At 42.7% G+C, this 144,179-nt stretch overlaps 1 protein-coding gene and 1 long non-coding RNA gene across 2 annotated transcripts; one reads left to right on the plus strand and one right to left on the minus strand.

Moving 5' to 3' along the window:
* Positions 1 to 22,454: 22,454 nt before the first annotated feature.
* HTR1E (5-hydroxytryptamine receptor 1E) lies at positions 22,455 to 94,661 on the plus strand. Its single transcript, XM_069973541.1, has 3 exons — positions 22,455 to 22,770; positions 75,926 to 76,064; positions 93,246 to 94,661. Exon 3 carries the CDS (start codon positions 93,404 to 93,406, stop codon positions 94,496 to 94,498), a length of 1,095 nt encoding a protein of 364 aa, XP_069829642.1. The 5' UTR covers positions 22,455 to 22,770; positions 75,926 to 76,064; positions 93,246 to 93,403; the 3' UTR covers positions 94,499 to 94,661.
* On the minus strand, positions 94,573 to 102,648 carry LOC138794714 (uncharacterized). The gene is made up of 3 exons (XR_011363485.1): positions 102,423 to 102,648; positions 95,625 to 95,738; positions 94,573 to 94,664 (listed from the first exon to the last, which is right to left on the minus strand). It is a non-coding gene; the product is annotated as an uncharacterized lncRNA (long non-coding RNA).
* Between the last annotated feature and the right edge of the window lie 41,531 nt (positions 102,649 to 144,179).

Below are 144,179 nucleotides of genomic sequence, written 5' to 3' on the forward strand. Positions count from 1 at the left end.
GAATGGCCACTTTGACTTCAATGGTCCCTAAAATTGTCCGTGGTTGCGGATGTGTGACCACTACAATTTAACGGGACGTGTGAAAGCAGCCTAAAGTCATTTGTCTCCATCCTCATAGATTGTAAGCTCTTTTTGTTTGGCACAAAACCATTAATACGTTTTCCAAATGTGTTTCTCCATGGAAACATTTTTTTAGGAACATTTCCTAACCGCAAACAAGACATTTTGAACAAAATGTGAGAATGCATGTTTCCTGCACCATATGTGCTCCAAAATATTGTCAGCTTTTTTTATTTTTTATTTTTTACAAATGTCTATTACTAAAAGAAAAATCTGCCGAAATGTTCATGTCCTAAAACTATAAAACACTATTTTACGCTCTCCTTATTTTTAGAATCCCAAACGGATGGCTTAATAGACGCACGCACTTAATTTAGAAGTTGTGTTACTTGTTAAATTGAATAGAAATGCCATTAACACCAAAGTCTAATCTTAAACATATTAATTGCAAATAAGAGAGAAATGGATTCAGAATCCATCCACTTATAGATTTCCTACCATCTGGCAGTCAGATGGTCTTATCTGATCCTTGCATCTGTGGTGTAATTAAAATGACACACAGTGTTTTCAGCCTCATTCATATGTCTGCTGTACTAGACAATGAGGGGTTGTTTTTTTTTCTCAATAACCAAGAAATTACATGAAGCAATGCTGATCATGTGTATAATTTAACTCCATCTTTTTTCATGAAATTTTAATGCCTCAATTACTATTATTTTAATTGCATTTTGGTAAAAATAAATAAATAAGCTTTTATTTTATAATGTCGGTTGTTGACCTAAAGATCTGTGTGAATACATTGTAGCTTTTATCCCCCCACTTGTCTTTCAAAGAAAATTATAAAATGAGAGACAGACTGTCAGGAGCCAGGACGCGCACTTGGCTCCCGGTGCTGCCGAAGCGTGCGGCCGCCCCCTTGCTGATGCCGGTGGCGTCCCTGGCCGCCGGCCCAGCTGGGTGCAGGGATTGCACCGTGGGCGTCCTTAGCTGCTAGCCGGGTTGCTAAGGAAACAACAGCATTCTTTGATTCTGCCATGACCGGGGCTTCACCACCCCCCCACGGCCGATCGGCACAGCTGGCTATAGTTCGTATTACTGACTTGCGGCCGGCACCGCCAGTCAGCCTGTAGTATTGGGTCTGGGTCTGGAGTCTCAGCCTCAATCATGCTCTGGGGCTGGGACCCCAGGTCCCATAAGTATCCTGCTAGTAGACTGCTAGTTGCCGACCTGAACCCCTGCCCTTGCTATTGATATTCATGTGTATTGTTTGTCTGTCCGTGTTCTGTGTCACACCTATACAGGCTAGGGACTGTCGACCAGTTGTGCGCTGCCGCCTAGGGCAGTCGAGGCAAGTAGGCAGGGACAGCGGGGCGGGTGTCAGTGCCAGGGCATCACCTGTCTCGTGTCGTCTAGTTCCCTAGACCTGACACAGACACTCTTTCAGGTGCATGCAATGTTTGTTTTGTTCTGTTTTTTTTATTATATATCTCAGTTTCAAACTGTCTTTCTACCTTGTTGGCAGGCTTGTAAAGTTGTTCTGATACAACATTCTTACAAAGCATCAGTAGATTGTTGGGGGGGGGGGATTTATAAAGGACTTTTCGCCTTTTTAACGTGAATAATTGAATTTTGCACCCATTTTTGGTCTAAGTTCTGTTTATGAACCAGTATTCGACTGGTGAATATATTTTAGATGGCAACTCTTTTTTTTTTAAATCTACTTGTTTTGAGTATTCACTCAAAAGTTTGCATAATACAGAATTAGCGCCCAATTTATCATTTGCAACTTTTTAAAAAGTCACACAAAGTCCTGAGGCCGGTCCCGCCGCTTACCGTGGGCACGGGGAGAGGTAAGTTAGGACTTCTTATTACATTCCCCCCTGCCCCTGGCATTTTTTGAAATTGCCATTTTTTAATATTGTTGGCTACAAAGCAGATCTTTGAGGGTTATACTTATTTTAGGAGATTTCTTTTAGGCCATATAATAAAGTTAGAACCTCCTCTCATTGAGGTTTCCTATTCAATACGTTAGGATTAGTGAATTGTAGTTTTTGGATACTCTAAAATGGATATAATGTGAACCTTTAGGCATTGGTGTCAAACCTGCAGCCCTCCAGGGTCACAGAACTTTGCCACTCTCAATCTCTAGTAACCAGTGTCAGACTTGTCAGTCACTCTATACAAACAGCATAGTGCGCCACTTAAGTTTCTTGAAAGGAGAAGTCCCATTAAACCAACATCTCAGGCAGGCAGAGGGGTGCTGGTAAATAATAAAGAAAGTATACTTACCAGTACATGTGGCCCTGTATCGCTTCCTTAATAATATCCGACAGCCAGCAGCCTCCTGCAGCCCCTCCAGCTGTAACGTCACATACTGGGCTGTTGGATTGCGTGCTCAGCCAATCAGTGACCAGGGAGAGACACTGTTGCATTCACTGACTGGCTGAGCGGGCATTGCAGCTGGAGAAGCATGGGAACCCTGCTGCTGCCTGTCACCCCAGTCACTCCTGCCTCTATATAATAAAATGGGACCCCAGGTTATTATATAGAGAGAGGGAGTGACAGGCATGTGAAGCAGTGCTGAAGGATTATATATCATCCTGGAACTGCTTAACAGAGAGACCCACCTTCTGCTCAGGGGCCCACCAACTGGTAGGGCCCTCTGGGGGATTCCTCTGCTCCCCGGTGGGCCAGTCTGTCTGGACATGGGCAATGATTACATACAGCAACAGGGGGCAGGGGTGACAGTAAGGGGTTAATTTGTCTTTACTCTTTTTTTTTTTTTTTTAGAGCTTAAAGAGTTGTGAAAAGCCAGCCCCTTCTGTCATTTTACACTGTGATGGGTCCATCTGTAATGACAGATCTCAGAATAAACCTGAGTATGCTTTTGTTTCTGTATAATAATCACAGAAGGCAAAACGTACATTCCTTTACAAAGCAGACAACATAGTGTGAGAAACAATTTGGTTCAAACATACAATTACTATGTACAATTTTGTACACTTTCAGTATGTTAGAATATGCTTTCCATTGCCTAGAATAATAGATCACCACTGGTTACAAATTATATAGCTACCAAAAATAGCATGTACACCAGCTTTGTTATATAGTTAGAACATTAATTGTATTCAAATGATGTACAAGGTATTTATAACAAAGTTTCAGCCAACCTTTACTACCACTTAATACAGTAGCAATGTTCAAATAGAGTAATAAATACTAAGAAATTAAGTGAATTTTTATTTCATTTATTAAAAGTTTTAAATAAGATCAGAAACCATAGTAGTGGGTGTTATACTTAATAATATCTAAATCATTATGTGTTATTGATGCTTCTTATACCTTATCATATTACGTCTAGTTATAATTAAAAAAAAAATCCCAAGACTCCTGGTTAGGGTTTTGACTGGACGTTAGGTTACCTAGCTAACTTTTCCCTACTGAATACTGGGTATTAAAGGAGAAGTCCTGCAGATTATGAAATCCTGCAGCCAGCAGGGGGAAATTGATTACAAGTACTAACTTACCTCCCCCCATGCCCGCGGTGAGCGGCGGACCCCGCCAGGCTACGGGATCTCCGAAGCTGACTTGTAACGACTCGCCTGATGGACTGGCCGCTCAGCCAGTCGGGGACTGGGGTGGGACGCTACTCCAGTCACTGATTGGCCTAGTGGCCAGTCCATCAGCCGGGACAGGCATTTTCCCCAAAGTCGTGACGTCATTAAAATGGGAGAAAATAAAGTCAACGGGGGGAAAAAGCCTTAGGGCAGGGGTCTCGCAGCGGGCCCCACCGCATGGGGAGAGTTAGGTTAGAACTTGTAATCAATTTCCCCCCTGCCCCTGACGACTATATAATTTTCTAATCTGCCGCACTTAAAATCCTCAATGGGACACTAGCCACTAACCTCTTCCCTCCTGGCTATTACGCTTACCTAACCTTCCCATTGAACATAAAACACACTAGAAATAAAGGACATTTCACTTAGGTTACAACAGAAATGAAAACAACTAAACCACTGAAAGTAATGGACACATGGCCCAGAATAATCTCTGAGCTGTAATTAGTTCTATTGTCTGATTTTTGTATAAAACAGATTGATAAACGTATTAGTTGTCTACCTTCAGAAAATATATATATGGGAATAAGAAAAAACTTTTTTTTATTTTATTTTACACTTAAGCTTTCATTTGTCCCTGTCAAATTAGTTCACAAATATTTATGTGATGCCCACGGAGAAGGCTATTGATGTTGTAATCGAAAGGCCAACTCATACTTGTCGTCTCCAAGCAGAGATGTTAGGGTAACAGCAGCTGGGAACTGATGGCTGGATCCCAAGCATCTTCTTCAGAAATATAACAATCTTGTCAAGTGGGTAGGGGGTCTGTTTTGTGCTACAGTTCCTTATTGCAGGGTATAGGGCGGTAAACTTACTCCAGCTGGTGACTCACTTAGAGACCTGTAGTTGCAGGAGGGCACTTGCTCCTTTCTTTTCCCATTCTGGCTTTAATCAATTGTCTCTTGAAGGGGCAGGCAAAATTTACGCCTGTCCCCTCAGTGTGGACCGGAGTTTCCTGGCGTTGTAGTGCTTCACATAATGCCCTGAAGATTTCAGGATGTATATGCTAGTCTACCTTCTCTTTCCTAAAGGTACAGTCATGGCCAAAAGTTTTGAGAATGATACAAATATTAATTTTTACAAAGTCTACTGCTTCAGTTTTAAAAATGGCAATTTGCATATACTCCAGAATGTTATAAAGAGTGATCATTTTAACAGCAATTACTTGCAAAGTCAATGTTTGCCTAGAAAATGAACTTTATCCCCCAAAACACATTTCAACATCATTGCAGCCCTGCCTTAAAAGGACCAGCTAACATTGTTTCAGTGATTGCTCCATTAACACAGGTGTGGGTGTCGATGAGGACAGGGCTGGAGATCAATCTGTCATGATTAAGTAAGAATGACACCACTGGACACCTTAAAAGGAGGCTGGTGCTTGGCATCATTGTTTCTCTTCTGTTAACCATGGTTATCTCTAAAGAACCGTGCAGTCATCATTGCACTACACAAAAATGGCGTAACAGGGAAGAGTATCACAGCTAGAAACAGTGCACCTCAGTCAACAATCTATCGCATCATCGAGAACTTCAAGGAGAGAGGTTCCATTATTGCCAAAAAGGCTCCAGGGCGCCTAAGAAAGACCAATAAGCGCCAGGACCGTCTCTTAAGTGTTTCAGCTGCGGGATCGGGCTACCAGCAGTGCAGAGCTTGCTCAGGAATGGCAGCAGGCAGGTGTGAGTGCATCTGCACGCACTATAAGGCGGAGACTCTTGGAGCAAAGCCTGGTCTCAAGGAGGGCAGCAAAAAAGCCACTTCTCTCCAGAAAAAACATCAGGAACAGACTGATATTCTGCAAAAGGTCCAGGGAGTGGAATGCTGATGACTGGGGTAAAGTCATTTTCTCTGATGAATCCCCTTTCCGATTGTTTGGGACATCTGGAAAACAGCTTATTCGGAGAAGACGAGGTTAGCGCTACCACCAGTCTTGTCTCATGCCAACTGTAATGCATCCTAAAACCATTCATGTGGGGGGTTGCTTCTCAGCCAAAGGAATTGGCTCTCTCACAGTCTTGCCTAAAAACACAGCCATGAATAAAGAATGGTACCAGAATGTCCTCCAAGAGCAACTTCTCCCAACCGTTCCAAGAGCAGTTTGGCGATCAACAATGCCTTTTCCACCATGATGGAGCACCTTGCCATAAAGCAAAGGTGATAACTAAATGTTTCAGGGAACAAAACAGAGATTTTGGGTCCATGGCCTGGAAACTCCCCAGATCTTAATCCCATTGAGAACTTGTGGTCAGTCATCAAGAGACGGGTGTACAAAAACCAACAAATTCTGACAAAATTCAAGCATTGATTGTACAAGAATGGACTGCTATCAGTCAGGATTTGGTCCAGAAGTTGATTGAGAGCATGCCAGGAAAAATTGCAGAGGTCCTAAAGAAGAAGGGTCAACACTGCAAATATTGACTCATTAACTCATTCTAACTGTCAGTATAAGCTTTTGTTACTTATAATATGATTGCAATTATATTTCTGTATGTGATAAAAACATCTGACAAACACACATAAAAACCAGAGGGCAGCAGATCATGTGAAAATATAATATTTGTGTCATTCTCAAAACTTTTGCCCATGACTGTAGATGAAGATTAAACTGGAGTACCAGCTTGAGGTGGAGATATGGAGCAAGAATCGGGACTAACTAAGCTTTGCTTTCACTATAGCAGGGCTAGGCTCTTCTATTTCCTCTCCCTTCTTTAGCTTAGTCAGAGCTAACTGGTTTGTCCACACCCCTTAGATAGAGACTCCTGGACTTGGAAGCTCTCCCCACAAGTTTTAAGAGGCTTCTGAACTTTGAAACAGCATTAAGTTGTCTGGTATAAAACAATTGTTGATCAGAAACAGTTGACTCCATTCCTTGTGTAGCGGATAGGCTATCAAATGTTTTATCACACACAAACTCTTTGATCAGAACTGCTCACAGACGCACAAGTCCATATATACCTGATGTTTTGGTCAAGCAGCTGGTATGACTGACATAACCATTGTTTAAAGTCCTGGTCTTCACTGCAGGTTCGCAGGGGGGTGGGACCTTATTTTTAGGTGCCCGGAACTCCCTGCATGGAAAGCATTCCTGGCACCTCTTTTCAGTTATGACTGATAGCTTTAGAGGGTCTCCCGATTATATCCTCCAACTATCAGTCAGATGCGAGGAGGGACCAGAAACACTCCCGATAAAAAGGGCTCTGGGCACCTAGAAAGAAGGCCCCACATAGGCACTTGTGGATTCCCCTTCTCACCTCTGTATTGAGCCATCAGAAATTGCAACAATGGCCGTGATTTATACAAAACATACGTTATATGTGCTTAAATGGAACCCCGTCCAGAGTGTATACACACAGTATACGCTCCGTCCGAGATTCTAACTAGCCGCATGAAAAACTTAATAGTGGCCGCACAGAATGCGCTCCATTGTGTGCAGTGGTAAATTGGGATGCAGGCGCACACGGTGTGCCCGCATCCCAATTCATCAGAAAAGAAGACCATGCAGACAATACAGTACTGGTCGGGATGATTTTCTGTAACACCAGCCGTTCAGTGACCTGGCTGGGTGAGAGAAGGGCCGGTGTTATACGCAGTGGGAACATGGCCTTAAGCTGCACTACGATCAGAACCCACAGCTATACTAATGAATGTCACTGCAGCTCTCTCTTTGAAGCCAGAACATTACATGAGACAGAAAAGCGGGGAACAAACACAAGGGGCACTCCCTAGCTCTATTCACACTATTCACTCATATCACTCTGTGCACTTAGTCTGCTGTAGGGATCGTCACCCAGTTGCGGCCAGTTATTTAGGGCAGATTGTCAGTTGCTTGGATAAAGGCTGCACTGATCCCTACTAGAGATGAGCAAATACGATTAGATCAAGTAGGTATTCGATCGAATATTGCGGTATTCAAAAGTTTCGAATACAATCGAGTAGTGTGACGAATACGCGGCAAACATTCAAAAGCCCTCCCATCGCACTTGGCGCTTTTCTTAATCCAATCACTATGCAGGGAGGCCGTGAGGGACCCTGGGAGTACGCACACAGCGGGAAAACGGCGTCTACCCTCATTGGATGGCTGAACCACATGACCTCGAATCTTAAATACAAGCCTCCCGCCTCTCGACCGCAGATGAGCTTTCAACTTAGTCAGGGAGAGTTCCTTGAGCAGGGAAAGATAGGTTTTAGTAGCGTTTTGGTTAGGCAGGCTTACTACTGAACCCAAAAGTCCTTTTCAGGGCTAATATCCAGCGAAAAAGTCATCTCTGCATCCAAAGCTTCTCAGTGCTAAGACATAGATTGCAGCAGCGTCAGCAGCTGTATTCATTCCAGTACCCTATATGTACAATTGACTTATAGTGTCCCTGGTTTAGCCCACTGAGGGCACGTTAACATTATACCTAGTGTGCCAGGTACCTAGTAAAAGGCACGTGATACCCAGTGTGCCAATCTCTGCTCTGCTGCGGCCTAGCGTTTGTACAGCGCAATTCGTGATACGTGCGAATCACATGACGCTCTACGGACGCACATTGGAATCATGTATGTAACGCTGCGCAAGAAATGCAAAGGAAATGTGTAAACATTGCCATAAACGTTCGTAAAGCGTTCACAAATATTTACAAACATTATACTGCGATTTTGGGGTGTTGGATGCACCCAGGCATGCTCCCCCTGATGTCACAGTCTCATTCCGGAGGTGTTGGCATTGTTTAGGGAGGTTTCATGGGGGACTTGGTGACCTCCAAGTGGTTGAATTTGGATTTCCAAGTGCCGAGAATTTTTTTCCCATAGACTATAATGGGATCGAATATTCATTCGAATAGTCGAATCTCGGTGCCTATTCAATACGCAAAGCAGTGGTGTTTTTGAGACAACCAGAACAATCCCATTGAAGTCTATGGGGGGAAAAAACGCCACAGTTTGCTGAAAACCCCCCACACCCTCAGCATGCTGCATTTTGGAAAGAATGCCACAGAGCCTCAAAAATGCCCAAAAGGAGAGTAAAACACCCCCTCCCATAAAAATACTGTGTGTCAGGCAGATCATAAACTTCCATTGACTTCCAGCTAACATCTGGCTCCTTGCATTTTTGCAAAAAAACAAACACACGCCATGGTGTTTTTCTTGTCGTTTTTCCGAGATTTTAAGCCAGCCTAAAAGGTATTAATTACCAAACTCATTTTTTATTTTTATTACTTCTATCCACTGACTAACACAGTATCAAAAGTTTTTTCTTTCAACTACAGCATATTCACTTGCCTCTGTGTAAGTGCTCCGGCCCAACCTAGTATTTGAGTATACTTACCCTAATGTTCTGAACACACCACGGCCCTAATGATTGGCTGCAGCTTGTTCGAAACATCATCAGAAGAGCAGAGAGAGAGCATTATTAGGGAAAGTAAATATAGCCACACAGCCATTGCTATTTCTCCTGTCGGATATGATGATTCGTGATGGAAGCTCAAAAGGGTAGCCTACTACACAAATGTGAACAGAATCTAAAAACTTACTGTGGCAAAACTAATGAAGACTAGCACAGTTTGGTATACATTTAAATCCCATAGAAATTACAAAAATCTATAAAATCATTTTTTTTTTAACCCCAGCACCACCCCTTAAAGGAAAAGTCCAGCGGATTATAAAATTCGAGAGCTGACTTGGGAAAATTGATAACAAGTACGGACTTAACTCTCCCTGTGCTCGCAGTGAGCGATGGGACCATCTGCGGGCCCCCCGCGGGAAGGCATTTTCCCATGAGTTGTGATGATGTCATGACTCGGGGAAAAAGGCTTGTCCTGGCTGATGGACTGGCCGCTCAGCCAATCAGTTTCCCCAGTTACTGACTTCATCTGCCTATGATAAAGGGGTTGTCCAGCGAAAATCTTTTTCTTTCAAATAAACTGGTGTCAGAAAGTTATATAGATTTGTAATTTACTTCTATTAAAAAATCTCAAGTCTTCCCATACTCATCGGCTGCTGTATGTCCTGCAGAAATTTTTTTTATTTTTAGTCTGACACAGTGCTCTCTGCTGACATCTCTGGCCAAGATAGGAACTTTGTCTCGGTTTTCTATGAATCCCCATAGAAAACCTCTCCTGCTCTGGACAGTTCCTGTCTCGGCTAGAGATGTCAGCATAGAGAACTGTGTCGGACTGAAAATAAAATAACATTTCTTGTAGGACATATGGCAGCTAATACGTATAGGAAGACTTGAGATTTTTTAATAGAAGTAAATTACAAATCTATATAACTTTCCGACACCAGTAGATTTGAAAGAAAAAGTTTTTCGCTGGACAACCCCTTTAAATGGTTGAGCAGTGACTGAGGGGAGATAACAATAAGGTCATTGACACTCCTGAGGAACCTTCCATCATCCATTTTGGCTGAGCAAATCATTTAGCACAATATGTTAAAATGGCTCCATACCAGTCAAAGTTATAAAAGAAAAACAAATAAAAAGTGGGAGACTGGCTATAAAATTACACTGTCAGTTTTTCATCTAAAAACCTGTTCTTTTACCTTTACCATGGACTGGCAACTTGTATTTTAACTATGTAACAGTGCAAACATTCTGCAGGCACTTTATTTTGCCAATTAGAAAATGACAGTATTCACATATAAAGACTTGGAACACTAGTGTAAATAATTCCCTGGTATGGCCACCTTTAATGGTCACTGCTTTTTTAGACAAACACTTAAAAACAATTTTCTGCAGCCAAAAACGTTTTGGTGATGAATTATATCTGTCGTTCTTTTCTGTTATTGTGCTGTATTAAGTATTATTAACACACCATGTAATTACATGGTAAAATGAATAAACTGTGATATTATTATTGCAGGGCCACATTCTATTAGTAATCTAATAAGTTTGAACAAGCATTTCCATATAATATGTATTACTTTTCTATTATTGTCATTTAAAATTATTTTATTATTATTATTATTATTATTATTATTATTGTAAGTTAAAAATGTGTTCTTTTTTGTTTTAAAGTAACACTTTTGTATAGTTATTTTTTTTAATAAATGTTAAATTATGATCTGATTCAAATTTCAATGGCTTGCTATCCAGCAAATACAGTACAATACATGTCACCTACCTTATTTGCCATGTATAACTGACAGACATTTAGAGTATTGTGGTATTTTTTTCACACTCTAATTAGAATTGGTAACATATCCAGCTCATACGCTGGTCCCAGTTTTTTTTTTTAAGTGACCTGTATGCATTTTAGAAAAAATTGTTAGCACATTGCGTTTTTGCAGTCCATTTAATGTATCCGTTTTTAAATGGTTACTTTTAACATTCGGAAAAATTTACTTTTTTGTGTAAACTAAAAACATCCATTTTGATCTTTTTTTTTTTTTTTTTTTATAATGGAAGTCAATGGAGAAACAGATCCAAACGAATTGCAGACAATAGCATCAGTTTTCCCCCCATAAAACATATATGTTAAACGGACTACAAAAACGCAGTGTGAACCCAGCATTAGAATGCTGAATTTCCCTTTTTTTTCCCTATTAGGGCTGCGTTCACACTACGTATATTTCAGTCAGTATTGCAACCAAAACCAGGAGTGGATTAAAAACACAGAAAGGATCTGTTCACACAATAATGAAATTAAGTGGATGGCCGCCATAAAACAGTAAATAACGACCATTATTTCAATATAACAGCCATTGTTCTAAAATATCCACTACAGTGACGTCACTCAAACGTGGACCCCTTTGAACTCACTCCACTGCGCCGGGTGTTAGGTAGCAGCAGAGCCGCCGGCCGGGGCTCGCTCCCAACCCCGATAGCAAGAACTTTCCTTTCTACACTTTACAAGATGGACTCTACAGCAAGATTACCATAGAAGGAGAACATAGTGAATAACAGGTAGGACACTGCCGCAACATTAAACCTACCAGGACATTTGTGCATTGCTACGTGCAATACCAGTATATCCGTTATTACCGTTATCAAGACAATACCATATTTATATACTAAGCATCCATCTGGCTTTGCTAGCCCCACACTATTTCCCTTCTCTCGTAGGACGCATATATATATATATATATATATATATATATATATATATATATATATATATATATATATATATTGTTCTGGAATATAATACCCTCGTACTAGTGTGTTAACATAGCCTTTCTGTGTTTTCAAGCCACTCCTAGTTTTGGTTACAACATATTAAGCAAAATACTGAGCAAAAATACTGTATGGGAACATAGTCTTAGAATAAAAGCATATTTCTACACAATGGAAGTGCAAATGCATATCTGAAAGGTACAGTGTTTCTCCTTGCTCTAACAACTACCTAACAGTGTCAGCAGTTATTTTTTTATTGCAAATTTATAGCCCCCCAGGGGACTCCTATGAGCAATGAACTGATTACTCATAATGATCAATGCAGTACATTTGTACTGCATTGATCGATGTTATCTATGCTTGATTGATTAAGGCTGCTGCAGACAGCCTGAAACAATTGCTGAGCCATGGACAGTCAGAAGAACTTTATGATGCCCACACTGTGGGGAGGCTGTTATGGCGGGAGCAGTAGGGACTTAGTTTCTCCATAACATACTTTCTCTTCTATTTAATTGTTCAGTGTTTCAAATATTTTTCTCAAGTGTGACTGTAACTTGTTTGGACATATGTGAAAAAGTAGGAGAATTGATGAAAAGTGAGTGATGTGGAAGATAATCCTTATGACAGCTGCACCCAGAATTTGGATAGGGTCCAACAAACAGAGCAACAAACAGAAGACAAAAGCCTCGCAGACCATTTAAACACATGCTCTAGATAAACATTACACAAAAAGAACACATTATTAAGGTAGAAAATGAAAAGTAACATATCTGGTATATTTCCTGTTTGTTGTTCTCCCACTGGCATTCCCAGAATTTGTAATTTGCACACAAAATAAAAAAAATGCACAGTTGTCTATATCCCCCATTAGGACATACTAATATTAATATTAATTTGAATTGGAGACATACAGTATTACAAAACTGCCTAGTCCTGGATGTGTATTGTCCTGGTACGGGTGGTCAAGTAAGTTTTGTGTTCTCCAAGTAAAGATAGCTCTGTCATGTTTCACATTAGGGGATGTAAGATGCCTTTTTGCTCTTTCACCACTTGGTGTCTCACTCTCCCTGTTTGTAGGAGCACACCTGAAGTTATGCTAAAGGTTAACTATATGGTTTATGTTCACTATTCTGACCAGCTACAGGTGCAGATGCCTCAAACAGCACACAGCCAACTACACTGTTTCCCTCTCTTTTTCTTTACACAACCCCACCAATAGGAGTTTAGACCCGGTCGTCCCTATTTAAGGACCGCTAGTTCCTGGTGGAAGGTCTTAGTTAGTTGGTCTGAAAGTTGGAGAGAGACAAAGACAGAGCTGCTGTTTCTTCTAGTAAGGATGTAGTGCTAAACCCACAGGAGGGGTAACCATCCTCTAGGGAAACCTTGTCTACACCAGGGGTTCTTTCTCCACCTAGCCAGGACAGTCTACAAGAGTCAAGAGAGTGATCCCCAGTAGGACTAAGCTGACGTATCCTACTGATTACAAATACAACAAGATCCAAGGCAAAGGCATTACAGTGACAGTAGGTACAGAGAAAACAGGTAAATGATACAAAGGCAGAAAGGATATCATAAGCTTAAAAAAAAAATAATAATTCAGCTATCTGTATGGAATGATCTCTGCTTAGGTCGGTGTTGATTGTACAGCCTAACCACAGTAGGGAGGAAAGATCTCCGATAGCACTCCTTCTCGCATTTTGGATGAAGCAGTCGGTAATTGACAGTACTGCCCAGTGCAATCACGGTCTCGATCATGGTAAGGGAGTTATTGTCAAGCATGAAGCTCACCATGGACAATATCCTTCTGTCACCCACCGCCTGCACTGGGTCGAGGGGGCTCCCCAGGACAGACTTGTCCCTTCTAATAAGTACAGATTCATGCTCGACTACATTGGGAAGGCTTTAAGAGTTAGCTACATACAGTTGTAAAGGCCTGGGGCTCATACTACCCAACCTTGCACTCTCTGATCTGGTTGGGCAAAAGGTGTTCTTCTAAATGTGGTGCTTACAACCGTGAGTACAAGTATTCTTAACAAGTACCCAACTTTGTTCCTCCACCCTATCCTGGCAGAGTATGTGCTACATTAGACAAGGTCCCCCTGCACTTAGTTCCACTCAAAGTACACCTTTCTGAAGTCTTACTGGACTACTTCTGTCAATATTCAGTTACAGGAATAGCCAGATATCCCTCCAAAGAAGGAAAGCCTGTTGCCAATGGGTGCCCACCCTGATACATAGTCCCACTCGGTTGCGAGTATTGGAACATAAAAAGGGAAATACCAGGGTGGCCCCTTTTGCATCAAAGTCTAACTCTGTGGGGAGTATTGCGACATGACAAGGGTTACCAAGGCCAAGTATCCATCCACAGACAGCTGTTTCGGGCTATTTGCCCCTTGTCAGTGTAGAGCAGGATTCTGGCTACCAGGGGAAATGAAAAATCGACCAACAAAATACAGCAATCACTGAGCACAAGGAGATCAGTGACAAAAAATCCAATGGAGTAACTACTATAAATATAAATTTAAATATGCAAAAAAGGGTCCGTGGAGCCTCAGTTACGAGTCTCAAAACACGGGAATAGCCGGATATCGCTCCAGAGAAGGAAAGCCTGTTGCCAAGGGGGTGCCTCCCAGTGGGGAGTTCACCAAATCACCCTGATACATAGCCCTTTAAGTCCCACTCGGTTGCGAGTATTGGAACATAAATAGGGAATTCCAGGGTGGACCCTTTTGCGTCAAAATCTAACTCTGTGGAGAGTATTGCGTACTACTATTTCTGTCAACTAGCTTCTTAAGACACTACCTCAGAACTGTTTTATTTTGTATTGCACTGAAGATTACAGGGAAGTCTCTGGTTAAGTATCAGACTCTGTTCTTATTTCTTCTCTGCACCTGCACCCTCACATTGTGCTATCCCTTCAAGTACCAGTGCCCGTGTGTCCTGGGGTGGGTAACACCACTTCTGCCCACCATGATAAGTGAACCAGCCACAAAACGCCCAACTACTCAGCACCCCAGTTCACGGCAGATGGCTTATACCAATTAGGATAACCACATTCAGTACAGTTTGAATTATAATACCTTAGGTTTCTTAATAAATTTACTTAAAGGACAACTCCGGCCAAAATGTATTTTTTATATGTTATTACATAAGAAAAGTTAGACAAATTCCTAATATACACTAATTATGGGAAATGCACATAAAGTGCTATTTTCCTCAAATTAGTAGATTAAGTACAGTTCAATTTCGCTAGAAAAAACTGTGATGTCACGAATCAGGTGTAATTCCTGCAGGGGGCGCACTATATGTAGAAGTCAATGTGTAATGTAGTGTCTATGTAGTGTAGTCTATGTAGCTGAGCCTGCATCTATTCACAATAGGGAGAGGGGTGTAAGATGTACACAGGCTCCGACAGATCTCTAGGAAATGCAGCCCTCCCACTCTTGTACAACTACAATCCTCAGCAGGCGCTCCTGGCTGCTGCTCAGCCCGCACGGCAACGGGCAGCAGGGGAAAGAGATGCATATAATTATCTTCCCCCCCCTCCCTCCCTGTGCTACCCTAAGCAGACTGAGCAGCAGCCAGGAGCGCCTGTTGAGGATTGTAGTTCTACCAGAGTGGGAAAGTGGCTTCAGATGCCCCCACACTGCCCCATACATAGGATGCCCCCCTCCTACCCCCTACATACCCCAGATGCTGTAGGGGCTGAGCAGCAATCTCCCCATGCCACGCTATTCAGACCCCAGACATAGGATGCGCTCATCCTACCCCAGATGCTTTGCGGGCTAGAGGGCATGCTGAGAGTTCCCTCCTCCAGCTCCAGGTGACAGGACGCTGCTGTTGTACGGGCTGGAGGGCATGCAGAGAGTTCCCTCCTCCCCATCCAGATGACAGGACACTGCTGCTGTACAGGGGAGAGCAACAGTGAGGTTAGCATGCTGACAGTTCCAGCTTCCCCTCCTTACTTCTGCTCTTCCTGTGCAGCAGCAGCGTCCTGTCACCTGGAGCTGGAGGGGGAGGAGGGAACTCTCAGCATGCCCTCCAGCCCGCACAGCATCTAGGGTAGGAAGGGGGCATCCTATGTATGGGGCAGTGTGAGGGCATCTGATGCCACTCTCCCATTCTTGTAGAACTATAATCCTCAGCAGGCGCTCCTGGCTGCTGCTCAGCCCGCACAGGGTAGGGAGGGGGGAAGATAATTAGATGCATCTCTTTCCCCTACTGCTCGTTGCTGAGAATTGTAGTTCTACAAGAGTGGGAGAGCTCTATTTCCTAGAGATCTGTCGGAGCCTGTGTACATCTTACACCCCTCTCCCTATCGTGAATACATGCAGGCTCAGCTACAGTACATAGACTACACTACATGGACACTACATTACACATTGACTTCTACATATAGTGTGCCCCCTGCTGGACACTCCATAGGAATTACACCTGATTCGTGACATCACAGTTTTTTGTAGAGAAATTGAACTGTGCTTTATCTACTAAATTGAGAAAAATTGCACTTTATGTGCATTTCCCATAATTAGTGTATATTAGGAATTTCTCTAACTTATCTTATGTAATAACATATTAAAAAATACATTTCCGTGATGATGACACTGAAAATTGTTTATTTTATATTGTTTACTGTCCCGCCTGTTCTACGGGAATGATTGTATTTTTGTGCAATAAAAGATATATTTACCAAAAAAAAAAACTTTTTAGCCAGAATTCTCCTTTAATAAGACTACATTTCAAGTGGAAAGGGTAATAACCCTATGGGGTTTCTAGGAGTGAAAACTCTAATCTGCTGCCCTGTAGGGCCCACCAGTATTATAGTGGTGTAATTTACTGCAATAAGCAGAAAATTAACTAGTATGCAATTATCTATAACCAATTTCCTACATCAGAACATATTATATCACAAGCAATGCTCAGTTCATATATTATGATCTAAATAAATATACATCCTAGTAATCGCATTGGTGCGATAACCATACAAGATGATGGTTGGGACAGCTTCATGTCTGCTTTGTCAGCCTTCTTGGTAAATTCTTGAAAATAAGAAGAAAGCTATGTGCTTTTTGGATTATGCTCTATACCTCAGATTTTTCATGCAATAATGCAACAACTTTTAGAAGGAGTTGAAGCCCATCCAGATGGCATTTTGATTTTGAGCACTGCAGAAGACAAGTAAGATGAAAGAATAAAATTAACTTCGAAGATTGCAAAAAAAATCCACTGAACAATCCAGGGATTAAGTCCAATTTTACTAGCTTCTTTATCAGCTCTTTTTGGGGAACTGTGTTAAAAGGCTTTGCTGAAGTCTAGATAGGCGCTATCCACGGCACCACCTTCATCCAGCACTTAATCAATAAGATTAGTCTGACATGATCGGCCTGCAGTAAAGCTGTGCTGGTTTGGATCCATCAAATTGTTGATTTTTAGTTGATCCATTATCTTTCCTTTTAGAAGTGTTTCCAATATTTTTACTACTACAGGCCAACTGGCCTGTAGTTACTGGGCTCTTCTCTACTACCCTTTTTTTTAATATATATTTTTATTAGTACCATGACAATATAGGATACCAACCATTTTAGCGTCACAGCGCTTATTTTACATTATTTCCATCGGTATAACATGCAAAACAATATCCATGGCAGGTATCACAAACAATTCCAGCAACAGCTTCATGTCTGCTTTGTCAGCCAAGATTTGAGAGTCATTCTTGGTAAATTCTTGAAAATAAGCAGAAAGTTATGTGCTTTTTGGATTATGCTCTATTCCTCAGATTTTTTAAAATCTCTTGTGGCCAGAGACAGGATCCTGGCTGCAGCTACAAAAGTGACTTGCAGAGCAAGGAGCCAATGGCCCATTAGGAGCCCTTATGGTTAAATACATAGATGAAGGAGCCAACTACCTTCTGCTTTGCCCCTTATATACTGCAGTGGGTAAGTGACCCAAAGTTCATTAACATGGTGCAACATAAGAATTAGATAGGAAGACAAGGAGATCTCTGCTTCACTGCTCCCGCATTGATAACCCCCTTAGCACTGGCACATTTTTCTACTTGATTGCAGCAGCCGGAGAACTGGGTCACTTACACACTGCAGTACATAAGGGGTTAAGCAGAGGGACACAGGAGACTCTTATCTTCCCTGGTCATCCCCGGGCACCCTTCCCCCATGGGCCCCATAGCAGCTGCCTACCCTGCCTCTATGGTAGCTACGCCACTGCTTACAGGAGAACTTAACTGTTACTATAATCAAATGCTCTGAGTATACAGAACAGACAAAAGAAACAAAACGCATGCTTGATAAAACCCGATGACAACCGCGATGACATCTCTACTAAAACTAAACAAGATGAAGATGATAACACAGCTTCAGCCTTCACAATGAATTTAGAAAATTCAATAGGGAGCTTTCAGGAAAGCAGACAGCCTCAGACTGTACAGACACACTATGGATGGATGCTCGAAAGAGCAAGACACATTAAACAGTGTTAAATGTCTTATAATGATGACAAGCTCTTTGACTAGTTACTGTTGTATCACTTGGCTATTATTATACTTTCTTTCTTTTACTTATAAAGGGGAAGGGAGTGTTGATAATTGACAGACAAACCAAAGATCGATGCAAGGATAGATTCAATAAGTAGAGAGAGAAGCCATGTTCACTGCAGGGGCAGATTTATGAAGATATCTAAAACAAATACTTTGTTGTCCATTGCAACCGATGAAAGAATAATTTTCATTTGTTAAAAGCACACCAAGAAGTAAAAGCTAAGCTCTGATTTAAGCGACTCTGTACCCACAACCTGACCCCCCCCCCCCCCAAAAAAAAAAACGCTTGTACCTTCAGATAGCTGCTTTTAAACCAAGATCTGTCCTGCGGTCCGTTCGGCAGGTGATGCAGTTATTGTCCTAAAAAGCAACTTTTACACTGGCAGCCCCGTGCCCAACGGCCATGGTCTAGATTGTGTATGCATTAGGCTGGCACAACCTCTCCGCCCCTCCTCCCCGCCCTCCTCATTTTTAGGAATGCTCCAGGCAGATTGTTTCCTATTCATCAGCTGTGTGAATACTGAACATGGGCTGGATCATTAACCACCTGTGCAATGTTAAGGGGGGTAAATGTTTCAGTGGCATTTCTAATGATGAAGAGGGTGGGGAGGAGGGACGGAGGGGTGGTGCAAAGTTAGGGCACAGATACTCCCGTTTGGCACGGGGCTGCAAGTTTGAAAGTTGTTTTTTAGAACAATAAATGCACCATCTGACTAATGGACCCCAGGACAGATCTTGGATTAAAAGCAGCTATCTGAAGGTACAAGTGGTTGGGGGGGGGGGGGTCCGATTGTGGGTACAGAGTCGCTTTAATTGTTATGGGCAACAAACAGTCTTTTGTTGACTGGAAAATCAGAGGGTCATCACTTCCCTGGGTATTTTTGTACTCTTATCTGTTATGGGTGTTTCGGACCACCGCCACTGCTGCTCTGCTCCTCCTCTGTCTTGCAGTGGACAGCAAAGCCCACGTGCTGGGGTCCAGCGTCACTGCCACTTTGGCCCATCTAAGCGCCTTACCTCTCTGCGCTCCTGCTCCCTGCTGTCCCAGTCAACGCACACAACCCCGCCTCCTAGGGCGCACACGCCGACTGTCACAGATTTAAAGGGGCAGTGGGCCCCTAATTGGCTAGTGCACCAATCACCTGCCCCTATAAATAAAGCACCTGTCCTGACATTCCCTGATGGAGCCTCTGCATGCTTCCCTTAGTGTGTGGTCCCAGCTCTCCATATTCCTGCCCATTGTTCCTGTCTATGGTTCTTTCCGTGTTCCTGCTTCTTGTGGTTCCAGCCGTGAGTCCTACTGCATTCCTGCTGTCAGCCTACGTGTCTCCAGAAGCACCTCGCCTGCCCAGCGGCTCCTTAGACTCCGCTCCCTGGTGTGGCTAACGCCATCGCTAGCAGTGGTACAACAGATCCACCACTCCAGTCGTTACATTATCCAACTGGACAGAAGGGAACAGCCCCCCAATGAATGACCACCAGATTGTGAGTCAACCGCCAAAGCTTTCTTCCTCTAAAGCTGCTGGGCTGGAATTGTCTTCACTCTCTAGAGCCATCACACTCACCTCCTGGTTCAATTTGCTAACAGACCTCACTGGAACACAACTCTCTAACTAGATAGGTGTCTATTTATTGGAAACTGCAACATGGAGCCCCATCTCTTTCCTGGTTAACAGGTGGATGGAGTTTGACTCCTTTCCACCTTAACAGGGGGCTGGATTAGGATTTTCTAGCAAATTCTACATTGAATGGAGTAATATCTTTGCTACTGTTAATGTACCTAATCGTCGTTCCTGTTAGTGTACCTGACTGTCGTCACTGTTAATGTATGTTATCTTTGCTCCTGTTACTGTACATAAAATTTTAAGACATTTTCTGCTAAACTTCTAAGCCCTACAACTCCGTAAAAGACTTTTACCAAATAAGGCCGACATAGAGTAGACATCAATGTAAATTTTTATCTAATTTGTGTTGCATAACTATGTTTCTCAGAATCACTTGGATAACTTTAACCCCTTAAGGTCAAAGCCAATTTTCGTTTTTGCTCTTTTGCTTTTGCTTTTTCCATTTTATGTTCCTTAAAATCGCTCCATTCCCAGGCTTATAGCGTTTTTATCCTGTGGTCTATGGGGCTGTTTGAGGTGTCATTTGCGCCATGATGTGTTCTTTCTATCGGTATCTTGATTGCGCATATACAACTTTTTGATCACTTTTTATTACATTTTTTCTGGATTTAATGCGACCAAAAATGCGCAATTTTGCACTTTAGAATTTTTGGGGCGCTGACGCCATTTACCGTAATGTCATAATGTGATAATTTAATAGTTCGGGCGATTACGTGCGCGGTGATACCAAATATGTTTATTTATTTGTTTATTTATTAATTTATATTTGTAAAATGGGAAAAGGGGGGTGATTTGGACTTTTATTAGGGGAGGGGAGTTTTTATTAATAAAAACACTTTTTTACTTTTTTTTCACATAAACTAGAAGTCCCCTGGGGGACTTGTATATACATAGCACTGATCTCTCATAGAGATCAATGCTGTGTATATACACAGCAAATATCGATTAGATCGGTGATAGATTGCTTTGGCCTGCTGCAGGCCACAGCAATTTATTGCCGAGCCGGGATCAGCGCCATTGCGACGCTGAGGCCCGGCATGGGCAGAAGAACGGATCTCCCCCCTGCAATGAGATCCGTCCCACTAGACACCAGGGATGTGAGGTCTGAAGCACTTCAATGCAGCTGTCAGGTTTGACAGCTGCATTGAAGTGCTTAATTAGCCGGCGCGGCAACGAGACCCCGCTCTGAACACCCCCCGCGGCACCATGACGTACCAGATACGTCATGGGTCGCTAAGGGCTTAAAGAGGAACTCTGGTTAAGAAAGCTTTAACCCCTTAGCTGAAAATCCCCACTGCCATCACAGGTTTACAAACTACATTAGGTAGCTTCTGGTTTTAGAGCCAAAAACAAAACACTGTGCAAGCCTGAACTCATCCATCCACTTTTTTTTCCTATTGTGGTGGTGTTTTGTTAATTTATATATTATGGGCCAGTTCACATAGAGCACTAGCGGCAGAATCCCGCCTGCCTCAGTGTCATACAGTCTGCCTATCGGTGGGCTTTCGCGCCTCCTCTCTCCATGTCTATTCTTTGAGCAGAGAAGCGCAGAGAGCTCCCATAGACAGACTCTATTGAGGCACACAGGATTCTACGGCAGAGAGTTCCGTCACGGAATTCTGCCGCTTTTAGGCTCCGTTCACACAAACTAAAACTGGCAGAATTTCACCCCGGAGAGAGGAGGCGCGCGAGCCTCCCATAGTCTATCATTAAGACACGGAGGCTGGCGGAATTCCACCAGTTATACTCCGTGTGAACTGGCCCTGGGTATTGTTTATATTTAGGCAAAAATATTTATTCTAACTATAATAATAAAAATATTATCAAATAAATATTTAAGTAAAGACTTAAGGTGTTTTTATAGTTAGTTTTCTAGATATCCCCCCCCCCCCCAAAAAAAAAAAAACATATAGCACGGGATAAACTAATACATAATGTAAATCAATGTCTTAATTCACACTTAGGGCACTTAGTAACAAGCTGAACTGTTCTTGTACAGACGGTTCTATGCTGGGGATCTTGGAAGCTATTGATTTAACCCTGTAATGTGGAGTTAATTCTTCTGTACTGGAGATACAATTCTTTACCATTGTCCATAGATTTGGACAGTTTACAGGTTGGGAATGACCCTTTTACATCACTTACAGAGATGGCATGGTATTCCTGGCTTCTGCATCTCGGAGTATTATGGCTATAAAACATTTTATTATCCTGATAACAGCAAAGTACTTGATTTTTCCACGCTGTGTCCTGCGCTCTACTGTTGCACTTGTCTTCAGGACAATGAAGGAATCAATGACATTCTGTAGACTAGGACAGGATGAAATACATCATTGCTTGTGCCAGCAATCCTGCTGACACCCTGCCCTTCTCACACCAATTCTATCCTTGACAGTTACAGCTTTCCAGCCCCCTAGTGGCTATTTCCAGCTTAATTTTTGCTAATGTATCACTCAGCTGCCTTTGGTCTTGCTTCAGTTGTGCTCCAGCTTTTGTTCACTGAACCCTGCGCTGCTGCCGTCGCCGCTTCTGCTGCAGCTACTAATAGCTGATGTCACATTTGCTATTATCATCTGTTCCTTTGGATGGCAAAACATATCAAGCCTTAATATGTTTCTCTTCTCCTTTATGGATTACCGGTAAGAAGATGGATATATTAGCTTAACAATTGGCAGCAAATAATCAAGCAGTGGCAGAACATTCATTCTACAAGTCAGACAGAGTCCTTCAAGATGTGAAATATTTCATTCTGTGGATCACTCAGCGGGGTCCTGGGATCAGTAATGACCGCGCAGGAGGGCGCTGTCTGCAGGTGCTGCACATCCCTAGGTAACAGACTTTTGTATGTTTGTGGCTGAATGTTTCCATTCTAGGACATATCATTCGCATTGCTTAATCCAGCTCTATTGTTGAGTTTTTTTGTGCGTTACTTTTAAATAGTTTTTTTTTTTTTTGCATTGATAACTTGTTATTTCTTTTGTGTGTAATATATTATTTATGTTCTATGCAATACGCAACATGCTGTGTAACAGTATACCCATAGCACTGAGGAATTCTTTATATGAAATAACTCATACACAATCTATTTTTAAACACAGGACTGTATCTAAACCTTTTAACCTTATGTATCTTAACATGAGGAATTATTACAAAGCACAAACAAGGCAGCTCTGAAAGTTGAATAACAAATGGTCAACATATGCTCTTTATTTTGATGGGTCTCACACTGACATATACTGTAAGTGCACTAGACCAGTGATTTTCAACCCTTTTTGAGCCACGGCACACTTTTTATACTTAAAAAATCCCGGGGCACACCACCAACCAAAATGGCACAAAATGACACTGAAACAGTACATATTATACATATAGTTAATAATATAGATTCTAAATGTATTTATACTCACTCAGTGTGAAACCTGGGCCTGTTTTCTTCTCTCTCCTGTGCTTCTCTCCACCATTCTTCTCCCCCCTGCTTCTCTCCTGTGCTTCTCTCCACCATACTTCTCCCCCCTGCTTCTCTCCACCATGCTTCTCTCCCCCATGCTTCTCTCCCCCGTGCTTCTCTCCACCATGCTTCTCTCCCCCGTGCTTCTCTCCTGTGCTTCTCTCCCCCGTGCTTCTCTCCACCATACTTCTCTCCCCCCCTGCTTCTCTACACCAAACTTCTCTCCCCCCCTGCTTCTCTCCGCTCTTTCTCTCCCCCATCCCCATGTTTCTCTCCCCCCTGCTTCTCTACACCAAACTTCTCTTCCCCCTGCTTCTCTCCCCTGTTTCTCCCCCATCCCCAGGTTTCTCTCCCCCATTGTTTTCTCCTGTTTCACAGGGGCACCATAGTTTGGGGAACTTTCCCCGCAGCACACCCGACCATGTGGCACGGCACACTGGTTGAAAATCACTGCACTAGACGTACAAAATGTAAGAACGGATATCAATTTGTTGTTCTGAGAACAGGTGTCAAACCAGATATAAAAAAAACAATCCTCAGCTGGTAGTTCAGGAACTACAACGGCACAAACAAAACTTTTTGTGAACCTTAATGCATCATAATACTTGTTATTATGCATATATTTTCTTATATATGTTTAATATAAAATATATTTTTTTATTAGGCATTTTTGGCATGCAAGTTCTGTACCATGTCGTATTGTATATTATGTTGTATTTGTGCTTTTAACGTAAGCTTAGTGATAGTGATTGAGTCATGAGTTTAGTATTACAAAATACTGACTGACTTGAATGACTTGCTGATTTGGCCTCAGGCTATGTTCCCGCTATGACCTTTTAGATAAAATATTGGACGTTGTTTTTAAACTAACGGCTGTTATTTTGTAATTCCGGCTGTAAATAATGATCGTGATCGTTATTAACGGCCGTCACTATTAAACATGGGCTGTTTTTTCGTCTAAAGACGTTGTGGGAACATAGTGGGATGTTTACAAGAGATACCATAAAGGCTTTGTCATCCAAACAAACGCTCAAGGTCAGCTCACCCACTTGGTTTCTCCTTTGTGGTGCATGAAAAGCCTAGATTAGGGCTTCACCGTGGTACAAACAAAAGTATTCTGGCAGCTCCATTGGGATAAAATGATAAACTTTATATATATGCTTTGTAGTTTGTGGGTCCCACATCAGCAAACTGGCTGCTGCACTCTCTATACAGTATAATAGAAATATACTGAAAGAGCTGAGCAACTGCTTCTGTGGATATGCAATCAATTCATAAATTAAGGCTACCTCTTAATTTTATGACCTTGTATGACCTTTTCATTTCCTTAAAAGTCATAAATGTATAAGTGGGGATCCAACTTTTCCTATCCTCATTATTTTAAAAATTAGTTTGAAGATAAACTGTTTTGTATGATTAACCCCCTCCCTCCCCTGCACTGTAAATTAATGTTGCTGCAGCCTATGCCTGGGGCTACAGCGAGGTTAATTTACGATCCCTCATGACACAGGCACAGAAGCTGCGCCTGTGTCATCCACGACGGTTTCTGGCTGTGATAGCCAGGGATTCGCCAAAACTTCGCTCCTGTACTGAGAGTTAACCCTATAGATACTATGGTCAGCATGACAGCAGCATCTATAGGGCTTCAGACCGAGAATTCTCCACCTACAGATATGATAGCAGAGCCCCGATGGTAGCCATGGAAACAGAAAGCTTGGGGCTTTCTAGCTACAGAGGCCGCCAGGGAAGTGAGGGAGGTAAGGCCGGCGCACCGCCATGCAGCCGTGAACTCTGCCCCCTCCCCTCTCTCCCCTGCCGCTGTTACAAGATTCTAACAGTGGCAGGGGACAGAGGAGAGGGGACAGAGCTCTGAACATCAGCTTATGGGATCATTATGATCCCATACGCTGACATCCAAAAATGACCTGGGCACTGAGGAATCAATGACCCATGGTCGTGAAAGGGTTAAATATGCTGTATGATTAAAACTTGTGTAATATGTTCATATAGTGATCTATATGTTGTCAGAGTCCAGGGTCTAGACCTACGCTCAGGCTGGAAATTGTGGCCATAATATAGACATAAAATTGTACCTGGGTAAAAAAGCATTATGCTGGTTTCACACATGGCAGCTTTTTGGAAAACTGCAGTCAGGAGTGAGTCCGGCAGGTAGGAGACATATAAGTGCTGAAGTTGCAGAGGAACTTGCCTGGTTAAAGTTGAATAAGGCGATGGGTCCAGATGGTGTCCACCCCAGGGTTCTTAATGAACTCAGATCTGTGATTGCTGTCCCCCTGAACGATCTGTATAAACAATCCCTCCTAAGAGGAGATGTCCCTGATGATTGGAGAAAGGCCAATGTTATACCTATCCACAAGATGAGGAGCCCAGTAACTACAGGCCAGTTAGCCTAACACCTGTAATAGTAAAAATGATGGAAACTCTTCTAAAAAAGAAAATAATGGATCACCTAAGAATCAACAATTTGATGGATCCAAACCAGCATGGCTTTACTGAGGGCCGATCATGTCAGACTAATCTCATTGATTTCTTTGATTATGTCACAAAAGTGCTGGATGAAGGTGATGCTGTGGATATTGCCTATCTGGACTTCAGCAAAGCTTTTGATACAGTTCCCCATAAAGAGCTGATAGAGAAGTTGGAGAAAATTGGACTTAATCCCTGGATAGTTCTGTGGATCTGTGGTTGGCTGAAGGATAGATATCAGAGGGTTGTTGTTAATGGTGTATATTCCGAGCAGAGACTGGTTACAAGGGGTGTGCCACAAGGGTCCGTTCTGGGTCCGTTCTGGGTCCTATTCTTTTTAATATGTTTATCTATAGAAACTTTTAGAAGGTTTACATACTAGTAGGTCTAGGTATTGATAAAGTAGAAAGGGTCCAAAGACGGTGGATTAAGATTAAGTATCAAACATATACAGAAGGATTTAGGGCTAGTGATTTTTGACAGTCCTAAAATAAGTACAGTTAGGAAGAAGAGAAAGCTAATCGAATGCTGGGCTTTATAGATAGAGGTATGGTGGATGGTGTAAATTAGAAAAACTTAATCTGTTTAGTCTGGAGAAAAAAAAGGGGGGGGGGGGGGCATATCCAAAACCTTTAAAATTGTTACAGGTCTAAATTAAGTTTAGGGGGGGGGGGGGGGGGGGGGAGTTTTTTTTAATGAAAAACTAAACATGAAAACAAGGGGCACCAATCTGAATAGAGGCCACAGAGAAACTGGCAGAGCACACAATGGAGCATGCAGCTTTGGCCGCACGCTCCATTGTGTGCAGAGGGGAATTAAGATGAGGGCGTACACTGATGCACCCGCATCCGAATTTAGCGGCAGTGAAGATCATCCGGATAATCTTCTCTGACACTGTCGTTCCGTGATCCGGCCGGCGTCTTACGCCATGTGAACATGGCCTTATAGTGCGCATGCTAAGGGTGTGGCATCTTTTCTGGCATTTTCCCATAGGCATCCATGGGTAGCTTCATACACAGCTTTTGTGTGGCGTCCTTCTGGCCTCCCAAAAAAAATGCCAGAAAAACCAACAGATTATTTTGGTGTTTTTTTTTTCTGGCATTTTTGACCATAGGTGTGAATGGCTTTTTTTTCCCTTTGGCATTTTTATTTGCTTTTTTGAAAACTTTGAAAACAAGAAATTCCCTTGAAGTCTATGGGAGAGAAACGCCACCGTTTGCAGGGGAAACAAATACCACACCCTCAGCATGCTGCGTTTTGGAGACAGAAAAATGCCACAGGAAAAAAAAACAAAAAAACGCCAAGTAGGTATGGCATTTCAAAAAATTTCGTTGACTTACAGCTAACATCTGGCCGTGGGTGTTTTTGCTCAAATGAAGGCCATGGTGTTTTTTTGTTGGCTTTTTCAGGATTGTGATATTATATTTTTCAAGAAAAGCATCAAGGTCTCCCTTGAACTTATTTAATGAATCAGCCATGACAACATCATGTGGCAGAGAGTTCCATAGTCTCTCTGCTTTTACAGTAAAGAATCTGCGTCTGTGCTGGTGGTGAAACCTTCTTTTCTCTAGATGTAGAGGATGCGCCCTTGTCATGGTTACTGACCTAGGAGTAAAAAGACCACTACAAAGATCTCTGCAAATTTGTCTTTCTTTTTCTAAATTATATAACCCCAAGCTTACTGTACTATAAGGGTACTGTAACCCACCCATGCCCAAAATGACCTTTGTTGCCCTCCTCTGCACCCGATCCAGGTCAGCCATATCGTTTTTATATACAGGTGCCCAAAACTGTACACAGTATTTCATATGTGGTCTGACCAGTGATTTATAAAGAGGCAAAACTATGTTCTCATCCTTAGCACTAAAGTGGAGTTTACTGTCCACCACTACCCCCAGGTCCTTTTCAGAAGCAGTGTTGGGCTATGTTCACACAACTTATGTTTTGTATAAATCACAGCCATTGTTGCAATTTGCAACAATGGCCGTGATTTATGCAAAACATATATTGTATTGGAATGAATGGAATCCCATCCGGAGCATATACATATAATATACGCTCCGGATCGGATTCCATCAGGCTGCACGAAAGACTTGCATGTCAGTTTTCTGCGGCCGCTATTCATTGAATAGCGGCCGCACAGAACAAATCAGTTTACACAATGGAGCAGCGAAGAATTGGGATGCGGACCCACACGGATGCACCAGAAATGAAGATTATCCAGCCAGTGATGCAGTACTGGCCGGAATGATCTTCGGTAACACCAGCCATTCTGTGACCCGGCCGGGTCACAGAAAGGCTGGTGTTATACGTAGTGTGAACCCGGCCTTACCCAGTGTTTTATTATTTAGCACATATGTCAGGATTGTACCTGCGGCAAAATTTACATGCTCGCTAGTCATTCTCGTGTCTGTATTTCACTAGTGTGAACATGTTTCTGCTTTGGCTTAATTGATTTAGGTAAGGGTGCCTTTACACAGAGATTTATCTGGCAGATTTTTGAAGCCAAAGCCAGGAATGGACTATAAACAGAGAACAGGTCATAAAGGAAAGACTGAGATTTATCATTTTTTCAAATCCATTTCTGTCTTTGGCTTCAAAAATCTGTCTGATAAATGTCTCTGTGTAAACTCACCAATACTCCCATTCATTCTCTAGGAAGATTTCTTCCAGCAAGTGTATAGTTAACACGCTGCCTTGCATTGTGACTAACAGCCTGTTCCTCCTCTCTGGCTTCTTGTTTCTCTGCTCCAGTCACCTCTGGGACCAGGACCTTGTATCATTTAAAACTCGGCCATTTCCTATGCCTAACACCTGCTATAGGATTTATTTTGCTGTGCCTATACCTCGCTTTGTATTCCTGCTAGACCTGAACTCCTGTTATACCTGACCTCAACTTGTTTCTGATTACTCTTTGGGTCTGTGATTTGGTCTTTATTTTGATTCTCCTGGTCCTGACCTGTTTGTTGCCGACTATCCTTCATTGTGTTTGTTCGTCTTTGTCCTGTCTTTTTGTCTCATCTTCTGTGCCACCTTATTCCAGCGCAGGGAACGTCTCCAAGTTGTCCGCCATCATTTAAGGTGGTCTTGAAACAAGTAAGCAGGAACAGTGGGTGTGGGACGGTGTCAGGGCTTCACCTGTCTGTGTGCATTCCCTTTGTTTGTGCTGACCCATTCTGACAACATAACTGAACTTATTATTTCTATGGCTCAAGTGTATCACCTTACTTTTATCCACATTAAACTTAGTTTGCCATTTCTTTGCCCAAGCCTCCAGCTTCTCCAAATCCCTCTGTAATATTATTCTATCCTACTCTGTGGTTATTACTTTACCCAGTTTAATGTGATCTGCAAATATGGAGATTCTACTCTGTAGCCCCTCTACAGGGTCATTAAAAAACATATTAAAAAGGAGTGGACACCAGGGCCACTTTAACTATAGGGCAGATAGTGCATTTGTATCGAGCCCCCTTGCTTCAGGTCAAATAACAGGGCCCCCTTCCAGAAGTAAACCTCTCTGCGGCTAATTGCTGACGGATGGAGGTTTACTTCACACAGCACTGAGCAGCTACAACGTGAGCTCACAGTGCTTCATTAAGAGCCCCCTCCTCCAGTGCCGCCTTAACAAATTTCTCACCAAACCTTTGCCCTCAGCTCACAAGGCACTGTAGCTTCAGTCAAAACGAAGGGGTGTGGGAGGGTTAATAGCTGTCATAGGACTGTGTGATATGCAATGTTATGTATGTATGGTGTACTATGTGTGTGTGCTATGTATTTATGATATGCTGTGTTATGTACTATGTATATGCTATGTATGTGTGATACACAATGTCCACAGCCTCCCCCAGGTACAGTCTGACCTAACTGACCTCCTCATAGAAGCTGATCAGATTAGTCTGACAGGACCAATTCCTTATGCTGGTGCTGTGCCATAAGATTATTTTCATTAAAGGTGTACTTCAGCGAAAAGTTTTTCCAAGTAGTTGAAACACATTACAAAGTTATATAACTTTGCAATATGCTTCAATCACCTATCTGCCCCCCTTCCCTAGCGTTTCCCCCCTCAACCCCCCCACCAGGAAGTGATGTAAAGTGCTCTGTGGCAGCCATTTTGTGACAATGACGTCATCAAGAGGGAGGCGGTTCTAAGTCTTGTTAAGCCCTGATTGGCTGAACAAGCTGTAAGCCATCTAACAGTTTACAGAGTCAGTTAAGCATCACAGGAGACAAAGTGCATCATGGGTAACCCCAAGCCAGGGAGTAAAGAAAAAATGAAGCCACCAACTGGAGCTTCAGAGACGCGCAAACGGCTGGAAATTCCAACGGAGACAAACTCAGGAGGGATGGTAAATGTAAAAACTATGTTTGATTGATTGATTTTTTTTTTTATCAGCGCCGGAGTACCCCTTTAAGATACTCCAGTATAGCATCCCTAAGAAAACCCTCAAATACATTACCCACAATAGAAGTTAGACTTACAGGCCTATAGTTTACAGGGTACAGGCCTATAGTTTTGACTCCTTCCTGAATATTGGTACCACATTGGCTATGTGCCAGTCCTGTGGGCCAGTCCCTGTCATTATAGACTCTTTAAATATTAGGAATGAAGGTTTATCTAACACTGTACTTAATTTCTACAAAAACTCTGGGATGGGTGCCATCTCGGTCCAGTGATTTGTGTATTTTAATGCTTTTATGGCGAAGTCACTGCACTTCTTGTTGGGTTAGACAGGTGAGATTTATTGGAGGATTTACATCACCCCTAGTCATGTAATCTGTTAAAGGTTTCTCCTCTGTGAATATAATCTTTGAGGGGACCAACATTTTCAGTTTTATCTTTTTTATTATTTTTGTAGGTGAAGAACATTTTGGGATTCTTTTTACTTTTTGTGACAATCTTTTTTTGTGTTTTTTTGTGCTTCCTTTGTTTTTTTTTGTACAATTTATTCTTCTGCCTATATTTATTCAATGCTTCTCTACTATCTTCTTGTTTCTATAGACTGAATGCGTTTTTTTTTAATCATTCATTGCCCCCCCTAATAGCTGTAGTTAACCACATTGGTTTTCTCCTATTTCTATTATGTTTATTCCCATAGGGCATGTGTTGTTCACAAGACCTACCCAGAATGCTCTTAGAAAATGTCCCATTTCTCTGCTATACAATTATTTTTTAGGGCATTGTCCCAATCTATATCACTAAGGTTCTCTCTCATTTGACGGAAATTAGCCTTCCTGAAGGGGTTATCCAACGCTACAAAAACATTGCCACTTTTTCCCCTCTCTTGTCTCCAGATTGGGTGGGGTCTGGAACTCAGTTGCATTGAAGTAAATGTAGGGTTACGTCATGGAAGTCTGTCCCCAGACGACCCATGACGTAACTGTACGTCCTGGGTGTTTCTCCCGCTATGAAGCGTGCTCCGGAGCGGAGCGCGCTTCATAGGAGGTGGGGGCCGGCTGCAGTGAGCAGCCGGGACCTCACCGGTAATGACACGCTGCAGCGATTGCGCTGCCGCGTGTCATTAACCCCTTAAACGCCGCGGCGCGACCGTGGCGTTTAAGTGTAAGTGACGGGGGAGTCCCCTGTCACTTACCGATCGGGACCCCCGCAGTCCCGGAGGTCTCTCACCTGCCTCCGTGCGGTCCGATCGGCGATCTGCTACACTGAGCCTGCACAGGCAGACTCAATGAGCAGAGCGCCGATAACACTGATCAATGCTATGCCTATGGCATAACAATGGTCAGTGTAGAAATCCAAGTACTGGATGTAAAAGTCCCCCAAAGGGACTTCAAATGTGTAAAAAAAAAAGTTCAAAACACTATTACACTACCCCAAAACCCCTCCCCCAATAAAAGTTGAAATCACCCCCCTTTCCCATTATATAAATAAAACATATAAAAATAAATAAAGAGATAAACATATAACATACCTTAGCGTGCGTAATTGTCCAATCTATTAAAATATAACAAGCGTCATTGTGATTGGTAAACAGCGTACACGAAAAGAGGGAAAAAATTGCGCAGATTACCGATTTTATGTTACATTATATATTTAAAAAAATCAGTAAAAAGTGATCAAAACGTCCGATCTTAACAAATATGGTATTAATAAAAACTAGAGATCATGGCGGAAAAAATGACACCCCATACAGCCCCGTAGGTGAAAAAATAAAACCGTTATAAGCGTCACAATAGGCCCATTTTATTAATATTTAATTGCCAAAAAAAAGGATTTCATAAAAAAAATACATATATAACATTAGAGAATCTGTGTAACCTGCATATGGTTGTGTTCAGACTGACCAATAGAATAATAGTATCATGTCGCTGTTACCATATAGTGTATTACGTAGACACAGGAACCCCCCAAACGTTACCATATTGCATTCTTTTTTACGATTTCACCTATTTATATCTTCATAAATAATATATTTGGAATTCCATCATACATGTTATGGTAAAATGAAAGACGCCATTACACAGTACAACTATTCCTGTAAAAAACAAGCACTTACATGGCCTGTAGATAGAAAACTGAAAGTGCTGGAGCTCTTAGAAGGGGAGGAGGGAAAAACGAAAACACTAAGATCAAAATTTACGCGGTCCACTGGGTCATTTTGGGCCTGGTCCTCAAAGGGTTAATGTTTTCGTAGACACATACACACACACCTATTAAAGAATAAATGAAAACTTATTATGTTGTGGTCACTATTACCTAGTTGACTCTCAATCTCTACCTTTTATATTCTGTCTGGCCTAATAGTTGAAATTAGGCCCAGAAGTGCCCCCCCCCCCCTTCCCCCAATTTCTTCCTGCACTAGTTGGGAAAGGGAATTGTCTTTTATTATTTGCTTCTGTCGCTGGAGCTGCATTCTGCTTTTCAGCTTATATTTTGAAAATGTCCTGCAAAATAGAGACAAAACACATCATTAATGCCAAATAAGCGACATGTGTGAGCACAGCCTCAAAGGGTGGTATTTATGAAGACCAACTTTTTATTGACATGCACTGGGTGTGGTGAGGATAAATCCCTCCATAGTGTCTACAATATGATTCACATAACAATACCCCACTGCAGCTAAAACATTAAGATATAAACAGCCAGATTCATTCAAAAACTTCTCCTGGTTGGTGAATACAAGTGGGCATGCCCCAGTCTGTAGCAGTCTTATGTCGGATGTTATCCACGAAAATTCCTCAGTGTGCACATACCCTTAGGCCCCGTTAACAATGAGCAAAATCTACGGAATTCCGCGGCGGAATCCTGCCATGCTCGGTCTCCTGCAGTAAGTGAACGGTAGGGCGCGCGTGCCAGCCCCTATTCACTCAAGTGTGGAGAGGGGCGGGAGCGGACACACACGCCCTCCCGTTCCCTTACTGCAGGACACCGAGCATGGTGGGATTCCGCTGCGGAGAGCTCCGCCGTTTTTGCTCAGTGTGAACGGGGCCTTACACTAGCACTGCAGATTTTGCGCCAAAGCCAGAAGTGGATTTGAATAGAATGGAAAATATTAAGAGAGTACTTGTACTTTTCTTTCCTGTTTGATCCACTTCTAGTTTTAGCACAAAAACTGCAGTGGTAGTTTTCTTTAAAAAAAAAAACTGCTATGTGTGACAGCAGCATGCTAGCTGTTTTTTCTGAGTAGCAATGGGATAGAATGTGACCAAAATCAGCAATTCTAGAATTGTTTTTTTTTTGTTTTTGTTTACCATGCGTTCTCCATGGGGGATCAATAATCAACATTTTAAAAGTCAGGACATTTTCATGTGTAGTGATAACAATTAAGCTTTTTTGGTGGGGATTACATTTTTATTTTACTTGAAAACTGGGAAAAGGAAGTTGGGTGATTCTTTCGGGACGGCAGTCATTTTAGTTGGTTTAGACGGTCGTCTATCGACAATGATGGCCGCAAACACTATTTGCGGCCATCTTTATCAATAGACGGACGTCTTTTGGCGCTAAAAGACGGCCATCATTATAACATTTTGGGAACATAGCCTTGGGGTTACCTGAAATCTGAAATCAAGGAAAATCTGCCATAATTAAATGGTGATTCACAGAGCTGTCAATTACATGGTAATGAATTCAGTAATAGTCCAGCACTATTGGAGGAAAACACCATCATACTGGGAATGAGACGTCTAAACCACAGATTGTTACATTACATGTGCTAAAACAGTAGTTAGACTGTTATCAAAATATTTATTTTTACATGAATTTATTTATCACAGATTAAACCTGAATTGGATATTTATGAAGTAAACATTTGTCAGTTATTTCTTTCCCTTTAATACGGCCTTTCTAGAAATACTTTCTACATCAACATTTCCAAGGAAATTTTATGAAAACACTTTGGGGGAGATTTATCAAACTGGTGTAAAATGAAACTAACCCAGTTGTCCCTAGCAACCAATCAGATTCCACTTGTCATTCCTCACAGATTCTTTAAAAAATGAAAGGTGGAATCTGATTGGTTGCTAGGGGCAACTGAGCCAGTTTCACTTTACACCAGTATGATAAATCTCGCTCTTTGTGCTTTCCCTTTTAAGTATTCCAAGAATGCACAAAATTAAGATGAGCGAATCACTCGGACATTTGTTTTGCATGCAAACACATTTTTAATGAAACAGGCAAACATAGTGGGACTATTACAGAGAAGCAATTTTTTTTTCAACAGCTGTTGCTGTGACAGTGTCAAAATTGGAAAATGTCAATAAAAAAAAATGTCAATCAGCCCGTCAATCATTTAATTTCCGCCATGGACAGTAATGGACGTTGATGGATCAGTGGTGTAATATCAATGTTCTCCCAGGACAGCAGTGGACACGAGCACCAAGTGAGCTATTAAGATGGACACTGTGATCATTGTGACTTCCTATAATGAACACCCAGCACCCAGTGACTTCCTATAATGCACACCCAGCACCCAGTGACTTCCTATAATGCACAGCCAGCACCCAGTGACTTGGTATAATGCACACCCAGCACCCAGTGACTTCCTATAATGCACACCCAGCACCCAGTTACTTCCTATAATGCACACCCAGCACCCAGTTACTTCCTATAATGCACACCCAGCACCCAGTGACTTCCTATAATGCACACCCAGCACCCAGTGACTTCCTATAATGCACACCCAGCACCCAGTGACTTCCTATAATGCACACCCAGCACCCAGTGACTTCCTATAATGCACACCCAGCACCCAGTGACTTCCTATAATGCACACCCAGCACCCAGTTACTTCCTATAATGCACACCCAGCACCCAGTTACTTCCTATAATGCACACCCAGCACCCAGTTACTTCCTATAATGCACACCCAGCACCCAGTGACTTGGTATAATGCACATCCAGCACCCAGTGACTTCCTATAATGCACATCCAGCACCCAGTGACTTCCTATAATCGCATCCAGTGACTTCCTATAATGCACACCCAGCACCCAGTGACTTCCTATAATGCACACCCAGCACCCAGTGACTTGGTATACTGGACAATGGCTTCACTGCTCCCACAGAAAACCACCCACAATCCTCCCTCCTCTCCTCTCTGTCCCTATCTCTCTGTATTTCTCTCTCTGCTCTAACTCCCTGCTGCACCTTCTCTCCACTATACACAGCCGACTGGCCGCCTCCAGGAAGCCAATCATGTTAGGGTCTGTTCACACTGGGGAAAACAGGACAGAGATTTTGAGTGGAACCCCTGCCTGTGGACTCTGCTTTCTGTTTGAATGGGATGCCTTGCGCGCATCCGCTCTCCACTCCTCTCCATGTCAATTCTTTGTGCAAAGATAGCAGAGGCGCAGGGGGCTTTCCACTGAAACAGATAGCAGACGGGATTCCAATCGGAGTCCACAGGCGGGGGTTCTGCTCGGAATCTGTCTGATTTCCGTAGTGTGAACAGGCCCTTATATAGAGGGGGGGGGGTGCTGACATCACAGTGGGGTTTGTAGCTGATTGGATGGGTACAAGGGACTATGCATAATCCCTTGCTCCTGCCAAAAGACAGTTCTGAAGGCTAACATATGCGGCCGTCATGTTTAGTAAATTTGCAAAGCGAATCTGGCAAATTTGTGAATCGCTATGAAGCGAATTTTATTCCCAATATGCTGCAAATTCGTCATCTCTATACAAAATGGTTCTTTGACGTAACTAACAAACTAACTACTATAAACTAATAATGGACCAGGTGCGGTGGGTACAGTATAGTCAGTTTTTTAGTTAAATCAGTGAATCCCTTTCAATCCAATATGTGGCAGACTGGCTGTTTTTATACTTGGGTTGACTATGAGCCATTTTGTTAGGATCCATCTGTTGCTGTAAGATATACGGATTGACCAGCATGGTGGCAGCTTGAATATAACTCCTGGGAGAAAGGTAATGGGAACAAACTTTTTTTTAAAATGTGTTCAAAAGAATGAAGGAGATATAAAAAAACGATACGGTGAAAGTAAAAACACCAGTGTCCATAGTAACAAATCAGATTACAGGTTGTAACATGAATATGATTGGTTGCCATGGAAACACCTCCATTTTTTTCCTTGACTCTCGTTCTTATTAATCCCTTCCATGTTACACAAAATACTATGTGATAAATACATGTAAAGGGAACCTGTCTGCTGCAATTCATGTTCCAAACCGCTGACACAATGAGATAGCGGTAAGATCAGGGAGACATACGGCACTTTCTATATTTCTGTCTGTGACTATTCTTCTGTGCAAAGTGTCAAAGAGGAATCCCGAAGCCGTTACACTGCTGCAGGCTGGAATGCTTCCTCACTTCCCATACCTGACCCTACTTGGGGCTAAGTGTTAAAGGACAACTCCCACAAAAAAAATTTTTGGCTTATTTAACACACATTACAAAGTTATATAACTTTGTAATGTGGTTAAATACCCGGTCTGGCCCCCTTCCCCCACTTTCCGTGTGCTATGAGAGTTCTGATGCGGGCGCGTGTTGATGTGCCCACATCAGAACGCTGCGGCCGGAAAGATCATACTGCAGTACCGGCCGGGATGATCTTTTTAGAGACCGGCCGGGTCACAGAACGGCTGGTCTCATACGACGTGTGAACATAGCCTAAACCGGTATATGGTTGTGTTCGGGCTGACCTATAGAATTATGGTAGCATGTCACTTTGACCGTATAGTGCATTACGTGAACACAGGAACCCCCCAAAAGCTACCCTATTGCATTCTTTTTTACAATTTCACCTATTTATATCTTCATAAATAATTTATTTGGGATTCCATCATACATGTTATAGTAGAATGAAAGACAGCATTACAAAGTACAACTACTCCTGAAAACAACAAGCCCTTACATGGCCCTGTAGATAGAAAAATGAAAGTGCTGGAGCTCTTAAAAGCGGATGGAAAAAAAAACCAAAATGCAAAAATTAAAATTGCCGCGGTCTACTGGGTCATTTTGGGCTTGATCCTCAAAGGGTTAAACTTTTATTAGGGGAGGGGATTTTTTATTAATAAAAAAAACTTTCTTTTTTTTTTTACACCACACTTAAACTTTTTGTCCCCCCTGGGGGACTTTTATTATTATTGCAGTTATTTCCCGTAGAGATCAGTGCAGTTTACTTAATACAGCACTAATCGATTAGATCAGTGCTGTATTACTAAGGGCTGCTGCAGCCCAGGTCTATAAATTTCCAAGCCAGGATCACAGTAATTCCGACACTGAGCCCCGGCCTGGTAGGAAGAAGGGATCTCCCTTCCGCGATCGCATTGACAGCTGCATCTAAATGGCTAATTAGCTGGGATCGCCGTGCAGCCCCCCCTCTGAGCTCCCCTACCTGCAGAAAGTCTGGGTTCACACTACATTTTTGCAATCCATTTTTTTCCATCCGTTTTTACAAAAAAACGGATTGAAAAATAGATACATTTGTGTACATTTGTGTGTCTGTAAAACTTTCTGGGTAAGAGATGGCACCAGGATGCACTATGGGAAGAAGGCAAGCCAGTGGAGATGAATTGGTGGGGCGAATTCCGCCATCCGCCAAAAGAATTGACATGTCAATTCTTTCGGCAGACGGCGTAATTGACCCAGCCATAGAATGGTGTCTATGGCACGGGGCGGAGATGCGCGCTGTGAGCGGGTACGAGTGACGGAATCCTTAATGTGAACCCACCCTTAAAGGGAATCTGTCAGCTTTAATTCACATTCCAAACCGCTGACACTGTTAGATGCTGTTAGGTCAGGGAGACATGTGCTACCTTTCATATATCTGTCTGTGCTTCCAGAATGTAGAAAAATGCTTTTTTTTCCCTCTGGAACAAGGAGTCAAGGAGGCTTTCCCAAGCTCCTGAAGAGCTGCAAGCTGAAAAGTCTCCTCTCTTCCACCTACAGGTATGGGGTTAAGGAAGTGTTACAGCTTGTTGCACTTCAGGAGCTCAGGAAAGCCTCTTTGACTCTTCTTACTATATAATAAAAGCATTTTCTACATTCTGGAATTACAAAAAGATATATAAAAAAGGTACTAGGAGTCTCCCTGACATAACAGCTCCTTAATAGTGTTTGCAGTTTGGAACATGAATTGCAGCTGACAGATTCACTGTAACCCACCTATCAAAACATTATTGCAGACCATGTACACTAATAGTGTTCCCTAACGGCAGTGACATCTTTCAGCGTGATAATGTGTCCTGCAGCACAGCAAGAATCGGTTTAGGAATCGTGTGAGAAATATGATAAAGAGTTCAAGGAGATGTTTAGTTCAACAAATTCCCCAGATCTCAGTCCAGTCTTTTCTTTTCTCTTTAACTCTTTTAAGGCCACGTTCACACGCTGTTCTCGTTGGTAAAACAACGGTCGTTGTTGCCGCTTGATGTTCTCACGTGTGTGTGCACATGGCCTAAGACTGAATTATTTTTTTTTTGTTTCTTTTTGCTCTTCGGGTTCCAATATTATAAAATTATTTTTCTCTTTCTATAAACAGCCATGTGAGGACTTATTTTATTATGGGACCAAACTCACTTTGCATTGACACTTTATTTTAACATAAAATATTGTTGAACTTATTTTAGTGTAAAATAATAAAAATAAAAAATAATAAAAAAACTAGCATATTTTGTGGGGTTTTGTTTTTACGCAGTACAATTCATGATAAAACTGACGTGTTATCTGTATTGGTGTCCGGTCTACAACAGAACCCCCAGTGCCTTTTTTCTGTTGTTATGCTTCAGTGATGGGAGAGAACAATGAAAGAGTGACAACCTGGGATGTGCAGTATGGGTATCTGTGCTGCCAGAGCTCAGAAAGGAGGAAAAGGTAGAGGTAAAAAAAAATAAACCTGCTGCAGAAGCAAATAGCATTGCTTACCTATGTAATCCAGCTTTATAACTACAAAAAATCCATGTTTTGGGGGGTTATGTTCTATATTGTGTGGCTGTACTTACTGGTTGAGCAGTTGTAAAGTATTACAAGTTCCAGAATGCATTGCTTTCCCTCAGCTGTTCATCACAGCCCTCCACCTGCCCATTTCCTGCCCAAAACCGTCGTAGAACATCTAGGCTGTGTTCACACATTACAGTTTCATTGTGTTACTGAATTATTTGCAGTACTTTATCATTTCATTGTGTTCCCACCCACACAGCACGCTGTATTGTCTACCTATAACACCACATAGCACTGTATTCTCTAACTGTAACACCACACAGCATGCTGTATTCTCTACCTGTAACACCACACAGCACTGTATTCTCTACCTGTAACACCACACAGCACACTGTATTCTCTACCTGTAACACCAAACAGCACGCTGTATTCTCTACCTGTAACACCACACAGCACACTGTATTCTGTACCTGTAACACCACACAGCACACTGTATTCTCTACCTGTAACACCACACAGCACACTGTATTCTCTACCTGTAACACCACACAGCACGCTGTATTCTCTACTTGTAACACCACACAGCACGCTGTATTCTCTACCTGTAACACCACACAGCACGCTGTATTCTCTACCTGTAACACCACACAGCACACTGTATTCTCTACCTGTAACACCACACAGCACACTGTATTCTCTACCTGTAACACCACACAGCACACTGTATTCTCTACCTGTAACACCATACAGCACACTGTCACTACCTGTAACACCACACAGCGCTGTATTCTCTACCTGTAACACCACACAGCACGCTGTATTCTCTACCTGTAACACCACACAGCACACTGTATTCTCTACCTGTAACAGCACACAGCACACTGTATTCTCTACCTGTAACACCACACAGCACACTGTATTCTCTACCTGTAACACCACACAGCACGCTGTATTCTCTACCTGTAACACCTGTAACACCACACAGCATGCTGTATTCTCTACCTGTAACACCACACAGCACACTGTATTCTCTACCTGTAACACCGCACAGCACTGTATTCTCTACCTGTAACACCACACACCACACTGTATTCTCTACCTGTAACACCGCACAGCACTGTATTCTCTACCTGTAACACCACACAGCACGCTGTATTCTCTACCTGTAACACCACACAGCACACTGTCACTACCTGTAACACCACACAGCACTGTATTCTGTACCTGTAACACCACACAGCACTGTATACTCTACCTATAACACCACACAGCACGCTGTATTCTCTACCTGTAACACCACACAGCACGCTGTATTCTCTACCTGTAACACCACACAGCACGCTGTATTCTCTACCTGTAACACCACACAGCATGCTGTATTCTCTACCTGTAACACCACACAGCACGCTGTATTCTATACCTGTAAAACCACACAGCACGCTGTATTCTCTACTTGTAACACCACACAGTACGCTGTATTCTATACCTGTAACACCACACAGCACTCTGTATTCTCTACCTGTAACACCACACAGCACGCTGTATTCTCTACCTGTAACACCACACTGTCACTACCTGTAACACCAAACAGCACTGTATTCTCTACCTGTAACACCACACAGCACTGTATACTCTACCTGTAACACCACACAGCACGCTGTATTCTCTACCTGTAACACCACACAGCACGCTGTATTCTCTACCTGTAACACCACACAGCACACTGTCACTACCTGTAACACCACATAGCACTGTATTCTCTTCGTGTAACACCACACAGCACTGTATACTCTACCTGTAACACCACACACGCATGTATTATGATCAAGCATCTTTTGTCTTTGACCTTGAGCCCCACAATAAGGACTGGAGCCTATGGGAGCTGCAAAGATGCGCGTGGCCACCAGCGTCCGCCAGCGGGTATGAGCTGCGGAATCCGCGACGGGTGTTCTGTTGGTATTCCATAATGTGCACATACCCTCACTGCAGCATTAGATCAAAAGTTTCCTGTCCCAAAGTTGAAGCAACTCTTTAGGGTGGTCTGAAACAAAGTTCCTGTCTCAACATTGGTCCTGGCTCTTCTTTCTTCTTTGCCCAACAGCTCTTTTTCTTTATATTGACCTTGCTCACCAGGAAGTCGGTGCTTGGAAAGCTTGCTTCTATTATAGCAAGGGCAGAATGATTTTAAAGCCCAGACTTCAATACTACCCCACTAGGGTAAAATAGATGATAGTCATGTAGTTGATACATGGAGTAGGACTAAGCATTAGTAAGGGGGATGGTTGGTTTTAGGGTAGATGCATTGGGTTTGTTTGTTTTTCAAGTGTTGGGAGAAGAGTTTGTCTTAGAAAACTATTCTAGAGACAGAACTAAAGGTTTCATGTCCTAATGTCAGTGCTGCATATCTGTACACGACTTCGCCAATAACCGTGAATTTAAGTAAAGCGATAAATATGTCTTTTTGGTACATAAAATACAAACAAAAGAGTCTAGTCACCTTCCTGCATTGTGAAACCTATCTGCTGTATGCTTAGTTACTATAGTAACCTTCCCATTATTTGTCTGGAAAGGATATTGCAGCAATATCTTTAACAAAGAGTGTATAGAAAAACATATATATATATATATATATATATATATATACACACACACACACACACACACACGATTGCTTTCTTTAAAATGTAACTAGCATACTTAAAGGGTAACCCAAATCTTCCTATATGACATACAGTATGGCAAGTGTAACAACTGAGATTTCTGTTATAGAAAATTTTACAAAAATTCAGCTGTTGATTTGAATGGACCTTATTGCACCAGGTTTCTAGTGTAAGGCTATATTCACACAATGTTTTTTCCACTCCGTTTAAAATTACGTCCGTCATTTTGAGTCTAAAATGACGGACGTCATTTAGCTGTCAGGCTGGCCGTCAGTACAATGACGGCTGCTGGTACAGTATTCTAGTTTGGGTTACTAATTGCCCTTTGGACAGGTCTTTAATTGAAGTTCATAGAATTTAATAGTAAAAAAAAAACAAAAACGTCCGCTGTTTGCAATAGACGTCCAAAAATAATTGACATGATCCATCCGTTATTTTATACACTGTGGGGGAGATTTATCAAACATGGTGTAAAGTGAAACTGGCTCAGTTGCCCCTAGCAACCAATCAGATTCCACTTTTCATTCCTCACAGACTCTTTGGAAACTGAAACATGGAATCTGATTGGTTGCTAGGGGCAACTGAGCCAGTTTCACTTTACACCATGGTTGATAACTCTCCCCCTGTGATAATTGGATGTCAGTCATCCAGTTGATTTCAATGCATTGCACTCGTCACTTAAATCGCTGCAAAAATTGATGTCTTTTCTCTTTTTTGACATTGTGTATACATAGCCTAAGGAAGATCTGAGGAGTTGCAAAGGCCCGGCTAATTATTTGCACTAATCACAGATCTTATGTTGTTGACCTAATTACAGAAACTTCTACCCCAATTCTTAAACTCACATTGAAGATCTATAAGAAGCATTTCCGGCTTGGGCTATATTCACACAGTGTATTCTTTCTTGACAAGAACGTTCGTTGTTGCCGATTATACCAACAGCCGTTCTTGTAAAAAAATAATACACTCTGTAGAATTCTATGGGAAACAGCACACAATGTATTGCACAAGGGCTGCTGTTCCCCTATAGCCGTGGAAATAATTGACTGGCAGGCAGACTGTGAACAACGGCCATTGTTCACAGTCTGTGTTCACAATTATGGCCGTTCTCACTACTGCACATTGTACTGAGGTCAATGTTTAATTGGAGTGCAGTCACACCCAAATATGCCAGCAATAAAATGATGTTCAGCCAGAAACACTGCAGTATCTGCCAGGTGAACATGTAAGACAGTGGCTGTTTTTTGACACGGCCGTGTCAAACAACAGACATTTTTCTTACAAAGTGTAAGCCTCGATCTGGATAAAACATGTGCGGCTGTATCTTCTCCAGTGATTGTTTCACTTTGGAATATTAAGTTTATCAGTCAAAGGCTATGTTCACACAACCTATCTTTTCATAAACGTACGACCGTTGTTGCAACAACGGCTGGACTTTTCACGAAAAGATACCTTGCCAGAGTGTATACACATAGCATACGCTCCGTCTTTCACGGCACTGTAGAAAACTGACGTCAGTTTTCTGTGGCCGCAGAAACCCCTGTCAGTGCACACTATGGAGCGAGCGGCTCCGCCACTTGCTCCATAGTGTCCTGTGGGGAGTTCTAATGCGGGCACGCATGGATGCGCCCGCATCAGAACTCTGCGGCTGCAAAGATCTCTTTTCAGAGACCGGGCGTTCCGTGACCCGGCCGGTCTAATACATAGTCTGCACATAGCTTAATACAGTATGTGGTGTGACACCATGGTGAAAAAACAGTTTAAACATGCCCCTAAAATATTCATTACATAGTAACATAGTTAATAAGATTGAAAGAAGACAAGAGTCCATCAGGTTCAACCTAGGGAAGCCTTACTGTGTTGATCCAGAGGAAGGCGAAAATCCCTAAAACCCCTAAAAATACTAGCTTCTTCAGATATGGACTGTCCTTAGGGACTCTTTGGTGGCCCTGGGTTTTGACGTAACTATAGTGGACTAACACAGCAGATTAATGAAGATAAAGCCAGCTCACGCTTGCATTCCTTCTGGTGCTTTGATCCACATTTGGCCAATGTTCAACAATCCAGTAAAACTTGGCACTTTATTTAGGTTTCTATTTAAAATTCAGGCATTACACCATAGTGGCAGAAGAAGTCAACCATACTTGGGGTTCATTATGGAGCAAATTAATTCTAACTAGGGTCTATTTTTATGGGTTGATTTAGAAATAACGGATGATGACCATATTCTTAACATGTACTTTGTAAAGTCTACAATACAAGTAAAAGTGAATGTGCTCATATTCCATAATAATAGCTCGTGGGCCCCTTAAAATACTTTCCTCCAATGGGCCCAAGGAAGCCTAGCCCATTGTAGTGTCTCAGTACCAGCATTCCAGCTACCGTCAAGTCTGTGTATACTTGTATACAGCCTCTGTGACTAGATGACCAGCGTAGAGATGAGCTTTGTTCCTACCGGCATTCTGCTCATAAGTCTGACATCATGAAAACCCAATGGCGACCTGAGCAACGTGAGGCGCTGGGTCAACGGATGGGAGTTTTGGAATCCTGTTGCTGTTCTGCAGGATTCTGTGTGACTGGTAGATCTCCCTGTCAGTTCGATCAGTTTTTGTACATGTGTTTGTTGTGAGGATCAGGGGGGCGGTCCAATGACCCCTGACCTCCTATATAACTCCCTCTTGGTCCCATAATCCTTGTTGGCTATTAGACTACTAGCATGCTCAATGTTTTCTGTATCCGCATCTGGCTTTCCTGACCTTGTCTCTTGTTACCTGACTACTCTTTGGATTCGGATTTTGTACTTTGCTGCCCGTCTGGTTTGACCCGACTTGTCCACTACCCCTCATCTTTAAAGGGATACTCCAACGTAAAGCTTTTCCCCAGTAATTGAAACACATTACAAAGTTATATAACTTTGTAATATGCTTTAATCACCTATCTACCCCCCCCCCTTCCCTATCTTTCCCCCCCTTAACCCCACACCAGGAAGTGAAGTAAACTCATTCTTACCTAATGACTGTTGACCCCAGGAAGCCATTTTGTGACAATGACATTATCAAGAGGGAGACGGGTCTAAGCTCTGTTAAGCCAGCCTGCCTTTGTCAGATGACTCAGGTTGCTCAGCTCTGACTGGCTGAACAAAATGTAAGCCATCTAACAGTTTTACAGAGTCAGTTAGACATCACAGGAGACAAATTGCATCATGGGAAAGCCCAAACCAGGAAGTAAAGAAAAAATGAAGACACCAACTGGAGCTTCAGGGACCTGTAAACAGCGGGAAATTCAAACGGAGACAGACTCTGGAGGGGTGGTAAATGTAAAAACAATGTTTATAATTTTTTTTATCAGCGCCAGAGTACCCCTTTAAGTTAGACTTGTCCATGTCTTGTGTTCATGTTTCATGTATTGCAAGTCAGAAACTGCCGCCCAGTTGCCCACAATGAGTTCAGGGTTTACTGTCTGAGTTCACCCTATCCCCTCCCCGATTGTGCTCTACCTGCGGTATTGTAACAGTCTAAAATAAAAAAAAAATTACAGTTCTAAAGTAACAAAATACACTTCTTGCTAAATCAAGCAGAGCATTTGAAAAAGTGTCTAATAGTTGTAAATGTAAACAATTAAAACAATGCATTAATTTTTTTTTAATTGATTCACATTTAAATTACCTAATTAACCTGGCTCAGTTGCTGTAAAACTCCTTTAAGTAAAATAATTTACAAGAATAAGGCACGTTTCTGATCTGTTATATCCTAAAGGCCTTGTCTCACCAATACTAGTAATTAATTGGTTGGAGCCACTTAGTTATTATGTCTGTAAAATTTAATATCTTAATTAGTGTTCGGCGCTATTTTGGAGAAAACATAATTATAACAAAGTGTATATTGCATAATACAACTGGATATGCCGAACAATAGAAATTGAACAAATTAATAGAAAATAAACCTTAAAGGACAACTCCGGCGGGACCCCCCCCCCAAAAAAAAAACACAGACACACACAGACACCATACTCACCATCCCTCCGGTGACGATCGCCACTCCATTCGCCCGCCGTCCGCCTCACCGTCACCTGCGTCCGCCGTCCAGCGATGTCTCCTTCTTCCGGGTGCATGAGAGAGAAAAGGCTGCCAGCGCGCTTGCGCACCGGCAGCCTTTTCATTGGCTGGAGCGCATCACATGGCTTCCAGCAAGCTCAGCCAATCAGGGCTGAGCAAGCTGGAAGCCATGTGATGCGCTCCAGCCAATGAAAAGGCTGCTAGTGCGCATGTGCACCAGCAGCCTTTTCTCTCCCATTCACTCTCAATGAAGACGCCGAGGAGGAAGAAGACCCGGACCGCCCCCAGCTCTGACATCACCCGACACCAGAGAAGAGGACCGTGACGACCGTAATAGGTAATGTATATATTCTTTAACTTCCGGGGTGGGGGGGGTGGTCGGAAAGTGGGGGAAGGGGGCCAGACCGGGTATTTAACCACATTACAAAGTTATATAACTTTGTAATGTGTGTTAAATAAGCCAAAAAAAACTTTTCGCCGGAGTTGTCCTTTAATGACTAAAACAACAATAAAATGTGTCAAACAGGTATTTTTTTGAATATTGAAAACAAAAAGTTAAGGGTGGTTTCTTTATATAACATAAAGCAAGTGTCAGGACGGGGAGGTAGAAAAAAGATAAGACAATGGACCCTAAAGCTGAACCCACCCACTGTCCCTATCTACTTGCCTCAGTTGGCTCTAGGCGGCCATGGACAACCACAAAGACGTTCCTTATACTTAATAAGTATAACACCGAACAAGACAGACAAACAAACACAACAAAGGAGAGTCAACAAGCCAGGTCAGAACCAAACGGACAATGCAGTACAAAATCAGGGATCAAACGGATGGTCAAAAGGTCTAGCGGGAGGTCAGGTAATGAGTGAAGCAAACAGAGGAATTAGGAACGGGGATCGCAGGAGTAGATATGGGAGAGCTGGGATAAGGGTATGAACCTTAATTGCCAGCAGGGAATAACTGGCTCTGCTTTCATTTATGAGGATCAAGAGCCCGCTCCGGATCCCAATCGGTGCTTTGGTCCTCAAGGTTCCGGACAGGTAGAGGCATTTGTCAATCAAAAACACTGCTCAGCTGCAGCGATCAAGGCTAGCAGTGAACAGTGTAACTCCTGCATTGCCAGGAGGCTGAAAGGAAGGTGGGTGTGTCAGACAAAAGGTAAAAACAGGCCCAGTTCACACCAGGCTCACTGATTTCTGACAGCAAGCATATCTAACATGGTGACAGCTGATTGGTCAGCCTTTGAACTATGCTCTGTTTACATACTGTATGTAGGTACAGTACTATAGAGGTCTTGTAAACTTCTATGGGACAGGTGTCAAACTGAGGCCCTCCAGCTGTTGCAAAATTGCAATTTCCATCATGCCTGGACAGCCAAAGCTTTGGCTGTCCAGGCATGATGGGAATTGTAGTTTTGCAACAGCTGTAGGGCCGTGGGTTTGACACCCCTGCCTATTATGCTTTGTATAAAACAGACAAAACATATTATGGCAATTTGCACAAACACTAAAGGAATAATCGCTTTCATTGGTAATTGATCTCTGCACTATTTAATGCACTACAAATACTTACCGGGAAAAAATAAAAATAAAAATCAATTGTTATAATGCATCTAAAACAAATAGGAGAACAAATAGAAAGGACTTGGGATAGTGGTATATTTTTACAATAATGTCTACACTCTGATATTTATAACACATCCCACAAGATCCTGCTGGATGTTTTAGTCTGACTGAGGTCAGAGTTTATAAAATTCTAAAGAGACTGAAAGAAATATAATTGACATCTATGGGAGATCCAGGTAAAGGTGGCAGTTACTGCCATGTGCAACTTCAATATCTGGGTGACATTGGATGACCTTCACGACTTTTAGATAATATGCTGTAGAAAGATGAATGGTAGTTGTGGACAACACAGGCAACAATTTCATACTGCATTCCACCGTAAGGAATCATATCAACTGGTAGACATGACAATGGTAATGTGATGTGTGGATTATTTGCTGCCTTACAAAAACATGGCCACTTTCCCCCTACTGTTGTCTCCAGATTGGGTGTGGTTTTGAAACTCAGTTCGGACCTATTTTTATAGTTTGATCGTTCGCAAATCATTCGTTGTTATAAGTAGTCATAGCTGAAACGTACGCAATAGCGACGACAAAACGACCGCAAGAACGATCATAAGTAACGATCATCATTCCGTGTATTTTGGCGAATGATTTCGGGTCGTTTGCCATAGTGGTCGTTTGAGATCGTTTATCGTTAATTGTTAGTCCTCAAAAAATCGCTTGGTGTAATAGTACCCTTACACTTATCCCTATCCCATGGATAGGAAAAAGTTTAATAAAGTTGGAATACCCCTTTAAATAGATAAACATCAGATGGCTGAATGTAATTTAACAATCATCAGTCGTTTATTTAGTTTACCAGCTTGAATAAGTGAACCCTACTGTCCCCAGAACAGAATGTCCTAGCAGTGACACACATATGCAGTATACTGATCAATATATCTTTTTGTACTGTTTGAGTTCACAAGCACTGTGGGAGCTGTAATGGACGCCATAGTGGTGTTAACAACAAAAAGGCAGAATAGAATTTTTAACAGCTTGACCCTCTGTTTTTACCATTTTTTGTTTTTAAATTTCATTTTAGAGAAAATGTTATTTTGCTACAATCAGGAATGGATTAAGAATACCATGGACCCCGGGCTGGTCAAATAGAAACTCAATTGAAAGATGTTTGCGCCAAATCTATGGACTTTATGCCTCAATTAAAATGGAATTACAAATATAATTATTGGAATGTTATTGGGAAATTGTGCCTAGGAAATTTTGTGTTGGTTACATGATTATGGTCTATGATTCCTAGAACATGCTTATGTAGCCTTAAAGTGTCACTGTTGTTATAACTTTCAAAATCTAAATCAGCAGTAGATGTGAAATAAAGCAACATTGCAATTAACATTCATTATTTTTGTTGTTATCATGCTGTAAAAAAAAAGCTATACTTACCAAAAATCCAGGTCCAGTCTCCTGAAGGCAGATTTCCTGACTTGTGCGGGTTGAAATAAACAGACAAATCACAGGAATTCCAGCCAGTATAGAGTCATGGCTCAATGTATCCATCAATCACATGACTGCCTTCTCTCTGTGAGCGTTCAGATGACCTGAGATACACAGGACTTTTCTGACTGTTTCCTGTTTTTTGAAAAAAAAAAGAGTCAAAAAACAGGAAGTGCTGTGTTCTCCATGATAACTAAAAATTAAAACAATGAATGTAAATTGCAAACTTGTTTTATATCACATGTACTACTGATTTAGATTTTGAAAGTTATAACGACACTATAACTTTAACCCCTAGACGACCCAGGACGTACAGTTACGTCATGGAAGTCTGTCACCAGACGACCCTGGACGTAACTGTACGTCCTGGGTGTTTCTCCCGGTATGAAGCGCGCTCCGGAGCGGAGCGCGCTTCATAGCAGGTGGGGGCCGGCTGCAATCAGCAGCCGGCACCTCACCGTTCATGACACGCCGCAGCGATCGCGCTGCAGCGTGTCATTAACTCCTTAAACGCCGCGAGCGCGGCACGGCCGCGGCGTTTAAGTGTAAGTGACACGGCCGCGGCGTTTAAGTGTAAGTGGGGGTCCCCGATCGTTGAAACGGACTGCCGGAGGTCTCTCACCTGCCTCCGTGCGGTCCGATCGGCGATCTGCTTCACTAAGCCTGCACAGGCAGGCTCAATGAGCAGATCGCCGATAACACTGATCAATGCTATGCCTATGGCATAGCAATGGTCAGTGTAGAAATCACACTAGTGTATGTAAAAGTCCCCCAAAGGGACTTCAAATGTGTGTAAAAAAAAAAAAAAGTTAAAAACACTATAACACTACCCCAAAGCCCCTCCCCCAATAAAAGCTTAAATCACCCCCCCATCCCATTATATAAATAAAACATATAAAAATAAAGAAACATATAATATACCATAGCGTGCGTAAGTGTCCGATCTATTGAAATATAACAAGCGTCATTGTGAACAGCGAACGGCGTAGACGAAAAGAGGGAAAGAAGTGCGCGGATTACCAATTTAATGTTACATTATATATATAAAAAAAAATTATAAAAAATTATCAAAACGTCATATCTTCACAAATATGGTATTAAAAAAAACTAGAGATCATGGCAGAAAAAATGACACCCCATACAGCCTCATAGGTGAAAAAATAAAAGCGCTATAAGTGTCACAATAGGCCCATTTTATTAATAATTAATTGCCAAAAAAAAGGATTTCATTAAAAAAAATATATATAACATTAGAGAATCTGTGTAACCTGCATATAGTTGTGTTCGGACTGACCTATAGAATAATAGTATCATGTCGTTGTTACCATATACTGCATTACGTAGACACAGGAACCCCCCAAACATTACCATATTGCATTCTTTTTTACGATTTCACCTATTTATATCTTCATAAATAATATATTTGGAATTCCGTCATACATGTTATGGTAAAATGAAAGACGCCATTACAAAGTACAACTATTCCTGTAAAAAACAAGTACTTACATGGCTTGTAGATAGAAAACTGAGAGTGCTAGAGCTCTTAAAAGGGGAGGAGGGAAAAACGAAAACACTAAGATCAAAATTTGCGCGGTCCACTGGGTCATTTTGGGCCTGGTCCTCAAAGGGTTAAAGTGTCACTGTCGTTATAACTTTCAGAATCTAAATCAGCAGTAGATGTGATATAAAACAACTTTGCAATTTACATTCATTTTTTTTTTTTTTTACTTATCATGGAAAACACGGCACTTCCTGTGTTTAGACTCTACTGTTGATTTAGATTTTGAAAGGTATTATAACAGTGACACTTTAAGGAGGTAGTCCAGCAATTTTTGGACCTTAGTTGCAATCTGTCCTTTTGCCTTCGTGTTTTCTCCAACTTTTTTTTTATTATTGTTACTGAGGCTGCATAGAGGAGGCTTATACAAAATGGGGCAGGCCTGCACAGAGGGGGCCTATACTATAGTGTGTGTGTGGGGGAGCTGCATAGAGGAGGCCTATACTATAAGAGGGAACCTGCACAAAGGAAACCTATATTATGGAGGGGAGAGGCTGCTCAGAGGAGGGGCCTATACTATATGGGGACCTTACTACTATTATTTCTAAGGGCTCAAAGCATTCCTAACTATTATGTGAGGGCATGGGGAGGCTTAAAACTAGTGGCACACAGGGGCTTAACTGCCATATGTGCTGGAGCAAGGAGTGTAAAATGTTTCTCTGGTAGATTCTGTAGAGAGGATTAATGGCCAGGGGATGTTTTCAAGACGACCCCGCCTAGTTGAAAAGGAAAAGTAAACAACTCTGATCAGAGAAGACATCTCATGTGAGTCACTGGATGTAACTGCCTTGTAATCACTTAAAGATGCTGATCCGATGCTGTTTAAACCAATATAACAAAATTTCTAAATATTGCATCAGATCTGCAACAGATGTATGTTTTCTAACTGTTCCATTATATTTAATTTGCTATTCTACATTAGCTTTTAGACTAAGGTACTGACGTTCGTGTGTGTGTGTGTGTGTGTGTGTGTGTGTGTGTGTGTGTGTTTTTATGGGAGAAAAACCTATAGACCTTAGCAGTGCCACTAAGGTCCATATGCCAATACCCTATCAGCAGTGAAAACAGATAAGACGTCAGTCAGATGCTCACGTGACCAGCTACAGATCTGATTTTCCTATCCAGGCAAAAAAGGCGATGTCAGGAATGAGTGCTCACTGATGGAACAAATGGGGTTATGGCACGTAGCATGAGGCACATTTGTCTTATCTGCCTGAGGCGCCAACATACCAGATCCTGTTCACTGGCAGAAATTTCTGCAACAAATAAACCATGTTTGAATATATCCTAAGTACATAGCAACACAACTGTGTTTGGGATTCCATGACATGTGAGAAGCAGAACATACAACACTGAACTTTGAAGGTGTTAACATGAGGCATGGTAAATATTCGTCACAATTAAAAGCTGATCACCTAAAAAGATTTGAAGTTGGAGCAAAGGCAAAGGCTGGACAAGTATTGGTTGTATTTGGTCCTTTGTCATTTTTCTTACAGTATTCGGCTATGTTACCACAATGAATTTTTTGGCCATTTGAGGACAAATAACAGTCATTGTTTCATAATGACGGCCAGCATTTGTACGATAACGGCCTTCAACATGAAATAATAGCATGGGAATATAGCTTTAAAGGGGTATTCCAGGAAAAATTTACTTTTCCCCTATCCACAGGAAAAGGGAAAAGTAAGAGATCGCAGGGGGTCCGACTTCTGTACCCCCCCATCTCTATATCGGGCCCCACCGTCTCTGCTATGAATAGAACTGCGGGAACGGCATGCGACCCACGACTTCATTCCAGAAGAGGCTGTACTCTTTCCGTCGCCTCCATAGAACTGAATAGAGGCGCCTGTCACGCGGCATACCTATTCATAACAGAGCCAGCAGGGCCTGATACGGCAATTAGCGGGGTGTATAGAGGTTGGACGCCCCCGACCCCCCCCCCCCCCCCCCCCCCCGTGACCTTCTACTTTTCCCCTTAGGGAAAAGTTAATATTTCCTGAAATATTTCTTTAGGGCACGTTCACGCTACGCATTCGGTGCAGAGATTCCGCCGAATCCCTCCTCCTATGTCTTTGAATGGGAGAGCTCGCGCGCCTCTGCTCTCCGTTAAAAGAATTGACATGTCAATTCTTTGAGTGAAGAGGCGCGGAGAGTGGAGGTGTGCGAGCCCTCCCATTCAAAGACTTAGCAGGAGGGTTTCGGCCTGGAGTCCAAAAACGGAAGTTCCTGGCCCTTAAAGTGAATCTAATTTGTAAATTATGTAAATTAGGCAGTTCAATGCACTGGCAGCGGTCCTGTAGCCTTCAGTGCACCGTTCCACACCTCTCCATATGAATATTCATAACAGCTCTCTGCAGAGCACCATTGAGAATATTCATAAGGAGTCGTGTTGCACAAGCAAGTGGGCGGTGTATTGGCAGATTGAAGATACCGGACTGACCCCATTGCACCAATCCGCCTCATTTACATATTAAGAAAAAGGACATTTTTATCATGAATGGGACAGTAGCCCTCCTAAATAAATGTATGGCCGCACTCCCTGCCCCAAGCCCTATTATTTGCTTTATGTGTATATGGGTCTGTAAATTGTGTTAATATTTCATATAAATCCTCAGATCCCGAATGATAATGGGCTAAGGCAGCCGAACACTATTTTTCTCTGTATAAACCATTTTTGTACTTGACATGAACATTTTTAAACCTGACTTGACAGTGTACTATATGCAGTAGTGTAGATGTAGCATGAAAATATTAAGAATTCTTTGTAATTTACATTATGTGTGGCTGAACGCATTCTACAAGACCTTCTACAAAACAACAAGACTTTCTCGTTTTGTGTGCTAAGATGTTATAATGTCTGCATATTACTGATACATTATAATGGGTTATTTGCATTGTAGTTAATAGAAATGCCATAGTTTAATGTAAAAATACTATTATATTTGTAAATCTAATTATATTGTAATCAGCTATACTACTGTACCTTGAAAGGAAGCTTTCAGTGTCACTTTAAAGGGGTTATTCACCCCAAAAAAATTTCTTTCAAATCAACTGGTCCGAGCAAGTGCCAGAGGTTTGTAATTTACTTCCATTCAAAAAATAAATCTTGTCTTCCAGTACTTATCAGCTGCTGTATGTCCTGCAGGAAGTGGTGTATTCTCTGAAGTCTGACAAAGTGCTCTCTGCTGACACCTCTGTCCATGTTAGGAACTGTCCAGAGCAGTAGGAAATCCCCATAGAAAACATCTTCTGCTTTCCATATTGAATACACCTATTCCTGCAGGACATACAGCAGCTGATAAGTACGGGAAGACGAGATTTTTTTGTTAGTAAATAGTAAAGTTAATTACAAATCTCTGGGACTTTCTGGCACCAGTTGATTTAAAAGAAAAAAAAACGTTTTGGTGAACTACCCCTTTAATGGGAACCAATCACCGCCAAATCAGCCATGCAGCTATGCATATATTGTCCGAAAATGAACTTTATTATTATTTATTTATAAAGCACCCTTGGTTCCAGAGCGCTATACAGGCGACAGGGGTAACAAACAGGAACATTACAAGATCAAAACACATTACATGAAGGCAGATGGTAGACTGGTACATGGGGAAGAGGACCCTGCCCGCGAGGGCTTACAATCTATAAGAACTTTAAGCGCCATATTTAAACTAACCAAAAATTCTGTGTAATCATGTATGGCATGGGAGATTTTCAAAGTTCATTTATGGGGGTCAGAAGGAAAGCTGTTAGCAATCACTTACATGTTTTGAAACAGTGGCAGGGGCTATGCATAGTTACATGGCCAATTTGGATGTGCACTGACCTAAACTTAAAAATTTTTGCCACTTTATAGTCTTAAAGAAATAGGTTGTTCCCAGCGCATGCCATTCCCACTGCAGTCGGTATTTGTTACTCACCTCACCCTGTAAGGGTGCGTTCACACTAAAGAATCTGCACGGATAAGCTCCGGTGGGTTCCTTGTGCGCTCTCACCTGAAGATCTGGCCGTCCCATAGGCTCCATTCTATGGTCTGGCGAATTCCGCTTTCCGCCCAAAGAATTGACATGTCAATTCTTTTTTGGGCGGTGGGTGGAATCTGCCTGAATAGAATGGAGCCTATGGGGGGGCGAGCGCATGGAGTCCGCCCGAACTTATCCACGCGGAGTCCGTAGTGTGAACATACCCTTACTGTGTCAAACATTATCAGGCAGCCTGATGGCTTCTCTTGCTCTAGGACCATTAATTTCATGCTGTTATAGTGTCCAGCACAGCCTAAGGGTGGGTTCAAACTATGGAATTCTCGTGGATAAATTCCGTGGAGTTCCATCACCTGTACGCGCTCATGGCCGCGCGCCTTGCCGCTGGCTCCATTGACACCATTTTATGGGCCAGCTGATTCCGCATTCCGCCAAAAGAATTGTCACGTCAATGCTTTTGGCGGAATCAGCCGGCCCATAGAATGGTGTCTATGGAGCCGGTGGAAAGGCGCGCGGCCATGAGCGCATACAGGCGACGGAATTCCACAGAATTTATTCGCGAGAATTCCATAGTCTGAACCCACCCTAAAGGAATAAATAGCCAGGAGGCTACCTAACCACTTTTCTTAAGTATTCACAATTAGTTTTTTATTCATGATAACTTTTTGGCTTGTTGTCATGATCACCACCTGGTTTGGATGTATATATAAAATGCAGTAAGAGATCTCAGTTCATCTTGGGTAGTGGATCCAAGAGCCATATTACAGGGAGCGATAATTGGCCAATTATCGCTCCTTGTAATAGAGACAACGATCAGTCATTGAAACAATCATTGGCTGATCGTTTCTTTAGGACGTGACTTAAACTCATTGGGCGTCGGTTACACATTGCTACGTCTAACGGACAATGGCTGATGATTGAACTATCAGTTAATACATTACCTGTCAACACTCTCGGTCTTCTCCTGCGCTCTGCATGCGTCCTGGTGGTCCTGGACAGTGATTTACTGAGCGGACGCCAGGAAGCATGCAGAGCGGAGAAGACCGGAGAAGACCCAAAGAATGGACAGGTATTCTATTAACTGTTTGGGCAAGAGCTGCACGGACATCGCTAACAAAGTCTGTACAGCCCTTCCTCATGATTATCGGGCTTGTTTACAATATTGGTGCTCGTTTACAATATTCTAATAGCATCCTAATCTATTATGCGTATTTTTTCACTCAATCCTTTCTTCTTTCTCTTATAAAATGTAGGATCGTGCATATGAGAGTTTGATGACAGTTTTCTTTCTCTATGTCTCTTTTTTTTCCTGCAGCTGTTATGAGTGCGCTACATATATTGTGTTTCAAAAAACATAGGCATCGGCTGGTTGAATTCCCCCTTTTTGCCTATAAACATTTACGCTCAGCTTGGACAAATGTGAATGCTTATGCTATCAGTACAGAAAGAACTGCTGTCAGTCATCTCTGACGTTGCTTATTTTCAGCTTTAATTAGGCATGTTCCTTGAACTGACCACATATATATATATATATATATATATATATATATACACACACACACACACACACATATTATATATATACAGTATATATATATTTATATGCACAAGCCAAAAAGACAGAAATGGCTGCACATTGCACCCATGGCTGACACGAAAGCTTATTCAGCTACATTTAAAACCAACATCAGAAGTTAGTATATAATTTGGCCAAACCATATTGCCTCATGTACCACGTGCAGGTCTTCTGATACACATGAGTCCCTAACCAAAAAACATCACTGTGCCGGTCAGCGACCACAATCCCCGCTTGCGCACGCTTTGCGGGGATTGTGGTCGCTGACCGGCACAGTGATGTTTTTTGGTTAGGGACGTGGTACATGAGGCAATATGGTTTGGCCAAATTATATACTAACTTCTGATGTTGGTTTTAAATGTAGCTGAATAAGCTTTCGTGTCAGCCATGGGTGCGATGTGCAGCCATTTCTGTCTTTTTGGCTTGTGCATATATATATATTTATATACATTAGCTTGTCATCAATCCCCACTGAAAGTGACAAGATCCACCAACATTCAAATGAAAGAGGAAAAGATAAGGGCACTCACCCATTCTCACCCATTACTTCTTTATTTGCAAGATGTGCAGTTTAAAAGTCCATGAAGACATTTATCATGCGGGCAGACGCCATACCACCCTCATGATGGCCATTTCGCGCGCATGCGCGCTTCTACGGATGACGTCCCTCCCATAATTCACAGGTGAAATACCTGTAGTGACGTACTAGGAGTGAGCGTTACAAAAGTGGGGTGAATAAAACCTTATCATATACTACATAATAGTATGGCTCGAGACGAAGTAGGTAGCTCACCGCAGATAAAACTATAAAGCATTTTCCTATAATATTTTTCATTATATACGTATATGAAAGCTGTAAAAGCTGCGGAAGACGGAGTCACGTGAGTCCTAAAGCCATGATGACTTTTTAGTGCTCTAATAATAGAAACTTTCATAGTCATCACAGTCAAAACAAAGGAAAATTCCAAGCTACAGTAGCAAATTTCGAAGACATAAAAAACTAGTCAGATAGTTGCTAAGGCTTTCTGAACACTGTAGACTTATTTAAACCTTTTATTCATGAACGATGTAAGAAGAACCTTCGCCCTCTCTTCACCCTGCAAAGATCTTTCATATCTGTCTGTGTCTTAAACAGGATACATGAAATAGAGGATCATGTCCTACAAAAATTCTGGCTGTGCAACTGCATTGTGCTCCGTATCATAAGAAAGACATGGCCTTTAATGACTTCAAATAGTTACCAATGTGGCAGTATCATATTTTGTGGCAAAATATTATAAGTAGTATTGAGCGGACTTGCTTAACCGTTTGGGTTTGTCAACATTCTCGGAACCCGAACTCCATTCTATGTTCGGGCGGATTCCGCCATCCGCCCAAAGAATTGACATGTCAGTTCTTTCGGCGGAATCCCCCCGACCATAGAATGGAGTCTATGGAACATGCGGAGATGGGTGCGAGCGGGGGCAAGCGACCGAATCCGCAGCAGCCGAGTAATCTGCATTTTTCCCACTGCTCTTCCGCAGTTTAACATACATGTTTTAGACTCTTAGGCTATGTTCACACTACGTAAAACTACGGCCATAGTTTTGAGGAGTGGAACATAGCCTTATTTTCAATGGGATCCTGGCCGGAGCGTACACACATCGTATGCGCTCCGGCCGGGATCCCATGCGGCGCCGGAAAAAACTGACATGTCAGTTTTCTACGGCCGGAATTCAGTGAATTCCGGCCGCAGAAAGACCTGTCAGTTCACACAGTGAAGCAAGCAGCTCCGGCTATGTTTTTTTACCGCTGGATAACCCCTTGAAGGACCCATTTTAAATGTGACCAGTTTCACTTTATGTGGTTATATCTCCACGATGCTATAACACTATATATACAATATACAATATACACTTTTCCTGTAAAACATGCCTCCATTTCATGAAAAAAATTTCTAACTTATGGGAATTATATGTTTATTACACTTTATTTTTTATATTTTTTGTGTGCTTTTTTTTTTTTTTTACATTTCTACTGTCCCACCATAGAGACTTCAATATCTTATTGCCTGATGACAGGCAGATTGCATTGCAATGTAATCCTCCTGTAATAGGTAATTTTAAGCAAAAAAGCAGGAAAAAAACCCGGGAATCACATGGTGTGTCTTTGAAAAATCCTTTGAAGAAAAAGGTATCACTCAAAATTATTCATATCAAAAAGATTCCTTTATTGAACATATTGAAAAACATATCATGATAAAAACCACATAAAAACTGTGTATAAACAGAAATGCAGAAGTGGTATGGGTACACCACAGATGCCAACCGGACATTTGGGTTATAAAGGAAGCGCATAAATATCAGGGGGGAGCATGAGAATAAATATAAATTGCAAGTGCTCAAGTATACCTCCTATAGTCTCCCTCCCCACAAGTACTATTCCTAAGTCCGACCTGAGTAGGGCAATCAGCTTCCAAAGTAAAAAAGAAACAAAGTGCCAGTGCAACTAAGTATATACCTCAATGTCTGATGGTCCGTGGTCCTTTCCCCAACGCACATTTCGCGTACCAGAGCTTGATCACGGGGCTGTGTTACTAGTGCCGTAATCCCGCTATTTATGCTGTGTCCGCCCTCCATCTTGGGATGCTCCCGCCGAGTGTCCTACGTCACCACGCCGATGAGGCGACGCCGCTCCGTCCATCCGCCCCCCCATCCCTTGACATAGTCTCAGGAGAGCGGAGGGATCGACGTCAGCGCGGCACGTTGCCATGGGCACGGGGACGCAGACGGCTCCGGCTTCCACGTCCGATGCAGGTGACTGAAACTAGATTGTATATAATAACCAGGAAGCTGATTCCCCCTACGGACTGCATCAAACAAATAAACAATATGGTGGGTTTTTTTGTTTGGCAAAGGAAAATCACCTGGGCTCAGCGATGCAGTGCTCAATAATGCTTTATTCTGTGATCCTTGGAAACCAACGGTAATATTACATAGGCTCTCACAGTCTCACGCCAACATGTTTCTGGTACGTCACATACCCTTAATCATGGCTGAGGTTGAAGCCATGCAGGTGAGTATAAATAGGTGGTCCGACTCCGCCCAGAAGCATGAAGGCGTCAGAACTTTACATATACACACACCCATAATAAACAAAGTGCAGACTAAAACCAATTTTTGCATTCTACTTTGCAGTGATGAACTGTGTCCAGATAATCAGCAAATATCATGTACAGGGAGAACAATGGTTTTTTTGTTTGTTTGTTTTTTTCAATGCTAAGTGTGATATTTGGAAGTGACATAGGAGAAGGTTTGGTACGTAAAGTTTGTCTGCTGATGACACAAAAGTGTGCAATAGGGTGGATATTCCCGGAGGTGTCAGTAATATGGAAAATTATTTAGATTTACTAAGGGGTCAAAACAATGGAAACTACAGTTCAATGTTTTCAAATGTAAAATAATGCACTCTATTCAAGGATCAAATCAGTGGGTCTGTGATGGCTTCAGAAGAGAAGGATTTAGGTGTAGTGAGTTCTGACAGCTTTAAAATGAGTCACCAGAGCAACCAGGCAGTGGGGAAAGCAAATCGTGTGCTGGGCTGTATAGCTAGAGGTATAACCTGTAATAAGAGGGAGATTGTGATCCCGCTGTATAAAGCTATAGTGGGACCACATCGGGAGTACTGTGTCCAGTTCTGGAGACCTCAACAGGTTCAAAGATGGGCTACAAAAATGGTGTATGGTCCAAAGCATGAAATCTATAAGGATCTTTCCTTAAAACCTATAAGTATCTTAATGATCAAAAGTTGTATAGTCTGGATGGAAGAAGGGAAAAGGGGGGAGGGGGGCATGAGCAAAACTCTAAATATGTTAAAGGTTGAAGAGGGTAGTGTTTTTTTAATAATTAAAAAAAATGGAACACAATAACTAGGGGGCACAATCTGAAGAAAATGGCAGTAGGGGCAGTAGGTTAGTAGGGGGAAAGATCAGAAAAAAAACCACAAGAAAATATTACTTTACTGAAATAGTAGTGGATGTTTGGAATAACTTTTCAGGTGATGTGGTACCTGTTGGGACTTCGGCTCGGCCCTCAGCTTGTGGTATACGGCTGATACTGAACTCTTTGCCATAAATTGCCATTTGTATATTTCATCTTCTCCAGTCTGAATATTGCTTAATTCCTTCTACCTTGGCAATTGATTATCTACCACACCCATCTCTTACCTGCAGAAATCCCTCCGGTCAGTTAAACAGTTAACCTTTGTTCTGCTTTTGATTGACACTCTGCCTTTTCCACTTATCCTTCACTTTCCCAGCCTGGGTTCTGGGTGAGGTTCGAGTTTCGCTCATCTCTAGTAATTAAGCGTGTGCGCTGCTACTCCATTCACTCTATAGGACTAGTTGGAGTGAAGAATGTATTTAAAATTAAAATGTAATTAAATGTTCTGAATTCTTTTTTTTTAATCTTAGGAAAAAAACTACAAAAAATACTTAAAAAATGCAAATGTAAGAAAGGACACGTAATAGGTATCACCCTAATGGTAACAACTCATATTAAAAAATGTGTGTGTTATATATCTCACATGGTGAGTGCATTAGAAAAAGTAATAGTATTCTTCATCCTGTCCGTGACTGTATACCGTACATCAAATATTACAAACGAGTAGGGAAACCTCAGATCAGAAAATAAGGTCAAATGGTGGGAAGCAGAATTCTGAAAACGTATCATTGTTGCTTGAGACCCCAAAACAGCTGAACTATTTATTGTCACACTAGTCCTTTTATATTAACAAGAGGTAACACTACAGGAAACCTGGGATTCTTTTTTGTTTGCAACCGGAATGAGTCACTTTTATATTAAGGTATCTATTGATTTCTATTTCAGAATGTAACAGATTTATAGAAAGCGAGCAAGCTTGAAGAAAATGGCAGTACCCTACAGGCATGTGTAATGGTCCTCTTTTATCAAGTGAAAACCCAGTGTTAAGTCAGCAATGTGACCTCTTACTTTACACTCCAGAAGAAACTGTCTACTCAACATATCAGTTTTATAAACCAAAAGCCGAGATGATCACCCCAAATAGCTAGAGGGTGGTCAAAATATATCACATTTAAAGAAATTGAAAGGATCTGGCCTAGATCAGAGGTAACCGTCTCAAAAATACGATGTGATTTCAAGCTGAAGGGATAATAACTTATGTCGCTGTGATAGAATCACAAATAATTTATTGGTATTGATATAATAGAATTGCCATTTTTGCAATAAGTTTGTACTTCATGTTAATATTATGTGAGAGAACTAGTATGTAGAGATAGCAGGGAATTTCAGGATGCGGCTGGCCCTAAAGGTCCAGCAGAGGGCGTCCCCTTTTTAAACGTATTTAGGCTATGTTCCCACACAGTATTTTTGGTCAGTATTTTGCAACCAAAACCAGGAGTGGATTGAAAACACACTGTTTAAATTTAGTGGATGGACGTAATTAAGTGGCAATTACCGTCCGTTGTTTTAAAATATTTGCCATTAAATGATGGCCATCCACTAAATTTAAACAGTGTGTGACCATAGCCTTTCTGTGTTTTCAATCCACTCCTGGTTTTGGTTGCAAAATACTGACTAAAAATACTGTGTGGGAACATAGCCTCAAGGAGTATTCCCACCCCTAAAACTTATCACCTATCCACAGGAATCAGTGATGAGTCTGTCCAAGAACCAGCAGATTCTCCAAAACCCCTTACATCAGACAGCGTAGGTGCATGCTGTGTCAGATCCACTGTTCACTCGATGCGGTTTCCAACGTATATCGACTCCACAGGTAGTAGCATAATTACCTTTATTCGGCAACGCGTTTTGGCTTGCTTAACAACAGGCAATCCTTTTCAAGCCATAGAAACCATTTCCACACATCTCTCTCTCTCTCATATATATATATATATATATATATATATATATATATATACGCACACACACACATAGGAGTAGATTTATCAGACATGGTGTAAAGTGAAACTGGCTCAGTTGCCCCTAGCAACCAATCAGATTCCACTTTTCATTCCTCAGACTCTTTGGAAAATAAAAGGTGGAATCTGATTGGTTGCTAGGGGCAACTGAGCCAGTCTCACTTTACACCATGTTTGATACTTTATCCTTTACCCCATATTACCTGTGATGGCCTACAAATACTTCTAGGTTAAAACAGCAACCATATATTATCCATAGAATAGGAGATGTGTCAGACTGCAAGGGATCTAACCTCTGGGAACTATGGAATTAACAACAGAGAGTTTTCTATTCATGCTCTGTGCCTGTGCAGGAATGGGGAGGAGGAGCACTGTTGATTACTTATTGTGACTGCCCTATTCCCATGTTATGTATATACTGTTATCACCTTCCACTGTTATTCTGTCTGTCATAATAAGGAGGAGATTGCTGAAAATTTTTCTCTACAAAAACAGAAAGATTCTTTTTAAGCATGTTGTTGGGCTTAGTGGCCAGCATAAGGCACCAACAGTGTATAAGGCTGGGTTCACACTGGGTTTTTGCAGTCCATTTAACTCATATGTTTTATGAAAAAAAGCGGATGCAAAAACGGATGAAATTGTGTGTGATCTGTTTTTCCATTGACTTCCATTATAAAAAATAAAAATAAAAAAAACTACCAAAACGAATGTTTTGTTTTCTTTTTTGCATTTTTGTGTACATTAAAAGTAACCATTTAAAAATGGATACTTTAAACTGACTGCAAAGAACGCAGTGTGAACCCAGCTTAAGCATATTAAACATAAAAAAGCAGCTTATTTTTACATTTACATTACCCTTTTGCACTTTTGTTTTTTCCTGCTCGTGTTTAAAACGCCATAGCGCTTACATTTATTCACCTACAGACCCACATGAACCCTTATTTTTTGCGCCACTTATTGTACTTTGCAATGGCAGCCTTAATTTTCGCAAAGTACGCTGCAAAACCAGGAAAAAAATTTATGTGTGATGAAATTGAAAAAAAACAACACATTTTTTAAATTTGGAGACTATTTGTATTTACGCCGTTTGCCCTAGTGTAAAACTGACTTGTTATGCATGTTCCTCAAGTTGTTACGATTACAATGATATGTAACTTGTATAACTTTTATTTTATTTGATGGCTTTTAAAAAATTAAAACCCTTTTTAATAAATGAACTCTCCTTTTAAAATTGCTCTATTCCCAGGCTTATAGCGCTTTTATCCTTTGGTCTATGGGGCTGTGTGAGGTGTCATTTTTTGTGCCATGATCTGTACTTTCTATCGGTACCTTGATTGCGCATATGCGACTTTTTGATCGCTTTTTATTACAATTTTTCTGGATTTGATGCGACCAAAAATGCTCAATTTTACACTTTGGAATTTTTTTGCGTTTACACCGTGCAAGATCAGGAATGTGGTAATTTAATAGTTGAGGTAATTACGTGTGTGGCGATACCAAATATGTTTGTTTATTTATTTAATTTTTTTTATTTATAAAATGGGGAAAAGGGGGGGATTGACACTTTTATTAGGGGAGGTGATTATTTATTAATAAATTTTTTTTTACTTTTTTATACTTATACTAGAAGCCCCCTGGGGGACTTCTAGTATGCCTGTTCTGATCTCTCATAGAGATCTATGCAGTATAGATATACTGCATAGATCCATAAGATAGAGTGCCGAGCCGGGATCAGCGACATTACGGCGCAGACCCTGGTCGGGAACAGATGCGGGAATCGCCATCCGCGCGGCCCCCCTCTGAACTCCCCCAACTGCATGAGGACGTACAGTTAGGGTACGTTCACACTTACCGGATCCGAAGCTGATTTTCTGCTGCGGATCCTCCGAAGATCCGCAGCAGATTTCATTTAAATAACTGAACACAGCATCAAATCTGCACCATCAAATCTGCTGCGGATCCTGTAGGTGTGAACGCACCCTGAAGGAGCATTTCCCATATAAATTTTTTAAGCTATAAATGGTCCATAAAAAAATCTTTTTCATGTCTAATTTAGTTAAATTTAGTTAAATTGGACAGAATGAGAGCTAAAAGATGTTTTATCATGGATTTTTTTAGATGTTTTTTAGGCACTTTCTCGAACATGCTAAAATACTGTGTATGCACATAGCCTAAGAGTGCATGTTCACTGTTTTACAAGAAAATAACTTTATCATTCATGAGGAAGGAATTGAGAACATCCAGAAAAAGGCATTATAGGCAGTAATTCTGGATTTCGTTGTACATTTGCGCCATTTGTTAAAGCAATAGTTAGGTTGGTTAAAAGGGGCTTTTTGAAAAAATGACCAAACCATAAAAGCATCTTAGAGCTAGAGGTCTAAAGACCAATATATTTTACAACATTACCAGAGCTTATGTTCTCTTCTTCAGTAATTGATTTGTCTGGCAGTCTTCATTTACCCACATTTTTTTCTATCGGAGAAAAAATAATTGTTTTTGTCAGGGCAAATAGTGGGAGCTAAAAGCAAAGGTCTCTCTGGAGTTATTCTTATACACTTCAATGACACCTCTATTTTATTAATGATCCAATAATGCACTGCAATCGTTAGTAGAAAATTGACTTTGATAGTAAATGATAACATGATGTTGCAAGAAGGAGAATTGTCAACCTTTTCCAGAGTTAGAAAAATTGACTGCTGGTTTTGCAGAAAAAAAAACACAAACGCAGGTTATTCCCATCCATGATTGAACTTCAACATCAAACAAAGCCCACGTGGATAGAAAAGCAGACGCTTTTTATTAATTTTCCTGGAAATCACTTTAAGGCTAGGTTCACACTATGTATGTGTGCGGCTGTATTTTTTATGCGGCTGTAAATGTGCGGATGAAACTCCGGCCGTGGGAAAAAATAGACATGCGGCTCAAAACATACGGTCATTTACTTGGAAATCTGGTTCAACTAAAAATAACAAATAAAATCTTAAGAAAGTGATGCAAACACCTCTGGATGCATCTGGGAAAGCAGGGAAACAGTTTACATGAATTGCTATTACCGGGGTTTGCGATCCTCTGCAGTTTTCCGATGTCTCTCATGGTTAATCTATTAAAATAATAAAACACATTTTCGTTGTAATAAAGTGCCTTTCGTTGGTCAATAATTTAATTCTAACGAATCCATCATTTTGCAATTAAATATACTGTTAAAATATATATATATATAAATATACATTTATTTATATATCTATTTATTTTAACAGTATATTTAATTGCAAAATGATGGATTCGTTAGAATTAAATTATTGATTAACGAAAGGGACTTTATTACAAAGAGAATGTGTTTTATTAATTTAATATATTAACTATTAGAGGCATCGGCATTCGGCATCATTGCCGGCTATTTCATTGAATAGCGGCCGCAGAAAACCCTGTCAGTGCACACTATGGAGCGAACGTCTCTGGCCGCCCGCTCCATAGTGTGCAGTGGAGATCCCGGCCGGGATCCCTAGCGGCGCCACAAACAACTGACATGTCCGTTTTCTGCGGCCGCAGAAAACCATGTCAGTGCGCACTATTGAGCGAGCAACTCCGGCCGCACGCTCCGTAGCGTGCAGTGGAGAGTTCTGATGCGGCTGCAAAGATCATCCGGAACTGCAGTACTGGCCGGGATGTTCTTTTCAGAGACCGGCTGGTCTCTTACATAGTCTGAACATAGCCTAAGGCTATGTTCACACATGGTATGGACAACAGCCATTGTTCGGCACTCAAACGCAACAGCCGTTGTTGCATTAAAAATTGCATTGAAATCAATGCACAACGGCGGGAAATAGTTGACATGTCAATCATTTCTACAGGCATAGCAAACAATTGCTGTTGTTCAACATATAATGCATTGTAAATATGCATTGTATGAACAACAGTTGTTGTTTGCCTTGGCTCCAATGCTACACATTTTACTATGAAAAGAACAGCTGTTGTTTTAATTGAAAACAACGTCCGTTCTTTTTATGTGGTGTGAACATAGCCTAAGGGGTTATTCACATCATATTTCATTACATGTTGAAGTCACTAAAACTCATAATTTCCTCCACAAAGACCTTGTCAACAAATCATAGTTTTAACAAGTTATTTAGTATATCTACTTTATACATGATACAAGCAAGTTTTCCAACAAATATTTACAGTAATATCAAAGGCTGCATCCCTGTATTCTAGGTGGGACTCGGGCTGTCTCCACCTTTCCCATGGAACGGAAAGACAGCAGGATTCCAATGCCGATGGTTCAGGTGGGTTCATACAAACCCGAACCTTGACCCACTTTAGTCATCTGTACCAAAAAGGACGCTGGTTGACATCAGGGAGATCAACCAAAACACTACATCACGTGTCTCGACGTCAGTGTATCTAGGACATTGTCCCCTGGGAAATCAAATATGCAAATAGCAAAAAACACTGCAGAGACAAAATTGTGTGTCTCGACATCAGTTAGCTAGCCAGACCTTCCTTCGGGAAGGAACAACCAAGCCAAGGAATGTCTCCAGTCAAGGAAACCACCCAAGCAAGGTATCTATCCACAGAAAGCTGTTTCGGGGTGTTTGCCCCTCATCAGTGTGGAGTAGGACCCTGGCTAGTGGGAGCAATGCCTAGTAAGTGCATGCAAAAGGACGCTGGTTGACCTCATGGGGAACAACCAAAACACCGAAGAGACACCATCACGTGTCTCGACGTCAGTGTATTTAGGACATTGCCCCGAAACAGCTGTCTGTGGATGGATACCTTGCTTGGGTGGTTTCCTTGACTGGAGACATTCCTTGGCTTGGTCGTTCCTTCCCGGAGGAAGGTCTGGCTAGCTCTCTGACGTCGATACACATGATGGTGTCTCTGCAGTGTACCAAAAAGGCATCAGTTGTAATCTGGCTTTCTACCATTTTTTTCAATTAACAGGCATGCCGTTCGACAAAATGCTGCAAGACATATTCTGACGTATTGGCATGTCGGCGATCTGACAGCACTATTAGCATGCTGACTGCTTTATCTGTCCCATTGAAAATAATGAGATCAGTTCAAAATGATGTTTCCCTCTGTGCTTTTCTACTGCGCCAGAGGGAAAGGACGCCAGATTGCTAGATGGCCAGATGACTGTAAAGCCGGCCTAACACTTTATGAGCGACACTTACCTATTATTTTTTAACAATTTTCTAATACTGGATTAGCCCTTTAATTAAACTGAAGACTTAGCAAAAATGGTGCTGGGGATTAAAGTAAGAAAATTACCTTCATCCTCAGTGTCCTTGGCCCTATGGGGATTTAACAGCAGGTTAGAATCTTCTAACCTGCTGTTAAAGGAGTTGTCCAGTGAAAATCTTTTTCTTTCAAATCAACTGGCTTCAGAGATTTATATAGATTTGAAATTTACGTCTGTTTAAAAATCTCCAGTCTTCCAGTACTTATCAGCTATTGTATGTCCTGTAGTAGATGGTGTTTTCTTTTCAGTCTGACACAGTGCGCTCTGCTGCCACCTCTGTCTGTGACAGGAACTGTCCAGAGCAGCAGCAAAACCCCATAGAAAACCTCTCCTGCTCTGGACAGTTCCTGACATGGACAGAGATGTCAACAGAGAGCACTGTGTCAGAATGGAAATATTACACCACTTCCTGCAGGGCATACAGCAGCTGATGAGTATGGGAAGACTTGAGACTTTTACATAGAAGTAAATACAAATCTACATAACTTTCTGAAACCAGTTGGTTTGAAAGAAAAAGATTTTCACTGGATAACCCCTTTAAATATTAATATGTCCTATAGTTAAGGGAGCCTATATATTGAAAAGTATGCACAGCATGGGCTTATTAAGTTAGGGCACAGATACTCCTGTTGGGCACGGGGCTGCAAGTTTAAAAGTTGTTTTTTAGGACAATAACTGCATCACCTGCCGAACGGGCCCCAGGACAGATCTTGGATTAAAAGCAGCTATCCGAAGGTACAAGTGGTTTGGGGGGGTCAGATTGTGGGTACAGAGTCACTTTAAATATCAGTGTTCATCAAATCTACCTCAATTTGCTAATATTTTTAATTTCCTTAAGCAATAACTTGCAGTATGAACTGCTGCATGTTTAACAGATAAACTAAGATATTGGGGTCGGCCCTTGGTTCATTTGCATATTTTCAGGAATAGAGCTAAGAACATGAAGGAACAGCTGTGCACGCTCCGGTAATTGATCAGCGTTTGATAGATTTTAAATAAAGTTTTATATTTGATGTTCAGTTGCTTTGAAGTTTTCCCCAGGCGTAAACAAAATCAAACTTGTTACTCAAATTAACCCCAACAGCTTGTTTCAAAGATCAGACTGTTACACCTCCACAGTTTTTAATTGTTTCCTTTGTATTGTGTTGGCTCCAGGCATAAGCTTATCAATAAAGCTTTCACATATGAATGACTGTCATTTATATTTCTATTGTGCCAACCTCAAAGCCACCTTTCCCCATTATTCTCTTTTATGTGCCTCCCATCCTCTTTCCAAAAGGAGTTCTTCATATTTCAGTAGACAAACAGTTACAGAATAACCGGAACAAAATGTCAATTACACATCTTCCTAAACAAAACACTGTCTAAAACAAATAAAATGACAAAAAAAAACATGTTTTACTGGATCTCTTTTAGGGTATGTTCACACAACAGTTTTTTAGACAAAAATACGGCCGTATTTTGATCATTGCGGTCGCAAATTACTGTCGTGATGATCAAAATACGGCAGTTTTTTTACTTAAAAAAAAAAAACTGAATAAACCTCTATACTGGAAAAGTGCAGCTTTTTGTTATACTTCATGTTACAGTTATGCAACTTTTTCCAACACTACTTGATTGATTTTAATTGTCTTGCTTTGCTCTGCAGCTGTAGCTCAACAGTTAAAATCACACAAGTAATGCTACTAAAGGTTGCAGTGCAGCCCTAGCTTATAATGTTTTGGCAAGGTACAGGACTAGGACTTTGACATGGCCAATAACTTTAAAGGGATACTCCAGCGAAAATCTTTTTCTTTCAGATCAACTGGTGTCAGAAAGTTAAATAGATTTGTAATTTACTTCTATTTAAAGATGTCAAGTATTCCCATACTTATCAGCTGCTGTATGTCCTGCAGGAAATGGTGTATTCTTTTCAGTATGACACAGTGCTCTCTGCTGACATCTCTGTCCCGTACAAGAACCGTCCAGAGCAGGAGAGGTTTTCTATGGGAATTTGCTTCTGCTCTGGACAGTTTCTGTCTTAGGGTGGGTTCATACTGAGGAATTCTCGTGGATAATGTCCACGGAATTCCGCAGTATGTCCACGCGCATGGCCGCGCGCCTTTCCGCCGGCTCCATAGACACCATTCTATAGGCCGGCATATTCCGCTATGCGCTGAAAGAAGAAGAAGGGTTTATCTGCGAGAATTCCGTAGTGTGAACCCACCCTTAGGGTGCGTTCACACGTAATGGATCACCTTCTACACGCTCCAGCTTGCTTCGGGGATTCCCGGGCACGTCCCGCTCAGCCAATCAGTGCGCTGCCCTGCCGCAGCGCACTGATTGGCTGAGCGGCACGTGAAGACGCAGGGAGCCCCGAAACAAGCCGGAGCGTGGAGAAGGTGATGTATACGCTCCGGTGGCAGGGGGTTAACGTGGCGGGCTGTGGACATACTCACAGCGGGATGTTCACCCGCTGCGAGTTTGTCTGCCCATAAGTGTACAGGGCAGGGATCCGCATAAGTGTACACAGCAGGGATCTGCAGCGGATCTCGCTGCAAATTTGCTAGATCCACTACGTGTGAACGCACCCTCAGGCTATGTTCACACTACGTATGAGACCAGACGTTCCGTGACTTAAGTACTGGACGGATGATCTTTCCAGCTGCAGGGTCCTGATATGGGCGCATTAGCGCGCACCCGCATCAGAACCTCCCACAGCACACAATGAAGCAAGCGGCGGGAGCCGCTCGCTTCATTGTGTGAACTGACAGGGTTTCCTACAGCCGCAATTCATTGAATTGCGGCCGCAGAAAACTGACATGTCAGTTATTTGCGGGTCCGCACGGGATCCCGGCCGGAGCGTATACGATGTGTATATGCTCCGGCCGGAATCCAATAGAAATGTAGGCAATGTTCCATACTGCATAATTTTACGTAGTGTGAACATAGCCTCAGGGTGTATGCACACTACGGAATCGACGCGTATAACCTGCCGCTGATTCCGTCGCTCGCTCCCGCTCATGCCCACGTGCATCTCCGCCTGTGCCATAGACTCCATTCAATGGCTGCGCGTATTCCGCTGTCCACCGAAAAAATTTACTTGTCAATTCTCTCGGCGAACAGTGAAATCTGCCTGTGCATAGAATGGAGTCTATGGCACAGGCAGAGATGCATGTGGGCATGAGCGGAAGCGAGCGACGGAATCAGCGGCAGGTTATACGCGTGGATTCAGTACTCTAAGACAGAGATGTCAGCAGAGAGCACTGTGTCAGAGTCTATGGCACAGGTGAAACTTCAATTGGAAGCCTTGAGGCGGAATCCGCTTGAAGTCTCTGTGTATATTCCATAGTGTGCACATACCCTTAGGCTATGTTCACACTATGTGAAGAGACCGGCCGTTCCGTGACCCAGCCGGGTCATGGAATGGCCGGTCTCTGCACGGATCATCCACATATGATCTTTTGGCTGCAGGGTTCTGATGCGGGCGCATCAGCGCGCGCCCGCCCGCATCAGAATCTCCCACAGCACACAATGAAGCAAGCGGCCGGAGCTGCTCGTTTCATTGTGTGAACTGACAGAGCCGTTTGCAACACTGGCCGTACTTTTGCGAAAAGTTACGTTGTGTGAACATAGCCTATGGCTGTAATCCATGCTGGAGTTGTGCTCATCTCTAGTGATCAGAAACCTAGACAGTGAGCTGTACACAAGCAGAGGAAAGGAGCACCATATGAGGAGAAGGAGACACGTTTGCTCACCAATGTCTCTGCAAAAATATTTAACTTGAAAAGTCCCACAAATTGACTTTTGTTAGTTGTACTGGAAATCCCCAATTATGTTAGTATATAGGCAACATACATGTTCAAGCTGTGTTTAGTAGTTAATAATCAGCTTATATATATGTGTATGTATATATATATATATATATATATATAATAATCAGCTTTTATATATATATATATATATATATATATATATATATATATATATAATGTCATCAAAACAAGCTTCAAATCAACACAATTACTAAGGGTATGTTCACACAGAGCAAAATAGGCGGAATACCCGTTACTGTGAACATACTCTAATAGTCAATATAGTAAACCAAGTATGAAATGTGATATTAAACAAAAAATAATAATAAATAATATACTGTATATATAATTTCACATCAAAAAGACCAAGATCAAAAGATTGATGAAGTGTAGAAATCATAATTCACAGGCAGCAAGCACTTGATGTAATTTACCAATTTACCTAGCTGTGAGTGATAGTTGTCCATTATACTTATATACCAGTTGTCCATTATACTTTACCAGTATTATCCAGTCATTTCCACTAACCGACTTAGCTGTAAATATTTACATAAATGGAATAGGTGTCTCCAAGCCGCTAGTTATTCAATGAAGTGGAAAATCATTTATCACAACAGAATTACCGTATTTTCCACATAACAGGATCAACAACGCAATTTGAATCAACACAGAAAGTAATTTTGACAGTTCAAACAACTTCCAATTACTTTGCATCATCCGGGAAGCTGAGATGTAGGTTTCTGTTTCTAGGGCCCCCCACTAATCCGTATATACAGGAAATAAGTTGGGTATGTTAAAGGGGTACTTTAGAGAGTAACATCTTCTTTTTTTATATATATATATATATATATATATATATATATATATATATTGCTTTAATAAAGTTCTATTAGTTTGTAATAAAACTTCATCAAACATAAATGCATACTTTTTAATTTATTCACCATTATATTTTGACTGGCAGCAGTAAGAATTGACACATCTGCTGCCACCAACGTTTGTGTCAAGAACTGGAGGGGTAGCCAAGCCCTGGTTCCTGTTCTTCCACTCTGATCCAGGGCTGCTGCACGCTCAGCACTTTGGATACAGAGCAGGTCCCTCCTCAACCGGTGTACTGTATATTCTCGCAATTCGTTCGGCTAGTGGCTCTAGCAAAGTAAGCAGTGATAACAATCCGTGCTTGCTGTGCACAGGCTGATGCACACACAATGCTACTCAAAGGCAGCTTCCCAGTGTATTGTATATTCTGATAAAAAATGCTCTGTATCAACAGAGCTCTGCATGTGGAAACAATGAATCACAGCGGGGGTGGAGCTCTGGGGCACCATTAAGAGCACTGCCCCGCCCCCAGAGTATGATCCGCCCCTGGTGGCCAGCCAGCCCCTTCTAGTGATAATCAATAGAGCAGGCCGGCTGGGAGCAGGCTGGATCGGCACTATGGGAGGGGAGCAGTGCTCCTAGCGGTCTTACCGGAACAGTGGGAACATTGCATAGGAAAAGTGCTGAGGATAAAGGTAAGAGATATACAGTACCTTCATCCTCGGCCCCTCCTGTGCAATAGGGAGCCATCAGCAGGTTAGCTTCTGCTGATAGTTCCTCTATGATGTAAGTACAATTACACCATACCCTTAGGTACTGAGGAATTTGCTTCGTAAGCAGAACAGGATGGGAACGATACCACATAAGTAGGGTATTAGTGGCAGTTTTTGCGGTGGTGCAAAGCCTTTTACTGTGTTGAATGGTATTTCAGTATATATGAAGGGTTCTTGAAAGGGTTGGATTTGGTAAGGTGTTTCTAATTTGCATGAAATTATTATATTGTCATCCTAAAGCAAAAAGATAAATGGTCAATGTTCAGAAGTAATGGAGTTGGAGAGGATGGAGAGGATGACACTTCTCTTTTCTCTGGCAATTGAGCCCCTTGCAGCTCCAGCAGCTGACTGCCCCTTTCTAATTATAATGAATGGAGCGGGCAAGACCGGTGCTATGGGGGTCGGGCAGTGCTCCTAACGGGTGCTCCTCGCGGTCCCACCATCAGACAAACGAATAACTGCAATGGAATGGAACCGAGGAGGAAGGTAAGAGACATTCCTGCTGATTGTTCCCCTTTAAAAATGCTTTATGTTCTACTTACTCTACTTTTTCAAAGTATTTTCAAAGTATCCTTCAATTTTTTTTGGTTTCCGGTCTCTAAATCCCTGGTAAACATTTCCATACGATGAGCATTAACTGTTATCAGGTGCCTATATTAGATCATATCTTTTTCTCTACATAGTTTCCATGGTGATTTCCTACACAGTATCAAAGCTTAAAATTACAATGCATTTTCTTACGTCAGATCTGTGATAAGTACTTGTCTCTTGGTGTTCATTATCTAAAAAAAAGTCGGAGAATTTCAGATAAAAACTCACAGGACATGATAAACGCGTGGCCACTGATATCTACAAGAAGATGTCTCACAATAGGATAAACATCTAAATACAGAGTAATAAAGAGTCTAGTCCACTCGTTTCAAACCTGTGTGACTAAAGGCCCTATTACACAAAACGATTATTGGCCGTAGTCAGGCGATATCAACCGTTACAGCCAACAATCATCTTGTGTAATAGAATGCAATGATCAGCCATCATGAACAATGTTGGCTGATCGTTGCAGTTGTTTGTCTTTCAACATGATGAAAGATAAACAATTATGATAGCAATGATCTGCTGCCGTTGCCCCGAGGAACAGGAGTGGCGGCAGCAGACCTCTGCTATCTGCTATGGGCTGCCCGGACGATCTAACGATCACCCGGGCAACTCCCCCACAGCTTCCCGCAACAGATCCTGGGCTTAGACTGGGTTCACACTGCGTTTTTAGCATACGTTTAATGGATCCGTTTTTTTTAACGGACAAAAAAAAGTGTCAGCATCGTTTTTGTTATAATGGAAGTCAATGAAAAAACGGATCAAAACGGATGCACACAAATGCATCCGTTTTTGCAATCCGTTTTTCATCCCTTTTTTTAAAAAAAAAAAACGGATTGCAAAAACGCAGTGTAAACCCAACCTTACTTACAATTTTGTAATAAACTTTAATTAAACATTTTGGCCATAATGTGTTTTAGACCTAGCCTATGCTTTCTAACACCAGGGGGGTGCTGTTTGCATTATTTCTTATTTATTGTTTTCTCGACTGTGTCCCTGCTGCATCTGTCCAGCAGGGAGCAGGGCTTATGTGGCCCAAAGTTCTATAGTTTCACTGCTTTTAAAGTAAATAATCCCCATCTATGATGATGTTGAAACCTTCTTTCCTCCAGATGCCCCCAAGTCATGGTTACAGGCCTAGCTATATAAAGATTGCTTAAAAGATCTCTGTACTGTCTTTTAGTATATTTGCACATTCCCGATCAGATTACCTCTAAAATGTCTTTTTCCCAAACTAAATAATTCCAAGTTAAATAATCTGTTTTGGTACTGTAACCCACCCCTTCCAACCCACCCCTTCCCTAAATTACCCGGGTCATCCTCCTCTGCGCCTACCCAAAATTGTACATGATGGAGGAGATTTATCAAACATGGTGTAGGAGGAGATTTATCAAACATGGTGTAAAGTGAAACTGGCTCAGTTGCCCCTAGCAACCAATCAGATTCTATCTTTCATTTTCCAAAGAGTCTGTGAGGAATGAAAGGTGGAATTTGATTGGTTACTAGGGGCAACTGAGCCAGTTTCACTTTAAACCATGTTTAAAACATCTCCCTCGATGGGCGTGATTTATCAATGATTCTTACAGTAGGAACGTTCTTTGTCTTTGTCACTATGGACAGCAAAGGGCATTCTTATTATAAGTTTGCTTTATTAACCTCCCCCAATGTGAGATGGTAGTGGTCTATGTGAGATGGTAGTGGGGGGGGGCATTTTTTACAGTTTGAGGCTATGTTCACACTGCGTATGAATCCGTCCGTAGTGCGAACTGCGAATATACGCACATAGTTTTGAGGTTGATGCGTTCGCTTGAAAGTATACGATATACGCCCGCACAATGCACACTACGTATGAGCTTACGGCCGGATCGTATACGGCGCCGTGAAAAATGAACAAGACCATTGTTTGAGGAAGGAAATTTTGAAACTCACGGCCGTGGATTTCCATGCAGTCCCGTACGAAGTACTTATTTCAGCCAAATTGAACTTGATTTTTGGGATCCAAAAGGTTCTGTGTGGTTTACGGGGCTGGGTGAAGATTTCCAAGTAAATGACCTGCCTCAGATCGCTTCGAATCAAGCTAGGGAAGCAGCTAGTTTAAGCCTAAACCTGTAATCTGGAATCTGTACCAACTCCTCCCCAAACCACTGGTACCGTTCAGTAACTGTCAGTAATTCATGTCCTGTCCTGGGGTCCAAATATCTTCTGAATCAAAAGGGTATTTTCTTGAAAAGGACAACACCAGAAGAGCAGGGTTAAATTGGCAGGGCCTAGAGCATCCGTGTCCTAGGTTGTAATGCCTCTCAGGGACTCAATATGAATTGCTGAAAGATACTGACCGTTACTACTGGTTTAGGGGGTCGGGTGGCTACAGATTTGTTTTATTAAAGAATTTACATAATCCCTATTAGTTTCATATGCAAATCTCAGTGGATTTTCCTGTGACAATACAGTAGAGAAGGTATTTAGTCGATTGGCCTTTTCTTCATCCTCCTCCTCCACCATTGCACTCAAATTATAGGGGCCATCAATGTCACTTTTCACTTTCTTTTTACAGATTACTAACTGCCGTAAAGATTGTTAAACAATAGTCATAAAACATATATTCTTTTATCAGTATGTATCTATAATAGTGATTAAAACTGTTCTATTCTCTTCCAGGCTTACGGGCACTATACATTTGATGGAGAATGGATCTGAAAGGCACTTTGTCGAACATATGGCAGAACCAGACAGGAAAACATAAACTTGTCACATATGCAACAGTGGACAGTGGACTCCTATCTATTGTTTCTTAAAAGTAAGTGTGATAAATTATAGTATTCTATATTATAGTATATAGGCACCAGTACCTTATAGCTCAGGGATAGGGAACCTTGGCTCTCGAGCTGTTGCTAAACTACAACTCTCATCATGCCTGGACAGCCAAAGGAGTTGTAGATTTCTATTTATTACTTGTCTAAACATAGCACCTGGGCTATAGCGACACATGTGCACTGTTTAGACAAGTTATGAATAGAAATCCTGCCGGGGGGCATTCCTAGTGATGAGGGGTGTGGGGAGGAAAAAGGAGAGGCGTCGTGGATTTGGGGCACAGACACTGTAGGCCACGCCACTATGACACAGCGCTGCAGATTAAAAGGTAATTTTTTGCTCTAACCAAGGCTCTCATCAAATGAATGGTACTAGCGTTTGGTGGATACAGTCACTTTAATGAAATGAACAAATCGGATTTGATGGACAGCTGGGGAGAGATGTGTGCTGCATTACATTTCCCCAGCTGTGTCTTCGAAGTGAGAAGTGAGACTTCTGCAATTAATAACTTTGAGGACATGTCAAAACTTACTGCAAATGACACTAATAATTTAAAGAAGGACTCTGGAAAACATTTAGGGGTGTGGGGACAAATAATACTAACTACCAACAATATAATGAATTTCTTCCCAGTTCAGCTGCATCTATAGGGTTTGAATACTTTCATTATGGCAGCTGTGTCCATGTGTATTATTCCTTCATATCCTTTACCTCCTGACTGCTAACAAAAGTTGCTAGAATGGTTCTTTAACCTCTTCAAGTCAGTAAAACGTAGATATATGTTCCTACCGCACATACCCAGTGCAGTAGGAAGGTATATATACGTTCCTGAGGTCAGAGGGGTTTCATGTGTGCGGGACCGCTGTAGTGAAAGCGGACCCTCACACATCATTGTCCCAGGAGCTAAGGGTACTGTGACACAGCTGCGTCTCATTAACTCCTTAAACGCAGCGACCTATAGCGATCGCGGCATTTAAGGTACTCCGTGACAGAACAAGCATCCACCACTGAGTAATCAGGACCCCCGCAGCCATGATGCAGGGTCCCAATCGCTTGTACCGATGGGTGGGGGTAATCTACTTACCTCCGACCTGTCGGATCGGCCATCTATGGATAGAGTCTGCTCTCAGGCAGGCTCTATGCATAGATGGCCGATAACACTGATCTATGCTATGCTATGGCATAGCATAGATCAGTACATGCAATCTAATGATTGCATGATTTACTGTGAAATATAAGTTTTTTTTAAAAAAAAGTGTAATAAAAACAGCTTTTAAGAGTATTAAAAAAAAACTATAAACCCCCTCCCGATAAAAGTTTAATATACCGCCTTGCCCATTATAAAAATAAATAAATAAACTTATTATATATGGTAGAGTGCGGAATTGTCCGATCTATTAAAATATAACATTATTTTTCCCACACGGTGAATGGCGTAAACAGGGGGGGGGGGGGACACACCAGGATTGCTGATTTTTTAAAATAAAAAAAAAAAAAAAAAAAAAGCGATCAAAAAGTTTCTGTTACATGAATATGATATTAATAAAAACAAAAGATCATAGCCCAAAAAGTGACACCCCAACCAGCCCTGCAGGTGGAAAAATAAAAGCGCTATGGCTCTTAGAAGGCGGGGAGGAACATTGCACTAATTTGGCCCGGACATCAGGGCATCAATGGGCTCGGTCTTGAAGGGGTTAACCCCTGGTAGGATATTTTTAAAAAGTAGGTTCTGTAAACCAGAAATTCCCTTTAAATACCTGAATTTATAGAGATTACACAAATTAAACATCCAGTTGTTCCAGGTGACTAGAACATGTTGCAAGAATCATCTCAGGCTAGTCATTTATTTAGGACTGGTACAGCAACCCATCACGATTAGATTGTTACTTGTATGTAACAATAAAGCTTTGGCCCTATAACATATCCATTGTACGCTGCATGTTTCAATCATAAAATCCTCTTTAGAAAGTTTCTACTCAGAAGTGCCGTTAGATCACAGCTCCTACGAGGGTTAAACCTTTTACCTATGAGATACCACAGCTAAGAATAGTTCCCTAGGAGCCACTGTTTCAAAGCACTAACAATTGGAACTTTGATGAATTGACATTTTTATTAGAATAAAAGTGTTCTTTATTTGCCCTACAATGTAAAAACTCTTTGCAAGTTCTAAAGAGGTGCCTGAGGGCTTACAGGGTATCTAACTATAACTATACTAACAGGACAATACCTTTTCTGTGAAGTTGCCAGGTTACAGACAATAGCCATCAGCACCTGTAATTGTCTTGAGATCCAGACCATTTGAATGGATTGTGACACCACAGTTGGGCAGTTTCTTTCCAGCAGAACAAACTTCCAGCTGTCTTGACTCTTACTATTGTACTCTTAGAAGAATCCTATGTCTACAGTCTATTAGAGAAAAAACGGCACAAAGGAATATTCAGATTTTTAAGAATGTGATGGCCACAAGCAAGTGTGTGAGATCCCACAAACCAGGCTGTAGCTGCTCTCTACCATAGACGGCATGTTTGTTTCTATCTGGATTGTATGGACTGTTCTATCCTTGTATGCTGATTACCACCATTGGGTTTTATAGAAAGAAATAAAAGGCCAGAATACCCCTTTAAGAATTACTGAGCTAACACAGTCAACCGTTAAATCTGGGGTTTTACAAAATACCAGCATTCCCCATGAAATCACAAATGTGGAGCATCTTTTCTTCTTAAACTTTGTTGTGCTTTTCCACTGTTATTCCTGTGTACTTATGGATACATTAAAGTGAATTAACCATCAGGTACATTCGCTTTAAGTGTTGCACATGAATAGAACGGCGCGGCGCGGGTCCCTTTATTTTGAACTGCAGCCCAGTACCAGTGTACGGTGCCGTCCTATTCCCAGGCACCAGCATGGGTTAAGCACCGGAGACGGGCCAGCCCACCCCAATGAAAGAAACCCCTGCCTCTCTATCATGTGGCTCTATTGATTTTAATGGGGCCGCGTCATAGAGGAGCGGGGTTTTCCTCCCACTGGGGGTGGGCCAGTCTCCCTCCAGTGCTTCACCCCCGGCCGATGCCCGGGAATAGAACGGCGCCATATGCGGGAACCAGACTGCGGTTCAAAAAAAGATCTGCGGCACTGGCTTCCCTGCGCTGGCGCTGTTCTATCCATGTGCAAAACCTAAAACAAATGTACTGATGATACATTCTCTTTAGTGTTCCATGTGCATTTATGGAATATAATATGTCTGTTTTGCCCAAAATGGACATATACTTTCAGTGATGAATGGCCTCCCTGATGCAGTTCTGCTATGATCTGCACAAAATTGCAGAAAAATTGGTGCGTTTCGACTGCAACTATGCACAAATCATGGTGGCAGCAGGAAGGCCATTTGGCAATGTTTATGCAGACTCTGCAGAACCTTAGCTATGTGGCTATGATGTCACTTCAGGCCCTACAAAGTATGCAGAGCACTATCAAGGAGGTGGAGGAGACTAGTCTAGGGGGAGGGGGCAGGTAAACCGATCTCCTTCAGTATGAAGTTAAGGTGGGACCCAAGAGAGCAGGGCCCTTGGTGCAATGTGTTGGAGTGGGGGGATACTTTTGCTCTAAGTTGGGTTTTGAATAAATTATGGGGCCCAGTGTCTGTAGTTAGGCATCTGGTTAGGGTCGGAAGTAATGTTGATTTTTGGGGGTGCATTATTTGAGACTTAACCCCCACCCCCAGGACTTAAAAGGTCATTCGAAAAATAAAAATGGTTAGAAATATATACATATACATACTTGAGCTCATTTCAACATTTACAATACAATGCTCAAAAAAACAATGAATCACTCAATACAGAACTAAGATAAAACCCCTTAGTTGTATCTAGTATCTAGTTTTTGTACTACTTAGCAGCGGCAGAACCAATGCCATAGTGGATATAGCTGCTTGTATTTAGTGCTGGTTTTAGCTGTATGCACATCTTTAAGACTCACATACAGCTAAAAGTTTAACAGGGCAAAGAGCTACTAGCTTTCTTTTGCTGTAGCCCAAGACATAACTATAACAAAATTTCAGCTGCTTTTGACCTTCAAAAAGGAATATATACTTCATTAGCCTCTCCTGTGTTTCTGACCATGCATTTGTTTTTGTTTTTTTGTTTTTGTTTTGTTTTTGTTTTTAATCATTTTGCATGGGGAATAAATGTTATTCTATTATTTGGGCGTTGGGGTGTTATTTTATTTTTACACTTTTTTTTATACTTTTATACCTTTTTTTATACTTTCCTGATTGCTAATACAATACATTGCACTGCTATTGTACAGGCAATCTGTATAGCTATTCCCCCAGCACAGCTGTATAGAGGTATATACATGGAAGGCTCAATGACCTTTAGAAGTTTAAACTTGTTTCAGGTTAAACTGCTGGGAGCGGAGGTTTCTCCTGGCAGTTAGTGGGAGCAGGGCCGGCTCCAGGTTTTTGCGGGCCCTTGGGCGACAGAGCCTCAGCAGGCCCCTCATCCATCCATTATACACCATCATCCACGCACTATGCACAATTACTTGAAATACCACTAACATACACAAACACACTGACACTGACTGACAGACACTGACACACTGAAGCACTGACAGCTCAGTCTTCTCCCTCTTTCTCTGGGGCTGCTCTCCACACTGTAAGGTTAAGGACCTTCAGGTCATGTGATCAGGTCCTTCACCCTTTTCTCTCTCTGTGCAGGTCCTGCACTGTCTCCTGTGTCTTCTGATGTTCAGCTCACTCACCCTGCACTACAGTGAGCAGGCTTAACATTAGAACACTGGGCCCTTCTTCTTCTCTGGGCCCCTAGAGGCGCTGTGGGTCCTGGCACTTGCCCAGGTAAGCCCTGTGTTGACTCCGGCCCTGTGTGGGTTATTGTGTAGGTCCACAATTGTGTAGGTTCCTAGGGTTATTGTGTAGGTCCCCCTTTTGTGGTGAAAACAATCCTTTGATCATGTTTCTCAAGCTTGTTCTCATTAGTTTTTGCAGTGTGGAAGTTTACATTATACTGCTGAAAGAGTCCTCAATCACTAGGGAATACCATTGCCATGAAGGAGTATACTGGGCCTGCCACAATCTTTGGGTCCTTGGTACGTGTCGCAGCATCCACATGAATGCCAGAACCAAAAGTTTCCTAGTATCATTTGCCTCTGCTGGCTTGCCTTTTTCATAGGATGCCATCTCTTTTGTTGGTGGATAGGGGTAGGCATGAACAATCCAGTCTGAGACTATACAACTCCATGTACGGCAAGCTGCAATGCCTATACAGCATCCTTTCTGTGGGTTTGGACAAGTTGAACTAGCCTTTGCACCCCCAACCCATCAATGACCATTTTGTGCCCATGACCCTGTCAATTTCTTTTTTACTGCTGGATGAGCTGCAGATTTTTATACCAGGAATCATTGAAGGCTAAAAGGTAGAGCTGCCCCAGTTAGATACAGTTGCCTTCCAGTTAGGTATAATTGATCCCCAGTGTATTGAACTGCCCCCCCTTCAAGTAAGTAAAGTTGCCCAGTTAGATACAGTTGTCTTCCAGTGTATTGAGCTGCTGCTCAGTTAGGTATAGTTGTCTCCTGGCATATACAGCTAAAAAAAAGAAAAAATATATATATACTGTATATATTTTTTTTTATTGCATCTTGCAGGCTTCTTCTTTGTCCACCCCTACTATCACTCATATAGGACAGCAGAAGTGGTGCAGCGCTGATTCAGTAACGCTTACAGTCAACAGTTTTTTGGCCATAAGACTCTTAGGGTGCCATCTTGGGCAGCAGGATAAACGGTGCACTGGCAGCATCGTGAGCCCCACAGAGACCCCACAATCTGACTCCTAAGGCAGAATTCTTTTTTTGAGCCGTGACCCGGGCACCGGCCCGGGCTGAAGCACTGGAGGCGGGCCGGCCCACCCCCAGTTGGAGGAAACCCCCACCGCCCTATGTCACTGCTCCATTGATACTAATGGAGCCGGGAGCCGCATCATGGAGGGGCAGGGGTTTCGTCCCACTGGGGGCAGGCCAGCCCGCCTCTAGTGCTTCAGCCCGGGCCGGAATAGAACGGCGCTGTACGCAGGAATCAGGCTGTGGTTCAAAAAAGTACTGGGGCACTGGCTTCCCCACGCTGTCGCCATTCTATCCATGTGCAAAACTTAAAGCAAATGGTACATTCACTTTAAGTTCAAAATTCTATCTGTATAATGTTTTACTTTATTTTTATAGTGGACAAAGCTTTGTATTTCTGATACAGACCTCCATCCCTAGTTTCAAAAGATGACATGGCAGACTGCATCCACTTACTGCTTATTGTAATAAGCTCTTGTGCTAAGCGTACCATATGTATACTATATGTATACACACACAAAAGCTAAATATGCAGTAATGCGTCATGAAACCTCAGATTCACTTCATCTACATTAATAAGTTATACAGTAACATAATGTAACCAAAGAGAATGACTTGGTGTGATTCAGCGCAATATGTCAACTCAGATATTTCATTCAGGTGCCAGTCGAGTAGCAGCTTCTTCTGTGTACTCAGCTAGCAAAATTAATCTGTGTTAGTTCCATAGTGCGTGAAGAGATGAACATTTTAATTGAATCTAAACAATGAATAGGAGACTTTTCAATGTTATAACAGCAGAGCTGTGGGCTATTTATACGTAGCCTCACCCCTGTCTCCCCTATAGTCACCGGAGCTCATAACCCTAGATTAGAGCAATTTGCTCGGTTCATTTCTGTCACCTGCATATTATGTATTTTGGCAGATTTTAGATTATGCAAGCAGTGGTAGCTATATGCGTGTATTATGAGAGTTCACATAGAAAGCATACCTGTTGTTTCAGGCACTCTGGACGCAGATGCAGTCAAGTGGAACAACAGAGGGGGAACTATCAGTTTCCTGCTCTGCCTTTTGGGGCTGATGTCAGCACCTAGAGAACTTTGGAAAGTGCTGGGTCCCACTTGGTCGCTGGGTGCTGGGCCTATCCCCTTAACTGTAAGCGCTTGTGATGAGCGCTTACAGTTAAAGGGCTTGTATCACCTAAAGGGACCCTAACTACTATTTGGATGAACAGAGGGGGCCTAACTTATATGTGGAGGTACATAGAAGACCCTAATTACTAAATAGAGGGTACAGGTAGGGTCTTGCTACTCTATTGCGGAAACAGTAGAGATGAGGGAACCTGCAGAGGTTCGGGTTAGTATGAACCTGAACTCTCGGCTTCTGATTACCGCTGTCTACCCGCTCCGTGAAGAGGGTGGATACAGCCTGAGGACCGCCTGGAAAACTGAGATACAGCCTATGACTATGGCTGTATCCCAGTTTTCCAGGCGGTCCTCAGGCTGTATCCACCCTCTCCACGGAGCGAGCAGACAGCGGGAATCAGAAGCTGAGAGTTCAGGTTCATATGAACCCGAACCTCAGCCGGTTTGCTCATCTCTAGGGAACAGGTGGGCCTTATTACTATATTGGGGCAGAGAGGGACCTAACTACTATATGGGGGCACAGAGAGCATTATTACTGTATGGAGGCTCAGGGAACATCATTATTGTATTGTAAGGGCACAAAGGGGGCTTTATTGATCAGTGTAGATACCAAGGAGGCCAAATTTGTTAAAGGGATCACAGTAAGAGCATTAATAGTGAGCATGGGAAACTTTTACACTTGGCAAGGAGTGTTACTATAAATGCTGCTTCGACCGATGCTCGGCCCATGTAATAGTGTCAACGATCAGTCAAGAAGCAGAAAAATGCCTATACAGCAACTGTTTGCATCTCCTGTGTGGGCAGTAAAATTTACTGCTATCAGCCACCCATCTCCCTGTGAAAACAGTGGATGTGTGGCCAATAGTAATACTTAAATGGCCTTACAAACAATACAGTGATCGTTCGTGAGGCCCAGTCTTGGGATGAATCTCGCCTTCTAAAGGAGCTTCAACCTTCTTGCTTGAGTCCTTGCAGGGCCACATATCGGGCCTTGTAAAAAGATCCTTATAGTTGAGTTTATGCGCTGAATAAATTCTAATGTTCTCAAATGACTTGATAATTACAAGAGAAAAAAAAAGATACTGACAGATGGCAAGTTAAAGACTTAAAGCTTCTTCTGTCAAACTGATTCCTTCAATTTGTATAAGCATGCTGCACAACAGGTTTACCTAGCAAAACATCATGTTACAAGTATAACCTAGATGGTTATGTTACATGGAATATGTCATTTACTTGGGAATTTTACACAGTGCATTTTACAAGTTGTTTATTAATTTGTATATGATTATTGCCCTGCATCATTGTATTCCTGTTACACCAGTAGCACTTGCAGCAACACTCTACAGGATATGGCCAGGTTCACACACAACGTAAAAAAAGGGCAAAATACGTCCTTATTTGGATAAATACAGCCTGAAATAAAGAACATGATCATTATTTTGCCCTCATTTTTCTGTTGTTTGAACATAGTCTATAGATATTTTACTGAAACACAATAGGAATATTCCAGATAACATACATATAAGGCACTGTCAGATTTCAAATCAGATGTGTACCGGGATTATGTTGCTTTTCTTACAATTGACCACTAATATCTGCTGTTTCACTGTAAATAGTTTCTGCTGCACTTTTAGGCTATGTTCACACAAAGTGGTTTTCCATTACAACAACAGCCATTCTTTTCATACAGCAATGATATGTATTGAAGTCAATGCAACAACGGCCATTGTTTTCACCCCATGCATTGAACAACGGCCGTTGTTTGGCACTCAAAAGAGCGGCCATTGTTCAACAGAGGGGAAGATTTATCACACTGTAAAGTAGAATTGTCTCAGTTGCCCCTAGCAACCAATCAGATTCCACCTTTCATTCCTCACAGACTCTTTGGTAAATGAAGGTGGAATCTGATTGGTTGCTAGGGGCAACTGAGCCAGTTTCACTTTACACCATTTTTCATATATCTCCTGCATGTGCTTGCTTTATTCTATTATGTACTGTATCTACTGTCATAGTTTGTACGGTATGTTGTGTGTATTTCTCTAGCTCAGTATGGTCTTTCTGGTTGAATTGCTTTGTGTTTGTACCTTGCAATTTCTATTACATTTAAAAAAAAATATATATATATATGTGTGTGTGTGTGTTAGGCATGATCATGATCAGTTATGCTGTAAATATAATTGAGATTTAGTAGTATAAGGATACATATATCACACTGAAAGGAAAAACAAGAATGTGTCATTCACAGCCTTCAGATAACTTATCATTTCGATGTGCTCATTACAGTAATTAGAAAAAAGTTTGACTCAATGTAAATGAACCAGCCTAGTGTGACATGAGGAACCTCTGATGACTTAGGGCCCTATTCCACTGGACGATTATCGTTCAGATTATCGTTAAATCGTTCGAATCTAAACGATAATCGTTCGGTTGAAATGCAGTTAACGATTAACGACCGAACGAGAAATCGTTGATCGCTTTATAAGACCTGGACCTATTTTTATCGTTGCTCGTTCGCAAATCGTTCGCGTTGAATAAGACATCGTTCGGTCGTTCGCAATAGATACGAATGCAATAGCGAATAAATAGCGAAGAAAAAACGATCGCAATTACGATCATAAGTAACGATTATCGTTCAATGGAAATGAGTGAACGTTTTCAGGTCTTTCGCAATAGTGGTCGTTTGCGATCGTTAATCGTTAATGATATGCAAACGATAATCGTCCAGTGGAATAGGGCCCTTACGATAATCCTTCTAAGGCACAGAATTGCCTCATTTTGGTAATTTAAAGTTATCATTTACATAAATTTTCTCACAGGACTTAATAAAACCAGTTCTACATGTAATCTGGGAACTAAATTTTGCAGAGTATTTCACAATTACATCAATGGCATAGTTATTGCTGAGCAGGTAGATGTCTGAACACTCTGCTTGTTTGCATATGGGGAAAGTTCAGCCATAATAACCATCAGGGCACGATTGCTGGCGAGCACCACTTGCAGGTGAAATCTAACAGAGCAAAAAACTGCTGGTAACTCACCCAGTAAGGCTAGGTTCACACTGCGTTTTCAGCATCCGTTTAACGGATCCGTTTTTTTTAACGTCCAGAAAAATAGGGTCAGCAACGTTTTTTTGTCCGTTTTGGTCCGTCAAAAAAACGGATCCGTTTTTTTTTATAATGGAACTCAATGGAAAAACGGATGCACACAAATGAATCCGTTTTTTGCAATCCGTTTTTTATGCGTTTTTTTCAAAAAACGGATGCGTTAAACGGATGCTGAAAACGCAGTGTGAACCTAGCCTAACTTACCTTGTAGTTCACAGGCTGTATTTACACCACAGTCTAGAAGAAGGCGGGAGCAGCCCAGGGCATGCTGACTCAGACACACCATGGGGGAGATTTATCAAACATGGTGTAAAGTGAAACTGGCTCAGTTGCCCCTAGCAACCAATCAGATTCCACTTTTCATTTTCCAAAGAGTTTGTGAGGAATGAAAGGTGGAATCTGATTGGTTCCTAGGGGCAACTGAGCCAGTTTTACTTTACACCATGTTTGATAAATCTCCATGGCATGAGTTCACTTGTCGTGTATGCATCTGCAGCAGCGGGGAGGGAGCGGGCCATGCCAGCGTGGCAGAGGAGGTAGGGCCGGATTATGTGCCCCTTGTATGCTGGTATTATTAGTAATGTTTGTCTTGGTATACTGGATTTAACAGTATGATTGTAATATCTCCTTTATAGCTTAATTTCTGTGTGTTTTCGATGTAAAGGTGTGGTGTACCTGGTCTACCTACGGCACCAAATTACCTTTTCCTGACACTGATAACCATTGATAATTGAACATGCAGGAAACAGGGCCACACTACATCCTAACCAAGTCTAATATGATCCAAGTAGAGAGTAGGAAGACTGCACTCCGCTGGTCAGTGGTGCACGAGGTGGAGAGATCCAGTAGTATGTATAGAAGAAACCTCGGCACTCACCAGATAAATATGAGCTTATTTATTCAGTGCAATATGCATCACGTTACATCAAGTACGCGTTTTGGCCAGGCATGGCCGTTTGATGAAGGCCATGCCTGGCCGAAAAGATGTAACATACCATCCATATGTGTGTTATCTTCCTCCTCAGCGCTGGTGCCGTGCTGATAGTCGAGTAATATTCGCTCCGGTGCACTGTCAGGAGCACTGCAGCGTCATCCGGCTCCTCTGCTCCATTGATTATCATTAGAAGGAGCCGGCTGATGAGGCTGCAGTGCTCCTGACAGTGCACCGGAGCGAAGATTACTCCGACTAACAGCACGGGACCAATGCTGAAGAAGAAGGTAACAGACCTTCCTCCTCAGCATCCTAGGTGCTATAAGGGGCTATCAGCAAGTTAGAGTCATCTATCCGGCTGACAGTTCCCCTTTAAGCATTAAAAGTTTAGTTTTGTATGGAAGATGGGAGAAAAAGATGTCAGGCTTTTGAAAGGCAGTGTAAGTGCTACTGGCTTGTGTGTGGAGTAGGCCTTGGCTTGCCTTTCTCTAGGTGGGGCGGGGTCTGGAGGCTAATGGGGCCCTGGTGAAGTCTCTAATGTCTTGACCATATTTTAATAAAAGAAGTTTGTACAGGTGTGTGATGCAACATTGTTTTCTACAGATGTGGTGATGCCACAATACTTACAGTGGCGCTCGCTGTGTTCATAGCCTTTATTCAGTGTCGACATAATCCATGTGCAAATGGCTGCGGATACATCAGAGAACCTGTGCAGTGCCAGCTTATCATTTGGGTGAGCCTGTATACTGTACATAGCTGTTTGCTTCAAGCTCTGGACTGTATATGCAGGCCTTGAAGCTTTGGCAAACAGCTGATTGGCGGAGTGCTAGGTGTCCATATTGATGACCTATCCTACGGGTAAGTCATTAATAAATTTTGCTTAGAGAACTCCTTTAATACAGGCTCCCCATGATATAGAAAAAGAAACAGATGCTGTGTTTATTGATGCTTTAAATTGTCACTGTCATTACAACTTTCAAAATCTAAATCAACAGTAGAAGTGATATAAAGCAAGTTTGCAATTTACATTCATTATTTTTTTGTAGTTATTATGGAGAACACAAAACTTCCTGTTTTCTGACTCTTTTTTTCTCAAAGAGTCAGAAAACAGGAAGTCCAGTGTCCCAGGCCATCTGAGCGCTCACAGAGAGAAGGCAGTCATGTGACTGATGAATACATTGAGCCGTGACTCTCTGTACTGGCCGGAATTCCTGTGTTTAGTCTGTTGGTTTTTTTCAACCAGCACAAGACTAAAAAAATCTGCCTTCAGGAGACTGGACCTGGATTTCTGGTAAGTATAGCTTTGTTTTACAGCATGTTAGCAATAACAAAATAATGAATGTAGATTGCAAACTTGCTTTATATCACATCTACTGCTGATTTAGATTTTGAAAGTTATAATGACAGGTACACTTTAACATTATTGGAAAAAGAAAGTAAAGTTATTAAAGCACTAGAAATTGCTTGTAATTTCTAGGGAACAGAACTTATAATGCAAGGTCATGGTCTGCAAATGCATTGCAGGTAACATTTGTTAAATGAACTGTAAATGATGGGGAACAATGCTTATAATAGAATCAGGTCAACAGGGCACGGTTTACTAATTCCTTCACAATACGCCACTGTGGTATTTTATTGTTGCATGTCTCACATCCCTGGACCTGTCATAAGCCAATGTAAAAGTAATTATCTATCTTTTGACAAAAAGTAGTGAAGGGCTTGATAACTGGTGTTCAGCCTGAATTCTATGTAATTATGCCAGAAAGTGTTACAATATTAGCTCCTGGGAATTCAAGTAATGATAAATTAGATGCATCTTATTGTTTTCTATTTTTAATAAGAAGAATTTATATTCAGTTACTTAAAGCATTTGTCCAGGGTTAAATGATATGTAGCTATGCTTCTGGGGCTGTGGGGGATAGTGAGGTATACTTACCTGTCCCGCTTCCTCACAGTTGCAGGGTTTTCGGCCGCCCACTCTCCGCCGCTGTCAGCAATTTCAAAAAATCTGTTGAATTGCTGGTAAAGCCGGTGACGCGGTCCCTTTTTTGAACCGCAGCCTGGTTCCCATGCACCGCACCGGTCTATTACCATGCACCAGCCCGGGCTGAAGAACTGGAGATGGCCCAGCCCACCCCCAGTGGGTGGAAACCCTTGCCTCTCTATGTCGCGGCTCCATTAGAATCAATGGAGTTGGTCATAGAGGGGCGGGCCAGGCCACCTCCAGTGCTTCAGCCCGGGCCGGTGCTCTGTAATAGACCAGCGCCATCTATGGGAGCCGGGCTATGGTTCAAAAAAGGGACCACAGCACCGGCTTCCGCTGGTTTCCGCCAGAGCCTTTCTATTTATATGCAACACTTAAAGCGTAACTGTCATTTCAGGGTATTTTTAAACCAAAAGAGTTTCCTTCTGTACTGAAAAAGCAATCTCCCAGCCTCCCCCCTCACTTCAGAAGAAGCAGGATTTCTGTGTCCATTATGTGGCTATGGAGAGGGGAGGGGCTGTTAGGAGTGACTGAGCTTGGAGCAGTCCTGCAAAGCACAACATCCTGCAATCTTCTCTCAGTAAGTTCATAGATAAGCACTGACCTTTCTGACACCTGAATTTAGCATTTTAGGTGCCCAGAGAGTCTACAAACAGCTGACCTTCATGTCACCTCTTCCTGCTCCCTCGGCCCCTCCCCCCTCCATAAGGATAGAATGGAGAGAGCAGAGCCTGTCTTCCCTGGCTTCTCTGTAATGAAGACGTGTTTGCCTGATAATGCACAGATAAGAAGTCAGGGGGGAGGCTGGAAGATTGCTTCTTAAGTACAGAAGGAGGCTTTTTTGGCTGATGAAACCTATTACAGAGTTTCTTAAAATCACTTATACTACTGATTTCTGCAATAAAAAAAAAAAATGACAGTTACGCTTTAATGCGTATGTACTGATGGTACATTTGCTTTAATGGGGTACATCGGATGTATGCCATGTTGTCCATCACTTTACCAAACCTGGCATTTTTGATGGACTATAATATAGATTTTGTAGTACTACACAAGCAAGGTGCAAAGTTAAAAAAGTTTTCATGCTCAGACTAATACAGGGCCAATACAACACTAACAAGTCCAGGCACATTTACATCCTGGTACAGCTTGTATGTAAAACAGCTTTGCTAAGGGTTTTCCGCAAATACTTTCTATCCATCATAATATTGCAAATCAGATTAGTCATTTCTTTATAAACTAGTCACTGGCAAGAAAAAAAAACCTGAACATTAAATTTTATTTCTAAATTTTACATTTTATTTCCTCAACTGCAGATGAAGGATTTGCTCAATGCGGAGCTGCGGCTTGGATTTACTTTATTATTTCACTATTTAACAACATACTTCTAATGGAAAGCAATAATGTATGCTACTGTATAGGCATACAAAAGCATATCTAAGCCATACACTTTTTTTTTTTTTGCTCGTGCAAACGTGCTCATTTTTTCTAACCTGATTATTTTTATGTGATTGTTGATAAATAGTTTTTTCTGTCTACTTGTGTCACTTGTTTTCACTGTAATGCTGTACATATCACTTTCCAGAAGCTTCCTCCTTATCATCACAGTTCAATTTAGCTGTAGGCTCAGTGGTAAGAATGGAAACTGCAAGATTTCGGGATTATTCTAAACTATAGATAGTAGAATTTAAAATAAGGAAAAACACAAAACCAATGGCTGAGCCTGCCTGCCACGTCGGGCCTCAAGTCCAGGAGTGGTGGAATGTGGACCAGCACTACAAAAACATGGCCACTTTTTCCCCTACTGTTGTCTCCAGTTCAGGTGCGGTTTGCAATTAAGCTCCATTTACTTCAATGGAACTGAGTTTCAAAACCCCACCAAAACTGGAGACAACAGTAGGGGGAAAGTGGCCATGTTTTTGTAGCGCTGGATAACCCCTTTAACTGTCAAAGTATAACTCAATATATCTCGGGAAGTATACAATCAGGACCCCATAAGCTGTTTTATCATAGTAATGTCTTATTTTTTGTGGGTTGGCTACAGCACCTATTTAAAATTTTGTAATATATAAAGGCATTTTCTCTATGGTCAGCCATGTCTGCCCACTTCCTCATCTTCACAATTCTGTTTCTCGCTATAAGACCACTGGCTGACAGAGGGGCCTTAACCATCCCTTATTCCCTATCAAACAGATCAGCATGTTATTAACCCCTGTATTATCTGCAGGATTTGTATAGTACTATTTGTTTCAGGATCATGCCAAAAAATCTGCAACACGACAATAGGGGTAGGATTATTATCTCCTGTTTACCTTTATCATTCATTTCAAGATACAGGGGGGATTTATCCCTGTGTCTTGGCGTAGACTGGAAAAGGTCACATATAGTCTAAAATGTGCAACTTTTTGCCAGTGCACAACTGCGGAAAAGCGTGGCATGACTCATAGAAGGTGTGGTCTCCTTACACACTCAATTCACTATGATTTCCCTGCAAACAGCCATTAACCCCTTAAGGACCAGGCCTGAAATGACCTTAAGGACCGGGCCAATTGACACTTTTGCGTTTTTGTTTTTTCTTCCTCGCCTTCTAAGACCCATAACTCTTTTATTTTTCCACCTACAGGGCCATGTGAGGTCCATATAATAAATGACGGGACCCCAAAAGTATCATTTATGGGGTGAATTTGGGTAAAAAAATGTGATTCTGCAAATTTTGGGGGGGGTTCCATGTTTTACGTAATGCACTTTACTGTAAAACTGACATTTTTCCATTATTCTATAGGTCGGTCTGAACACAGCGATATGCATGTTTTCTAGGTTTTCTATCCTTTTACTATTTTTTTTAGCAGTAAAACTTTTTTTTTTGCAAATAGGTATGTTTGAAATGGCCCTAATGTGACTCTTATAGCTCTTTTTATTTTTTCACCTACACGGTCTTATGAAGCATTATTTGTGGCGCCATGATTTCTAGTTTTTATTAGTAACATTTTTTTCTAGGTCAGACGTATTGATCGCTTTTCATTAATTCTTTATACATAAAATGTAATTAAAAAAAAAAAAGCAATCTCCGCTTTTTGTTCACGTCAAGGCACAGGCTGCAGGGGCATAAATGTACGCCCCGTGTCCTTAAGGGGTTAATCTTTTAGGCACACTTGTCACTGATGACAGGCTTCCAGATATGCTAATCTTGGTAAATCCCCCCCCCCCCCCCGGTTCTTACAAGTAACAAATGAGCCGTAAAGTATTTTATTAAATACTAGAATAACACCAATTGCTGTGGATATCCTCATGCTAAATATCCTAGAAATAATGGAATAAAACAATGGGATTAAAGGAGAAGTCTGGCGAGAACCATTTTTTTTTTAGCAAGGGCTGGGCAGGGGGAGAATAAAAGAAATAACATGCTCTTACCTCCCTCGTTCCAGCGCTGGTGGCCACATACCAGCCAGCCAGCTGCTGAGACAGGACCCTACTACTGGAGCGCCAGTATGCGGCCACCAGCGCTAGAGCGGGGGGGGGGGGGTAAGAACATGTTATTTTTATTTCTTTTATCCTCCCCCTTCCCAGCACTTGCTAAAAAAATGGCTCTGGCTGGACTTCTCCTTTAATAAATTACATCCTACATGTTATTTTTACCCTGACACTGAAGGGAGTTGTATGCTTCCTATCAGTCCCTGGGCTATTTGTTCAATATCTTAAGCTGTTACAATGGAAAACACAATATTTGCCAAGCATATATCAGTATGAGATTTCCATATGGTATTTATTATAAATGTGTTATTTTGCTGCTATATCTTGCTTTCATCACCCTTTTGTCATTACTTTGTGCAGCTACTCTTCACTGTTATCTTTCTCCACATATGCCCCCATCTGTCCTCTTCCCCACAGCGGGAGTAATAGAAAATTTCACACTTCCTTAGCATAAGCCGCACAATACAATTACACATTAAAATGGAAAATATTTACTCGTCCTCTTTTGTAAGAGCTTCCTATAAAGCATTGTAATTGAGGAGTCTCTTAAATGTATCATCTCGTCTCCAGGTCGTATGACAATTCAATGGTTTTGTTTGGCTATACAGATTCATTAAGTTAAAAAAAAAAAAAAATTCTAATGAAATAATAAATGATGTTTTAACCGATTATATCTTCCAGGCTAGACATGTGTAAGAAGAGGAAAGATGTATTAGAACATTTGTGGCGTCAAGGTTTCTGCACATAATGAATGTTTCCATGGGGAAAAAGCTGAACAGGGTCAGAATGAGCATCATCTAAAGACTGCCGAAAATTCTTTTACCTTCTCGGTGAGGAAGATGAATTTTACAAACTGCACAGCAGAAACAATATCACAGAAATCCAAGACGGTAACTGAAAAAATGCTGATATCGTTAACGTTGGCTGTGATAACAACCCTGACCACACTGTTAAACTTTGCTGTCATCATTGCAATTTGCACAACCAAGAAATTGCACCAACCTGCAAATTATTTAATATGTTCCTTGGCAGTTACGGACTTTCTGGTTGCCATTCTAGTTATGCCTTTAAGCATTGCCTATATAGTGATGGACACTTGGACCCTTGGTTACGTAATATGTGAAATATGGCTTAGCATTGACATGACCTGCTGTACTTGCTCTATCCTTCACCTTTGTGTCATTGCACTTGACCGCTATTGGGCAATTACCGATGCCATCGAATATGCCCGAAAACGAACGGCAAAACGAGCTGGAGTGATGATTCTAACCGTATGGGCCATTTCTATCTTCATTTCTATTCCACCCTTATTCTGGAGAAACCATCACAACCTAAATAATCAAAATAGATGTATCATTCAGCACGACCATGTCATCTATACAATATACTCAACATTCGGGGCATTTTATATCCCTTTGACTTTAATACTTATTTTGTACTATAGAATCTACCATGCTGCAAAGAGCCTTTACCAAAAACGAGGATCAAGTCGACACTTGAGCAACAGAAGTAACGACAGCCAAAACTCTTTCGCCCATTGTAAGCTCACCCAGACATTCTGCGTGTCCGAATTCTCCACCTCTGATCCTACTATGGAATTTGAAAAGATCAGTGCATGCGTAAGATCCCCTCCATACGACAACGACATTGACCTTAACGGAGATCGCCAACAACAGATTTCTAGTTCAAGGGAGAGAAAAGCTGCTCGTATTTTAGGACTTATTTTAGGGGCTTTTATGTTGAGTTGGTTTCCATTTTTTGTCAAGGAACTTGTCGTCGGATTACACCTTACCACTGTGTCTCCAGAAGTGGCGGACTTTCTAACATGGTTGGGTTATGTCAATTCCTTAATTAATCCGCTTCTCTATACTAGTTTTAATGATGATTTTAAGATAGCCTTTAAAAAACTTATCAAATGCAAAGAGCACACATAAAGTATTCTAGGCATGACATTGGACTGTCTACTAAGCCTTAAAGGTGACAACATGATACTGGATCGTTTTATGAATCACTGGATTACAAAATTATCTTTTATTTCTATTGGCTTGGTGTTTTCTTCATGTCCAGTCATGTAATGCAGTCTTCTACCTCTGTTTTTAACTGGAAAAAAAAAATCGGAAATTAAATTTTATACCATACAGTGATGTTTTGTAGTATTTATGGAAACAAATTGTTACATATACCACATACCACAAAGTTAGACCATGTGGCTACTATGGTTCTCTTGGACAGAAAGAGCCCATGCTACTTCCTTTGCCCTTGCCACTGTTTGACAATAACTTTACATGCAATGAAAGGAGTGGGATATTAGTCAAAGGGTCATGGAAAAGGCCTGGAACCCAGGACTAGAGATGAGCGAATTGCCCATCTAAGTAAGGGGCTTCGTTTGGTCAGAGCTCCGCTCATTGTGCTGCCAGCCTTTCAGCTCTGCTCCTCTCAAAATTCCGGGAAAAGCTGAATCCAATCTTGGTAAACTTCTCCCAGTTCCCCAGGATTGGACCCAGCTGTTCCCTGGCACCCAGGGTGGAGCAGCAGGGAGCGGAGCAGCGCTGAAAGGCTGGCGGCTTGATAAACAGAGTGCTGATCAAATGAAATGTTTTGCCTCGTTTAGATGAGTGATTAACTCATCTGTACCCAGGACGATTACGGGAGTCCATTTTGATATTTGTTACTTTTTTATGTATACTAGTGCTACCATTGGAAAAGGTTATTTGTTAAGAAAGTAAGAAATAGTGTTGAGTGTTTCCTTTGTATTAGCCCTTGCACACTAAGAAAATCATGTGGATAACTTGCCACGGATTCCGTGCACGCTCCCCCCTGACTCTCCGCCCATCCCATAGGTTCCATTCTCTGCTCGGGTTTCCGCCCAAAGGATTGACATGTCACTTCGGACGGAATCCGCCTGAGCATAGAATGGAGCCTATGGGATCGGCGAAACTTCAAGCAGGAGCGCGGGGGGGTTAGGGGCGAGAAATGGAATCCGCGGCAAGTTACCCACGCGATTTCCGTAGTGTGCAAGGGCCCTATAAGTGCTATGTACTTACAGGCATTTATACTTACATATTCATGCAAACAAATGAATTCTTTTGAGGTGTCTGATTAATGTGTTCTTATTTTTTATACATTGTCACGTATAAGATAGTACTGGAAGCAGTCTAATGCTATCATAGCTCACTGTGAATGATAAAATATGAAGAATTATGTTAAAGAAACTACACAAGATACTCAAATTTGAGCCAGACAACCAAGCTGCCTTATAATGGCATCTTACCTAACAAAGTAACCAATGAAAAAGTAACAAACAAATCATTTTACCCACAGTGTTTGCCAGTCACTGTATGATATGTATAGTCACAGATAAATATTTTTAAAGGGGCTTTCTGGGCAAAATGAAATGATTTGCTATCCACAGGATGAGCTATCCACACTAAGGGTATGTTCACACATATTCGCCTGTTTTACTCAGTGTGAACATACCCTAATTGATGGGGTGGTGTCACTTGGCACCTGTGCAGATCAGCTGTTTATCGACCACTTTAAACAGTGAATGGAGTTTATCTTGGTCCACTGTGTAGCGGCGGCAACCTGTAACTGCAGCTCAGCTCCTATTCACTTAACTGGGACCAGAGCTACAGTTACAGGTCGCCCCATTTAAAAATGGAGACAAACCCTTTCACTGTAAAGTGTGGTGCCAAACAGCCAATCTGTGCAGGTGCTGGATATCAGCAACCCACCGATCAGTGGCTGTTGAGCTTTACTGTGGATAGCACATTAATCTATTTTGGGCATAAAATCCATTTGTATCTGCTTTTCTTATAAGCCTTCTAGGTTCATCAAAGTACCAAACAGAATTACCCTGAAGATACAGGCTAATTTATGCCAATCACTGTCCGGGACTGCTGCGGCCAGTAATTGACTGAGTGGCCTGTCAGTTCAGAGAAGCTTAAACGCGTGGTGTCAGGAAGCAAACAGAGGGCAGGAGAAGACTGGAAGTGTGTAGAGGTAATGTATAAACAGTATAGGACAAGGACTGCACGGACATCGCTAACGATGTCTGTGCAGCCCTTGCTAAATGACAATCGAGCCATGTAATAGGCACAGTAAAGGAGCGCTGATCTAGCAGATTGGGACTCTTTTACATTATTTATCGGGCAGTCATCGGCCTCTGTATTAGGACCCTAAGGGTACGTTCTAATAAAACACAGGGAAACGGCACTGAGGATAAAGATATCAGCATCTCTATAAAATATTAGAATTTTCTAATCTGCTGTTAGTTTCCCTTTAATATCTTCACTCCATGTTATGTAAAAGTCTTGTTAAAACTCTGTGTACATTGTTACTGTATAGAGGCACAGATTGCACTATTATTAGCTTCATTTTGGCCCTATATTAGATGACTTTTGATTCCTCTATTCTGTCAAAATACACAGATGAGAGTCTGTTGTGAGCACAAGCCCTTTACCGCTTGTTATTTCCTGCAGATCCCATTACACAGCCCACGCATTACATATTTGGACTTGTCTCAATCATATGAAGCCTTAATTCCAGTGTTACAAAAAATGCACCAAGAAGTTGAAGTGAATGCAATTTTGTTTAAATGCAATTATGATACCGTGTTTCCAGGGCCGTATTTACCACAAGGCACCCGTGGTTTGGTGCCTAGGGCAGCACCTTGCAAGGGGGCAGCACCAGGGAGCAGGGGGAAAGTAAATCTGGCGTCTGTTCGAGGGGGGTGGGGGGTAATGGTGGTATTGTTCAGGTCTGGTGTGGTGGTGTTATCCAGTCACCGTATGGTGGTATTGTTCAGGTCTGGTGTGGCGGTGTTATCCAGCCACAGTATGGTGGTATTGTTCAGGTCTGGTGTGGCGGTGTTATCCAGCCACAGTATGGTGGTATTGTTCAGGTCTGGTATGGCGGTGTTATCCAGTCACAGTATGGCGGTATTGTTCAGGTCTGGTGTGGCGGTGTTATCCAGTCACAGTATGTGGTATTGTTCAGGTCTGGTGTGGCGGTGTTATCCAGCCACAGTATGGTGGTATTGTTCAGGTCTGGTGTGGCTCTGTTAAATGTGAAGCCTGGAGCCATTACCTACCAATCTACCAATCCTGATGCTAAATAATGGGTGAAGATGGGGGTGTTTTCAGGTTTAGTGCCTAGGGCAGCAGCAGCTGTTAATACGGCCCTACGTGTTTCCCCGAAAATAAGACACCCTCCTAAAATAAGACACCCCTACTAATCTACCCTATAGTTTAAAGTAAGACACCCCCCCCCCAAAAAAAAAAAATTAGGCACCCCTACTCTAAACGAGGGCACCCCCAGAAAGTAAGGCGCCCCTCCCCTGGAAAGTAAGGCCGCCCGCCACTGCTGCTGCCACCTGCGACTCACCTAATCCCCTCCTGGAGCTTCACTGCAGGCGCCTCAGGAAGCTTGGTCCAAGGCCCCCAACGTCCGTCACGTGTTCCGATGCACAATGCCGCCTATTTTCAGGGGAAACATGGAATATGTACATGATTACAATATTAGAGCCAAACAATAATACGCTCATTGTGGAAAATTAGACAGTAGAAAAGAGGCTCTAGTTGGCCTCCCTTTAGCCTGGATATATGATGAGATATGGTTGGGCATGAAGGTATAAAAGTTTCATGTGCCATTTGGCTGTCTGCTTTTAGATGTAGGTTCACACTGTGCAGCCAAATCTGTAGTTTGTGCATACCCATAGGTTCCCGAATTGTTAAAAAAAAAAAAAGACTGGCAGGCCAAGGCAAGGTTTAATTTAAAAAAAGAAACATTTCGGTACTGTGGTGCACCATTCTACACACTGTACTATAATCTTCATCTTCTCCAATACTTCCACAGGGTTACTACATATAATACACTATAAGAATACTGTACCTCACAACAGATCTTCTTTACCTTACTTAACAGTTCTCAATGTCAGAAATAAGTCCACAACACTGGGAATAGATCTTTGCTTTGTTATTTACATTGGATCATTGCTTCTTCAGTGAAGGGTGGGAAGTAGTGCCAGTGCATGAGGCAGTCTAAACGCCCTATAAGGCCCTGTTCACACTGCGAAAATTGGTGCCAAGATTCTGTGCGGAAACCCTCCATGTGAACTCACGCGCCCAATCCTGCCTTCAACGGTTTGAGTGGGAGGGCTTGCGTCTCTCAGCGCCTCTCCGCTTAAAGAATTGACATGCCAATTTTTTGAGTGGCGAGGCGCGGAGAGCGGAGGCACGCAAGCCTTCCCGTTCAAAGAGATTCCATAGTGCGAACGGGGCCTTATACACACAGATTTATCTGACAGATATCTGACAGATCCATGAAATGATTGACAGGCAGAGAGGCCAGTAACGCGGTGACAGACAGAGAGTGGTGACTAGACATGCGCGGGGAGCCGCTCAGGTGACTACCTCCCCGCCTCTGCCTGTCATGCGCCCAAGTTATTAAACCTCTTTTTCTCGGGTATACAGCTTCCTCTGCAGCCGTGGCCGGTAAATGCTGCAGCTGCTCAGAAGCTGTATACAGCGGTTTAGGGAACCATATCAACCCAATTGGGGCTGATTGGTTCCCTTTAAAGGAGAAGTCTGGCAAAAATTTTTATTAAAGTATTGTATTTTCCCCCAAAAGTTATACAAATCACCAATAGACACTTATTACGAGAAATGCTTATAAAGTGCTTTATTTCCCTGCACTTACTACTGCATCAAGGCTTCACTTCCTGGATAACATGGTGATGTCACTTCCTGGATAACATGGTGATGTCACTTCCTGGATAACACGGTGATGTCACTTCCTGGATTACATGGTGATGTCACAACCCGACTCCCAGAGCTGTGCGGGCTGAGGCTGCTGGAGAGGATGATGGCAGGGGGACACTAAGGGACACAGGGCACTGGAGGGACACTGAACTTATTTTTTCATAGGAAAATGATTTGGCACACCCCTCATTATATAGGCTCTTAACAAAATATGATTTCAGCAATAGACAACCTTCTTTGGTGGGAAAGAATATTTCAGTTTTTTTGAAGATAGACAGCTAAGTTTTATTAGAGCCTTTTTCTTTTTATACAACTGTTCGGTGCCCAAGTACTGCTGCTGGCAAATGTCACAATGTCCTCTTATAAACGGCAGCTGTGGTGACGCCCATAAACCTGCAGGCTAAAAAACTACATCATGCAGAAAATAAATCAGTGAATTGCTTGCTATTTTTAAACTCAGCTTCAGTACATCAAAATAGTAGTGATCAATATGAATTTTCACAAATTAAAGAAGTACTAGATGCCAAAGCAAACACTACAATAAAAAATACTTGTTGCTGAGGTATATGATTTGTTATATAAGAAAAGCTTTTATCTACATTACTTGGTCAATGGCCAGTTAGGGGAAAAATTATACACTTCCTGCGATTTCCTCTTCTCCTTTTTACTAGGTTACTTGAGTCTGCTAGGCATCTGTCTCATAGTCAGATTCCAGAGGAATGGATCAAGTAATCCATGATTGCTGAGATTTGGATTGCTCGTAATATGTCTTTAGAAGATCCAGGGTCTGTGTATTAACTTCTCACTATGGAGTAGGATTTTCTTTTTCTTTTTTTTTTTTTAGATCAAAGTTCTGTCTTGTCCTTGTTTTATTCTCACATTGGTATTTGGAAGTCATAATGCAATATCCAGAGTGTTACCGTGGTTAGGTTTCTCTAGGTGTTTTCTGGTTAAAACTTAGGCTTGGTTTAGTCTAGGGCTGTTTCTGGAATATTACAGGGGCAGTGAACTTAGTTTCTGGTTCAGTTTAAAGGACAACTCCCGCGGGACCCCAAAAAAAAAAAAAACACAGACACACACCGACACCATACTCACCATCTCTCCGGTGACGATCGCCACTCGATTCGCCCGCCGTCCGCCTCTCCGTCGCCGCCTTCCGCCATCCAGCGATGTCTCCAACTTCCGGGTCCAGGGGATGGAAAAGGCTGCCAGTGCGCTTGCGCACCGGCAGCCTTTTCATTGGCTGGAGCGCATCACATGGCTTCCAGCAAGCTCAGCCAATCAGGGCTGAGCAAGCTGGAAGCCATGTGATGCGCTCCAGCCAATGAAAAGGCTGCTGGTGCGCATGTGCACCAGCAGCCTTTTCATCCCCATTCACTTTGCATGAAGACGCCGAGGAGGAAGAAGACCCGGACCGCCCCTCGGCTCTGACGTCGTCGTCGTCAGATGCCGCCCCGGAGAAGAGGACCGTGACGATCGTAATAGGTAATGTATAAATTCCTTAACTTCCGGGGTGGGGGGTCGGGGGTCCGAAAGTGGGGGAAGGGGGCCAGGCCGGGTATTTAACCACATTACAAAGTTATATAACTTTGTAATGTGTGTTAAATGAGCAAAAAAAAATTTTTGTGGGAGTTGTCCTTTAATTTATGAAAGATCTAGAAAAGATTAAAGTGAATGTCCAACTGTATAAGAAATACGATGGCACTCACCAGCTACATGCAAAATTCCGGCTTTATTAGGCAGACATGGTGCAGGGGAGCAAAAGATCAGGCTCTCTTTCGTGCATTACATACAATTGCAACAAATGTATTGTCCAAAATAATTTGGTTTCTTTCTCTGCTAGTGACAAAATCTTAGATTCCAGTGATTTTCGCGCAGTGTGAATAGAGAGACACACTCCAGTTACGAGTACTAAAGCACTGGAATCTAAGATTTTGTCACTAGCGGAGAAAGAAACCAAATTATTTTGGACAATACATTCGTTGCAATCATATCTAATGCACGAACGAGTGCCTGATCTTTTGCTCCCCTGCACCATGTCTGCCTAATAAAGCTGAAATTTTGCATGTAGCTGGTGAGTGCCATCGTATTTCTTATACAGTTGGACTTTGTGTGTATCTGGCTTCTGATTGAGCACCACCTGGACTGATCGTGGTTGGTGGTTCATCCTCTTTTTAAACCGCGGCCCGTTTTCTGCACATGGCGTTGGTCTATTAACCGAGCACTGGCCCGGCCTGAAGCACTGGAGGCGGGTTGGCCCTCTGCCAATGGAAGAAGAAATCCCTCACTTCCCCTCACTGGGGGCGGAGTTTCACCTCACTGGGGGCGGGTCGGCCAGCCTCCAGTGATTTAGGCCAGGTCGGTGCTCCGTAATAGACTGGTGCCGTCTTGCATCCATCTCTCTCTCTCTTACCTTCTTACCTCTCTGTGCAGATGAAAAGAAAGAAAGAAAGATACTGTGTTTACTGTGCAAAACAGAAGCAGATCGAACCAATGGTGGGCAGATTCTACAAGACAATGGGGGGTACCAGACAGTTGGTTCTGAAGTGAAATACATGGTGGGAGATGTAGTTTCCCAGCTAGGTGCCCTCATGTAAAACTGGGATCATTTGTGAAAGTTTTAACCTGTGGGTGAGAGCAGCATAGTAAAGTGGTAAAGATTTGGTGGGGGTTCGGTGAGTGCACCTATATATATATATCGCTGGAGTTCCCCTTTAATACCCACACTGGTCATTACTCGTAACTGCTAATGACCTTTGGACTTGTAACATCCCAGGTGTCTTTCAAAACTTTAATATTGAGGTTTTTAGAGAATTTTTATATCAGAGTTTTCAGAGAAGAGAATTTTTAGAGAGGATTTTTATGTTCTGTTGCGTAGGCAAAGAATTAGGAGTTGAAGTCAGCTTGGAGTAGACCCTACTGCACTTTTTAAAAAAGAGGGAAATTTAGTAGGTTAAGACAAAAAAAAAAAGCAAATTGGGCCCTATGTTTATAGTTTTTTTCAAGATATTGAGATAAATTAAAGGGGTTATGCAGCACTTATAAATGTATTATATGTTGCTGCCCATACATAAAACATAAAAAATCTTATGCTTACCACTTTGCGCTCCCCCGGTGCCACATACCATTTCAACAACTGCTGAACTGTTAGAGGTGAGAAAATGGGAATCTGTCACTAGGTTTATGCTGCCTTAAATGAGGGCAGCATAAACTACTGATATAAATACTGAACAGATCGGTGTATTACTTCCATCATCTTGTTCAGCCGTTCTTCTAATATGCAGGAGAATAGGATTTTTGCAACACACCTCCCCCCACCCTCCAGCTGCTGATTGACAGTTAACTACCTATACATAGCATGGATAGATAACTGCCAATCAGCTGCTGGTGGGCGGAACTGCCAATCAGCAGCTGGTGGGCAGAGTTGTCTGCCTCTCATGAATATCCAGGACTACTGGGCACATGCATATAATGCAGAAGACTACTTATTGTCCATGTTACTCAGGAGGATATCTCTGAATCAGTTGCACAGAACAATGTAAGTAATATATCATTCTGTTCAGCTTCTCTGTCACTACTTTATGCTGCCCTTAGATAGGACACCATAAACCTACTGAAAGAGTCTCTTTAAAGGTAGTGTGTCATCAGAAAATTACTTATTGTTTAAATAATGTTTTTATGTTAAACATATTTTTTTGAATTGTTGGTGATCTTTTTCCTAATTTTCAATTTTTCTACCCATATTATAAAATAATCCTGAAATCTAGCAGTTTTTATTCTTACCACTGAGAATAAAACTAAACTGAGACTTCCTGTTGTGTCTTTGGTGATAAGAGAAAGCTGCTGTAAAATGATCTGTACAGCATTGCAGCGACATGTGACACCAGTAGACAGAGGAGACAGTAGCAGCTCCTTGTGGAATGACCTCTTCAAAGACCACAGAACATGTTCAGTAATGTTTCACTTTCATCTCAAGGGGACAGACTCTGCCTATTGTCTTCTATGTCCTTAGGCTTGCTGTAAAGCATGTCAATAACAGCCCAGGCAAGATGGCAGCTCCCATAACAATGTACAAATCCAGCACTACAAAAACATGGCCACTTTTCCCCCTCTCTTGTCTCCAGTTTGGGTGGGGTTTTGAAACTCAGTTCCATTGAAGTAAATGGAGCTTAAATGCAAACCACACCTGAACTGGAGACAAGAATAGGGGGAAAGTGGCCATGTTTTTGTAGCTCTGCATAACCCCTTTAATGAATGTAGAAAACTTACCGAGAGCCTTATCTTGCTCCTGTAGTAGTTCTAGTATTCCGAGCATTTCCATTCCCCTTCGCCTATGAATAAATAAGAGATGTCATTTAAAAAAAAAAAAACACTAATAAAAAACACATAAAGAGACCAAAAAATAATACTGACAGTTGTTAAATTCAAAGCAAATAAAAAACAGGTTTAGAACTTCAAGTTCTCTCATATTATCTGGCTGTAGATCACATGCATTTTGTTTTCTTCGTGTTTACTTTTTGTTTGTTCTCACTTTGGTTTGTGAAAAATTCAGGAAAAAAATATTTCTTAAAGAGTTCCTTCTCACTCCAGCCATAGAATTAGGCCCCATTTACACATCACTAATGCTCCCGATACTTGAGGGATCTACTATCAACTATGCACACAATTCCACATGTGTGCCCGTAGCCATCAGCATTCATACGGACCCATTGATTGAAATGGGTGGATCAGGGGCGCAAATACGCCCGTATTATGGCTTGCCAATATATTTTGCGGCACAGATCATGGCCCTTTTACAGATCTGTACCAACTACAGATGAGTGAAAGGGTCCATGGAAATCAATGGTCCGTAATTGTGGACAGTGTTATAATGATATGTGAATAGGACTTCACTGTTTAGATTAGGAATGGGAAAACTTTGGACCTCCAACTGTTGCAAAACTACAATTCCCATCATGCCTGGACAGCCGAAGCTAAAGCTTCGGCTGTCCAGGCATGATGGGAATTGTAGTTTTGCAACAGCTGGAGGGCCGAAGGTTCCCCATCCCTGGTTTATGAAAGAGAAAATAAACTAACAATATATTGGTAGGCTTTTAGGCTACATGATAATCATTGGCGGCTTACATATGATATCCTACAAGACATGATTTATGGTAATATCCTGGCCTCATAGTTCTGCTTTCAGATGAATCCAGGATATAAATTTATCAAAGGAGACTGTAGCAGATTTGCAGGGTAGTCCATATTTAAACAATCATGAGACAGTGTAGAGGGGAATTAGAGCACAAAATCAATACTATGGTGCTCTTAGATGACCTGATCCAGAAATCCCTCTAGGCATCAGTTAGAATTTCTCAGTTCTTACAATGTTAATGTATTTTTGAAAAACATTTTCGCAGCTAAGGCCTCAAAACAAGAGATATGACACTTAATCCCTCTTCCTTTTTGAATTTCACACGTTTCTGCCAATGCTTCTCGGTAGCTGTTTTATATATATATATATATATACATATATATATACAGTATACAGTATATACATTAATTTTTACCAAGTTTTTCAAGTTCTGTATTGAAGCCTGTGGGAAAACACCTTAAAGGAGAAGTCTGGCGAAAATTTTTATTAAAGTATTGTATTGCCCCCCAAAAGTTATACAAATCACTAATATACACTTATTACAGGAAATGCTTATAAAGTGCTTTTTTCCCTGCACTTATTACTGCATCAAGGCTTCACTTCCTGGATAACATGGTGATGTCACTTCCTGGATAACATGGTGATGTCACTTCCTGGATAACATGGTGATGTCACGACCCGACACCCAGGGCTGTGCGGGCTGTGGCTGTTGGAGAGGATGATGGCAGAGGGTTACCAGATCCACGAATAACATGGACACGGATGCAAAATGGAAGAAAAACAGATGACAACGTGGACGGTTTTGCACGGATCACAGAGGTAACTCGCAGACCACAATCACGGACCAGGAAGAACACGAAACATGTGAATGCAGCCTAAGGCCAGTTTCACACGTAACGGATCCACAGCGGATTTCACTCAGCGAATTCGCAACAAAATCCGCTGTGGATCCCTTGACTGTCAATTGAAAAGACATAGCTCCCGCTGAGACTATGTATGTGACAGCCTTCTTAACCCGCCACCGGCCAGAGCATCCATTACCTGCTCCACGCTCCGGCTTGCTTTGTGCGGGAGGCGGTGGGGCAGCACACTGATTGGCTGAGCAGGACATCCATCCTGGAACCCCCCAAGCATGCCTGAGAGTGATCGCTTACTATTTGAACACCAGTAGCTGAAGAATTTGGATGCAGCGCTAGGGAGACTTGTCTGGAAAACATGGATACAGCTTATGGCTATGTTCACACAATGTATATTTTCGCTTAACTACAGCCAATAGATGCCAATTCCAATAACGGCCATGATTAATATGAAAATATATGTGCCGTGGCCGCCTGTGGAATCCCGGCCAGAGTGTATACACATAGTATACACTCCAGCCGTGATCCCTAGCGGCGCCGCAAACAACTGACATGTCAGTTTTCTGCGGCTGCTATTCACTGAATAGCGGCTGCAAAAAACCAATGTCAGTGCACACTATGGAGCGAGCGGCTCCGGCCACTCACTCCATAGAGTGCAGTGGAGAGTTCTGATGCGGGCGCGCATGAATGCGCCCACATCAGAACTCTGCGGCCCTAAAAATCATCCGATGATCTTTTCAGAGACTGGCCGTTCCGAGATGAGCGTGGCTGGAGTGCAATTTCTTGGCATTTGGATACCAGTGGTGGACGAAGTTGAATGCAGCCCTAGGGAGTCCAGGAAAACCTGGATACAATCTATGGCCTACCCTACCAGAGACTGATGGAACTATCCTGTGAACAGCTCATCAGTCCATAGGCTTATAGGCAGTAAATACTGTAGAAATATGTAGAAGATGGCACTTCTGTGGTGGTGGTGCTCGAGGTGAAATATGTTCAAATAGTAGGAAGAGCCCGGCACTCACCAAGTAGATTATGCTTCTTTAGTGTAATGCAGCAAACATATGGTACAAGAAGGACACAATTTCAGCCGAGCATGGCCTTCATCAGCTTTAGGCTATGTTCACACTATGTATATTTCCGGCCGTAGTTTTTACGCGTGGGAAAAAATAGACATGCGGCTGAAAACATACGGTCATTTACTTGGAAATCTGGTTCAACTAAGAATAACAAATAAAATCTTTAAAAAGTGATGCAAACACCTCTGGATGCATCTGGGAAAGCAGGGAAACAGTTTACAGGAATCGCTATTACCGGGGTTTGCGATCCTCTGCACTAATGCCGAATGCCGATGCCTCTCATGGTTAATATATTAAATTAATAAAACACATTTTCGTTGTAATAAAGTCCCTTTCGTTGTTCAATAATTAAATTTAAACGAATCCATCATTTTGCAATTAAATATACTGTTAAAATATATATATAAATAAATGTATATTTATATATATATTTATTTTTTGACAGTATATTTAATTGCACAATGATGGATTTGTTTAAATTAAATTATTGAACAACGAAAGGGACTTTATTACAACGAAAATGTGTTTTATTAATTAAATATCAATTAGTACAGGAAGCTCCATTAAGCCGTTAATTCATATTCCCAGTAAATAGAGCATTCTGTACTAATCATCACTTTACTTTAATTAAAACATCTAATGTTTCTTCTAATTATGTTATCACAATAGCATTATTAGAAGAAACATTTAGAATTATATGTGCGCTCAGCTGATTGACTGATCGAGTGAGCGCACATATAAAGAGCCGGTCCGCAGCACAGTGACTTCATTGTGCTGCGGACCAGCGAAGAGGACACATCGGGACATCAGATGGTGAGTATAAAGATCTCCCCACCCCCTCCCCAGCACTGCACCCATCCCAGCAAGGAAGGGGGGTCACTTAACCCCTTCCTTGCTGGGATGGGTGCAGTCTGACATCAGTCTGGCCCCCAAGGGGTTAAGGGGGATGCAATGCATCCTCCCTTAACCCCTTGGGGGCCAGACTGTAAGCAGCGATCTGTAAAGATGCTGCATACTGTAAGGTGCACAACACCGCTCACAATGATGAGTGTTGTGCTCCTGTTTGTGTGTTTTTTGTGTGTTTCTCCCTTTTTGTTTTTCAGATATCGGTATCCTGTGGATACGTCGGGTCCCCCCTATTTTTATAACCAGCCGGGTTAAAAACACCAGGGTGGGAAGAGCCATTGGTTTAGGCCCTCCCCAGCCATTTTATACCGGCTAACACTAGGCCCCGACTTAGTAATGGATTCCGTCTATTAGACGGCTTCCACTACTAAGTCTATAAAGTAAAGAAATAAAGACAAGACACAAGTGAAATTTATTTTTTTTTTATTCAAATAAAAACACCCCCACACCCCTCATTGACCATTTTATAAAAAAAAACACCAAACAACCGCTGGTCATCGTCGTAGTCCATGGAATCCGACGTAATCCACAGGATACCGATATCTGAAAAACAAAAAGGGAGAAACACACAAAAAACACACAAACAGGAGCACAACACCCATCATTTTGAGCGGTGTTGTGCTCCTTACAGTATGCAGCATCTTTACAGATCGCTGCTTACAGTCTGGCCCCCAAGGGGTTAAGGGGGGATGCATTGCATCCCCCTTAACCCCTTGGGGGCCAGACTGATGTCAGACTGCACCCATCCCAGCAAGGAAGGGGTTAAGTGACCCCCCTTCCTTACTGGGATGGGTGCAGTGCTGGGGAGGGGGTGGGGAGAGCTATATACTCACCATCCGATGTCCCGATGTGTCCTCTTCGCTGGTCCGCAGCACAATGAAGTCACTGTACTGCGGACCGGCTCTTTATATTTGCGCTGAGACGATCAGCCAATCAGCTGAGCGCACATATAATTCAAAATGTTTCTTCTAATAATGCTATTGTGATAATATAATTAGAAGAAACATTTGATGTTTTCATTAAAGTAAAGTGATGATTAGTACAGAAAGCTCTATTTACTGGGAATATGAATTAACGGCTTATTGGAGCTTAATGTACTAATTAATATTTAATTAATAAAACACATTTTTGTTGTAATAAAATCAGTTTCGTTGTTCAATAATTTAATTTAAACAAATCCATCATTGTGCAATTAAATATACTGTCAAAAAAAAAAAAAAAATATATATATATATATATATATAAAAATATACATTTATTTATATATATATTTATTTTAACAGTATATTTAATTGCACAATGATGGATTTGTTATAATTAAATTATTGAACAACGAAAGGGACTTTATTACAAAGAAAATGTATTTTATTAATTTAATATATTAACTATTAGAGGCATCGGCATTCGGCATTATTGCCGGCTATTTTTAAGTACTCCGTACGGACCGCCTGTCAATCCATGGACGTAAATTTGCACAGTTCGAGCCGCAAACAATGGTCTTGTTCATCTTTTACGGGTCCGTTTATGATCGGGCCGTAGGCTAATACATAGTGTGCACTGTGCAGCCGTATATCGTATACTTTCCAGTGTACGCATGAACCAGAAAAATACGGCAGATGATTTACAGCCCGCAATACAGCCGCACAGATACATAGTGTGAACATACCCTGAGGGTGTAAGCTGATGAACGCCATGCTTGGCCGAAACGCGAAAGTTCCCCTTTACACTCACAAAAGCCACGCCCACAATAAGTCACACTCCTCTTTGTCAAAGCTGAAGTGTCCCTGGAAAAAAAAAAATTAAACTCCTGGTAACTATATAACATGTGGTATGATGTGTAGTACAGAGATCCCTGTGTTACACTATGTATGGGATTTGTTATAATTGATTATGTGTTACCTCTTAGCTGGAGCTGATGCACAGTACACTGTATGTATGTTAAAAACAAATGGTTGTTAATAAAGCTACTTCAGTTTAAAAAAAAAAAAGTCATTGTCCAATCACGGAATGTTATGTTGATTGCTGGTGAGGCTGGCGACCAACTGCCGCCATCATTGGAGCTGTAAACAAGTCTGTGGCGTCTTGTGGTTTCTAAGGGGCGATTTCCTGCCCATTTTTTTCTGTCACAGACACCTAATGGCCGGCACAGCTCCCCGATACATCCCAGAACGTCTACTGGTAAGTATTACTGGTCCACACCGCCCACAGGACAGCGGAGAGGGAGACTGGTCATAGGGGGCGACTGGTCATTTTAGGACTGATGTAGGTAAATGAGGACACTCCTACTTTAAGGCTGCTGGATAAATGTTCATAATCCCTATATGTGCCCATAATGTGTAAGGAGATGGCGTCAGTGTTTATCCACTAGGAGGCGCCACATCCAGCAGCAGAGGATCAGCGGGGAGCTGTGTTATATAACAGCCGCCATGATAGGTGACATTGTCCATAGCAACCAATCACAGCTCTCATTTCTGAAGAAGCGAATGCAACATGAAAGCTGCGCAGTGAATGGATTATAAGGGCAACAATTCCCATCAATCTGCCCCAATTTATTTATTGTAGGTGAAAAATGCAAACTCTCCTTGTTTCTGCGCTCTGATTGGTTGCTATGGACAACAAGGGCAGTTTTATGAATTTCCTGTATTATTTTCAGTCTGTTCCTTCCTGCTCAGAGACCAGCACTGAAGATAAAGTGCCATCCAGAAGGGGAGGAGCATAATGGCAGTCAGCTGTGGTGGGCGTGAGTTGTATCATTTATACACTGTACATAATTACTCTATCAGGGCAGTCTTGGGCTGGAAAGGACGATGGGAGGGTCCATGTTAGGTGGCTGGGGCGGTCCTGAGCTTGGAATAGCGGCTGAAGGGTCCATGTTAGGGGGCTGGGGCAGGCATTGGCTGGGAAGGGCACTGGGAGGGTCCTTTGTAGGCGGCTGGGGCGGGCCTGGGCTGGGAAGGGTGTCGGGGGGTCATTTAGAGGGCTAGGGCTGGCCTGGGATGGGTGCCAAGAGGGTCCAAATTAGGTGGCTGGGGCGGGCCTGGGATGGGAAGGGTGCCTGGAGGGGCTGCGTTAAGGGGCTGGGGCAGGCCTGAGCTGGGAAGAGCACCGGGAGGGTCCACATTAAGGGACTGGGACGGGCCTGGGTATGGGAAGGGTGCCGAGAGAGTTCACAACAGGGGGCTGGGAAGGGCACCAAGAAGGTCCAGGTTAGGGGGCTGGGATGGACCTGGGCAGGGAAGGGTGCCGGGAGGGTCCACATTAGGGAGCTGGGGCGGGCCTGGGCTGGGAAGGGTGCTGGTAGGGTCTGCAATAGAGAGCTGGGGCGGGCCTGGGCTGGGAAGGGCGCTGGGGGCGTCCACGTTAGGGAGCTCAGGTGGGCCTGGACTGGGAAGGGTGCAGGAAGGGTCTGAAATAGGGGGCTGGGGCAGGTCTGGGCTGGGAAGGGTGCCAGGAGAGTTTGCATTAGGGGGCTTGGGCAGGCCTGGCATGGGAAGGGTTCCAGGAGGGTCTACGTTAGGAGGCTGGGAGTGGGCCTGGGATGGGTAGGGCATCGGGAGGGGCTGCGTTAGGGGGCTCAGGAGGGCGCCAGGAGTGTCCACATTAGGGGCTGGGGGGGCTCCTGCCTGGGCTGGGAAGGGCGCCAGGAGGGTCTGTGGTAGGTAGCTGGGGTGAGCTTTGGCTGGGAAGAGTCTGTATTAGTGGCCTAGGGCGGGCCTGGTCAGAGAAGGGCATCGGGAGGGACCACGTTAAGGGGCTGGGGCGGACCTGGGCTGGGAAAGGAGTCAGGAGGGTCCGTGTTAGGGGGCTGGGGTGGGCCTGGGATAGGAAGGGCGCTGGTAGGGTGCGCTTTAGGGGGCTGGGCTTGGGCTAGGAAAGGCGCCAGGACGGTCCGCGTTAGGTTGCTTGGGTGGGCCTGGGCTGGGAAGGGGCGCCAGGAGAGTCTGCCTTAGGGGGCTGAGGTGGGCCTGGGCTGGGAAGGGTACTGGAAGGGTCCGCATTAGGGGGCCGGAGTGGGCTTGGGCAGGGAAGGGTGCCACAGGGGGTTCACATTATAGCGAAGGACAGGTAAATTAAGGTTTGGGATGGCTAATCGGGTTAGGGTGGAGGGGCTCCCTCATGGTGCCTTCACCTTGACGTGGTGAGGGAGCTTGCGTGCCTTTGTGATCCATTGAGCTAAGCTGGTGGGAGTAATACTCCTGGCGGGGTCACCCGTGCCAGACAGGTCAATGGGGAGAGGCCAGACTAAGCAAGGCACCCAGAAAAAAGGGCTGGTATCCTAGAGATTTTTTAAAAATTTTAAATACAATGGACATATTGTCCATCAACAATACATCCAGCACTTTCACTACACATCTCACTCAGCAGGACACACCACACACATTGCTATTCTCATATGCTTTTGTTATTGTTAACTGATGAACCTTGTAATAGTCAAGCAGGAGATGGCAGGACCCCTGCATCTAAGCTTCCTATCTACCACTCTGTCTGCATTCCTGCTATGCCTCACCCCCCACCTTTCCAGATGGGCAGTCCGGCCCTGATACACACACACACACACACACACGGATATATGCACTTTACATATTGCACATACATACCCATGTTTCCCCGAAAGTAAGACGCCCTCCTAAAATAAGACACCCCTGCTACTCTACCCTATAGTGTAAAGTAAGCCCCCCCCCCCCAGAAAGTAGAGTGACACCCAGGACTCACCTAATCCCCTCATGGAGCTTCACTGCCGGCACAGCAGGCAGCTTGGTCCATGGCCCCCAACGTCCGCCTGGCGTCCCGACGCACAACCCCCGCTGCTGCACGTCCCGAGGCAGAGCAGGAGGAATGCTTAGTGCTGTAGCTAAACTGAGGCTAGCGTGTATGTATGCAGCCCAGTACTCAACACTGCAAGAATCCCCATATATGTGGTTCCTATGCACATAATTACACTGGCCCAGATCTATTAAACCAGATAAATTAATAAAAAATCAGACACATTTTTGTCTCAAACAAATAGCAACCAATCACAGTTCATCTTTCATTTTTAAAAATAGGCTGTGATTGGTTGAAATCTGTCTGAGAAAGGTTGACCAAGGGTTCACACTACGTTTTTTTCATCCGTTTTTGCAAAAACCAGATAAACAAATGAATTTGCATGGATCTGTCTTGATCCGTTTTTCCATTGACTTCCATACACAAAAATAAGGTTAGCTACATTTTTGTGTAAATAAAAAAAAACTGATGCTTTTGATTCTTTTTTTTTTTATAATGGAAGTCCACGGAAAAATGGATCAAAACAGATGCACACAAATGCATCCGTTTTTTCATCCATTTTCTGCCTAACCTGAAAACGGATAAAAATACTCGAAAAACTTTACTTTGTAAAAACAAAACCAGCTCATACATGTCAATACTGTCTTAATACAAAGAACAGCAACAAAATCCTCCGCTCCACAACTGGGTCCAATGGGCACAGGTCCAGGTAAAAAAGCAAGGCAAAATAAAATACTAAAAATGTATTACAAAACGACACAACGCGTTTCGAGATCGCACTGATCCCTTTCTCGAGTTTCTGACAATCAGACACTTGAAAAAGCGATCGGTACGATCTCGAAACGCGACGTGTCATTTTGTAATAAATTTTTTGTATTTTGCCTTGCTTTTTTACCTGGACCTGCGCCCATTGGACCCAGTTGTGGAGTGGAGGATTTTGTTGCTGTTATTATCCCCTTGTGGTTGCCTGGGAGTGGCTGCGGATCATATACCTGCTGTGGTCGAGTGTTGTGCCTTGTATTTGCACAACACCATCAGTTGAGAATCTCCTTTTTTTTTTTTCCTGATAACCTTTTGCCTAATTTTACACTATGGAGCGATGTTCATTTTTATATTGATAAAAAGAAGGATTTGACCAACACACAAACTACTCCAAGCAGTAAGGAATGGTACATACAAAATCAGGATAACTGACCACTTTGTGGTGCAAAAAAATAAATACGGCCTGAAATAAAGAACATGATCATTATTTCAGGCCGTATTTTGCCCTTCTTTGTAGGTTGTGTGTACATAGCCTAAGGATGTTTGAACCTCAAGTAATCATGCAAAATTTTAAGCCAATACAGGCTAGTAGGCTACAACCTACACATTGTAACAACAGAACAGATACTGCCATACCTTTGGTAGTGGGAAGCACTACTTTCTAAAACAAATAAAAAACTTTTTACATCAACAAAACAATTTGTTGATCACTCATCACTATTGGGAGAGGACACATAAAGGCCTTGATAACACATCCAGCATGCTACGCTCATACTTAGAAGGATGGGATACTTCAGCTCTCAGAACTTCATTACTCATCACTTTAAACTTACATAGTTAATACATAGATATTATTACATTTTCCTGGAACTAACATTTGAAAGGGGGAACATCTCATTAACAATGATGTCATCTACGGACGGGCGGCCGAAACGCTCCGACCGTCCCTCGTGTCGGCCGCCCTCTGCCGTGTCATCAGCTGCTCAGCCGCGATTGGCTGAGCATAACTGTGCTCAGCCAATTGCGGCTGAGCAGCTAATGACGCGGCAGAGAGCGGCCGGCACTAGGGACGGTCGGAGCGGTTCGGCTGGCGGCCCGAAGATGACATCATTGTCACAAGATGGCGGACGGGGGTCGACACGAATCAGGTGAGTATAGAGAACTACACTTCCGGAGTGGGGGAGAACACAGGGAAGGGGGCCATTCACTAACATAACATACATTACAAAGTTGTATAACTTTGTAATGTGTGTTATTTAGTGAATAATTGCTTACCACGGCACTACCCCTTTAAAAGTTATATAGATGTGTCCATACACAATGTATTATCGTATCTGTGCAGTTCTGCCACACTGGTAACAGTTTGAAATCCAGGAAGTGAAGAAAAATGGCCTCTGTGCCAAATCACATTGTCTCCTGCTCAGTGAAGGAACTACCACTACGGTTGCTACGGGGCCCGTCACACCAAGGGGCCCCGGCTGGCTAGTCATTCCTGAGGTCTGTCCCCGGTTAGCCTTGTAGGACTTTAGTTCTGCCACTAGCTAACCGGGTAGAAACTGTCTGCCTGTGAATTCGGCCCGGACACATCTCACCAGGGGCGGATTAACCTTACCATAGGCCCCGGGCTGTTCAACAAGTCTGGGCCCCCCCTCCACCCTACTGTACATATGGCAACACTAGCGTGTTTGTAGTACAGGATAGATAATGTCATGCTGCCGTGATCTGTGCAAAATTGTGGTAAAAAGCATAAATTTTTTGCAAATCATCGTGGAACTGTAGCCAGGGACAATACTCCACTGAAAGAATAAGTCTGTTTGGGTGGCCATGGGCCCCCAGGATCTCAGAGCCACGGGCTACCGCCCAAAAAGGACCTATTATAATCCACTACTGCATCTCACAGTCATCGGCTCCTGCTGGTGCTTCCTGCTTCCTCCAGGAAGCACTGATACACAGGATGCCGCTGCGTAAGTATACGCAGGTCCCTTCTGCTGTGCCATACACTTACGGGTGGGCAGAGTCATAGTGCGACGGGGGGCGGAGTCATAGCCCGGCGGACTGAGAACCGACTTGAGCTGGGCTACAGATTGATTATTGACTGCTTTGTCACAGGGCAGCAGCCAGGTTAGGCTAACTTCTCATATAAAATCTGACATGGAGAGAGAGGAGCGGCTGCACATCACACCTATGGCTGATACTAATGCTGCTAGGCCTATTTAAAAAAACAACTTCAGGATGTTGGAATATGAATTGATCAAGCCATATCGCCCCGTGTACCAACGTGCAGGTCTCCTGATTCACACGGGTCCCTACGCTAACTCCACACCGTGTCGGTCAGCGACCGCCACCTCCGCAAAGCGTGCACATGCAGGGAAGGGAGGCCATGGAATGGCCCTGCAACCCCCATGTCACAGGACCAGACCCAAAGTGCCCCCCCAAAAATTCTGTCTTTTTGGCTTGGGCATAACTTCTCATATAAGTTGGTGGGGAAGCTCAGGGGTAACTAAGGGGTGCTGATAATATGCAGGCCACACTGTATGTGTGTGTGTGTGTGTGTGCGTGTGTGTGTATTAGGAGTGCTAGATCATAATATGCAGGGCACACTGTGTGTGTGTGTGTGTGTGTGTGTGTGTGTGTGTGCTCGTGTGTATTAGGGGGGGGGGACTAGATCATAATATGCAGGTCACACTGTGTGTGTGTGTGTGTGTGTGTGTGTGTGTGTATGTATCGGGGGTGCTAGATCATAATATGCAAGCCACACTGTGTGTGTGTATGTGTGTGTGTATATGGGGGAGAGGGGCTAGATCATAATATGAAGGCCACACTGTGTGTGTGTGTATTAGGGCTGCTAGATCATAACATGCAGGCCACACTGTGTGTGTGTGTGTGTGTGTGTGTGTGTGTTTGCGTGTGTGTGTGTGTATGGCGGGGTCCTAAATCATAATATGCAGGCCACACTGTGTGTCTATAGGGGGGGGGGGCTAAATCATAATATGTGTGTGTGTGTGTGTGTGTTTGCTGAGCGCAGGCTGATGATGCAGACATGGGGCACGGCGTGATGTCAGTTGGAGTTTCATTGCAGTACTGCAGTGTATTCACAAAAATGATGCAGTAACACAAGTAAATTATGCTAAATGGCAGAGAGGATCAGAGACGGCACTGCCAATCCCACCTGGAGAAAAAACGAGGCATAAACAATGTATCCCATGTAAGATAATATTGGATAAAGTCCTTATTGTGGGGCTACACTTCAAAGATATAAGATTCTCGACCATATGTGCGTGAAAATGAAAAGAACTAAAAATTAAATTCAAAAAGTTTTTTTTACTTTATTCCAATATCAACGTTACAGGTAGAAAATACAGTGCTGTTTGGTGTTACAGGTAGAGAATACAGCGAGCTGTGTGGTGTTACAGGTAGAGAATACAGCGTGCTGTGTGGTGTTACAGGTAGAGAATACAGAGTGCTCTGTGGTGTTACAGGTAGAGAATACAGCATGCTGTGTGGTGTTACAGGTAGAGAATACAGCATGCTGTGTGGTGTTACAGGTAGAGAATACAGTGTGCTGTGTGGTGTTACAGGTAGAGAATACAGTGTGCTGTGTGGTGTTACAGGTAGAGAATACAGCGTGCTGTGTGGTGTTACAGGTAGAGAATACAGCGTGCAGTGTGGTGTTACAGGTAGAGAATACAGTGCTGTGTGGTGCTACACGAAGAGAATACAGTGTGCTGTGTGGTGTTACAGGTAGAGAATACAGCGTGCTGTGTGGTGTTACAGGTAGAGAATACAGTGTGGTGTTACAGGTAGAGAATACAGTGTGCTGTGTGGTGTTACAGGTAGAGAATACAGTATGCTGTGTGGTGTTACAGGTAGGGAATACAGCGTGCTGTGTGGTGTTACAGGTAGAGAATACAGCGTGCAGTGTGGTGTTACAGGTAGAGAATACAGTGCTGTGTGGTGCTACACGAAGAGAATACAGTGTGCTGTGTGGTGTTACAGGTAGAGAATACAGCGTGCTGTGTGGTGTTACAGGTAGAGAATACAGTGTGGTGTTACAGGTAGAGAATACAGTGTGCTGTGTGGTGTTACAGGTAGAGAATACAGCGTGCTGTGTGGTGTTACAGGTAGAGAATACAGTATGCTGTGTGGTGTTACAGGTAGAGAATACAGTGTGCTGTGTGGTGTTACAGGTAGAGAATACAGTGTGCTGTGTGGTGTTACAGGTAGAGAATACAGCGTGCTGTGTGGTGTTACAGGTAGAGAATACAGTGTGGTGTTACAGGTAGAGAATACAGCGCTGTGTAGTGTTACAGGTAGAGAATACAGTGTGCTGTGTGGTGTTACAGGTAGAGAATACAGCGTGCTGTGTGTTGTTACAGGTAGAGAATACAGTGTGCTGTGTGGTGTTACAGGTAGGGAATACAGCGGGCTGTGTGGTGTTACAGGTAGAGAATACAGTGTGCTGTGTGGTGTTACAGGTAGAGAATATAGTGTGGTGTTACAGGTAGAGAATACAGTGCTGTGCGGTGTTACAGGTAGAGAATACAGTGTGCTGTGTGGTGTTACAGGTAGAGAATACAGCGTGCAGTGTGGTGTTACAGGTAGAGAATACAGCGCGCTGTGTGGTGTTACAGGTAGAGAATACAGCGTGCTGTGTGGTGTTACAGGTACAGAATACAGTGTGTTGTGTGGTGTTACAATAGAGAATACAGAGTGCTCTGTGGTGTTACAGGTAGAGAATACAGCATGCTGTGTGGTGTTACAGGTAGAGAATACAGTGTGCTGTGTGGTGTTACAGGTAGAGAATACAGCGTGCTGTGTGGTGTTACAGGTAGAGAATACAGCGTGCTGTGTGGTGTTACAGGTAGAGAATACAGCGTGCAGTGTGGTGTTACAGGTAGAGAATACAGTGCTGTGTGGTGCTACACGAAGAGAATACAGTGTGCTGTGTGGTGTTACAGGTAGAGAATACAGTGTGGTGTTACAGGTAGAGAATACAGTGTGCTGTGTGGTGTTACAGGTAGAGAATACAGCGTGCTGTGTGGTGTTACAGGTAGAGAATACAGTATGCTGTGTGGTGTTACAGGTAGAGAATACAGTGTGCTGTGTGGTGTTACAGGTAGAGAATACAGCGTGCTGTGTGGTGTTACAGGTAGAGAATACAGAGTGCTGTGTGGTGTTACACGAAGAGAATACAGTGTGCTGTGTGGTGTTACAGGTAGAGAATACAGCGTGCTGTGTGTTGTTACAGGTAGAGAATACAGTGTGGTGTTACAGGTAGAGAATACAGTGTGCTGTGTGGTGTTACAGGTAGAGAATACAGCGTGCTGTGTGGTGTTACAGGTAGAGAATACAGTGTGCTGTGTGGTGTTACAGGTAGAGAATACAGTGTGCTGTGTGGTGTTACAGGTAGAGAATACAGCGTGCTGTGTGGTGTTACAGGTAGAGAATACAGAGTGCTGTGGTGTTACAGGTAGAGAATACAGCGTGCTGTGTGGTGTTACAGGTAGAGAATACAGAGTGCTGTGTGGTGTTACAGGTAGTAACTGTGTGCTGTGTGGGTGGGACCACAATGAAATGATAAAGTCCTGCAAATAATTCAGTAACACAATGATACCGCAATATGTGAACACAGCCTAGATGTTCTGCAACAGCTTTGGGCAGGGAATGGGCAGGGTGGAGGACTTTGATGAGTGGAAAGAATTGCATTCTGAAACCAGTACTGCATTCTGGGAACTGCTCAAGCAGGAAGTACAGAAACACAATACAGAACAAACCCCTGCAAAACAAATGGATTTTTGGTAGTTTCAAAACTGGGATAGATAGGTAAGTAATGCTATATGCTTCTGTAGAAGTTTCATTTTTTAACCTCTATTTGGAGTTCCCCTTTAAGATACTACTGTTCCTACAACTGAAGGCATCATTTCAGCCATTAAAGTTAAGTGTCCTATTAGTAGCATTTTTTTTGCTGTCTGCATAGAATGTAACATTTAACTACATTAAACTCTTCTAAAGTAACTTTTAAAAAGAACCATAAGAACACTATCACTAGGATGTCGAGTTTTTTGTACTTGACTTTTTTATCTTGTCGGTGCCATACAATAGCTCTCGAGTATGATCACAAATTGCTGTGTTCATTGTCATTTTGCAAGAATGTCACAGCTTCCTTTTATTACACACTAGCAAAGCTTGATAAAAGGAAAGTTGCCAGGCAATATTTTTGACATGAATCCTATAGAGACGATACGAATTGCAACATCACTTTTAGAATGACAGGGCCAAATCTTGCCTCAACAAGCCTGTTTACTTCAGAAAATGCCGATCTTTCTGTAGAGATATTTGAAAGGTCTTTACTGTAGTAGGAAGCTTGCCTATTCTAAAGTTACAACATTTAAATAATAATATAATATTTAAAGGGGTACTACAGCAAAAAATCTTTTTCTTTCAAATCAACTAGTTTAATAAAGATATAGATTTGTAATTTACTTATTTTTTAAAATCTCAAGTCTTCTCATACTTATCAGCTGCTGTATGTCCTGCAGGAAATGTTGTTTTCTTCTTAGTCTGACACAGTGCTCTCCGCTGACATCTCTGTCCAAGACAGGAACTGTCCAGAGCAGGAGATTTCTATGGGGATTTACTACTGCTCTGGACAGTTCCTGTCTCGGCCAGAGATGTCAGCAGAGAGCACTGTGTCAGACTGGAAATAATCCACCACTTCCTGCAGTACATACAGCGGCTGATAAGTATGGGAAGACTTGAGATTTTTAAATAGAAGTAAATTACAAATCTATATAACTTTCTGAAACCAGTTGATTTGAAAGAAAAAGATTTTCACTGGACAAGCCTTTTTAAGGGAATGTTTCTAAACAGTAATTTTAGATGATCTGTTTAAAGGCAAAGGGGCTGATTTACTAACATGTTCCCGTCAGAAAATAGTCAGGATTTTATCCATTTTCCCTGTTGGTTTGGTGTTCCAACATAGTTACTTAAGGTGTTTGACACAATTTTTCTAAAAACTCGACAAACCCGTCATTTTTGTCCAAAAACCCGCCAAGTAGGGAGCGTGTTGTGGGTGTGTCCTTTAAAACCCACCACAACCGACAGGTATACTAAGCGAACCATCATTTTTTTATGGGTTTACTATTCTAAAAACCAGTCACTTCTACTTTTGGCGGGATGGTCAGGTTTTAGTTTTGTCCTGTGAAAAACCTTCCAGATTTAGGCTATGTTCACACTACGTATATGTCCGGCCGCATATTTTTGCAGCCGGACATATACGTGTTAAACTCCGGCCGGGGATTTACGTAAGTTGCAGCCGCCTACGTACGGTCCGCGAACTTGCGTCCGTAGTCTACTTACGCTTCCCGAGCGCCCTACGTAGCGATCTGACATTGGTCTTTTACTTGGATATCTTCGGCTAGCCCCGGATACCCCACAGAACCTTTAGGATCGGCAAAGAAAAGTGCAAAAATGAAGAAATCACCACTACGTACGGGACCGCATGTTACGCTACGGGCGTAAGTTACGGCATTTTCGTCCTCAAACAATGGTCTGGTTCATTTTTTACGGCGCTGCGTACGTAGTGTGAACTGTGCAGCCGTAGATCGTATACTTTCCATTGTACGCAAACTACGTAAATCTCCGGCCGCTTATTCACGGAACGTGCTACGTCCGGAGACTTACGTAGTGTGAACATAGCCTTACATAGGGCGTGCGCCACATTAATAAATTTGGTGTGAAAGAACCAGACACAACCAACACAACTTAAAATTCATGCCCAATGTATCAGCACAGGTGCTAATAAAAGTTTGTTATACTCACTGCTCAGCTTCGCCTTGCTAATTCCAGTGGTGCAGGTCTTTCATCGATCCGCCATCCTATTCTCCAGATATCTTAGTTTTTTGGTATATGCTAATTACAAGGAATGGTGCACTGGAGGCGGGCCAAGCTCCTCCAGTGCACTGATACCTCCCATCGATGTCATGTTTCATTACTATTCATTAGAGATGAGCGAACCGGCCGAGGTTCGGGTTCGTATGAACCTAAATTATCGGCTTCTGAATCCCGCTGTCTGCCCACTCCGTGGAGAGGGTGGATACAGCCTAAGGACCGCTTGGAAAATTGGGATACAGCCTATGGCTATGGCTGTATCCCAGTTTTCCAGGTGATCCTCAGCCTGTATCCAGCCTCTACACAGAGCGGGCAGACAGCGGGAATTCGAACCCAAACTTCGCTCATCTCTACTATTCATGTGATGTGTGACAGCAATGGGTCACTCTGCTTGTCGGGACCTCCCGCAGCGATCTCCAATCTAGATCCTTAAAGGGGTACTCTGGCAAAATCTTTTTCTTTCAAATCAACTGGTATAGATTTGTAATTTACAAATTTACTATTTTAAAGTCTAACTGTAATACCTTGTAATGAGTGATAACAAATGCAGTATAGGGAGTCCTGGAAAACATGGATACAGTCATGGAAACATATTTGTTATTGCTGCGTTTGGAATATACAATCACAACTTTCCAGATGCCAGATTTCCGGGTGCTGGGTGTTGTCTCCCCATTGATCAGTAAATTTTTTCCATGGAAAACCCCTTTAAAAATGGGAAAATGTGGGTGATTTCGACTTTTTAAGTTCCTCTAGGGCAGTGTTTCTCAACTCCAGTCCTCAAGACCCACCAACAGGTCAGGTTTTGAGGATCTCCTTAGTATTTCACAGGTGATATAATTATATATGCCTCAGGAATTATCACAGGAATTATCACAGGTGTTTTTTGTATGAGATATCCTCTAAACATGACGTGTTGGTGGGTCTTGAGGACTGGAGTTGAGAAACACTGCTCTAGGGGAATATCATAAGGAATCATTAGGTTGCTAATACTGATCAATGCAATGCTATTTCATTGCATTGATCAGTCAGATTGGTGCACTGCTGGTAAAGCAGAGGCACTATGGCTGACACGCATGCCTAGTAAAGGCATTTGGCTTCTATAGTAACTGCGCCATCTGTCAGTATTCTTTCTGCATGCTACAATCTGAAGTCTGCTCCTGGTAGTTAAAGGCCGGTGTCAGCTAAAAAATACAGTTGCCATCCATCGCATATAGAGTGGACTTAGCTAAGCAGCCATAAAAAGGTGTATCAGTGGTTGTTAATTGGTTAATATTTATAATTAGATTTCAAGATCTAAGATTTTTTTTTATGTAAAGCAAGAATTTTTAACCCAAAAAGATTAATTTTAATTCTTTGAATTATAAAAGTTTCACTGCGAACATACATTACAATAATTGGTGGGCGGCTTGAAAGATGTCTCATTTCATATTTAATCCTTTTGACCATATTCATCACAGCACTGTCTTCTAGTGCTAAATCGGTAAGAAGATAAATGCTTATTATAGTGACAAGAGAAAATGGTCTTATGCTGGATTTAGAACCATATTAAAATCCCCAATTACTATAATTGCATTGAGTTTGCATTATTTTGAATGAATTTACTTTTTTGGTGAGTACATCTAAAGAAAATGGCAGAGATACTTATACTGTTGCTATCATCCTCAATACACCCTAAAGTGTCAGTGTCATTTTAAAAAACTTTTGACATGCCATAGGGACATGTCAAAAGTTTTGATCACTCTGGGTCTGAACACTCATCATGAAAACGAACATGGAGTGGACTGCTTGCCAGTAAAAGAGTCGGGCTCCATAGACTTACACTATGAGTTCCACTCATCACATGACACAGAGCCGGGAGAGGAACACACTCAGCACTGACTTCTCCCGGCTCCTTCTCATGATCACATTCCACCAGACCTGGCCAACCCTGGCTCTTCCCACAGAGACCCAATGGCTTGATAATACAGATGAGCGAACCGGGTTCGGGTTCGAGTCCATCCGAACCCGAACGTTCAGTATTTGATTAGCTGGGGCTGCTGAACTTGGATAAAGCTCTAAGGTTGTCTGGAAAACATGGACACAGCCAATGACTATATCCATGTTTTCCACATAGCCTTAGGGCTTTATCCAACTTCAGCAGTCACCGCTAATCAAATGCCGAACGTTCGGGTTCGGATGGACTCGAGCATGCTCATCTGAACACTTAGACCTGGACCGATTAAAACTTTTGACATGTCAAAAGTTTTTCCAAATGACAGGGACACTTTTTCAGGCATGTATGTCCAATCTGGGCAGATGCTGCTGAAGCACAGCTGGTGCTGACAGCACTCACAATATCATCATTATAAAAATGGGCAGGGTAAGAACAGACAGCTGTCAATGACGTTCATTGTCTCCTTCGTCCTTTAATGGTTAATCAATTACTTTACATCGACTTTAAAAAGAACAAAGAAGATGTCTTCAGGTGCTTTTGATGGGGCAACAACAGGGCATCTTCATCCAAAATGGACTCAGCCTGGGACCTCTGAGCCTGGGACCATTAATCCAGGTTGTCAAGGTATTGTACTCGTAGAATACAATCCCACCACTACTCGAGGAGTATAAACTGTGGACAATATCTGGACAGGCTATTCAGTTGATACATACAGTACACTCAGTACATACAGTTGATCTTCCGATGGTGCTCAGCAGATATAGGTTCATGACACACTTGCATAGAAGAACAAAGTTGCGGCACTCACCGATTGATGTAAAAAAGACCCTTATTCTATATTGGATCAGAGTGGAGACTCAGGTGACGGATCGTTACACGCAACTACCTGTGAACTTCATCAAGGCCTTTGAGGGCGTGATACGGTCCGTCGCCCGAGACGAGACTCTACTCTCTGACCCAATATGTAATAAAGGTCTTTTTTACGTCAATCGATGAGTGCTGCAACTTTGTTCTTCTGTTTAAGTGTGTCAAGGTATTGTGCATGTGGCAAGGTTGGGTTGTACATCAGCACATTGTGAAAGACAGGTGACCAATCACAAGTCCGTCAGGTCTGGCGTCAGAGTTCTATGACCTTTTAACCTGTATATTTAATTAGGGTCCTGCTGGAGACAGGTGCTGTGATTGATCTCTGAGCCATATGAGCATCTGATTTGACCCTACCTTTACCTGAAGATTTGGACTTGACAGTGACCTCCTGGTAATGACCTAGAATGCCTGCCCTGTTTTACCTGTCTTTCTGCTTGTGACCTTTTGGCAAGTTATGTTTTTTCTCCTGTCTAGTGTTTTGGCTTATATGTGCTGGCTTCCCAGTCTGTCTGTCTGGCCTATTCCCCTTTTTTATTTCAAGGTGGAGACTGTCTTCCAGTTGGAGGCCACCATTTAGAGTGAATCATCCAAGTAGGTAGGGACGGTGACTAAGTTAGAAGGGCTGCACCTAACGTGACTGTTGTGTTGATGTCTTTGCAATGGAAACTCGATTTAAAAAAAAAATGGGATAAAATTAGAATTGTTTTGTTTTCTCTGTAGACAAATATTTTTTTTTGGGTGTAAAATAAAGAAGGCTTAATGGAGCATTGTGGTTCTCTGTATGTGTTCCGTGAAATGAAACACTATTCCCATTCAAGCTATGCAGTGATGATCATCTGTTATTTTTACAAAAGAAAATTAGCACCGGACAATAATTTCCAGTAGGACAACAAACAATGCACCAAAATGGCTATTTTTATTTTGACACCTCATCAAAAACGGAGTCACTCATCCACTTATTTGCCATTACACACTGGTTACCTAGGCTCCAACTGATAAAGGACTCTCCCAGGAACAAACAGAGATGACATACTGAAGGATACTGTGTTCAGTGGAGCTATAAACCTTAGTGATGCGGCCACATTAACATGAAGACAGATAAATATATGTCGGTGAGACTAAACTCGTAAATCCTTTTTAAATATGAATAGTATATACACAGTCGAAGCTCCAGATCCTAGCAACAGCAATGGTTGGGTCGACCTTGCTCTACGCTGAACAGCTAGTCCTCTAAAGTAGATGATACAATGGGCTGTTAAGAAAAGAAAAGAAATTACTTAAATGCTGCCAAGGACAGGGACCTAACTCCACTGCTAGATGACAAAACAGCAGCCATGTATAGTTTATATTTTCTACATGCTTCTTGTTTATCATACCTTCATAGGCAACTGTTGCTAGAGAAGAACAAGAGAGCGATACAAAAGATTCAAACACAATACAGTTGAATATTATAGGCGGCTCGTAAAAGGTGCACTGCTTGTTCAGTGAAATGCGGATAAATGCAAAATATAAACCAGGAAGAACAATAACAAAGGTCAGAAATATTCTGTTTTTTCTTAAAGGGGAACTGTCAGGAATGTGACTTTGCACTCCTCGGTCCGTGCTGGGTGACCGAGGAAGCGCTGAGCCTCTGGTTGTTTTTTTTTTTGCAGTTCTGTCTGAATGCCGTCTTAGTTTTCCAGCCACACCCGCATTGCCTGTTACACTCTGGCAGTGCGGGGGTTACTCCTTATAAAGGCCTTTCCAGTCGAGCTGGGTGCTGGGGTCAGGGCTAATCCAATCAGCTCCTGGATCCAGTCCCTGATCCCAGATAAAAAGCAGCAGGCTCCTCATTTCCCTGCTGGCTATTGAGTGTTAGGGTGGGTTCACACTACGGAATTCTTGTGGATAAACTGCGGAATTCCGTCGGCTGTCCGCGCGCCTTTCCGCCGGCTCGATAGACACCATTCTATGGGCCAGCATATTCCACTATACGCCCAAAGAAGTGACATGTCACAGCCGAAGGAATTCCGCGGGGTTTATCCGCGAGAATTCCTCAGTATGAACCCACCCCTACTCAGCTAAGCGCTTCATCTCTCCTGGTTCTTTTACTTCTGTTGCCTGACCCATTGCTTGATCTTCCTACCTGCTCTGTCTGCCGCCTGCCCTGACCTCCTTGCCTGTCCCCAACTTTTCTTCTGCCTTACGTTTTTGTACCCGCTGACCGCTGTTGCCGACCTGGACTGAAGACTCTTCTTTATTGTGTTTGTTTTGTCTGTCTTGTTTTGAGTATCACCTGATGTAGGACAGGGACTGTCACCGTGGTTGTCCGCGGCTGTTTAGGGCTATTGAGGCAAGTAGGTAGTGACAGAATGTGGGTTCTAGTGGCTAGGGCTCACTGTCCTGTCCTGTTCCCTACCTTCGCCCGGCGCTTTCCTGACATGAACTATCAGCAGGTTAGACGAATCTAACCTGCTGATAGCCCCCTATAGCACCAGGGACGTGGAGGAGAAAAGTATGTGTCTTATATTCCTCCTCGGCGCCGGTCCCACACTGTTAGTCGGGGTAAACTCTGGTTCAGAGCACCGTTAGGAGCCCTACCATGTCTTCCACCCTGTCCCTTCTAATGATAATCAAATGAGGGGACAGGCCAGATGACGTGGTGGTGCTCCAAAGCAGAGTTTACCCTAACTAAAAGTGCAGGACCGGCGTCGAGAAGGGAGGTAAGTCACATACCTTCCTCCTCAGCTTCCCCGGTGCTATATAGGGATATCAGCAGGTTAGATTCGTCTAACCTGCTGATAGTTCCCCTTTAAAAAAAAGTATTATAGGCCTTTATTATACAGAACTAGAGATGAGTGAAGCATGATTCGTTTAGCTTTGTATAGAGTTTGAATCCCACTGTATGCCCGCTCCATGGAGAAGGTGGAGACAGCTCAGGGACCACAAAGAAAACATGGATACAACCATAGTTTTCCAAGGCTGTATCCAGGTTTTCTAGACAATCCTTATCTCCTGTCCTATCTAATTTAGTATCATTGTTCTAAAATTCAAATTAAACAAACGCAATTCACAGGATTCTGCCTCAGCTACTCCGAGAATTTGTCTTTATGAAGGGTTTCTAAATGACTCAATTGTGTTTTGTACATAAGTGCACAAAATGACTCATAAGTCATAAAATATAATGAAGCCATAAAAACCAAAGGAACAAATGTAATGAAGTGACAGGCACCTTGACCATCTGGCTTTTACTCATAGAGCTATATATTATTTTTATATTTTAATTCGGAAATAAAAATTGCAAAAACCAAAGAAAAAAAAACAGCCATAACATAAAACGGAGAAATAATGTGGAGTCCTAACTTCTTTGTAATATCACATTTCATGTAGTCAAATTAATTTTCCAGGAATTGTTAAAAGAATCTTATGGTATAAGAACAGCACCTTTGCTTCCTCTCTGGTCTTCTCTGCAGGCTTTGTTTACATACAGTAACTGCAACAATGACGTGCCCATATACCTACATCCCAGCCAATAATTGACCTCAGTGGCCCCATGCGATATACCACTGAGGCCAGTGACTGGCTACACTGGTGTCCTGGCCAGGCATATCATTACTGAAGACATGTAAACAAAACCACCTGGGAGGACCAAAGAGGTGGCACTGGAGGTGGTAAGGATTAAGAACGTACACATATTTTCTACCTAAGACATGAGAAAAAAAATTATTGGTTGGAGAAAACCTTTAAAAAGTAGCAAAGCAATAGCAAGTTCAGAAATTCTAAAACGTCTGGAAACCGAAATTAACTAAAGTTAAAAATTGCAGAACACCTAGAAAAGTAAGAAACACTTTAAAAAGGATGTACAACCTCTTTATTCTGACACAGGGATAGAATGGTGCCGTCATGGGCAAGCCGGTACCGCGGTCCGTTTTTACTTTCGCGGCCCGGTTCCCGTGTATGGCGCCGTTCTATCCACGGATCCAGGGCCGATGCTCAAGCACTGAAGGCGGACCGGCCTGCCCCCAGTGGGAGGGAATTCCCTCCCCTCTATGACTCGGCTCCGTTAGAATCAATGGTATCAGCCATAGGGGTCATGTGCAGCCACCCCTTTCTCTCCATGTCGTATCAATGGAGCCGCGTCATAGAGGGGAGGAAATTCCCGCCCACTGGGGCTTAAGCACCGGCCTGGGACCCGTGGATAGATTGGCGCTGTACACGGGAACCGGGCCGCGGCTCTAAAAACGGACCGCAGTACCGGCTTGCCCGTGACAGCGCAGTTCTATCCTTGTGTCAGATTAAAGAGGATGTACCTGATGGTACATCCTCTTTGAATTTTGAAATTCCTACCCACTTTAAAGTCTACAATCAAGAGTCATCTTTATAACTTCTCATCTCTATTAGTGGTGATTGAGCATGCTTTATTAAGCATTGGGGTGTTTGATTGAGCTTGATATTTGACCGAGCACGCCATGGTGCTTGATAAGGGTAACCTAACAACTTCAATAACTGACAACCGAGCGATCGTTCGGCCTCTAGTTACATCTCCTACCGCAGTAACCTATTGCATTTTTTCATTCTAATTATTATATATTTCGTTTAAACATTCCTTTAAGGCATGACATATACAAAAAATAGACACAATTTTGTTTATAGATTCCTGCAATACACATTAGAACTCTGATGGTACACTGGGGTTTTTGGCTTAATTCTTTTTTTTTTTTTTACATTTATATTTTTCCTTTATTTTTTCTAATAAAATATACAATACACCATAAAAAAGAACAAAATCTCAATCCATACAAACAAACATATTTAACAACCCCTAAATTTCCACCCCTACCCCCCTACCCGCCCCGCCGAAGGGAACTTTTGGCTTAATTCTTGAATATTTTATTTAAACGTCCCTCCAAGGGACAAAATATACGAAAATTAGAACAAAAAAATGCAATTGGAACCAAGCAACCTCCGCAATGCCGAAGGAGGAGGCACCTGGTTAAAGTGACTCTGTGCCCACAATCTGTCTGCCCAAACTGCTTGTATTGTTGGATAACTGCTTTTAATCCAAGATCTGTCCTGGGTTCTGTTCAGCAGGTGATGCAGTTATTTTCCTAAAAAACAACTTTTAAAGTTGCAGCCCTATTTTAAAGTGGCGTGGCCTAGAGTGTTTGTGCCCTAGGTCTGCCCCACCTCTCCGTCCCTTCTCCCCGCCCTCTTCATCATTAGGAACGACCCTGGGCAGGATTTCTCCTAATCATCACTTGTCTGAACACTGCACAGGGGCCTTAATGATCTAGCACTTGTTCAGTGTTCAGACAGGCGATGATTAGGAGAAATCCTGCCAGTGGCATTCCTAATAATAAAGAGGGCGGGGAGGAGGGACGGAGAGGTGTCACAGGCCTAGGGAATAGACACTCTAAGCCACGCCAATTTGACATAGCATTTAAAAGTTGTTTTTTTAGGACAATAACTGCATCACCTGATGAAGGTACAAGTGGTTTGGGGGGGGGGGCAGATTGTGGGTACAGAGTCGCTTTCTTATCACTATTCTTTATGGATGTAAATACACTCATCCCCTTCTGGAACAAGTTCAAACCAAGACTAACATGTTCTGTACTGATTTCTCTTGAAAGTGATATATTTCGAATCCACTGTGATGCTATACAGAGACGTGTATTTTTGAGTCCCGGTATTCGTCCTACAATGAACCTGTCAGGAATGTGACTTTGCACTCCTCGGTCCGTGCTGGGCGACCGAGGAAGCGCTGAGCCCCTGGTTGTTTTTTGTTTGCAGTTCTGTCTGAATGCTGTCTTAGTTTCCCAGCCACACCCGCATTGCCTGTTACACTCTGGCAGTGCAGGGGTTACTCCTTATAGACCTGTCCAGCTGAGCTGGGTGCTGGGATCAGGGCTGATCCAATCAAGTGCTGGACCCAGTCCCTGATTCCAGATAAAAAAGCCGCAGGCTCTTCATTTCCCTGCTGGCTATTGAGTGGTGGGCATTATTATGTCCCTGCTGCAGGGCCCACCCCAAGAATGGGCATTCTCACTACCTTCTGACTCCCCTGATTTAATGACCGTTGACAGATTTTTTTCAGCCTTGGGCCTTCTGTATGATGACCCAGACCGAGCAGCAGAGGCAGAGCGCCAATTGACGACACTCAGACAGGGTAAGAGACCAGTGGAAGAATACTGTGCTGACTTTAGGCAGTGGTGTGTACCCTCTGCTTGGAATGACCCAGCTCTGCGTTTCCAGTTTCGTGCGGGCTTGTCTGACCAACTGAAGGACTTGTTAGTAGCCTATCCTAATCCTGAGACTCTGGAGGAAACTATGACCTTAGCCATACGGGTAGATAGGCGTATGTGGGACAGACGAAAAGAGAGAGAGACGTCTAAATTCCCTTCTGGTTCATGTCCTTTGGCCTTACCTCCTAAACCTTCTTCTTCCTCTCCTGTGTCCCCTCCGCAAGACGAACCTATGCAGATCGGGTCAACTGACGCCAAGGCCAGACGTGCATATCGCCTCCAGAACCATCTGTGTCTCTACTGTGGCAAAGCGGGGCATCAAGTACGACAATGTACCGCTAGACCTGGTTCGCCGCCGGAAAACTTCAGCGCCTGAATGATTATCGAGGGGGTCATTCAGGTGCACAGGTAACCTTCGACAAGAAAAAGAAGTTGTTGTTGCCTATTTCTTTGACTTTGGGAGATAAATTTATCTCTGGATATGCCCAGGTTGACTCTGGGGCTTCTGCTAACTTTATTAATACTGTTTTCTGGTCTGGTCTGGGGGCATGTCCGCTTCAGCTTAAATGTCCGTTGAATGTGACTGGAGCAGACTCTGCCCTTTTTGCTCAGGGTAATATACGCTACATTACCCCCCATCTTGAGGTAAAGGTGGGATCAGTTCATTTTGAAAAGCTTGACTTTTTGCTTATGGAAAATTTGTCTGCTGATATTATTCTGGGGTTACCCTGGTTGGACCAGCATAACCCCGTGTTTGACTGGCCCAACAGGGAACTGGTTCGATGGGGACCAGAGTGTGCTCCTCATTGTATTTCTTTGTCGCTTGCTGAATGTTCTTCTGATGATGGGGAGATTCCGGAGTTTCTGCTTGATTATGCTGATGTGTTTGATGAGAGATCGGTGGATGGATTACCTCCCCATCGTCCCTATGATTGCACTATTGACTTGATACCAGGGTCTAAGTACCCTAAGGGTAGAATATTTAATCCTGTCCTGTCCAGAAAGAGAGGCTATGCGAGATTATATCAAGGATAGCTTGCGTAAAGGTCACATCCGTCCCTCTTCTTCTCCCATGGGGGCGGGATTCTTTTTTGTGGGTAAAAAAGATGGTGGTCTACGCCCCTGTATTGATTATCGAGAATTGAATAAGATCACCGTGAAAAATCAACACCCTCTGCCTCTCATTCCAGACTTGTTTAACCAAATTGTGGGAGCCAAATGGTTCTCTAAGATTGATTTGCGGGGAGCATACAACCTAATAAGAGTAAAGGAGGGAGACGAGTGGAAGACTGCCTTTAATACTCCTGAGGGACATTTCGAATACCTCGTTATGCCCTTTGGATTATGTAATGCTCCGGCAGTCTTCCAACGTTTTGTTAATGACGTGTTCCGTGAACATCTGGGTCGTTTTTTGGTGGTATATCTAGATGATATTTTGATATTTTCTCCTGATTGGTGCTCTCATGTTCAGCATGTTCGTACTGTGTTAGAATTGCTAAGGCAAAATCACCTCTGCGCCAAGCTGTCAAAATGCCAGTTTGGGATACAGGAGGTCTCATTCTTAGGGTATAAGATCACCTCCAACTCATTTTGTATGGATCCCCTTAAAGTGACAGCCATTGAAAATTGGGAGCGACCCAGTAGCCTTAAGGCCCTACAAAGGTTCCTGGGATTCGCCAATTACTATAGAAAGTTCATCAAGGGTTTTTCTGTTATTGCTAAACCATTAACTGATCTAACCAAAAAGGGGGCAGACCTGGTTAATTGGAGTCCTGAGGCTATCCTGGCATTTGACAAGCTTAAGAGGTGTTTTGCGGAAGCTCCTGTGTTAACTCAGCCTGACTTTGAACAACCCTTTGTCATTGAAGTTGACGCATCTGAGGTTGGGGTAGGAGCAGTTCTCTCACAAGGTTCAGAGACCCTCACCAACCTCAGACCCATAGCCTACTTTTCTAGGAAGTTCTCCAAAGCCGAAAGCAACTATGACATAGGTAACAGGGAACTTCTGGCCATTAAATTAGCCTTTGATGAATGGAGACATTTTCTGGAAGGGGCTAAACATAGAATTAAGGTGTTAACAGATCATAAGAATCTGATATATCTGGATAAAGCCAAACGTCTCACTCCTCGTCAGGCCAGATGGGCTTTATTCTTTACACGATTTAATTTTGAAATTTCTTTTCGACCTGGGTCTAAAAATGTTAAAGCTGACGCCTTATCGCGCAGCTTTGACATTGACATGGTTCCCAGGGAGCAACCAGAGACCATCCTGTCACCCGGAGTGGTGGTGGCCACTTTGCAACCTGATCTGGCAGCTCGGATTGCGGAATCTCAGTCTCTGGCTCCCTGGAACACTCCTGTGTCTAAACTGTTTGTTCCTCCAAACCTTCGCCCTAAGGTTTTGGAGGAGATTCATAATTCTGTGTTGGCTGGTCACCCGGGAATTGCAGGTACTAAGTACTTACTCTCAAGCCATTATTGGTGGCCTTCATGGGCAAGAGATGTCAAATCATTTGTCGACGCCTGTGAAACTTGCGCCAGATCCAAGGTTCTGCGTAGACTACCTGAAGGTCTCCTCCATCCCCTTCCGGTGCCTACCAGACCTTGGACTCATATTTCTATGGATTTTATTACCGATTTGCCACCCTCTAAGGGTAAAACAGTAATTTGGGTGGTTGTTGACAGATTTTCTAAGATGTGTCACCTTATTCCCCTGCGTAAGCTCCCTAATGCTCGTACCTTGGCTACATTGTTCATAAACCATATCTTACGTTTGCATGGTGTTCCAGAAAATGTAGTTTCTGACAGGGGGGTACAATTTGTCTCCAGATTTTGGAGAGAATTTTGTGGTCGGCTGGGCATCTCATTATCCTTTTCGTCGGCTTTTCACCCACAATCTAATGGCCAGACAGAAAGGGTGAACCAATCTCTGGAACAATTTTTGAGGTGTTTTGTTGCAGGGAGCCAAGATAAATGGAGAGAGTTTCTATCCTTAGCGGAATTTGCTCTAAATAATCGTGAAAATCAGTCACTCAAGATGTCGCCATTTTATTTTAATTATGGCTTTAATCCCAGATATTCTTCTGTACATGCGTCAGAGTCCGTAAACCCTTCGGCCGAAGGTATTTATTCTAAACTGTGCACAGTTTGGGCCCAAGCTCTTCAGAACTTGGTCAAAGCCCAAGAGACAGCTAAGAAACAGGCGAACAAAAGACGCATATCTGGCCCAGATTACGGTATAGGAGAAAAGGTATGGCTCTCAACTAAGAACTTGAAATTGAAGGTTCCCTCTGGTAAACTAGCACCCAAGTACATTGGTCCGTACGTTATCACAGAGATCATTAATCCTGTTTCATTCAGATTACGATTACCTGGGTCTATGAGAATTCACAATGTATTTCATAAGTCTCTTCTCAAAAAATATGTTAATCCTGTGCTTCCTTCAGTCCTCCCTGCTCCTCTGGTCATCCAGGGGGAGCTGGAGTTTGAAGTGGACAGGATATTGGACTCTCGTCAAATTCAAAATTCCATCCAATATCTTGTCCAGTGGAAGGGATATGGTCCTGAAGAAAATACGTGGGTTGCCAGTAAGGATATACATGCCCCATGTCTCATCCGGAAGTTTCATGACCATAACCCCTCTAAACCGGGTCCTTTAAATAAGGGTCCTGAGGCCCCTCATAAGAGGAGGGGTACTGTCAGGAATGTGACTTTGCACTCCTCGGTCCGTGCTGGGCGACCGAGGAAGCGCAGAGCCCCTGGTTGTTTTTTGTTTGCAGTTCTGTCTGAATGCTGTCTTAGTTTCCCAGCCACACCCGCATTGCCTGTTACACTCTGGCAGTGCAGGGGTTACTCCTTATAGACCTGTCCAGCTGAGCTGGGTGCTGGGATCAGGGCTGATCCAATCAAGTGCTGGACCCAGTCCCTGATTCCAGATAAAAAAGCCGCAGGCTCTTCATTTCCCTGCTGGCTATTGAGTGTTACTCAGCTAAGCGCTTCAGCTCTCCTGGTTCTGTTACTTCTGTTGCCTGACCTATTGCTTGATCTTCCAACCTGCTTTGTCTGCTGCCTGCCCTGACCTCCTTGCCTGTCTCTGACTCTTCTTCTGCCTTACGTTTTTGTACCTCGCTGACCGCCGTTGCTGACCCGGACCGTAGACTTTGCATTATTGTGTTTGTTTTGTCTGTCTTGTTTTGTGTATCACCTGGTGTAGGACAGGGACTGACACCGTGGTTGTCCACGGCCGTTTAGGGCCGTTGAGGCAAGTAGGTAGGGTCAGAAGGTGGGTTCTAGTGGTTAGGGCTCACTGTCTCGTTCTGTTCCCTACCTAGGTCCGGCGCAATTTGTGACAGAACCATTTGGTTTTATTCCTTATCTGTATAAGGACGCCAACAGATATCACTGAGAGATACTCATGGAATTAAAAGTAATTAAAATCTCACAAAGACAGATGGCATCTTATATGAAGCACATTTACTGTCAGATGCTATGATGGAACGCCATGAAAAGTCTGCTTGCATCGATCAATTATCGTAATGCGGCAATAATAAAGATCATTGATAAACGATGAAAATATTGTTGGTTGTATCACTGTATAAAATCATTTATATCAGCAGGACCATTTGAAGCCTCATTTACAATCGCTATTGATGCTTAGTTTACGACTCTCCCGAGGACCGTCACTAGGCAACAATGATGTTCATAGCCCAAAGTGTGGATCATAATGATGGAAATGTCAATCAGATCCTCTGAAACAATTTTTGTTCAAATACTGATTGTTGAGGTATATACCTTTCTTTGTGGCCTGACGTAGGATACATTTTTTTATTTATGTAGTTATTTATTTATTTCCTATTGATTAGACGTCAAGCACATTGCCATATTATGGCTTTGAACACGTTCATACTTGGTATATATGAATTTTATTTTTCCTCTGGCATTCATACCAAATCTGGCAGAAAAAAATAGTGTTCCAACAGGGATATTTTTACTTCTATAATAAGTTGCCATATGGAGGGACCATATGGTAGCACATTTAGGGCCTACAGCTCTATATTACAAAACAATATGCATTCTGTGTGTGTTTCCCTATAGGTTCTAATCATAAAGGGATATAGAGTGACCAAAGCATGGTACAATCATGATACAATTGTAATGACCCGCATATATCCTTTTTTAAAGTCTCAATTGCCTATCTCAAATACGCAAAAAAATTAATTCACTGTAGGAAAAAAATATATATACATTAATAATAATAATATTAATAATTATTATATGAATGTAGGGCTATAAAGTGTTTCTCCAGAAATTTCACAATTACTCTTACAAAAAAAAAACAGGGCCCTTCATATATATATTTATTAAGGAGCACATACATTTAATCAATAGTATTGAATTAGAATAAAAGCATAGAAAACTCATAAAACAGTATTTATGTTTTTTTAAACATTATAAAAATATTTTGATATAGTGGTAACTTTTGCATCACTTGTCTAATCCAATTTGATAGTTAGATTTTTTATTTTTTTTAACTCTTAATTTTAATGGAAAAAGTAAAACTTAACCAAAAATACAGTACTTAACAATACATTAATTAAAAGAAAGCTAAATGAAGATCATTATTCCAGAAGGCACAAAACTGTACACAGTAATAAAATATGAGTGTTCAGGTATTGTAAAAGGCTAATATCCAAATGTTTGTTAAGGCCGGGTTCAAACTATGTATTTCACAGAACGGCTGATGTCAAAGAACGGCTGGTGTCAGTGAAGTTCATCCCTGCCGCTACTGCAGTACCTGCCAGATGAACTTAATTTCTTTAGAATTGGGATGCGCCCGTATTCCAATTACCCATAGCACACAATGTAAAGTGCGGTCGGAGCTGCACTTTCCATTGTGTGAACATTGTGTGAAGTGTTGTGTGGCTGCTATTCAATGAATAGCGGCTGTACAAAACTGACATGTCAGTTTTTCTTGCGGCCACAAGGAATCCCGGCCAGAGTGTATACAGTGTGTATACACTGCGGACGGGATTCCATAGGACACAATGTCATTTTAATTTTCAATAAATAGCGGCTGGTGTTTATTGAAAATGTACGTTGTGTGAACTTAGCCTACATGGGTATTTCATAAAAAAATAACTTGTCCCCTATTCAAAATATAGAGGACAAGTAAAAGATCACGGGGGGTTTGACCTCCATACCCCCTGGTGTACGGAGCCGCAGGCCTATAAGGAGATTGTCGGGGGATACAGAGGTTGGATCCCCCATGATTTCTTACTTGTCCCCTTATACCGATCAGGAGCTACGCGTTGTCCTCTTCTGGCTTACTGTCACATGATATAGACTTACAGAGACGAAGCCTGACTGACCACTTGACACATAGCCGGGAGAGGACTGCGCTTAATGTTGTCTACTCTTGGCTTGTTCTCCCAATTCGTACGGCTCTGAACACTCAGACCCGGACCAATCAAAACTTTTGACATGTCTCTATGGCATGTCAAAAGATTTTTCAAACAACAGGTACACTTTAAAAGGGTTTTCCAGAAGGCAGAAAAGGTCCTACGTCTTCTGCTCTCCGGCGCTCCACTTCCTCCTTCTGTGCTTATAACTTCCACAGACGAGAGAGGGACACGAGCATTGTGCAGGTGCTCTGGGCATTGAGCAATGTCCAGTAGCTGTCCGATGTCACCACAACATCGGTAACATCAGACAGCTATTGGTCATTGCCTGCAACATGCTCCCTTCCACTCTTATCTGCGGAAGTTGTTAGCACAGACGGAAAGATGGAGTAAGCGGAGTGCCTGAGAGTAGAAGAGGTAGGACCTTTTTTGCTCTCCGGATAACCCCTTTAACATGTAGGGCCCTTTTAGTTGGCCCCATGTGTGGCCGTGCATTGCCACAAGCTAGTGCAGATCAGCAAGATCGCCGCTCGTTTGCGGCACCTTGGTTTAGACAGAACAATGTGTGGACGGTAAAATCATTGTTATCGGTATAAGATCAAGTCAGATTGGCCTTAAGTTGGAGAAATGGGAAGGATAAGGGGACGATCAGATGGCCTATAAGAGAGAAGATGTAGGCATCAAGGTGAATAAGATGGGAAAATAATCTTGTCCGGGTAAACATTGCCATAATGGGCTAGGTAACAGAAACACTTTAGAGACAAGACACTGAATCTTGTGGCTTATTATGTAACCCTTTAACAAGGTGAATTCACAACTATATGATAGAACCTTAGTAATCAAAGTATAAAAATACAGAGATTTCAGTCTCTACTTGGGCATGACAATAAAAGAAACATATGCCTCGTTTCATTCGTCCCTGCGGATGTATAAGGAAAGTGTCATGAATGCAACTTTGGCGCAGTCCTCGGTGCGTAAGGTACGACCAAAACTGCACTTTTGGCCATAATCTTCCATTTATTCTGTGTTTTGTTTGCCTTTGTTTTTGCCAGTCTGAACTGTGTCTTTTTCCTTCTGGTCTGCTAATTGTTTTCCCTGCCCCACCCGTGTCTGTGCTTCTAAGTTTCCTCTGGTCATGTAACGGTTAACCTGCCTTTGCCTCAGTGATTGACAGCTGGTCCTTCCTATCATCTTCTGGACTTGGTTCCTGGTCTCCTATTTAAGATTTCAGCTTCTGCCTGTGCCTGGCCGGTTATTGACTTAGTCTCTGCCTGCTTGTGTGTTCTGTTTTCTGGTTTCGCCTGATTTCTGCCTTGTATCTTTTGACCTCGCTTGCTTGCTGCCTGCCTCTGACCATATTGCCTGTTATTTGACTACTCTTTTGGATCCTGATTTTGTACCTTTGCTGCCAGACTGTTGTGACCCGGATTGCTGACCATTCTTATTGTGTTTGTTCGTTTTGTCTTGTCTATTGTTTCACGTATCCAGGCCAGGGATCGCCGCCAAGTTGTCCGCTGCCATTTTAGGGCAGATTGCGGCAATTAGGTAGGGACAGTGGGCGGGGCTGAGCTCAGGGCTCACTGTCTCTGTGTGTTTGGTGTGACTGGTCCTGACAGAAAGGCTATGCTCCCATTTGTCAGCTGAAGGCAAGCTAGTTTTTTCTGTAATCCAGAATGACAACATTGGACAGTGCATTAGTATCCAGTCTGGAGGGGAATCTCATGAATGGTGAGCTGAGTGCACGCTGATCATCAGGTTGGCACAAGGAGTTTTCCTTGACTTAGTGGTTGCTGGCTTATCCTCAGGATGTTTAATCCGTGGAGTGCCAACATCCACCTCCCACAATGATCAGCTACTCTGCAGAGTCATAGGGCCACATGTATCATCCGGCGAACGGATGATTTTCGGCGGAAAGTGCCGATTTGCGTATTTTTTTTATTCGCAAATGGCCGATTTGCGAATAAAATATTCGCAAATCTGCACTTTCCGCCGAGTACGCCAGGGGGGCGGAAAGGGGGCATGTAGTGGGCGGAACGGAGGGCGCGGACTCAGAGTCCGCGCGATCTACCATCCGTTCCGCCCAAATGTACGCCGGAAACCTACTCCAGTCCTCAGCTGGCGTAGGTTTTCGGCGGTGCGCACCGGCGCGCACGGGATTTATGTAGAGGCAGTCCGCCTCTACATAAATCTCCGTAGCGCCGGAGCTGCGGGGGCATTTATAAGTCCGGCGTAGAAAACGCCGGACTTAATAAATGCCCCCCATAGCATCCAGATGTACACTTTTAAAGGGGTTGGAAGGCTGAGCTCTGTGGCCTTGCCAGGTTACTCACACTAAACCGATGTTCCTTTCAATGTCTATGGGATTTCCGAACATTGCCTAATTTAGAGGTAAGCAATGTACTGAGGTTCGATAGTGAATGAATGGAACAGTGGTTGAGTCACCAATGGTCAGTGGGGGATCAGTGGTTGTACTCCCATCAATCAGCTAGTTGTGCTCCATCCTATTCTGTAGTCTGGAACATCATTTGTGTCTATGGTCAGTACTGCAACTTTATCTCGGGATACGGTGTCCCTGCATAAGAGAACGGACAGTGGGCAGATATCCTGAGAATATTTCCTTCAAAAACCAATAACACCTCATAACTGTGCTAGGAAGATTAAATTATTTTTCAGGATGAATACACATATACCAGAGAAATACAATATATCAGTAGACTGGCAATTAATTATTGGCAAATGCAATATTGATTATTTTTCTTTATCACTTTAAGGCTATGTTCACACAACGTGAACACCCGGCCCGGTCACGGAATGGCCGGTCTCAGCTCGGATCATCCGGCCGGTACTTCAGTACCGGCCGGGTGATCTTTCCGGCTGTTGAGCTCTGGTGCGGGCGCATCAGCGCACGCCCGCATCAGAGCTTCCCATAGCCCACAGTGAAGCAAGCGGCCAGAGACGCTTGCTTCACTGTGTGAACTGACAGGTCTTTCTGCGACCAGAATTCACTGAATTCCGGCCGCAGAAAACTGACATGTGTGTGTTACGTGTGTACTCTCCGACCGGGATCCCATTGAAAATAAGGCTATGTTCCACCCCTCAAAACTACAGCTGTAGTTCTGCGGCGAGAACTACGGCCGTAGTTTTACGTAAGTGAACATAGCCCAAGGCTGGGTTCACACGCAGTATATTTCAGGCAGTATTTGGTCCTCATAGCAACCAAAACCAGGAGTGGATTGAAAACACAGAAACGATCTGTTGACACAATGTTGAAATTGAGTGGATGGCCGTCATTTATTGGCAAATATTTGCTGTTGTCTTAAAACAACGGCTGTTATATTGAAATAATGGCCGTTATTTACTGTTATATGGCGGCCATCCACTCAATTTCAACATTGTGTGATCAGATCCTTTCTGTGTTTTTAATCCACTCCTGGTTTTGGTTGCTATGAGGACCAAATACTGCCTGAAATATACTGTGTGTGGACCGAGCCTGCATCTTGGAACAGCCCCGGTAATATTTATATCCATTCTCCATGGTGGTAAAGGATGGCTATGAGCCTGATGTGAGCCTTGTGCTTTGTGCTGACAGATGGCCAAAGGCATGAAGCTTTCTACCTGCAGTCAGCTGGTCAGTGCCAGATTCCAGGGGAGCAGTGACCTGGAGAATAGAAGCGGGAGGGAGGACGTAAGAAGTTTTTCTTTTATTATCTTTGGTTATCTTAGTATTCCCTTGAAGGCCTGAACAATTTTGTGTTCAGAACATGAACAATTTCTTCTTTCTTTTTTTTTTTTTTTGCATGTCTTCTTTTTATATATTTTCTCTTTTTAATTTGAATCAGCTTTGGTTTTTGCAGAATAAGTTTCTAAAGGTATATATATCTATATATTTACTTTCTCTAGTATATCTACAGTGCAGATGTAGTGACAGATCCGCTTAAACACTAGTTAAAGTGACTGTACCACCAGGCCCAGGCTGAAGCACTGGAGGCGGCCGACCCACCCTTAGTGGGAGGAAACCCCCGCCCCTCTATGATAGGGTTCCATTGATTGTAATGGAGTCACGTCATGGAGGGGCTGGAGTTTCCTCCCACTAGGGGTAGGTTAGCCCGCCTCCAGTGCTTCAGCCTGGGCCTGGTGGTACAGTCACTTTAAGGCCATGTTCACACTTTGTAAAAGTTCAATCTCGGCACTCACCATAAGTGCTACATAAATTTATTGCAGAAAATTTCATATTCATCACAAGTGCAACAGAACGTTTCGGCATTAGCCTTTTTCAGTTGACGCCGAAACGTCCTGTTGTACTTGTGATGAATATGAAATTTTCGGCAGTAAAATTATCAAGCATTTATGGTGAGTGCCAAGATTGAACTTTTACAGCATTGCTGGAATTTTTTTCCTACTACGTGCACCACCCATAGACACAGAAGTGCTGTCTAAAGACTTTTTCACACTTTGTAAAACACCGGCCATTCTGTGACCGGTCTTACTGAAGATCATACTGGCTGGTACTGCAGTACTGTCCGGATGATCTTTTCAGCTGAATTCGGATGCCGGCGCATTAGTGTGCACCCACATCCGAATTCCCCCGCGGCACACGTCATGTCATAACGTGTTTTTGCGGGGCCGTTATCGATCCCGGCCGGAGTGTATACGTGATTCCATAGATGGCAGCACAATGTAAGTTTAATATTAATCATGGCTGTTGTAGCAAATCACCAACAACGTCCGTGATTAACATGAAACTTACATTGTGTGAAGATAGCCTAAGATGGAAATACCCCTTTAACATACAGTAAGCATCGAATACATAGGAATACTCCTTTAACCTGGTGCTGCATTACAGTTGCATATACAGTTTTATTCCTTGGTTCATATCCAAAGTTTAGCAAACCTCAAGCTGGTTAATTAGTGTACAGTAAGACATCAATTTTTATTTTTTATTTTATTTTATTTTTTTATGGCGGGTGCCGTCTTTTCTGCTTTATTCCCATGCCTTCAACAGTCAATTCTAACTGCCTTAAAACGCAGTAAGTACCGTACTGTGCGGAACATACTATAACACATTATGTAGAAATAGCCGTTCCCACACACAGATGATAAATCACTGGAGATAGTAAAACATCAGCTTATATTTGGGTGGATCATTATAACTAAAAGGTAGAACCGCTTTGAGGAAAAGACTGTTTAGTTTGCAATTCTCATTAAGAGTAGCTTCACACGTACCGGATTTGCAGCGGATTTCACGCTGCGAGTTTGCAGTGAAATCTGCTGTTGAATTCTGGTTCTGTCACTTCAATGGGGTTACATACCCCCAGTGGATTCATTCCGCTGCAAGTATGTAACGCCAGCCCCTTTAAGCCTTTCCCGCACGAGGACGTAACTGTACGTCCTTGCGCGGGTGTGGGCATTCGGAGCGGGGCCGCTCGTCGACCCCGCTCTGAACCGCCGCGGTCCCGGGTCCAGCATGTAGCCCAGGGCCGCGGCTATTAGCGGGCACGGTCCGATCGCTGTGCCCGATAATTAAGTCTTCAGATGCAGCATATGCTCAATCAAGGTACCGATAGAAAGAACACATCATGGCGCAAAAAATGACACCTGACACAGCCCCATAGACCAAAGGATAAAAGCGCTATAAGCCTGGGAATAGAGCGATTTTAAGGAACATATATTTGTTAACATTGGTTTGAATTTTTTACAAGCCATCAAATAATATATAAGTTATACATGTTACATATCATTGTAATCGTAACTACTTGAGGAACATAAATAACAAGTCAGTTTCACCCCAGGGCGAACGGCGTAAAAACAAAGCCCCCCCCAAAGAAAAAGAATTGGTGGGGTTTTTTTCAATTTCACCGCACATATAATTTTTTTCTGATTTCGAAGCATATTTTATGCAAAAATTCAGCCTGTCATTGCAAAGTACAATTAGTGAAGCAAAAAATAAGGGCCCATGTGGGTCTGTAGGTGTAAAAATGCAAGTGCTATGGCCTTTTAAGCACAAGGAGGAAAAAATGAAAACGCAAAAACGAAAATTAGCCTGGTCCTGAAGGGGTTAACCCCCGCAGCATACATTACCTGCTCGACGCCGCAGCTGCAGGTGAGGCTCTCAGCTCCCGTCGGTCCCTCTCAGCCAATCAGTGACGGGAGCCGGGAGCTTCACATGCAGCCACAGTGCCGAGCAGGTAATGCTGCGGGTTGCAGGCTGCGGGCAGCGGGGGGTTAAAGGGGCTGGCGTTACATACTCGCAGTGGAATTAAAATTCTGCTCTTGGTATGTAACTATATGGAAGCGATAGTACCAGAATTCGCAACAGATTTTGCTGCAAACTTGCACCGTGAAATCTGCTGCAAATCTGGTACAAGTGAAGCTACCCTTAGGCTATGGTCACACACAGTATTTTTGCTCAGTATTTTGCTACGTTCACACATTGTTGAAATTGAGTGGATGGCCATGATTTATTGGCAAATAACGTCCGTTATTTCAAAACAAACGGCCATTGTTTTAAAAGAATAGTAGTCATTTGACACTAAATGACTGCCATTAGCTAAATTTACAAGTGTGTGAACATAGCCTTTCTGTGATTTCAGCCCACTCCTGGTTTTGGTTACAAAATACTGAGCAAAAGTACTGTGTGTGAACATAGCCTAAGGCAGTATTTTTGCTCAGTATTTTGCAACCAAAACCAGCAGTCGATTGAAAACACAGAAAGACTATGTTCACACACTGTTAAAATTGGGTGGATGGCAGTGTGTGAACATAGCCATTCTGGGAGAAATTTATCAAGCATGGTGTAAAGTGAAACTTTCTCAGTTGCCCCTAGCAACCAATCAGATTTCACCTTTCATTTTCCAAAGTGTGTGTAAGGAATAAAAAGTGGAATCTGATTGGTTGCTAGGGGCATGTTTACAGCATGTTTTCAATCCACTGCTGGTTTTGGTTGCAAAATACTGAGCAAAATACTTTATGGGAACATAGCACAAAAAGAGATTTACAAGAAAAGAAAGAGTATCTGTTGCCTATTAGGTGGCATGCACTATGTAACCCAGCATGCTTTTATACTGTGTCTTCAGTGCCTGTGCTTTGGGGGCAGGGGATGCTCAGCTCAGGATATAGGGTACGTTTAATCCGCCACTGCCTGACTATTATCCTTAATGAATTAATGTACAGTATAGGGCTATGTTCACACTACGTAAAACTACGGCCGTAGTTCTCGACGCAGAACTACGCCGAAGTTTTGAGGGGTGGAACATAGCCTTATTTTCAATGGGATCCCGGCCGGAGCGTACACACATTGTATACGCTCCGGCCGGGATCCCATACGGGGCTGCAAATAACTCACATGTCAGTTTTTTGCGGACGGAATTCAGTGAATTCCGGCCGCAGAAGGCCCTGTCAGTTCACACAGTGAAGCGAGCGGCTCCGGCCGCTTGCTTCACTGTGGGCTATGGGAAGCTCTGATGTGGGCGCGCGCTGATGCACCCGCATCAGAGCTCCACGGCCGGAAAGATCACCCTTAAAGGACAACTCCCACGAAAAATTTCTTTAGCTTATTTAACACAAATTACAAAGTTATATAACTTTGTAATGTGGTTAAATACCCGGTCTGGCCCCCTTCCCCCACTTTCGGACCCCCGACCCCCCCCCCCCCGCCCGGAAGTTAAAGAATATATACATTACCTATTACGATCGTCACGGTCCTCTTCTCCCGGGCGGCATCTGGTGATGACGACGTCAGAGCCGGGGGGGGGGGCGGTCCGGGTCTTCTTCCTCCTCGGCGTCTTCATAGAGAGTGAATGGGACGGAAAAGGCTGCTGGTGCACATGCACACCAGCAGCCTTTTCATTGGCTGGAGCGCATCACATGGCTTCCAGCTTGCTCAGCCCTGATTGGCTGAGGTTGCTGGAAGCCATGTGATGTGCTCCAGCCAATGAAAAGGTTGCCGGTGCGCAAGCGCACTGGCAGCCTTTTCCATCCCCAGGACCCGGAAGTCAGAGACATCGCTGGACGGCGGTGACAGTGAGGCGGACGGCGGGCGAATGGAGT

Source organism: Dendropsophus ebraccatus, chromosome 6 (assembly GCF_027789765.1).
Source record: "Dendropsophus ebraccatus isolate aDenEbr1 chromosome 6, aDenEbr1.pat, whole genome shotgun sequence".
Classification (NCBI taxonomy): Eukaryota; Metazoa; Chordata; class Amphibia; order Anura; family Hylidae; genus Dendropsophus; species Dendropsophus ebraccatus.

Excerpts from the sequence above, each read along its gene's own strand:
- HTR1E (XM_069973541.1), top strand. The coding sequence starts at position 93,404 with ATGAATTTTACAAACTGCACAGCAGAAACAATATCACAGAAATCCAAG.